Source organism: Oncorhynchus masou, chromosome 12, assembly GCF_036934945.1.
Source record: "Oncorhynchus masou masou isolate Uvic2021 chromosome 12, UVic_Omas_1.1, whole genome shotgun sequence".
NCBI classification, from domain to species: domain Eukaryota; kingdom Metazoa; phylum Chordata; class Actinopteri; order Salmoniformes; family Salmonidae; genus Oncorhynchus; species Oncorhynchus masou.
The window spans coordinates 32,328,641-32,472,819 of record NC_088223.1 but is presented as its reverse complement, the minus strand read 5'-3'; the positions used below and the strand labels follow the sequence as shown (position 1 = coordinate 32,472,819).

Here is a 144,179-nt window from a genome sequence, read left to right as displayed (position 1 = left end):
AGACTCTTAATCTTAGACTTGGGACCACACAGCCACTCCACTGAATAGCAGGCTAATGATCTTTTTGCAATGCTTGCAGTTAGCCACGGATTCCTTTCAAACCACTCATTGTTGAATTTGTTGTGTAATGTTTATGTCCAATGGCTGATGAGCAACGAAACATTTTATCTATAATTTCTCTTCATTATTTCTCTTCATATGACAAGGATTAAAAAGAATTGCCAGTAGATTGTCGACTTGATTTATGATGATGACTGCTAGATAAGATTTTGAAAGTATGATGTTGACATTTTATTTTATTTATATCACCTTTATTTAACCAGGTAGGCTAGTTGAGAACAAGTTCTCATTTGCAACTGCGACCTGGCCAAGATAAAGCATAGAGTTACACATGGAGTAAACAATTAACAAGCCAATAACACAGTAGAAAAAAAGGGAGTCTATATACATTGTGTGAAAAAGGCATGAGGAGGTAGGCGTATAATTACAATTTTGCAGATTAACACTGGAGTGATAAATGATCAGATGGTCATGTACAGGTAGAGATATTGGTGTGCAAAAGAGCAGAAAAGTAAATAAATGAAAACAGTATGGGGATGAGGTAGGTCAAATTGGGTGGGCTATTTACCGACAGGCTATGTACAGCTGCAGCGATCGGTTAGCTGCTCAGATAGCAGATGTTTGAAGTTGGTGAGGGAGATAAAAGTCTCCAACTTCAGCGATTTTGTTCCAGTCACAGGCAGCAGAGAACTGGAACGAAAGGCGGCCAAATGAGGTGTTGGCTTTAGGGATGATCAGTGAGATACACCTGCTGGAGCGCGTGCTACGGGTGGGTGTTGCCATCGTGACCAATGAACTGAGATAAGGCAGAGCTTTACCTAGCATGGACTTGTAGATGACCTGGAGCCAGTGGGTCTGGCAACGAATATGTAGCGAGGGCCAGCCGACTAGAGCATACAGGTCGCAGTGGTGGGTGGTATAAGGTGCTTTAGTGACAAAACGGATGGCACTGTGATAAACTGCATCCAGTTTGCTGAGTAGAGTGTTGGAAGCAATTTTGTAGATGACATCGCCGAAGTCGAGGATCGGTAGGATAGTCAGTTTTACTAGGGTAAGTTTGACGGCATGAGTGAAGGAGGCTTTGTTGCGGAATAGAAAGCAGACTCTAGATTTGATTTTTGATTGGAGATGTTTGATATGAGTCTGGAAGGAGAGTTTCCAGTCTAACCAGACACCTAGGTACTTATAGATGTCCACATATTCAAGGTCGGAACCATCCAGGGTGGTGATGCTAGTCAGGCGTGTGCGGGTGCAGGCAGAGAACGGTTGAAAAGCATGCATTTGGTTTTACTAGAGTTTAAGAGCAGTTGGAGGCTACGGAAGGAGTATTGTATGGCATTGAAGCTTGTTTGGAGGTTAGATAGCACAGTGTCCAAGGACGGGCCGGAAGTATATAGAATGGTGTCGTCTGCATAGAGGTGGATCAGGGAAAATCGCCCGCAGCAAGAGCAACATCATTGATATATACAAAGAAAAGAGTCGGCCCGAGAATTGAACCCTGTGGCACCCCCATAGAGACTGCCAGAGGACCGGACAGCATGCCCTCCGATTTGACACACTGAACTCTGTCTGCAAAGTAGTTGGTGAACCAGGCAAGGCAGTCATCAGAAAAACCGAGGCTACTTAGTCTGCCGAAAGCCTTGGCAAGGTCGATGAAGATGGCTGCACAGTACTGTCTTTTATCGATGGCGGTTATGATATCGTTTAGTACCTTGAGCGTGGCTGAGGTGCACCCATGACCGGCTTGGAAACCAGATTGCACAGCGGAGAAGGTACGGTGGGATTCGAGATGGTCAGTGACCTGTTTGTTGACTTGGCTTTCGAAGACCTTAGATAGGCAGGGCAGGATGGATATAGGTCTGTAACAGTTTGGGTCCAGGGTGTCTCCCCCTTTGAAGAGGGGGATGACTGCGGCAGCTTTCCAATCCTTGGGGATCTCAGATGATATGAAAGAGAGGTTGAACAGGCTGGTAATAGGGGTTGCGACAATGGCGGCGGAGAGTTTCAGAAATAGAGGGTCCAGATTGTCAAGCCCAGCTGATTTGTACGGGTCCAGGTTTTGCAGCTCTTTCAGAACATCTGCTATCTGGATTTGGGTAAAGGAGAACCTGGAGAGGCTTGGGCGAGTAGCTGCGGGGGGGGTGGAGCTGTTGGCCGAGGTTGGAGTAGCCAGGCGGAAGGCATGGCCAGCCGTTGAGAAATGCTTGTTGAAGTTTTCGATAATCATGGGTTTATCGGTGGTGACCGTGTTACCTAGCCTCAGTGCAGTAGGCAGCTGGGAGGAGGTGCTCTTGTTCTCCATGGACTTCACAGTGTCCCAAAACTTTTTGGAGTTGGAGCTACAGGATGCAAACTTCTGCCTGAAGAAGCTGGCCTTAGCTTTCCTGACTGACTGCGTGTATTGGTTCCTGACTTCTCTGAACAGTTGCATATCGCGGGGACTATTCGATGCTATTGCAGTCTGCCACAGGATGTTTTTGTGCTGGTCGAGGGCAGTCAGGTCTGGAGTGAACCAAGGGCTATATCTGTTCTTAGTTCTGCATTTTTTGAACGGAGCATGCTTATCTAAAATGGTGAGGAAGTTACTTTTAAAGAATGACCAGGCATCCTCAACTGACGGGATAAGGTCAATGTCCTTCCAGGATACCCGGGCCAGGTCTTTTAGAAAGGCCTGCTCACAGAAGTGTTTTAGGGAGCGTTTGACAGTGATGAGGGGTGGTCGTTTGACTGCGGCTCCGTAGCGGATACAGGCAATGAGGCAGTGATCGCTGAGATCCTGGTTGAAGACAGCGGAGGTGTATTTGGAGGGCCAGTTGGTCAGGATGACATCTATGAGGGTGCCCTTGTTTACAGATTTAGGGTTGTACCTGGTGGGTTCCTTGATGATTTGTGTGAGATTGAGGGCATCTAGCTTAGATTGTAGAACTGCCGGGTGTTAAGCATATCCCAGTTTAGGTCACCTAAGAGAACAAACTCTGAAGCTAGATGGGGGACGATCAATTCACAAATGGTGTCCAGGGCACAGCTGGGAGCTGAGGGGGGTCAGTAGCAGGCGGCAACAGTGAGAGACTTATTTCTGGAGAGAGTAATTTTTAAAATTAGTAGTTCGAACTGTTTGGCTATGGACCTGGAAAGTATGACATTACTTTGCAGGTTCTCTCTGCAGTAGACTGCAACTTCTCCCCCTTTGGCGGTTCTATCTTGACAGAAAATGTTATAGTTGGGTATGGAAATCTCAGAATTTTTGGTGGCCTTCCTGAGCCAGGATTCAGACACAGCAAGGACATCAGGGTTAGCAGTGTGTGCTAAAGCAGTGAGTAAAACAAACTTAGGGAGGAGGCTTCTGATGTTGACATGCATGAAACCAAGGCTTTTTCGATCACAGAAGTCAACAAATGAGGGTGCCTGGGACATGCAGGGCCTGGGTTTACCTCCACATCACCCGCGGAACAGAGGAGGAGTAGTATGAGGGTGCGGCTAAAGGCTATCAAAACTGGTCGCCTAGAGCGTTGGGGACAGAGAGTAAAAGGAGCAGATTTCTGGGCATGGTAGAATATATTCAGGGCATAATGCGCAGACAGGGGTATGGTGGGGTGCGGGTACAGCGGAGGTAAGCCTAGGCACTGGGTGATGATGAGAGAGGTTGTATCTCTGGACATGCTGGTTGTAAATGTGTGGGAGGTGGGAATCGGGGGATAAATAATAATAATAATAATAATAGGTCCGTTACGCTCTGGTTAGAGTCCCGTTGTTCGAACTGGCGAGAGCTTTCCGAGCTAAAGGTTAGCTGATGACCAGTTAGCTGATGACCGCTAGCAATGGTTTGCTGGTAGTTAGATGGCTAGCTTCAGTTGAGGGGATCCGGAGGGGTTGCAGGAGAGTATTTCGAAGTTGAGGTTTAGCAAAATGTTTTAAAAGATATGCGAAGAAAAATGTTTTAAAAAAACAACAAAAAACGATACATACAAGGGACACGACAAGACGTCCGACTGCAACACCAGTCTCATCTCAACTACTCCATTGCTATGTAAGTTTTTTTTAAAGCATGAGTCATGCATGTCTTTCTTCCAGAGTGCCGCAGCACACACGCGCACACATGCACACGCAGTTCGGTGCAGCAACACATCCCGCGCCTCACTGCAGTGAAAAACGTCCCATCCACCTACAGCACACGCGCATTGCTTTTGCTCCCATCAACACCAACGCGTTAGGTGTAGCTGAACGCGCCTTATCGACATTATAAATCAGAAAATAAATAAAGGAATAACTTTCTTGTTCGAACCAGAGGAGGTAAGACAGAATACACACTTTAATGCGGCATGCTTTGTGAAATGGTCTAACTGGGACATGACGTAGCACGTTCCTGTCTTATGTAGCCCAAATTAGCAGGTGTATGGCTAAATGTACAATATCCTACCCTTATTTATCTAATTTGACGACCACAGAACATTGCAGATATTTATCGGTTTTCTGACTAAAGCTTTATCTTCGATATTTGTGAAGAAGATAATCTATAGTATGGTGATGAGTTCGTCCTCACATGGGTTAAAGTTGTGTGATGATGGCGCAGTACAGGGTTTGGAGAATTGCCAAAATCGACTGCGGTCCTGATGTTGCTCTTTTGTCCCCGGCGGCAGACGTCTCAATTTACCTCCCTCTGAAATATTTTTAAGTTAATTGGAATGCAAACATGATATTGATTTATGTTAACGAAGAGTTCTTGATCATTTACGTCATATATTTGTTCTTTTTTAAATGTAATTGAATGTAATTAAATGTAATTGCATATTTGTTCAAACCAATTATGGCGTTTTTACAACCAATGTCAATGAAGTATCCCAAATTCCTCATATTATCCTGCAAAAAGATTTCCTGCGGTTTCATTTTAGCTGTCTTTATTATTGCTGGGCTCCTCAAAAAACATACATTTTCCCCTCCTCATAACCCTTTTCATCTTTGTATACTCCTCCAGTAATTTACTGCAGCTTTCATTCATTGCCTTGTCCATCATTTTCTCAGTTCATTACTGTTTATCTATGCCATTTTGTGAAGCTTTTCTGCATCTAAAGCCTTGTCAGCCTCGACAACATGGGCCTCAAAAGCCAGGACCCCCTGCCTTCCACTAGCAATCTCACCTCAGGACAAGTGGGCTCCTTCCAGAAGGTGGAGCCTAAAACCTTGGGGGTGAGTGACGTCTTCACATAGGCATTAAAAAAAAAACTTTATTTAACTAGGCAAGTCAGTTAAGAAGAAATGATTATTTACAATAACGACAATAAAGCCCTCCTGTGGGGATGGGGGCTGGGAATAAAAATATAGGACAAAACACACATCAGGACAAGAGAGACAACACAATACTACATAAAGACTATACTAAGATGACAACATAGCATGGCAGCAACACATGAAAACACAGCATGGTAGCAACACAACATAACAACGACATGGTAGCAACACAACATGGTAACCGCACAAAACAGGGTACAAACATTGTTGAGACAGACAACAGCACAAAGGGCAAGAAGGGAGAGACAACAATACATCACGCAAAGCAGCCACAACTGTCAGTAAGAGTGTCCATGATTGAGTCTTTGAATGAAGAGCTTGAGATAAAACTGTCTAGTTTGAGTGTTTGTTGCAGCGAACTGAAAAGAGGAACGACCCAGGGATGTGTATGCTTTGGGGACCTTTAACATAATGTGACTGGCAGAACGGGTGCTGTATGTGGAGGATGAGGGCTGCAGTAGATATCTCAGATAGGGAGGAGTGAGGTCTAAGAGGGTTTTATAAATAAGCAACAACCAGTGGGTTTTGCAACGTGTATACAGAGATGACCAGTTTACAGAGGAGTATAGAGTGCAGTGATGTGTCCTATAAGGACAATAGGTGGCCGAATGGTAAAGAACATCTAGCCGCTTGAGAGCACCCTTACCTGCCGATCTATAAATTACGTCTCCGTAATCTATCATGGGTAGGATGGTCATCTGAATCAGGGTTAGTTTGGCAGAGGGAATGAAAGAGGAGCAAATACGATAGAGGAAACCAAGTCTAGATTTAACCTTAGTCTGCAGCTTTGATATGTGCTGAGAGAATTACAGTGTACTTTCTAGCCATACTCCCAAGTACTTTTATTCAAGCTCTAAACAAGCTCTAAACCCTCAGAGGTAGTCATCACACCTGTGGGGAGAGGGGCATTCTTCTTACCAATCCACATGACCTTTGTTTTGGAGGTGTTCAGAACAAGGTTAATGGCAGAGAAAGCTTGTTGAACACTAAGAAAGCTTTGTTGTAAAGCTTTTAACACAAATTCTGGCGAGGGGCCAGTTGAGTATAAGACTGTATCATCTGCATATAAATGGGTGAGAGAGCTTCCTACTGCCTGAGCTATGTTGTTGATGTAAATTGAGAATACCGTGGCGCCTAGGATCGAGCCTTGTGGTACACCCTTGGTGACAGGCAGTGGCTAAGACAGCAGATGTTCTGACTTTAAATGCTGCACCCTTTGAGAGAGGTAGTTAGCAAAGGTAGTTAGCAAACCAGGTCAAAGACCCCTCAGAGACACCAATACTCCAGTCATCAATACAGATGGTTGTGATACACTATAAGGATATGATATGAATCAATAACAGCTTAAATTCTGTACTGTAGAATAAAGCATCATCACGATACCTTATAATATAATGATAATATATTCATTTAGGAGACTCTTATATTCCCAGCCTGAATCAAACCCATAACTGGGTCTTGTTCAGTAGGCACCAAATGAAACAGGAAAAAAAATAATCAGGGAGTGATTTCTGGACTTAATAGCGAAGGCCCAATTCCATTTTCGAATTTCAAAATGTTTTGCTATGGTGTGTCCTGCTGAACACAACTATGGGGTTACCAAACACTTTGCTGTAGATGAGCCATCGAAACACATAATGTCCTTTTAATGGTACTGATGAGAGTTCTTAATGTATTGTCTCAGGCCGTCCAAATCATCATCGGGTGTCTTGTCCTCTGCCTGAGCGCCTCTGTGTTGCAGCTCCACGAGATCCACTTCACTGGTGATGTCGCTGTCCTTTTGATTGTTGTCTTACAGGTGAGTGAGCCATTGCTGACCCCAACCAAAGATATACAATTAGATGTCCCTACCCCCAATCCTAATCTTAACCATTAGGGCAATAAAATCAATCCCAGCCCTATATCAGTTAGTAAGGGCAACTTCTACAACTTCTACCTACTCCAGATGACATGTACCAGTCAGAATTTACTGGCCAAGTATCAACTATTACAACAGCGCCCTCTACATTGGCAGTGTGTCTTTAGGCCAGATCGGGCCAACCCTCCTCCTGGAGAGCTACCCTCCTGCAGGCTTTCGCTCCAATCTTGATCCAGCACACATGAATAGGCTTACAGCCCTACAATGGCAATTTTCTAGAATAGATCATTTATTTTGTTGAATCAGTTATTTTAATCTCTGTATAGGTGTGTAATCTGACCTGTGAGTCATGTGTCTTATTCTGTTATGGGTATACTCCCACAGCTCATCCTGTCTGGGTCGGTCCTTGTCCACGCGGGCAGGAAGCCTTCTCTCTTTTGGGTGGGTATAATGCAATTAGAGCGCATTCAGCTAGTTACATTTTTTGTTGCATTTTTCAACAGTATGTACCGAACAACACATTATCCCGAAATGCTGCACACCATTCTTGGAGGTATGTTTACTCCTGTTGTGGCAGAGTGTGACCACTGATATTTGTGAGTGATGTAGGCAATTTATAAGAAATCACACAAACCCCAAAAAACTAACTTTCAATGTATAATATTTTCTGTCAATCTGGGCGTATTCAGTGTAGTGGTGTATTCTCTCCCCAGGTGAAATGTACCCTGGTGCTGCACTTGATTAGTGCTGCCTTCTCCACGGCTGCTCTGGGCCTGATGTCCAAACACCTGCCCTACCGCCAGGACTCCTACCACTGTGAACACTGCCGGAGACTGGAGCTGCATGCTGTGGTAACCAGTCATTCTAACAGTATACCTTGAATTATTACATCAATTTGCATATAAACAATTATTACACACAATACCGTTCAAAGGTTTGGGGTCACTTAGAAATGTCCTTGTTTTTGAAAGAAAAGCACTTTTTTTTGTCCATTAAAATAACATAAAATTGATCGGAAATACAGTGTAGACATTGTTAATGTTGTAAATGACTATTGTAGCTGGAAATTGCTGATTTTTAATGGAATATCAACATTGGCTTACAGAGGCCCATTATCAGCAACCATCACTCCTGTGTTCCAATAGCATGTTGTGCTAGCTAATCCAAGTTTATCATATTTAAAGGCTAATTGATTATTAGAAAACCATTTTGTAATTATATTAGCACAGCTAAAAACTGTTCTGGTTAAAGAAGCAATAAAACTGGCCTTCTTGAGACTAGTCGAGGATCTGGAGCATCAGCATTTGTGGGCTCGATTACAGGCTCAAAATGGACAGAAACAAAGACCTTTCTTCTGAAACTCATCAGTCTATTTGTGTTCTGAGAAATGAAGGCTATTCCATGCGAGAAATTGCCAAGAAACTGAAGATCTAACACAACGCTGTGTACTTCTCCCTTCACAGAACAGCACAAACTGGCTCTAACCAGAAAATAAAGAGGAGTGGGAGGCCCCGGTGCACAACTGAGCAAGAGGACAAGTACATTAGAGTGTCTAGTTTGAGAAACAGACGCCTCACAAGTCCTCAACTGGCAGCTTCATTAAATAGTACCCGCAAAACATCAGTCTCAGCGTCAACAGTGACGAGGCAACTCCTGGATGCTGGCCTTCTAGGCAGAGTTGCAATGAAAAAGCCATATCTCACACTGGCCAATAAAAATTAAAGATTAAGATGGGCAAAAGAACACAGACACTGGACAGAGGAACTCTGCCTACAAGGCCAGCATCCCAGAGTCTTGCCTCTTCACTGTTGACGTTGAGACTGGTGTTTTGTGGGTACTATTTAATGAAGCTGCCAGTTGAGGACTTGTGAGGCGTCTGTTTCTCAAACTAGACACTCTAATGTACTTGTCCTCTTGCTCAGTTTTGTACCGGGGCCTCCCACTGCTCTTTCTATTCTGGTTAGGGCCAGTTTGCGCTGTTCTGTGAAGGGAGTAGCACACAGTGTTGTACGAAATCTTCAGTTTCTTGCATGGAATAGCCTTCATTTCTTAGAACAAGAATAGACTGACGAGTTTCATAAGAAACTTCTTTGTTTCTGTCCATTTTGAGCCTGTAAAAGAACCCACAAATGCTGATGCTCCAGATACTCAATTAGTCTAAAGAAGGCCAGTTATATTGCTTCTTTAACCAGAACAACAGTTTTCAGCTGTGCTAACATAATTACAAAATGTTTTTCTAATGATCAATTAGCCTTTTAAAATGATTAGCTAACACAACGTGCCATTGGAACACAGGAGTGATGGTTGCTGATAATGGGCCTCTGTAAGCCTATGTAGATATTCCATTAAAAATCTGCCGTTTTCAGCTACAATAGTCATTTACAACATTAACCATGTCTATACTGTATTTCTGATCAATTTGATGTTATTTTAATGGACAAAAATTAGCTTTTCTTTCAATAACAAGAACATTTTTAATTGACCCCAAACTTTTGATTTTTTTTTACATACATTTGCTAATTGAATAACAGTATTAAAAAAAGCATCTAAAAGAATGACATAATTTTAGGAAGAAACAATGAAGTGCAGGCTGAATTTTGATGTAGTCATCATGGTTTAGTCAACCTTCTCGGTCATCTTTGATTGAGTAGCTGACCATGTCACACATTCTCCCCCTTGAGAGTTCATGTGGTCAAAAGACATACAATCAGAGTCACAATGTAAAATTCCCCAACTCATTTGCTGAATTTCATATAATTTTAAGCTAGTTCTTTGTGAAAAATGTGTTCACAATTAATTTATTCTGACAAATGTTTTGAAAGATCATTACCGTTGTTGTTTGAATACATTTGTATCAGTTGCTGATATGCATTTTCTGAAACAATGTTTGCTCAGGACTAGGGTTGCAGAACTTCAATAAATTCCCTGGTTTTTCAGACACCTGGTTGGAGGATTCCGGATATCCTGCCTGTTCCCTCCTGATTCTGGGACCCTCCAACCGGGATTTCAGAAAAAACATTTCAATTTTTATAGAGAGCAAAAGGGTTGTTGCATCCAACAATAGCCTATACAAAAAAATCTATTGTGTCTTTCGTGGAAGTATTAGTGTAATGTCTTCACTCAAGGCGGTATTCTGACATGAGATCAGCACGCTTAACTTAAATGAGCAAAGATTAATGCGTAAATCTGTGTTGCAAACACTTATCTGCTCACGATATTATACACTGAGTGTACAAAACATTAAAAACATTAAGGTTTTCTATGACAGACTGACCAGGTGAAAGCTATAAACCCTTATTGATGTCACCTTTTTTAAATCTACAAGGTGTCAAAAGCGTTCCACATGGATGCTGGCCCATGTTGACTCCAATTCTTCCCACGGTTGTGTCAAGTTGACTGGCTGTCCTTTTTGGTGTTTGACCCTTCTTGATACACAAGGGGAAACTGTTGAGCATTAAATACCTAGCAGCTTTGCAGTTCTTGACACAACCCAGTGCACCTGGCACCTACTACCATACCCCGTTCAAAGCCACTTAAATCTTTGTTGTTCTGAGGGCAAAGGGGGTTGGGGTTGCAAGTCAATATTAGGAAGCTGTTCCTAATGTTTGGTATAGTCAGTGTATATTTTCCTTTGCCATGTGCTGCTAGTTAAAAGCAACGTGTGGCCTATATACAGTACATCTGATAAAAGCAAAGTTTTCTGTAAAATAAGCATTAAAAACATTAGTTGATTAATTGGTTCAGCACAGCACCCAGCTTCAAACCATACAGTAATGACGGAGAGGATCAGTTACATGGTTTTCATGAGTATTTCATCGACACAATTTTTTTTGTTTTGAGTTAGGCACTCCAATCTCCACCAAGGAATACTGGCAGACATGCATACCTTTTATTTCGGCCGCCAAGTGGATTTGTTTAATGGCCTATATTTCAACATTTCTCCCATTACACATGATTTATGACCACTTTATCAAAACATATGAATATACAAAAAAAAAACATCCCACAACAACTTTAAATGTGTCAATTAAGTGTGCAGGCTTTTCTTTTTCTGCCACATCACATATTAGTAGTAGATATCAGTACCACAACAAAAATACTTAAATGTCATTATTGTTTAAACAAAACAGCAAATTAAAGCAATCATTGATGAAACATGTAATAAGGGTTTTAGGGTTTGGTAATACCCAGAATTATTAAAAATGACCTTTAAAATAAATTCAGCAAAGGAGTTTTGGATTTTGATTATTGTGGCAAGGCTTTGACCAATTTTAACAACATTGTTCTAAACTGTAAAAAGGCTGCAATGGAACAATTTGGCCTAAACTATTTATGGTGGGAGCTATGTCAAAATGGGGTCATGCATCAACGTCTTTGACCCACTTTATTCTTTGTCTGCATAGGAGGTAACATACACACATATTCTACTATGCTAACATGACTGCTCAAACTTAGTCCTCATATAGAACCGTACGAAACCTGTGTGGGATCTAGAATTGAATGTAAATGACATTTCTATTTTTGATGACACTATTAAGGTTTTAATTGATGATACAGCCAATCATCTATTGTATTTTTGCCATATTTTAAAGTAAAAAATATGTAAGAACATATGAAGAGTTGCTGTTTATAGAATAGAAACACACCATATGAGTATCTTATCTAGGTTAATGTAGTTTCAAGGGGAAAAGTGTAATTGTTCTTCAAAATGGAACATGTCTTTCTTTGTGTTTACTGTTTACTGCAGCAACATTGTTTCAGGAAATGCACTGGGCTGATCGAAATGAAATGTAAAGTAAGTAGTTGACCACTATTGTAGATATGTTCTGGTCAATGCTAACACTTGGTAGGTTGCAGTATTTCTGCCTTGTTCGTATAGTTGCTATAACAAAGCATTTCCCTAAAAGGTATTGCAGCAAAAGTTTTAAATAACATCTTACCCAATCGTAAATTTAGATAGGTATTAGTTATTTTATTCACTTTCATGTGGTTGATTATTTGGCTATTCAAAAGGCCTAGTTTGACATATGTTTGTATTATCTTGCTTAATTAATTAATTAATAAGATCTGACATTATAGTTTGCTTTTTGGACAATGTTTTTTATCCCGCAATTGCATTCATTTGATGCTGTATGGAATTTATTGATGCTACTGTAATATCAAGCATTTTTCTCTGGACCACAATACCACTGTCCATCCCGCATGCCTTTCTTCACCTGTCTCTCTCCCGCATGGGTGGTTTCTTATAGCTCCTGATTGACGGCATCATAGGTACTCTGGTTATCTTCCTTATTCTGGAGCTGCTCATCTGCATCACAGCCATGCTGTTTGGTCTCAGTGTGCTGGCCTCAAGTGGTGGAATGCAGGTGAACCCACATATAACAGAACACATGGGAAAGGGCATTCTAAAATGCTCCAAGCACCATTTTACATGTGCAGCGCTGCCCGGGCATTGCGATTTAAAAACTGTAACAATTTAGAACACTGCAGATGGTGTTTGCTGCATGTGAAAATGTATTTCAATCTATTTATTTTATATGGGCTCAATTCAGACTTAGGAAATGTTTGCCTTTCCTGCGCTTCTCAGTATTTGGTATTCAGACTTACTTTACGCAGGTGCGCAACAAGCTCTTTGAGAGTGGCTCCCTTATGCGCACTGAATACATTTAATTAAACTGCTGAAAACCCTCCCACTTGCTGACCAACTGATCTCCTCATGGACTTTTCATTCAATGTGGTTTTCAGTTATCTAAAGCCATCCCTTTAAATAAGGTGCACCTTTATTTCAAATTTTCTTGACAGTCACTATAATATATTGAGAAAACGGGTTCAGAATATTAGGGATCAATGAAAGAAAGCCATACAATTATAGGCCTATGCATATCTCAGTTCTTAGCACCAATTGGTAAATTGAAAAAGTATCCGATCTGTACATTATTAAGGGTTAGGAACATATTTAGGGATCTACCTACTTTAAAAAACAGGTTTGTAGAGCCTTTACTGACAAAATATATTGGGGAATACAAAATACAGTGGTTTGATTATCCTGAAAGTTGCCATTCAGTTGTTCAATCTATTAAATATTGGAAGAGGAGAAACTAACAATAAGGGTACGCATCCCTTGCGGGCACAAAACGCTTACGTTGCGTGCACTGGTCAGAATACATGTGGAGAGAAGTCGAATCTGAATTCCCCCATATGTGCATAAATAATTGCCACCTTCTTAAGGACTTTGTTGTATGGGAAGTTTTAAGACATTTTACTTCAAAGTTTGTGAGTTCTTTCAGTGCAAATTGTGCCTTTTTTAAGAAAACAAAAATGATACCCTTCATGTATAAAAAAAGAAATGGCAGGGTGAACCCTCTATTACATATAGACACTAAACATCACAAGTTTATGTCTTGTTCTCCCTTTAACTTCCTCTTTCTTGCTCTCTCTCTAGTCATCCAGTGGAACTCAGCGCCCAGCCTACCCCCAGACTCGCCCCCCGGCAGGTCCCCCTGCTGTGCAGGCTGCAGCATCTCAGGTAGGGCCTAGCTAGCCCGGAGGGGTTAGCCTACCATATAGTGCCAGCCTAAAATGGCTTATCCATTTAGCACTGTTGGCTACCATTTACTGTGCATCTCTTGAGGTTTGATTACCTTGATGTGTTCGTGTAATAGATTCTTCTAATGTCAAACATTACATGTCAATATAATAACTGTCTCTTTCTCAGTCTTTCTCTCTCCGCCTCTCTCCTTAAGCAGGTGGCCGTTGTTGTCACTGAACCCGATTCCGACCAGGTAGAGGAGGTCTCCACTCCCCCCACTGACCCACAGGTGGAGCCCATCGAGGCGGCTGAACCCTAAACCAAACCTCCTTCATCCTCCACTCCAGCCACTTGGGCCGGATTATATGCACAACAGTGTTGGTCTTAATCTGAATTCCAAATCGAGCTCTAGACAGTTCTGTAGATCTGAAATGATTAGATAGGTGGTGGAAATTCCACCCAGCCTACCTAAAGGCAAGGTGAAGCATTTGGCCTACATACTGTTCAAACCTTTCATATCCTTTCAGATCTACAGGAATGCCAAGGGGTATAGGGGCTAGGGGTTCATTGGGAATTCAGCTTTCTAAGGAGATGGTGTGGTGACTGGCAGGGCAAATTCTCATGAATGACATATAACTGTTTTGCCGTAAATGAAGGCACTCAAACCTGTATTGCCTCAGTAATTATTAAGCTATATAAAATGGGAAGAAAATGTAAATTGTTACCAATGTTATTCATTTTGAGGATGTTTGCAAAGCTACGAGACTGATTATAAGTATTATCATGGATGCAGAAAGTGAAGGATGAACATATAGGACAGGGGTTCTACATCTCTGATCCTGAGAAGGGTATGCAGGCTTTTGTTCTAGCCCAACACTAACACAGCAGTTTCAAATAATCAACTAATCAAGGTCTTAGGTTCTAGCACTGTCACTGCATGGATTGGAGGATTCTAGGGACTAACTGAAGCTAATGTAAAATTGTATGTAGGTATACTTTCAATGCTTCTTTTGTTGTTTTTTGGTGGCATCACAATTTTTGAGACCAAATAATACACGCCTTTATCACTACCGTGTCATAATACTGTATAGTGATGTATTCATGATGCTTCTTGCTTTACATAATATAATTCTGTTCATTGTTTTTAGTCTAGTTTTGCACATTCATGTATTTTAAAGTGAATGATATCACAGCTCAAATCACTTACCAAGCTAACCAACCAATGCTGGCATTGTATTGTCGTGCTCATTGTGAGGATTGTGTCATGTTAGAATATAGAATAGTTGTAGATGAACACTGATGAACACATGAGAAAAAAGCAAGCAAATACTGTTACATGCCACATCAACACACAGAATACGTAATTGATCCCTACCATAGCCTAACCTTTTCCGTGTGTGTTATGATTCCATCATAAGAAACCTGACTTGTATGGCATTTGTTTGAATATCTACTTTCTTTATTTATTATTTGTTTTTTTTATTGAACAATTTGCTCTAACAAATCAAAAGTCTCTTGCGTTTGCTCTAATATTCTAGACATACTAAAATACTCGAACAGTAAGAATATTCTGGACTGCCCTAAAAAAAATATAAAATGTATGTCCATTTGACATTTTAACCAAAAGCTAACTGACATTGTAGTACTCGTTTTTGTGCCCTTCCAGCCCTTGTTGACCACTGAACTAACTTTTGCAGTTCTTCCTTTTGCGACATTACAGCACTTGTCGACCACCCTCCACCTCTTTTCATTGTGAAGAAAAGTCACTGCTGTTACTGTAATATTTGTGCATGGTCCACTGATGCCTTGTCCTCAGAAGAGGGCAGCATTGGTGAATGCGTTGATGTTCTAAAGGTCTGGTTTGCTGTTTATTTACAATGTGTTTGACTGTGCTATTGAAATGGGTATTTCTGTTAACATGCAATAAAGTAAGTCTTTCAGAGCCAACTTTTTATTTAGTGATATCATTTTTTTTCAGGGGGGGGGGGGGTTACAGGTACAAAAACAGTCAAAGAAATACATACAAAAATAACCCACACCCATTTCCCCCCTCAGACCCCATCTGTCCGCCCACACCTTCCCTCCCCACCATAAAACCATGTAAGGAACTTTAAAATGGTTAATTATCCAGCAAGCCAGTTTCATATGCAATAGACACTGGTACTGTTTACTACAGTGCTTTCAGAAACTATTCCTACCCCTTGACTTAATCCACATTATGTTGTGTTATAGCCTGAATTACAAAAAAAACCCACACATATTACCCCATTTCTTTCATGTATTGAAAATAAAATACAGAAATATATAATTTACATAAGTATTCACACCCCTAAGTCAATACTTTATAGAACCACCTTTGGCAGCGATTACAGCTGTGAGTCTAAGAGCTTAGCACACCTGGATTGTGCAACATTTGCCTTTTATTCTTTTCAAAATCCTTCAAGTTCTGACAGATTGGTTATTGATCTTTGCTAGACAAGCATTTTTAGTTATTGCCATAGATTCTTAAGGAGATTTAAGTCAAAACTAACTTGGCCACTCGGGAACATTCACTTGTCTTCTTGGTAAGCAACTCAAGTGTAGATTTGGCCTTGTGTTTCAGGTTATTGTCCTACTGAAAGGTGAATCCTGAAAAACTCCCCAGTCCTTAATGATTACAAACATACCCATAACATGATGCAGCCACCACTATGCTTGAAAATATGGAGTGGTCCTCAGCAATGTGTTGTATTGATTTTACCCCAAACATAATAATTTGATTATGTACAGGCTTCCTTCTTTTCACTCTGTCAATTAGGTTAGTATTGTGGAGTAACTACAATGTTGTTCATCCATCCCTCAGTTTTCTCCTGTCACAGCCGTTAAACTCTTAACTGTTTTATAGTCACCATTGGCCTCAAAGTGAAATTCCTGTGTAGTTTACCTCCTCTCCGGCAACTGAGTTAAGGACACCTGTATCTTTGTAGTGACTGAGTGTATTGATACACCATCCAAAGTGTAATTAATAACTTTACCATACTCAAAGGCATATTTAATGTCTGCATTTTTTAAATAATTGTATTTATTTAGAATCTGTGTTTGAAATGCACTGCTTGACTGAGGGACTTTACAGATAATTGCATGTGTGGGGTACAGAGATGAGTTAGTCATTCAAAAATCTGGTCAAACACTATTGTTACACACCGAGTGAGTCCATGCAACAAAGGGGTTGAATAGTTATTGACTGAAGCCATTTCAGCTTTTCATTTTTAATTAATTTGTACAAATGTTGAAAAACACAATTCCACTTTGACATTATGGGATATCGTGTGTAGGCAAATGTCCAAAAAAAATCTACATTTTTAACCCATTTTAAATTCCGGCTGTAACATAACAACATGGAAAAAGTCAATGGGTGTGAATACTTTCCAAAGGCACTGTATGTTAATAGGGTCCTCAACAATCCTTACATTTATATTGTAAATCCAGTGAGACTGTCATTCTGATTGTGTTGATTGTCAGTGTTTACTAATCCATACGGCATTGCACTACATGGTCTTTGAAAAACCACGTCCAATGCCAAAGGATACAGGGACATTAATTTAATTTGACATTACTTACAGATTTTAATAGGTTTTTGAGACTTTCCATTCATTTTGTTAATTAACTTTAAGATGGCACCGATGGAGATGGCAGCTTCGCTTCTAGCCTTTAGGAAACTGCAGTATTTAGTTTTTTAATGTATTATTTTTTACCTTGTTAGCCCAGAAAACCTTAAGTGTTATTACATACAGCTTACCAGCACACCCAGCACTACATCCAGGAATACGACTTTCCCAAAGCAGATCCTTTGTCTGCACCTCCCAGGGCATTCAAACTGATTCCAGAGGCCCACCCAAAACAATGCCACCAGAAGGTGAGGTCAGTACAGGTGCATCAAAGCTGGGACAGAGAGATTGAAAAACAGCTTCTATCTCAAAGCCATCAGATTGTTAAACAGCCATCACTAGCACAGCTGCCTACTTACAGACTTGATATCATTGGGCACTTTAATAAATGGAACACTAGTCACTTTAATAATGTTTACATATCTCGCATGAATTATCTCATATGTTTATACACAACCATACTGTACACTACACTATCTAATCTATACTATCTATTGCATCTTAGCCGCTCTGTTACTGCTCATCCATATTTATATATTCCTATCCCATTCCTTTACTAGATTGTGTGTATTAGGTTTTGTTGTGGAATTTGTTAGATATTAGGTGTTGTTGTGGAATTGTTAGATATTACCTGTTAGATACTGCTGCACTGTCGGTACACTCGCAATAACATCTGCTAACCATTTGCATGTGACCAATACGATTTGATTTTGATTTTAATTTAATTACAGGTCCTTTTTGCTTTTTGTGGAAGACAGACTGTAATTGGGAGAAAAAAAACGTTTTGATACTGACGTAAGCATCAGCAATTATCATTCTTTACATAACAATGTGTAAAATAGATTGTTTTATTGGATTGATATCAAGATTATAGCGATACCGGCATCCTCCGTACGCTGCCAGTAGTTCATAAGGGCACTCATAATTACCTATCCAGGTGTACGACATAGAACATTCAGTCCTTCGGTCCTGTGTGTTTGTGTGTGTGTGTGTGTGTGTGTGTGTGTGTGTGTGTGCGTGTGTGTGTGTGTGTGTGTGTGTGTGTGTGTGTGTGTGTGTGTGTGTGTGTGTGTGTGTGTGCGTGCGTGCGTGCGTGCGTGCGTGCGTGCGTGCGTGCGTGCGTGCGTGTGTGTGTTAGGATCTGATACCTACAGTATGTTCAAGCACTTAGGGCGGGTTTCCAATTCAATGAATAATGATGGCCATTTAATAAAGGAAAAGCATGTTGATAAATGATCCACAAATAAGACCTTTGTTCTGCCCACCTCTCCCCTTCTGACGTAAAGAATCATCTATTGATAGATCTAGGTGAAGTGGTGGTGGCCTTTGCCAATGTTCTCCCTTGGAAACCAACCACTAAACATATTCCAAAAAACAACAAGTTGGTTTTACACAGCTATCCATAAAGCAAACTCTTTGGTAACACTTTATAACAACGTTCAGTAATAAACTTGTATAAGAAATTTGCAAACAGTTTGCTGATCATGTATTAATCATTATTCATTCATAAGATGTTTATTATAGGCCCGTATAAACCATTGACTAATCATTAGTAAAGTATTTTTGCAGGGTCTAACCTGAAATGAGGACTACTGTATACTTTACCATGTACAGAGATGTAGGATCTTCATTTGCAGCAATAGGAAATGTGAACAATTATGTGGTATATAACTAATCTAAAGAAATATTGTTAGGGCAAATCAAGTCTGGCATTTTAAATGGAAATGGCAAACTTTAGAAGCCTTTTTAATCCTTGAATACACTGCGGGTTTGCAGTCTCAGCAACAAAAGAGTGATTAAAAGCTCATACTTTATTTGGATAGTCCGTATTTTCCATCTGTAGATGCTCTACATATGGTCATACTATTATCAAACTATCTGTTGATATGAAACTGCTTGCAACGGTTAGGTTTAAAGTAAGGGTTGAGGTGAAGGTTAGGGTTAGCACTAGGGTTAGGCTTAGTAGACACTGTAGTTAGTTGAAATGTTACTGATAATCTGTAGCGCATCTACGGATGTACTGTCCAAACAAAGTGTTACCTACATGTCAAATGTTCAATATATTTTCTTAAACATCCTCTATGTTGCGCTTATTGTTAGATTTGATTTGATTACAGTTTTTATTTAGTAATTTACACAGGGTTGCAGATGTACATGTAGTGTACAGTGAAATACTTTAGATCTGAGCTCCAACAGTGCAGGTGTGAATGAAGAAATAATATATACAGTGCCTTCGGAGAGTATTCAGACCCCTTTAAATTTTCCACATTGTGGTACGTTACAGCCTTATTCAAAAATGTATTAAATAAATAAAATCCTCAGCAAACTACACACAATACCCCATAACGACAAAGTGAAAACAGGTTTTTAGACATTTCTTTACATTTATGAAAAATTAAAAACAGAAATACCTTATTTACATAAGTATTCAGACACTTTGCTATGAGAATCGAAATTGGGCTGAGATGCATCCTGTTTCCATTGATCATCTTTGAGATGTTTCTACAACTTGATTGGAGTCCACCTGTGGTAAATTCAAATGATTGGACATGATTTGGAACGGTACACAACTGTCGATAAAAGGTCCCACAGTTGACAGTGCATGTCAGAGTAAAAACCAAGACATGAGGTCAAAGGAATTGTCCGTAGACCTCTTAAACAAGACTGTGTCGAGGAACAGATCTGGGGAAGGGTTACCAAAACATTTCTGCAGCATTGAAAGTCTCCAAGAACACATTGCCCTCCATAATTCTTAAATGCAAGAAGTTTGGAACCACCAAGACTTTTCCTAGAGCTGGCCGCTACTTCCCACAAACTGGGTTGTGACAAAAACTCACACTCATAGTTTAAAAAATATATAATTAAATAAGTAAATAGGAAAACATACCCAGTAAAATTCAACATTTGTATAAATGTAACCTCCTGTTGAACACCCCAACAAGTCAGAACACTGAAAAATGACTGGCAAACGCTTGGTAATTAATAACCGTCCTGCAGTGTCCGCTCGACTATATAATCTGCACACCCATGCCATCCGCCACCAAGCACCAGGACCAGGGCGGACCAACCAGTCAAATAGTAAAGAATAATACACATGGTCCTTTGGGAGTATAAACTTGTATGTATTAAACATGCTCACAGTATCTTAGTAGGGTATCCTATTAATTAAGGCATGGAACGAGAGCTCAGTGGCTAGCCTTAGGTAGCGACTAGGCTAATTATTACCGCACCACCTAGCACCGCAGCGAGTTGGTAAAAGCTAATTGTGCCATATACTGTGAATAAAATATTACTCTAACTATATTGTCCTTGTTAGAACATGTGAAGGTAATGTTGCCTACCTTCACAACATTGGGGCGGCCTGTCAGGAAGTTCAGGACCCAGTTGCATAGGGAGGAGTTCAGTCCCAGGGCTGTGAGCTTTGTGGTGCTTAGAGGACACTAAGGTATTGAAGGCCGAGCTGTAGTTGATGAACAGCATCCTCACATATGCATTCCGCTTGTCCATCTGGATGAGGTCAATTTGCAGTGCAATGGCGATTGCATCGTCCGTGGATCTGTCGAGGCGGTAGACGAATTGTAGAGGGTTGATTGTGTCATGGACCTTTTCCCTCCATGACACAATCAAACCTCTTCAATGTAGTTTTTGACTAGCCTGATAACAGAAGTGAGTGCTACAGGTCTGTAGTCATTTAGTTCAGTTACCTTCCCTTTCTTGGGCACGGGATGGTAATGGACACTTTGAAGCAGGTGGCTATAATGGAGAACTAGAGAGAGAAAATGTCTGAAAACACAACAGCTAGTTGGTCTGCAACTAGGGATGCCATCTGGGCCATTTGAATGACTTACACGTAGTCCTCTTGGTCCTCAGGGGCTCTCCTCAGCAGCTCAGAGTTATTTTGCTTAAAGCGTAAGAAAAAGTTGTTTAGCTCATTCAGTAGGGCGGTGTTGGTGTCTTCGACATGACTGGCTTTTTTTTTGTAATCCGTGATCTTGAGAAGCCCCTGCCACATACGCCTTGTAAGAGTGATCAGATGAATTGCAATTAATTGCGAAGTCCCTCTTTGCCATGCAAATGAACTGCATTTGCATCTGCACGCACAGTGAGGTGAAGACTTTTGGAGGATGGCCTGGTGTCAAGACGGGCAGCAAAGAAGCCACATCTCTCCAGGAAAAACATCAGGGACAGACTGATATTCTGCCGAAGGTACAGGGATTGAACTGCTGAGGTCTGGGGTAAAGACATTTTCTCTGATGAATCCCCTTTCTGATTGTTTGGGGCATCCGGAAAAAAGCTTGTCCGGAGAAGACAAGGTGAGCACTACGATCAGTCCTGTGTCATGCCAACAGTAAAGCATCCTGAGACCATTCATGTGTGGGGTTGCTTCCCAGCCAAGGGAGTGGGCTCACTCACAATTTTGCCTAAGAACACAGTCATGAATAAAGAATGGTACCAACACATCCTCCGAGAGCAACTTCTCCCAACCATCCAGGAACAGTTTGGTGACGAACAATAACTTTTCCAGCATGATGGAGCACCTTGCCATAAGGCAAAAGTGATAACTAAGTCACTCGGGGAACAAAACATTGATATTTTGGGTCCATGGCCAGGAAACTCCCCAGACCTTAATCCCATTGAGAACTTGTGGTCAATCCTCAAGAGGCGGGTGGACAAACAAAAACCCACAAATTCTGACAAACTCCAAGCATTGATTATGCAAGAATGGGCTGCCATCAGTCAGGATGTGGCCCAGAAGTTAATTGACAGCATGCCAGGGCAGATTGCAAAGGTCTTGAGGCGGGTGGACAAACAAAAACCCACATATTCCGACAAACTCCAAGCATCGATTATGCAAGAATGGGCTGCCAACAGTCAGGATGTGGCCTAGAAGTTAATTGACAGCATGCCAGGGCGGATTGCATAGGTCTTGAAAAAGAGGGGTCAACACGGCAAATATTGACTCTTTGCATCAACTTCATGTAATTGTCAATAAAAGCCTTTGACACTTATGAAATGCTTGTAATTATACTTCACTATTCCATAGTAAGATCTGACAAAAATATCTAAAGACACCGAAGCAGCAAACATTGTGAAAATTAATATTTGTGTCAATCTCAAAACTTTTGGCCACGACTGTATAGAAAATGATTTTTACCATCTACTATTCTTTCTATTCAGAATATCAGAAATAACAGTTTTTGCATTTTGTTTTGCTATTGGATTGAATGGTAGTTAAAACTCCTTAAGAGGTCCTATTGACGAACCTGGACGTCAATCTAAGTAACATAATAAAAATATCCTCATCAAAATCTTTCAATTTATGATAAATATTTTGTTGCATGTGTTGCATCTCCATCCACCACTTTCTCCTATGTCAGCATCTGCAGTGGAAGGTGGTTGAGCTACAATTTCATTGAAACTTTATTTAACTAGGCAAGTCAGTTAAGAACAAATTCTTATTTGTTCAATGACGGCCTAGGAACAGTGTTTTTTTTATCTTGTCAGCTTGGGGATTTGACCTATTGGTTACTAGTCTAACGCTCTAACCACTAGGCTACCTGCCGCCAGGTGTTTGTCAGACCATGAGACATCCGAAAATCGGATGTTAGCTTACTATTTCTAAAACATAACTGGGGTCACTAGACAGGATGGAGGTAATGTGTAAAGTAAGGTCAAAAGGTTATAAAAACTCTAAATAAAATGATCACAGACACGTTCTTGCGTACAGTATCTCTAAACATTGATAGGTAAAGGAAAAAATCTAAAACATTCTAAAGTTTTGAAAGCCATTCTTTACTGAATACAACTTTTAGTTCGGTGAAGCTAGTACTATCTAATCATGGATTGTAACATGGTAGAGTAAATAATGTCATAATTTCAATTTCCAAGTTCTGTAATTAATCCCCTTTGCGTTACACAGTTGAATGGCACTCAAGACTCTGTAATGTGATGCAAAGCTGAGCCCATGTTGAGTGTGCATGATGTGTGAATATGTTTTTCTATTTTCTCAGTGTGGGCACATGCTTATGGCCACATTGGGATTGTACTTGTCTACAACCTGCATTGTGTACGAGGCCTTTTGGATCCTATGATCTCTAATTCAATTTTTGACTCTCCGTTCTCAATGGAGTAACAATTGATCATCATGCAAATGGTACTGAAAGTACTGCCCACTCTATCGTCAGGCTATCGTCATTAAGAACAACTGTGTGTGTGTGTTACACCCCGATCTGTTTCATCTGTCTTTATGCTTGTCTCCACCCGCCTCCAGGTGTCTTCCATCTTCCCCATTATCCACAGTGTATTTATACCTGTGTTCTCTGTTTATCTGTTGCCCTCTTGCTTTGTTTGTTAAGCCGACCAACGTTTTCCGCCTTGCTCCTGTCTGTTTCTAGTTCCTTTATTCTAGCTTTCCCAGTTTTGACCATTCTGCCTACCCTGACCCTGAGCCTGCCGTTCTGTACCTTGTCACATCACACTGGGTTATTGACCTCTGCCTGCCATTCTGTACAGTTTGGACTCTGAACTGGATTACCAACCCCTGGAACCCGGAAGCGCTGTTCAACATGTTTCTGCATGGAGTTTCGGAGGAAGTAAAGGACGAGCTTGCAATGAGGAGACTCTCAGTTAGATAGCAAATGTTCAGTTTTTCCAAAAATATTATTTGTATAGGAGAAATCGATCCGTTTTGTTCATCAGGTTTGGCTAAGAAAAAAAGAAAGAAAATTCAGTCATTAAAACGCAAACTTTTTTCCAAATTAACTCCATAATATCGACAGAAACATGGCAAACGTTGTTTAAAATCAATCCTCAAGGTGTTTTTCACATATCTATTCGATGAGAAATCACTCGTTGCAGTTTGGTTTCTCCTCTGTTCAAAATGGAAAAATGCACGCACCTGGAGATTACGCAATAGTTTCGACAGAGGACACCGAGCGGACACCTGGTAAATGTAGTCTCTTATGGTCAATTTTCCAATGATATGCCTACAAATACGTCACAATGCTGAAAACACCTTGGGGAAACGACAGAAACTGTAGGCTCATTCCTTGCGCATTCACAGCCATATAAGGAGACATTGGAACACAGCGCCTCCAAAATCTGGCTCACTTCCTGTATGAAATTTCATCTTGGTTTTGCCTGTAGCATTAGTTCTGGGACACTCACAGACAATATCTTTGCAGTTTTGGAAACGTCAGAGTGTTTTCTTTCCAAAGCTGTCAATTATATGCATAGTCGAGCATCTTTTCGTGACAAAATATCTTGTTTAAAACGGGAACGTTTTTCATCCAAAAATGAAATACTGCCCCCAGAGGTTCAAGAGGTTAATACCCTCTTAGTGAGCATCTCTCCTTTGTCAAGATAATCCATCCACTTGACTGTATGGCTCATCAAGAAGCTGATTAAACAGCATGATCATTACACAGGTGCACCTTATGCTGGGAACAATAAAAGGCCACTCTAAAATGTGCAGTTTTGTCACACAACACAATGCCATATATGTCTTAAGTTTTGGGGAAGCGTGCAATTAGCATGCTGACTGCAGGAAAGTCCACCATGCTGACTGCAGGAATGTTCATTTCTCTACCATAAACTGCCTCCAACGTCATTTTAGAGAATTTGGTAGGGTGTCCAACCGGCCTTAGAACCGCAGTTATGGTGTGGGCCAGCACTTTGCTGACGTCAACAGTGTGAACAGAGTGCCCCATGGTGGAAGTGGGGTTATAGTATGGGCAGGCATAAGCTACGGCCAATGAACACAATTGCATTTTATTGATGGCAATATGAATGCACAAAGATACCGTGACGAGATCCTGAGGGCCATTGTCGTGCCATTCATCCTCATGTTTCAGCATGATAATGCTGAAACGCACATTGCCTATTTCCTCACATCTTGTTTATTTAATGTTGCAAGGATCTTTACACCATTTCTGGAAGTTGAAAATATCTCCGTTCTTCCATGGCCTGCATACTCACCAGACATGTCACCCATTGAGCATGTTTGGAATGCTCTGGATCGACGTGTACAACAGCATGTTCCAGTTCCCGACAATATCCAGAAACTTCTCACAACCATTGAAGAGGAGTGGGACAACATTCAACAGGCCACAATCAACAGCCTGATCAACTCTTTGTGAAGGAGATGTGTCGCATGTGTCACACACCAGATTCTGACTGGTTTTCTGATCCATGCCCCTACCCTTATTTAAAGTTATCTGTAATCAACAGATGCATATCTGTATTCCCATTCATGTGAAATCCATAGATCAGGGCCTAATGAATTGATATCAATTGACTGATTTCCTTGGATAAACTGTAACTCAGTAAAATCTTTGAAATTGTGGCATGTTGCGTTTATATTTTTGTTCAGTGTATATAACAGAAACAATGTTAAATGAACAATGTACAGGAATACAACAGTACCCAATGTCAGTCAATGAAAAATAAATCAAATGTAGTAAGATAGTATTAAGTTGGGTTGTTAGTTGGCTCTCTTTGTTATCTGTGTAACTATCATTAAAAAAACTACACATCCAGGTATTTTATATTATTTAAACTGATATAATCACATTTGACAATTGATGTTATACAAGCGATGTTACACAAGCCTTGAAAGTTATAATGATGATTAGGGTATGGGGAGGAGTAAACAATTGTTGAAGACTGTGAGCTCCAAAACAACAGAAACCCGGGATTGTGAGTGGCCTGTGTGATCCATAGAATGGTTTCATTCCATTTCTAGTTCCACATGTTCCTAACAACACAGTCACGAATAAGGAATGCACATAAAAGTTAGATATTGAAGAATTCTCAATGATTGGGCCAAAATAGGCATATCAAGTTTTGTATGTGCGTTCGTAGTTGGTAACTTTGCTGTTTGTAACATGTATGGAACAAAAAATGGAATAGAAATATATTAGATGGATTACACGGTTCTGGTTGAGGGTTTTTATAAGGTTTCCTCAAAACCATCTGATTTCAATCACACTGGGAGCATGTACAACAGGAAGAGCTCAGCTTAACACACCTGATTATTTGTGTAAAGCTTAGAGGGATTATGGCCTGAAAGACTGTTTTATTCTGTAGACTCTTTACTTTCCCAATCATATATTGACTCTGTACTTTACAACTCATAATGCACCAGCACAATGTGGATTTGGTGTTCATGGTTGTAAATGAGGATTTTAACAGGTTTGTTATATTTATGTACAGTATATATATATATATCCTTCTTATTCCGGATATATACAGTATATACACCTATAATACCAACTGGGTTTGAACCTCGTTTTGAATGTCTGCACTCCAACAGCCTGCTGAGCTAAAGCATTAAGTACATATTTGGTTTTCATATATTTTATTTGAGTAAAAATAAATACATTGCAAGACAAAACAAAACATGCCACAATGTTTAATAAAGCATTTATCTTCATTTAATATTTAATAATGATTCAAAATAAATACTAAGCACAGGTTTTCAGATCTCAGCCAGGTTCATCATGCAAAGATAGTTCATGTTTCAAAGTACTTCATCAAACCACCTCCACGACACTTGCATCTTACAGTGAGATGGATGGAGAGATATATACTTTTCTTGGAGCATCGTGTCATTCCCACATTACTCATATACCACACATGCTACACAACCTGTCTGCTTACACAATGTTAATGGTATTTGCATTGGGTTCAAATAAATATGAAATTGCCATTTAAAAGGCGTATCCTTCCAAAAAAGGGTGGAGTGTGTAGATTACATGGACAGAGGTAAGCGGTTGAATGCATTTTCATTAATGAATCTACTTTGTACCAGCCCACATCCTAAACCAAATGTCATGTAAATCAAAGGATATTTGGGATTGCATGCATTTTGAATGACTTCAGATTAGATTACTTGAAGCGTTTAGTTATTTCTACGTTAAACTACATTTAAGGTAGAAAAATCGCAACTTTGATGTTGGAGTGAACTGTCACTTTAATGAGGACACTTCAATGAAGTATTCCATTAAACTATATATAACATGATGTGATACAAACTCAATACACAGAAATCAAGGACACTGATGATGTGTAGTGCTCAACTCCCAAAACTAACTTAAGATCTGTGCATGTAACTTGAGTTTTTGCAAATCTTCCATTGATATCAATGGGATCTCAAGTCAAGTTAGGATTCATTTCCATTTTGCAAGTTATCACATTATTAGTGTAAACTCCCTATTCAAATATCTGACCAATTAAGGAATGCACTCTGATTTTTACATATATTTTTTTAACAATAATCTTTAACATTTTACAACTGAACAGTTACATAAGATGCAAAGCAAAACATCTGAGATGTTTGTACCAATATTGTTTTGTACCAATGGACAAGTCAGAATATAATAAAGATGCTGGTTGTCTTGATAACAGGGTCAAAGATGATGACGTCATATAGAGTAATACAAATACTAGCAAGGTTGCCCAATATTTATGCACAAACAAAAGTGTAATAAATAAAAAAGTATGAAACCATTCATTCCGATCATTTTCATTCTTCAAATATAACATACTAAATTCCTGATAAACTCTACATATATACAGGGGCTGTGATTTGATTTTGCTTGTAGCTCATCCTTATCTGCTCTTGTTCTGTTGACCAGAGTTTGCCTGAAAAAAAATAAATAATGATTATCATTAATATCTGTCATATCAGATAGATTATTATTTTCTTGATCAAGCAAGAAAATAATAATATTGTTCACGGGGGTTTGGCTTGACCAGACCTATTAATAAACATTCTCACCCATAGTATGGAACCAAGGCCCTACTGTTGATTTTCACAATAATTTAATTGCTTGTTCATGTCAATATTACATATTCTCATTGAACCCAATTTACTGGTCATTTACACTGAAAATGACAGGTTATTCAAACCACACACACAAGGTGGACAATCAGTCAATGTTTTTTTGCCATTCGTCAAAAATAATGACTCATTTCGATTGAGCCTCATATGGGAACAGATTGGCCAATGAATGACTCACAATGGGAGGTGGGGAGAGGCAGCATTGTATAGGCTTCTTCCCATACAAGATATATCCATTACATTTAAGGATATTATGAATATGATTGGCATGCACTGGGCAGGGCCACTAGAACGCAGGTGTGAGTCAATCTGCCGCCTTTACTACCAAAATAAGTACAGGGGTATCAATCACCAACAAAACAATGGTGCTGGGTGCCATTCACAGGAAGTATCCCTTATAAGCCTTTGTAAGAGTGACATATAGTGGCATAAAAGATTGTAGGGCGTTGCTGTGAATGGACAAACTGGGTACTGATCCAACATAATCTGATATCAAATAGGAAAGACCAACTGTTTTAATTGGACTTCTCTTTGGCCATAGCAGGCCAATTGGATGTCAACAAAACTAAACTACAGATTGCAAATTAGATTGAACGTGTTCTATCATTCCATCAATGTGCACGTGACGCTCAACACAATGAAAACATATGTATTTCATTTTTGTGCTGCAAATTATTTGCATAAATTCCTGTAATGTGATTACCTGACTATGTCCTGTAACTCTCTCCGCTGTGCAGTGTATTTTAAATAGTTTAATGTGTGTGTGTGCTCTGCTTGTCTGTAATCTGCTGCAATGTAAAAGCCATTGAAGAACAGTATTATGAGGTTGACTTGATATGTATTAATAACAACAGCAAAGAGCAGAGCTGAATGCATTGGTTTGCATTATGCTTCTCCCCTATTATTTGGATTATATGGCTGTGTACTGTGTGGCTTGGTTAAATTTGTTTAAGCTGAAAGGGCTCGCTCTACCCATTTGTCCCTGTGATAAGCACTTGAGCCCAAAGTTTTCTGGCCCTTCCTTCTTTCTCAGTCCTTTCGATACTGCTCTTTGTGTTTTGCAAGTGTCTTGGAACATTATTCTTGATGCTATGATGACAACTGGGAAAAGCAATAGATTTGGACAATGGGAAATGGATACTGTCAATAGGTGGAACCTGCAGACATCATTCAATCAAGTATCCATATGTACCTGAACTTGAATACGCAAAATGTGTCTGTCACAACAATCCTGAGCAATATGTTATTTGCATATCACAGGTCAATGATATTTTAAGCCATATTTTAGTGACATAAAATTCACAACCAATCCGGAAAGGTCTTAGATTGTGGGTCTGTTATTAACATCACCAATCAGGAGCTGTGTTGGATTTAGGTACCTGTTGGTATGTCACCTCCACATCTTCCTGCTCAGGGGTTCACTATGTACATGCCTGTTTTATTCTTCTTTCGGGGCTCATCCTGCTGAGACATATAACTCAGTATCAGACAGATGCATTCATTTCAGAACCTCCTTTCAAAACAACCCTTCCTCTAATGTCTATTGTCAGATTATCCCATCATCACTAAACGTATGCAAAAATGATGTAGGTGAAGTTCATGAAATCCATTCAGCATTGTTAGTCCAATACACTTAACACTCACAGTAATTCAAATATTTGGTTTAAAGTCTTTCACTCTGGCTTTTCAATTTGCAGCTATTGCCGTGATGTGTTTTTGTAGAGGTATGCCACATTGTTTCCCCCGCTATATGGTTCTTTCTATTTGTTGCTATTACAGATAACCACAGCTTTTGACATCAAGATGCACTTGAGTTCTTACATCTGGACACTAGAGTGCTTTGATAACAAACTTTACTCAGAGATAGCCCCAAAGGAAGACCGAAGGCCAAAAGGAAGGCCACTAAGATTAAAGAGGAAGCTGGATTGTAGATGATCAAACATATTATTGTTCCTATTCTTTTGTGGTTGATCATATTAAGTATCATTAAATGTACAGAGGGGGCCAGGCCAATTTGATTAATTTGTATTGTACAGTGGCTTGCGAAAGTATTCACCCCCCTTGGCATTTTTCCTACTTTGTTGCCTTACAACCTGGAAATAAAATTGATTTTTTTTGGGGGGGGGGGTTCATATCATTTGATTCATACAACATGCACAACACTTTGAAGATGCAAAATATTTTTTTCTTGTGAAAAAAAACAAGAAATAAGACAAAAAAACTCAAAACTTGTGCGTGCATAACTATTCATCACCCCAGAGTCAACACTTTGTAGAGCCACCTTTTGCAGCAATTACAGCTGCAAGTCTCTTGGGGTATGTCTCTATAAGCTTGGCACATCTAGCCACTGGGATGTTTGCCCATTCTTCAAGGCAAAACTGCTCCAGCTCCTTCAAGTTGGATGGGTTCCATTGTTGTACAACACTCTTTAAGTCAAACCACAGATTCGTAATTGGATTGAGGTCTGGACTTTGACTATGCCATTCCAAGACATTTAAATGTTTCCCCTTAAACCACTCAAGTGTTGCTTTAGCCATATGCTTAGACTCATTGTCTTGCTGGAAGGTGAAGGTGAACCTCCGTCCCAGTCTCAAATCTCATGAAGACTGAAACAGGCTTCCCTCAAGAATTTCCCTGTATTGTGTGCCATCCATCATTCCTTCAATTCTGACCAGTTTCCCAGTCCCTGCAGAAGAAAAACCTCCCCACAGCATGATGCTGCCACCACCATGCTTCGCTGTGGGATGGTGTTCTCGGGTGATGAGAGGTGTTGTTTTTGCGCCAGACTGAGCGTTTTCCTTGATGGCTAAAAAGCTACATTTTTTGTTGTTGTTGAATTTTAGCCCCTTTTCTCCCCAATTTCGTGGTATCCAATTGTTAGTAGTCAATGGAGTAGTAGTTAGTATCTTGTCTCATCGCTACAACTTCCGTAGATGAAGGTCGAAAGCCATGTGTCCTCCGAAACACAACCCAACCAAGCCGCACTGCTTCTTAACACAGTGCGCATCCAACCCGGAAGCCAGCCGCACCAATGTGTCGGATGGAAACACAGTGCACCTGGCGACCTGGTTAGCGTGCACTGTGCCCGGCCCGCCACAGGAGTTGCTAGTGCGCGATGAGACAAGGATATCCCTACCGGCCAAACCTTCCCTAACCCAGACGACGCTAGGCCAATTGTGTGTCGCCCCATGGACCTCCCGGTCGAGGCCGGCTGCGACAGAGCAAAAAAAAAAAAGCTACATTTTAATCTCATCTGACCAGAGTACCTTCTTCCATATGTTTGGGGAGTCTCCCGCATGCCTTTTAGCAAACACCAAACGTGTTTGCTTATTTTTTCTAAAGCAGTGTCTTTATTTCTGGACACTCTTCTGTTAAGCCCAGCTCTATGAAGTGTACGGCTTAAAGTGGTCCTACACAACTTTGTCCCTGACCTGTTTGGAGAGCTTCTTGGTCTTCACGGTGCCGCTTGCTTTGTGGTGCCCATTGCTTAGTGATGTTGCACACTCTGGGGCCTTTCAGAACAGGTGTATATATACTGAGATCATGTGACAGATCATGTGACATTTAGATTGCACACACGTGGACTTTATTTAACTAATTATGTGACTTCTGAAGGTAATTGGTTGCACCAGATCTTATTTAGGGGCTTCGTAGCAAAATGGGTGAATACATATGTACGCACCACTTTTCAGTTTTAAATTTTTTTGAATTGTCTGAAATAAGTCATTTTTTTACATTTCACTTCAACAATTTGGACTATTTTGTGTATGTCCATTACATGAAATCCAAATAAAAATCTATTTAAATTACAGGTTGTAATGCAACAAAATATGAAAAACGCCAAGGGGGATGAAAGGCATTGTATTGCAGTGCAAGGCACTGTATTGTACTAAATGTGGTATTAGTAATATTAGCTGCTGTAATATTCAACATTTCCAGTGCCAATGGCAGATAAAGGCTATGTTGTGGTCGACCACTATAAGTGCATGATCAGATGATCAGATTTCATGTTTAGAGGTATTCTTACAATGATCTCAAAGGTCTTTCCATTGGGTTGCTCCGGCTGGTACTGGGGGCCATGGGAGACATGTCCTGGGAAAGAGTCGATGTTGGGGGTGCCCTTTTTTTCATCTTTTGACCTTTTACAGCACCAACGCACCACCTGTTGAGAGAGCAACATATATGAAAGCTATCAGACATTGCGGAAAACTGTTTGCGTTAATGTATCACAAAATATTTTTTTCCAAATGGACACAAAATACCATGCAGGTTACTCACCACCATGATGAAGATGATAATGAGGAGTAGCAGGATGACAGAGGCTAACACCAACAGAGCAATGGCCCATCCCGGTACCCAGTCTCTTAAACCACCACCATTACCCCCGGAAGCAACGTTGGCAGTTGTGCTAGATTTAGTTGTGGTGCTTGACTGAGGCCTGGTGGAAGGCTTCAGGGGACGTTTCGTAGAACCGTCAGATGGGGAGGTGGTTGATCTCTTACTGGTTTTTGCTGAGTCCACCCTCCCAGGTGAAGTACTGGCACCATGACTTGTGGTTGGTGGAAAACTTGTATTGGTCCTGTTGTTTCCTCCTGAGCCATCGGTTATCACTGAAGATAAAGTAGCACTGGGTGTACTGCGTGCACTATCGTTTCTCATCCCACTGCCTATAGTGGTAGAGACGGTTGCAACGCCAATTGGACCTTCTTTGGTTTTGTCAAAAGAGGGATCTTTCGTAGTTGTAGCCAATGGAGTGGTTGTTGGCTGTTTAGTAGTAGTGGTTGTTGGCTGTTTAGTAGTAGTGGTTGTTGGCTGTTTAGTAGTAGTGGTTGTTGGCTCTTTAGTAGTAGTGGTTGTTGGCTGGTTAGTAGTAGTGGTTGTTGGCTGTTTAGTAGTAGTGGTTGTTGGCTGATTAGTAGTAGTGGTTGTTGGCCGATTAGTAGTAGTGGTTGTTGGCCGATTAGTAGTAGTGGTTGTTGGCTGATTAGTAGTAGTGGTTGTTGGCTGATTAGTAGTAGTGGTTGTTGGCTCTTTAGTAGTAGTGGTTGTTGGCTGGTTAGTAGTAGTGGTTGTTGGTTCTTTAGTAGTAGTGGTTGTTGGCTGATTAGTAGTAGTGGTTGTTGGTTCTTTAGTAGTAGTGGTTGTTGGCTGATTAGTAGTAGTGGTTGTTGGCTGTTTAGTAGTAGTGGTTGTTGGCTGATTAGTAGTAGTGGTTGTTGGCTGTTTGGTAGTAGTGGTTGTTGGCTGTTTGGTAGTAGTGGTTGTTGGCTGGTTAGTAGTAGTGGTTGTTGGCTGTTTAGTAGTAGTGGTTGTTGGCTGGTTAGTAGTAGTGGTTGTTGGCTGTTTAGTAGTAGTGGTTGTTGGCTGGTTAGTAGTAGTGGTTGTAGACATGGGAGTCGTATTTGTTATGATTTTAGCAGGTGTGGTGGGGATGGTTATGTTTGGAACCACGGCTGGTACTGGTGTTGCTTGAACTGAACAGAGAAAAGAGGAACTCACTCAGGTAAAACATTCAATCAGAGTAATGAATCAATAAATATTACATTATGTAAAAATATAATTGGTATATTTGTATGTCTTACATTCGGTATAATTTGAATTTATCTGGAGAACGGCAGAAGGATTGTCTTTGATATGTTTCAGGAAGAGATACTTGACTACCCATTGATTGATAGCCTCTGTGTAGAAAACTATGGTAGCGTTTGCTATCACTGATCCATGACTGTGAAAGATAAGATTCAGAAAATTATGAAAGTTAAAGATAATACAATATAATAACAAATCCAACACCCAACCTTGATCAGGTGGATTGCGGGCATTAAATATGGCTTACAAACCAGAAGATCATAAGTTTGGCCCTGCGTGAGGCACAGCCATTTTCAATGTTTTTGTTTTGTTTCAAAGTTTGATATGTCTCTACCCTAACCCACCAAAACTTAACATTAAGGATATTGCGTCATTGAAGCTATAATTTTTACGAGATTATGTAGTTTAGACGAGACAAGTCATTCCAAGTCATAATTTAACGTTTCTATCTACATCAAGGACAGATATAAATACAGTGTTTATACTTTAGTGACACATCCTCTTAAAAGCAGATTGAGGATCCAGGTAACTCCAAACTTACTGTACCTGAAAGTCATTGTTGCAATGCCCTCATAAACGGATCCTGTTGAGCACGTACGACACCCGTAGACTTCAGCAAGCTGCAAAATACTACATTAGTCCACCATTTCCATCATTGTCATGAGACCATCCCTTTCAGAGATCATTCCTGCTGTGATAATTGCTGTAAGTAAGTAAGTCAGCCTTGGACAAGGCCAGAACAGCCCATAGGTCCTTGCTGTGGTATAGTGGTATTGTTAAATTCAAGGCAAGGTTCTCAAGCTTACCAATTGGTCGACCTCGTCATACATTTTCTTGTAGTCCTTAGAATTTGGACTCAACAGGGAGTCATTGAAGACCCGATTGATGATCTCCATGCAGATCTGGTAGGCCATTTTTGCTGTGGGGGTGGTGCTCATACCCGCTGGGGTGACTGAACGGGGCACTCGAAAGAAGCTGGCAGACAGGGCACCTGTGAGAAGCAAAAAGATACACCTTACTCAAGTGGATAAATTAAGGCTAAAGTGTAAGGTGGACAAACTTTCATCTTGGGAGTCAGAGGATATTTGAGGGAGCCTAAAGTGCTTACAGATAGATGCCGAGTCTTAATTTGAGCCAGTTTGCTACAGCAAGAAAATAATCCTGCAGCAATAGGAAATGTGAATTATTAAATGTATTACAATTAAATGGACACCCCTTGTTGGTGTGGATACATTTTATGTGAGGGCAAATCAATTAGATCAATTACACACTTTAGAAGCCTTTTAAAATCTTGAAGACATGACAAGTTTGCATTTCCTGCTGTGTATGTAACTGTTATGATTTTTGTATTGTCAATTTGTTGTCTACTGTATTTAAACGCCACTTTAAACGTATACATGATACTGCAATAAGATTGACTTGTGGAGACAATAAAGTCAGGAAAGTAAAGTGCAGGAAAATTCTCAGCAGCAAAAGAGATGAAGATCCTACATTTGTACACACACATAGAGTTAGGTTGTTGGCTGTATAGTTTAAGATAGCCTGACGACCGTTAAATAAAATTGTATTTTTACTTACTTTACCAGTTGTCCGTGCGGTTGGTCCTTTTGTAGGTAGGAATGTGAGACAACATATCCACAGGAAGGTATAATTACATCAGCTTGTCAAAGAGCTGGTAGTGCTTTCAGATTTCTATCACCTGGCGCATGCGGAGAACCATGTAAACACGTTCTTGGGAAGTATGCATAGGTCTCTTGCATGTATTTTCATCTTGTGCGCATGCTTCAGGTGATATAAATCTGAACGCATTACCTGCGCTTTCAAAAGTTGGATGGAATTATACTTTTCTGGGGATACTGTATATTGTATCACATTCCTACCTGTAAAAGGACACTTACAACCCGTAAAGTAAAATGTAATTTTTATTAACATTCAGGCCTGTAGAGGTCATAAAAGGAAACTTTCCTATCCAAACACTCATTTATGCCCGACATAGAATTCAATGTGTACCGGATTACTCTATCCTCATTACTCTTTAGCTTAGATTACTATATTCGCATCAGACATCAATTGAAGAACAATATCCCTCTCAAATGTGTTTGCACTTAGATTGACTTAGCTAATTAGTTGTTGTGGGATGATCAACTCATAGAGATCTGAGTGTAGAGAACACTCGAGCGATTCCATCACTGTCATTAATATGCAAGGCATTTAGGGTTGGGACTAAGACTACAGTATACAAGGACCATTGTCCTTTTAGCTCAAATGAACCAAACCAAAGTAGATTGAATTGAATTATGGATACATTTCAAAATAACTGTATTTTCAAGTCACAGAAAGTAGGGCATCTTTTCCCACTTAAAATCAGTCAAATATACCTGAATCAACACCAAGACAATCACCAGTCAATTTTTTTGTAGGGGTTGATACATTTGATGTTAGGGCAAGTCAAGTGTGACATTTTTCCAACTTCAAGCTACAGAAACATTTCTCCTTCCTTTTTCCACAAAGCAACAATAATGCTGTATTTACTTAACTGAATGAGTTCTTACCTGTGATGGCAAATACTAAAATGCATTGTGTTGTCCTCAAAAGGTTAGTCGAAGGTCGTACCATCTTGATAATTAAAATCAGGCTATTTAAACAAATTCAACCAAATATATTATACAAATGATTTAACTTCTCAAGTGTGGACTTTTCAATGATGAGTGGAATTTGTCATCTGCAGGGTGAGGTACCAGTCTTTTATATGGGTTAACCTAACTCAATTGCCACGTGGGTCTGAGGCTGGGCCGTGATAAAACTGAGTGAGAGGTGAATCATACCTCAACTCTGTTTGCTGCTGTGATTCTTGAGCTATAGCTTCAAGGCACATTTGTTTGACCTGAACACACAATACTCTGAATTGGATCTGAAAAAAATTATATCTATATTTGTCCTGACACTTGTGTAAATCGTTGGCTGGGCTGCAATTTATTTAACAATTATTTGATCTGGGAGTCATACTGAGACCAATGTGTCATTTACAGATGAGCCCCGAATTACATAAATTACTGAGAATACACACTTTAAAACATAAATTCAAAATGCAAGCAGGAACAAAAACATGGTCGTAAAAAACAAACACATTCATCAGTAAAAAGGTCCTCAATCAGCTTTCTGAATTACCCTAGAGGAACCAGAACATCACTTTTAACAACATTTTGAAGATTGTTCCACAAATAAGGTCTAACAAAAACTAAAAGCTTATTTACCTTACTCAGTAGAGACCAAAGGAATTCCCAGTTCGACATTCCTGAGACAGGGTGTAGTAACTTGTATGTCTAAAGTTTAATAAGGATGTTAGGTAGAGTGAGACCTTTTGAAAAAGGGCTTTAAACATGAAAACATAGTTTGTATCAACCTACGTGACATCAAAGAGGGCCAGCCAACTTTCTGGTAGAGAATGCAGTGATGAGTACAAAAATTGTCGCCCGTAATAAAGCGTTTTAATGAAGTGGCAGCTGCGTTCATATAGAGGATGTTGCCATAGTCTAGGACCGATTAACTCAAATAATTAGGGGTTCAATAAGGGTTCTTCTAAGATCCTCAAAGTTCTTCAAGAATCTAAGGGTTCTTGGTACTGAAAATTGCCACCAAAAGGTTCTTCCAAGAACCCCATAGGAGGTTAATCGACAAACCTCCTTAGTCTTGTAGGAACCTAACTGCCCAAATGAAACATTTGAATTTGAAACAATAGCTGGTGCAGGCACTTAACTGAAACATTTTAAGATCTCCTCAATTTAAGGTAACGTTTGTCCCTTGTGTGATCTAAATTGATGTTGTTTTATAATACCATCTATACATATTTGTGCAAATCTTTCTAAAACAGAAAATGGACAGAATTCAATGGATATCAATCATGAAAGAGGTAAGAATATGTAGGCTATAAGCATATGTTGAAGGCTAGCCGTATTGGGTGCAGAACTACTCACTTTGTGTCTGTGTCTGCAGGTATGTCAATTGGTATTGGTATGTTAAGCAGATCACATGTACCATCCTCCTCCCTTACATCTTCAATGGAAATTCCATAGGCTTCTACATTGTGGACAAGGTATGAGTATGAAAACCATTATATATATAAAAAAAATCATTCACATTTACCACAGAAAAAAGTTATGAATACTGTTGTGTGCATGTTTTGTTAATCATCTTTATAATTACTATTTTTTTAATTCTCTGATGAACACCTCTGATGAATATAACAGGAAACCTGTTAGATCACCATGCACTGCAAAATCATTCTGGCTGTGGATACGTAGAACGTCAACACATTAACATCAACACGCAAGAGGGTATTCCCATTGCGTTTGGGGCTCTGCTGGGAGTTTACCTCATATTTGCTTTGCCTCTAAAATCATAATAATCACTGACAACTAAAATATTGTGTTATTGTTATTATGCATGTTATTATTATTATTATTATGAATAATAATAATAATAATAATAATAATAGGGTTCTCTCGAGGATCCATTAAAATCGGTTATTTGAAAATCTTCAAAGAACTTATAGGGGTTCCCACACAGTTTCAATGTGAAGAACCCCTAAATGATACTCCAATAACCTTTTATTTTTAGAGTGTAGGAACTTCGACTGAATAATCTGCTTTCAACTATTTAGCGGCAGGACCTATTTCGATAGAAGAGATCAGTTTCTTAACAAACTCCTCAATATCATTATTAAAATACAGCTTTTCTATCCAGATGCCCAGATATTTGTAAGCAGGGACACAATCAATATGGACACCATTTTTAAACCAGTTACATGCAGCCTGGTCTCGGCCAATTGAGGAAAGCCTCTGAATTAGCAGTGAGTGATCAACAATATCGAAAGCATTTGACAGGTCAATGAAGAAGGGAGCACAATGTTGCCTTTTATCCATACAGTTAACCACCTCATTTATAACTAGGGATGCAGCAGAGATAGTGCTTTGACCTGGTCTAAAACCTGACTAATGGACATTTAGAATACATTTCAAAGATAAGAAAGATCTTAAGTGAGAATTGATCAAGGATTCTAATAGTATAGCTAGGCAAGAGTGTTAGACTGATAATGATTTAGGTCACAAGCATCACCACCTTTGTGAAGGGGGAGTACATGGACTGCCTTCCAAACCTTGGGGATAGTACCAGATATAATCATTGGGTAAAAACAATATGGGTTAATGATTCAGTAATCAGGGGGGCAGAAAGCTGCAGCAAAAATGGATCAAGCATATGAGCTCCAGTGGATTTGTTATACATACATCTTAAGCAAGGCATCTAGCACATCACAGATAGTCAATTGTTGAAATGAAAACAAAGATTCACCAGAAGTTGACAGGTTAACTGTCGAGTCAGCTAGAGGCTGGCAGGGGGAAGAGCAGTCGATTGACTGACCAGGGTCAACTACACCACATTTTCTCTCAAATAAAAAGCCTACCGAGATAAAAATGATGATTAAAAGCATGATTTATCCCATTCTTTGTTATGATGCCAGTCAGACAGAACTTATTATTATTGGAATAGCTAAATAGTTGTGTTAGCGTACAGATAACATTATTAAATAACATTTTAGACAGAGGAGAGAGGAAGGCATGCAATTGAGACTTGAGAAGGCTAACCAAATAGGTGTTTTTCCAACACTGTACTCTGATTTTGTGTTTTCTCAGTTAGACTAAAGCAGAAAAGGGATTTTCTAAATCATTCTAAATCATTCTAAATCATTCTAAATCATTCTAAAAATCAGCATTTTCAGTATCTCAATCAAAATGCTTTAATATCTTTGGTTATGATGCAGCTCTTTTATATTGAACTTAATTAAACCTCTTGATAACTCAATTTCAACTGTTGTCATTGAGTAAGATCTGTTTATACACAAACAAAACATCGCCTTGACGTTTTTTGCCTAACCTATTCTTATAATTGTGCTTCAAAGGGGAAGGGAGTTGTGTGTCAAAGGAGGACACAAAGACAGTTTTTGACGTATGCAGCTTGTCACCAGCATGTAAAATTGCTTTTTAATCCATCTATAATAGGTTGTATTTGCTGTCGCAAAGCCTTGGAGCCTTTGCTTACTGTTATTAGGTCCTTGTATCCACCCAAATGACTTGTCATGTTGGAACGATTTACACACTGTTGCGTAATGGCAAACCCTGTGGGATGCAATTCATCAACCAGAAAATAAAACTATGAGTAAGACCAGGGTTGGGGAGTAACTGATTACAAAAAACTGTAACTGTAATCAGTTACCTGCAAAAAATATTGTAATCAGATTACAGATACTGTAATGGTTTTCTTCTGGGGAAAGAGAGGTGGACCAAAACGCAGCGTGGTTACTGGTAAACATCTTTAATAAAGATGAACAATCTACAAAACAAGAAATGTGAAGAAAAAAAAACAGCCCTATTTTTTTTCTTTTTTCTAAAAAATAATTTATTATCTTCAATACCATTCATTCTTTACAGCTCATAATTTACATACATACTCAAATAATGGTATTTTTAATTAAACAAATGAAACTAAACATAAACCCCAAACAAAACCTCAGGGGAGCATCTTCCCTCCCCGTCACCCTACAAAATACCTTTCCCTATCTCCCCGTCCCTAATCTATCCTCTTACAAATCTAAATGACACCCAGCCCTAAACCCCCCTTCCACCTCTCCCGAGCAGCATGCTGACCCCACTTCCTCTCCTCCCTCTTCATCCTCCCCCTCAAATCTCCTTCCACTCTCCTCACTATCCCTTCCACCCCCCAATCTCTCCCTGTCTTCACCATGTTCTGCCTTGCTTCCCACAGCCCCCGTTTAAAGAGACTCATGAGAAGCCAGAGCAGAAACCTGTCCCTATCCGTCCCTCTCGCTCTCCCTACACCCCTCTCTAACCTGGCCCACGTCAATACAAAATCCCCCTTTACCAAACCTAACAACACCCGTGCCCTAGCCCATACTACTCCGGCAAAGGCACAGTCCCAAAAGACATGGCGCACAGTCTCCTCCCTGCCACAAGAGGATCTTGGACAGGTGGGGATTGCACCAAACTATACCGGTACAAGATGGAACGTACCGGCAAACACTTATGAAGGCTCAACCAATTCAGGTCCTTGAGCCTGTTGTCCAGACCCCACGCCTGCACTCCCTCCCAGACCACTTCCGAGATGCCCACTACAGGCGCCGGACTCCCTGCCTTACTGACCTCCTCGTACAGGTGCCTATGATCTAAACCTACTCGGGCAACTTCAACCTCAGGGTGCGCACGCAGCCACTTGGCCGCATGACCAAAGTGCCACGGCAGCTGTTCCGCCCGAGGACCTGTGTTAGACCACACCATTATGCTTCTCGCCTTATACGAGAAAAATACCCGCAGGAGGTAACCGGACGGGTGTATCACTGGCTGAGCAAGCTCCGTTAACAAGAAAGAAACAAAAATTGTGTCCAGCTTGAGGGGGAAATGTGGTAACCCCCTACCTCCCTCCCCGATGGGACAGATCATGCGTGCCCTGGCGACCCACTCGCACCTGCCACTCCACATAAACTGAAACACAAGCCTCACTAGAGGCCTCCTCAGACAAGCCGGCAATGGGTAGATGTATGCCAAATACAAAAGAGACGGCAACACATCCACCTTTAGGACCAGGACTTTGCTCATAAAATACAAATACCTAGCTTTCCACATTGCTAGCTTCCTCTGTACCACTGCGATACGCATGTTCCAGTTTAGCGTCGCTGAGCCGGAGGTCTCAAAATGGACCCCGAGAATCCTCAGGGCCCCCTCATAGAGATTTAACCCCCCAGGCACATCCGTTCTACCGCGCCATCTTCCGAAAAACTTGACAGAAGACTTTGCATGGTTCAGAACTGCTCCCGACGCTCGGGTGAAATCCCCAAAGATGGCAAGGGACCTTGTCAGGCACGAGTCCTTGCACAACAGCAAGGAAGTGTCGTCGGCGTACTGCGTCATCTTAACACGCAGCCCACCACTTCCAGGGATCAGCAAACCTTCCACCCCTGTGTCTGCCCTAATGGCAGCCCCAAGAGGCTCCGTGTGTTATGTACTTGAGTGAAGACCCAAAAGCGGTTTTAACAGAAAACAGAGTTCTTTAATGAAAAACAGGAATGGCATAAATCCTCTTCCAACGTTGTCAATGGAACAAAAAGAACGTTAGTATAGTGCAGGATGCACCTGCCAGGCAGACTCCGACAGGATAGGACAAGGTGGAAGCAAACGAGACGACAGCTTGCTTCTGGCATCAAAAACACAAACAAGAATCAGACACTGAAAGTAGCAGGAACAGAGAGAGAAATAGAGACCTAATCAGAGGGGGAAGAGAGAACAGGTGGGAAAGAGTGAATGAGCTAGTTAGGGAGGATGTAGAACAGCTGAAGAATGAGAGACAGAGAAGGTAACCTAAAAAGACCAGCAGAGAGAGACAGAGTGAAGAGAAAGGACAGGAACAGACATAACAAGACATGACAGTACCCCCACTCACCGAGCGCCTCCTGGCGCACTCGAGGAGGAAACCTGGCGGCAACGGAGGAAATCATCGATCAGCGAACGGTCCAGCACGTCCCGAGAGGGAACCCAACTCCTCTCCTCAGGACCGTACCCCTCCCAATCCACTAGGTACTGATGACCACGGCCCCGAGGGCGCATGTCCAAAATCCTACGAACCCTGTAGATGGGTGCGCCCTCGACAAGGATGGGGGGGGACGAGCGGGGGCGCGAAGAACGGGCTTAACACAGGAGACATGGAAGACCGGGTGAACGCGACGAAGATAGCGCGGGAGAAGAAGTCGCACTGCGACAGGATTAATGACCTGAGAAATACGGAACGGACCAATGAACCGCGGGGCCAACTTGCGAGAAGCTGTCTTAAGGGGAAGGTTCTGAGTGGAGAGCCATACTCTCTGACCGCAACAATATCTAGGACTCTTGGTCCTACGCTTATTAGCGGCCCTCACAGTCTGCGCCCTATTACGGCAAAGTGCCGACCTGACCCCCTTCCAGGTGCGCTCGCAACGCTGGACAAAAGCCTGAGCGGAGGGACGCAGGACTCGGCGAGCTGAGATGAGAACAGCGGAGGCTGGTACCCGAGGCTACTCTGAAAAGGAGATAGACCGGTAGCAGACGAGGGAAGCGAGTTGTGGGCGTACTCTGCCCAGGGAGCTGTTCTGACCAAGACGCAGGGTTACGAAAAGAAAGACTGCGTAAAAATGCGACCAACAGTCTGATTGGCCCGTTCGGCTTGACCGTTAGACTGGGGATGAAAGCCGGACGAGAGACTGACGGAAGCCCCAATCAAACGGCAAAACTCCCTCCAAAATTGAGACGTGAACTGCGGGCCTCTGTCGGAAACGACGTCAGATGGAAGGCCATGAATTCGGAAAACATTCTCGATAATGATCTGAGCCGTCTCCTTAGCAGAAGGGAGCTTAGCGAGAGGAATGAAATGAGCCGCCTTAGAGAATCTATCGACAACCGTAAGAATAACTGTCTTCCCCGCTGATGAAGGCAGTCCGGTGATAAAATCTAAAGCGATGTGAGACCACGGTCGAGAGGGAATGGGAAGCGGTCTGAGACGGCCGGCAGGAGGAGAGTTCCCAGATTTAGTCTGCGCGCAGACCGAACAAGCGGCGACAAATCGACGCGCGTCACGTTCCCGAGTGGGCCACCAGAAACGCTGGCGAATGGAAGCGAGCGTACCCCGAACGCCGGGGTGGCCGGCTAACTTGGCAGAGTGGGCCCACTGAAGAACGGCCGGACGAGTAGGAACGGGAACGAACAGAAGGTTCCTAGGACAAGCTCGCGGCGACGGAGTGTGAGCGAGTGCTTGCTTTACCTGCCTCTCAATTCCCCAGACAGTCAACCCGACAACACGCCCTTCAGGGAGAATCCCCTCGGGGTCGGTGGAGACCTCAGAAGAACTGAAGAGACGAGATAAAGCATCAGGCTTGGTGTTTTTTGAGCCCGGACGATAAGAAATAACAAACTCGAAACGAGCGAAAAACAGAGCCCAACGAGCCTGACGCGCATTAAGTCGTTTGGCTGAACGGATGTACTCAAGGTTCCTATGGTCAGTCCAAACGACAAAAGGAACGGTCGCCCCCTCCAACCACTGTCGCCATTCGCCTAGGGCTAAGCGGATGGCGAGTAGTTCGCGATTACCAACATCATAGTTACGTTCTGACGGCGATAAGCGATGAGAGAAAAACGCGCAAGGATGGACCTTGCCGTCAGAGAGAGAGCGCTGAGAAAGAATGGCTCCCACGCCCACCTCTGACGCGTCAACCTCAACAACAAACTGACTAGAGATGTCAGGTGTAACAAGAATAGGTGCGGATGTAAAACGATTCTTAAGAAGATCAAAAGCTCCCTGGGCGGAAACGGACCACTTAAAGCACGTCTTAACAGAAGTAAGGGCTGTGAGGGGAGCTGCCACCTGACCGAAATTACGGATGAAACGACGATAGAAATTAGCGAAGCCCAGAAAGCGCTGCAGCTCGACGCGTGACTTAGGAACGGGCCAATCAATGACAGCCTGGACCTTAGCGGGATCCATCTTAATGCCCTCAGCGGAAATAACGGAACCGAGAAAAGGGACAGAGGCGGCATGAAAAGTGCACTTCTCAGCCTTCACATAAAGACAGTTCTCCAAAAGGCGCTGGAGGACGCGTCGCACGTGCTGAACATGAATCGAGAGAGACGGTGAAAAAATCAGGATATCGTCCATGTAAACGAAAACAAAAATGTTCAGCATGTCTCTCAGGACGTCGTTAACTAGTGCCTGAAAGACAGCTGGAGCGTTAACGAGGCCGAAAGGAAGAACCCGGTATTCAAAGTGCCCTAACGGAGTGTTAAACGCCGTCTTCCACTCGTCCCCCTCCCTGATGCGCACGAGATGGTAGGCGTTACGAAGGTCCAATTTGGTGAAAAACCTGGCTCCCTGCAGGATCTCGAAGGCTGAAGACATAAGAGGAAGCGGATAACGATTCTTAACTGTTATGTCATTCAGCCCTCGATAATCCACGCATGGGCGCAGGGACCCGTCCTTCTTCTGAACAAAAAAACCCCGCTCCGGCGGGAGAGGAGGAGGAGACTATGGTACCGGCGTCGAGCGAAACCGACAAATAATCCTCGAGAGCCTTACGTTCGGGAGCCGACAGAGAGTATAATCTACCCCGGGGGGAGTAGTTCCCGGAAGGAGATCAATACTACAGTCATACGACCGGTGTGGAGGGAGAGAAGTGGCCTTGGAACGACTGAACACCGTGCGCAGATCGTGATACTCCTCCGGCACCCCTGTCAAATCGCCAGGCTCCTCCTGTGAAGAAGAGACAGAGGAAACAGGAGGGATAGCAGACATTAAACAGGTCACATGACAAGAAACATTCCAGGATAGGATAGTATTACTAGACCAATTAATAGAAGGGTTATGGCGCACTAGCCAGGGATGACCCAAAACAACAGGTGTAAAAGGTGAACGAAAAATTAAAAAAGAAATGGTTTCGCTATGATTACCAGAGACAGTGAGGGTTAAAGGCAGCGTCTCACGCTGAATCTTGGGGAGAGAACTACCATCTAAAGCGAACAAGGCCGTGGGCTCCCTAACTGTCTGAGAGGAATGTCATGTTCCCGAGCCCAGGTCTCGTCCATAAAACAGCCCTTCGCCCCAGAGTCTATCAAGGCACTGCAGGAAGCAGATGAACCGGGCCAGCGGAGATGGACCGGAAAGGTAGTGCGTGATCCAGAAGGAGAGGCCTGAGTAGTTGCGCTCACCAGTAGCCCTCCCCTTACTGATGAGCTCTGGCTTTTACTGGACATGAGGTGACAAAATGACCAGCGGAGCCGCAGTAGAGACAGAGGCGATTGGTGATTCTCCGTTCCTTCTCCTTGGCCGAGATGCGGATACCCCACAGCTGCATAGGCTCAGCATCCGAGCCGGCGGAGGAGGGTGGCAGTGATGCGGCAGGTGGCAGTGATGTGGAGAGGGGAGCAACGGAGAACGCGAGCTCCTTTCCACGAGCTCGGCGACGAAGATCAAACCGTCGCTCTATGCGAATAGCGAGAGCTATTAAGGAGTCCAGACTGGAAGGAACCTCCCGGGAGAGGATCTCATCCTTAACCTCGACGAGGAGACCCTCCAGAAACGAGCGAGCAAAGCCGGCTCGTTCCAGTCACTAGAGGCAGCGAGAGTGCGAAACTCAATAGAATAATCCGTTATGGATCGATTCCCCTGACATAGGGAAGACAGGGCCCTGGAAGCCTCCTCCCCAAAAACAGAACGGTCAAAAACCCGTATCATCTCCTCCTTAAAGTCCTGATACTGGTTAATACACTCAGCCCTCGCCTCCCAGATTGCCGTGCCCCACTCACGCGCCCGTCCGGTAAGGAGAGAAATGACGTAGGCGATGCGGGCTGCGCTCCTGGAGTAAGTGTTGGGCTGGAGAGAGAACACCACATCACACTGAGTGAGGAATGAGCGGCACTCAGTGGGCTCCCCAGAGTAACACGGCGGGTTGTTGATCCTGGGCTCCGGAGACTCGGAAACCCTGGAAGTGGGCGGTGGATCGAGGTGGAGTTGGTGAACCTGTCTTGTGAGGTCGGAGACTTGGACGGCCAGGGTCTCAACGGCATGTCGAGCAGCAGACAATTCCTCCTCGTGTCTGCCTAGCATCGCTCCCTGGATCTCGACGGCGGAGTGAAAAGGGTCCGGAGCCGCTGGGTCCATTCTTGGTCTGATTCTTCTGTTATGTACTTGAGTGAAGACCCAAAAGCGGTTTTAACAGAAAACAGAGTTCTTTAATGAAAAACAGGAATGGCATAAATCCTCTTCCAACGTTGTCAATGGAACAAAAAGAACGTTAGTATAGTGCAGGATGCACCTGCCAGGCAGACTCCGACAGGATAGGACAAGGTGGAAGCAAACGAGACGACAGCTTGCTTCTGGCATCAAAAACACAAACAAGAATCAGACACTGAAAGTAGCAGGAACAGAGAGAGAAATAGAGACCTAATCAGAGGGGGAAGAGAGAACAGGTGGGAAAGAGTGAATGAGCTAGTTAGGGGAGATGTAGAACAGCTGAAGAATGAGAGACAGAGAAGGTAACCTAAAAAGACCAGCAGAGAGAGACAGAGTGAAGAGAAAGGACAGGAACAGACATAACAAGACATGACACCGTGTACAGAACGAAGAGGAGAGCCGAGATTGGGCACCCCTGCCTGACCCCAGACGAGAGGTCAACAATGTCAAGTGACTATTTACACTAACTCGGCACCCGCTCCGACATATAATGTACGAATCCATCCTATAAACTTCTCCCCAAATCCTAATCGACCTAACACTCTGAATAAAAAGGATCTATTCACGCGATCGAAGGCTTTCGCCTGATCTAGCGCTGCTACCATAAAAGGCAGTCCTCTATCTTCAACCCAAGCGATGGAGTCCCTGATTAACTGTAGGTTCCATCTAATAGAGCGGCCCTCTACCCCGCACGTCTGATCCTCATGAACGACTTAGGGAAGGGCTGTGCGCAACCGGTCTGCTAAAACCTTTGCAAGTAGCTTGTAATCTACACACAGCATGGTCAACGGCCGCCAGTTGCCAAGGTCTGTTACTTCCCCTTCTTATATAAAAGTGACAGCACACCAACAGCCATTGATCCCCCGGACCCCCGTCTCAAGGATGGCCTTCAAGACTTCGAGGACCACTGGTCCAAGTATACCCCAAAACTTGAGATAAAACTCAGCCGGCAGCCCATCCATCCCAGGCACCTTCCCTTTTCCCATCCTCCTAAGAGCGCTCTCAACCTCTTCTAGTGAGATCTGGGCCTCCATCACTTCTCTAATGTCCTCCGGCAACCGCCTGGACAAGTGTTCTAAAAACACATTTCCCTGCTCTACATCTATTTCCCTTTCCTTAAATAAACCTTGGAAATGATCAGTTGTCACCCTGACCATATCCTCTGGTTCTCTAACTATACTACCATGTTCTTCCCTAACACCATGCATTACCTTCCTACTCTGTCTTGCCCTAACCAACTTAAAGAACATAGCAGAACAAGTCTCATTATGTTCTAGAAAGCCACTATGCGTACGCTCCAGGAAAGCTCGAGCCTTCCGCTCCTGCAACTCCCTGAGCTGCGCCTTTAGGGTTACGGATCTCTCCCAGTCAAACGACCCGCCGAGGTTGCCTGCCTCGTATTCGAGTTCAATTAACCTTTGGATACGATCCACCTCCCTCCTCTCCTCCCTTTTTTTCCTCTTGCAATACCCTATTATAAAAGCCCTAATCCTCACCTTAACTAATTCCCACCACTCTAACACCCCCTCGCACATGGACCGGAGGCCCTCAAGCCTCCTAAAGAAACCATAAAACCCGTCAACAAAAGCCTGCTCCTCCAGCACATCCCGATCTAGCTTCCAGTACCCCCTACCAAAGAGGCAGACTGGCGACCCCACCTGCAGGAGCACCCTGTCGTGATCCGAAAAGAAAACAGGCAACAGCCGCCCAGACAACTTACCCAAAGACCTGGGTACAAAAATATAATCGAGCCTCCGCTCAACCCCCCTGGAGTTACGCCATGTAGGACCGTCCATTTTCGGAGTAGTGTGCATACCACCATCTACCAGACCATGGCAAGCCATTAGCCTGGCAATGGCGCCTGCACTGCTATCCCCCCTCTTCCTAAATCTGTATTAAAATCCCCCCCTATCACTAATTTACTATTTGTGACAGTCCACCATCTCCCTCCTGTCTGCCACCACCTGTGGCCCATACACCACCACTAATCTAAATTTACAATCCCTTATCGTGACATCCACCCCTATAACCCTCCCCTGCATTACCACAAAAGAATCCTCCACTTTTACCTCCCTGTGCCCACACAAAATCCCTACCCCCGATGAGTGCACCCCCCCTACACCCCAAACCGACTCCCCCTTGTCCCACTCCCTCTTAAATCTACTAACATCCCCTCCATCCCTCAGGTGAACCTCCTGTAAAAAACAAAAATCAAACCCCACACCCTCCAAATAACTAAAAACCACCCTCCTCTTAACAATATCTCTTAAACCCCTTACATTTAAACTAGCAAAAGTAAAATTAGACTCCATGAAAAAATAAAACATGTAATACACTCAAATTCTAAACCCAGACAGAAAAAAAAAACAAAAACAGGAGACTCACCCGATGCTCCCCTGCTCCATATCTACCGGTGAGAACACCATCCGTAATCCCGACATCCCCCCCTCTTCCTCCATCACACCATCCCAGGATGCAGGAATAGTGTTTGGCTTCGGGGTGCCCTGCACCCTGGGTCTACCCCCACAACCCTCCCCCTCCCCAGTGTTGCAGCTGGTTTGGAAAAAAATTGGGGAGGCTGAGTCCCCAAACAAAAAACTCCCTACCTCCTCCTGTACCCAGTCCTGAGTCTTGTTAGGTGTGTCCCCACCCAAATGAAGTTGAGAGCCTGGGGAAACCAGCAGCAACCCAGAGGTTTTTCCCACCCCCATCACTCTCTTGGCCATCCCCTCCCCCTCACTGTCGGCCAATCGCACCCTCCTCTTCATTCTCTTCTTTGGTGATGGCGGCAGTGGAGAGATACCACCCTCCCCCCCGCCAGCTCCTCCACCATACCCCTCATCTCTTCCACCATGTCACTTTCCCCCCAGTCCACTTGCTCTTCCACCGTCTCCTTCTCCACCACTCCTCCCTCGCTTTCTTCTCTCTCATGCTCCTCCACTCGGTTGCCTTCTTCCGCTGCTTTTCCTGGTTCTCCTACTCCCGTGCCTTCCGTTTCCTTCTCTCTTCCATCCGCCGCTTCTTGCTCCTCTTCCTTCCTTGTGGCCTTCCCCTCTGGACCTGTACTCTGGTCATGAGGCGTGCTTCTTTCCCCTCCTCTTCTTCCCCCATCCCCCGCTCCTGCTCCCCCCCAGCCGCAGACGCATATGACCTCTGACGGGCCGGGCACCCCCGCCACAGGTGTGCTGACGAGCCACACCCATGGCACGTCTTAGGCTTGTCACAATCCCTCGCCTCGTGATCCTCAGATCCACATAATGTCAGGATTTGGCCAGGGTTGTTCCGGGTTTTGGTCAGTAGATGCCCCCATTGTGCTTTTTGTCCTTATGTTTTTCCCTTGATCCCCATTAATTATTTGCACCTGTGCCTCGTTTCCTCTAATTGTATTTAAACCCTTAGTTTCCCTCAGTTCTGTGCTCTGTGTTTGTATGTTAGCACCCTGCCCTAGTGTTCTGTGTACTCTTGTCGATTCCGGGTGACGCTCTTGTGGTATTCTGTTTTTTGTTTTTGTTTATTTTTTGTGAGTTTCTTTTGAGGCCTTTTTGTGCTTTTCCTACCACCTTTTGGATTTGCCATTTTTTGTATTTAAGGATTTTTTCTTTATTAAATACACCGTCTTAAGTACTGCTGTGTCTGCCTCATCTTCTGGGTTCTGCTGACTATTCGTGGCAAGTTGAGGATACCGTGAGACGTGCTCAAGCTAGCGAACCGGACCCTAAAGGAGGCCCTGCCAATCGGTTGTTTGTCCCCAAGGCAGTGAGGACTCAGGTCCTTCTGTGGGGGCACTCCTCTCGCCTCACCTGTCATCCGGGCGTAGGTCGCACCTTGGAGTTCATCCAGCGTAAGTTCTGGTGGCCTACCATAAGAGAAGACGTTGCCACTTTCGTCAATGCCTGCCCCGTGTGCTGCCAGGGCAAATCTTCTCACCTCCGCCCTCAAGGACTCCTTCACCCTTTACCTGTTCCCCACAGACCCTGGTCCCATATCTCATTGGACTTTATTACTGGACTTCCTCCATCCCATGGCAATACTACTATCCTAGTCATAATCGACAGGTTTTCAAAGGCGGCCAGGTTCGTCCCTCTGACTAAGTTACCTTCTGCCAAGGAAACGGCTGAGTTGGTAATTAATCATGTGTTCCGAGTCTTCGGCATTCCTCAAGATGTGGTTTCTGACAGAGGTCCCCAGTTCGCCTCAAGGTTTTGGAAGGCCTTCTGCCAACTCATGGGGGCTTCTGCCAGTCTATCTTCAGGGTACCATCCGGAGTCCAACGGCCAAACAGAGAGGATGAATCAAGAGCTGGAAACCACCCTCCGATGTATGACTCGTGACAACCCGTCCACATGGTCATCCTTTATTGTTTGGGCCGAATACGCGCACAACACCTTGCGCTCCTCCTCCACTGGTATGTCCCCGCACGAGTGTCAGTTTGGCTATGCTCCTCCATTGTTCCCGGACCAGGAGGCAGAAGTCAGAGTGCCTTCAGCCTTGAAGTTCGTCAGACGCTGTCGGCTTATGTGGAGGAAGACCCGTCTTAATCTTATGCGTTCCTCACAGAGGTATCAACAACAAGCCAACAGACGTCGCCGTCCCGGGCCTACCCTGCGCCCCGGCCAGAGAGTCTGGCTCTCCACAAGAGACTTACCTCTACGGGTGGAGTCTCGCAAGCTGTCCCAAAAATACATCGGTCCCTTCAAGGTTGCCAGGAGAGTTAACCCAGTTTCTTATCGCCTACACTTACCCAGATCCCTTAAGATTAATCCCACATTTCATGTTTCATTGTTAAAACCTGTTGTTTTTTCTCCCCTTGTCCCGGCAGACAGACCTCCCCCTCCGCCTCGTGTCATTGGAGGCCAGCCGGCTTATACCGTCCACCGGATACTGGATTCCCGCCGGGTGCAGCGGTCATGGCAGTATCTGGTGGACTGGGAAGGCTACGGTCCTGAGGAGCGCTCCTGGGTTCCTGCCAAAGACATCCTGGACCCTGACCTCATTCGTCAGTTCAGGGTCCTCCACCCTGAGAGAGCTGGTAGGAACGTCAGGAGCCGTTCCTAGGGGGGATTCTGTCAGGATTTGGCCAGGGTTGTTCCGGGTTTTGGTCAGTAGATGCCCCCATTGTGCTTTTTGTCCTTATGTTTTTCCCTTGATCCCCATTAATTATTTGCACCTGTGCCTCGTTTCCTCTAATTGTATTTAAACCCTTAGTTTCCCTCAGTTCTGTGCTCTGTGTTTGTATGTTAGCACCCTGCCCTAGTGTTCTGTGTACTCTTGTCGATTCCGGGTGACGCTCTTGTGGTATTCTGTTTTTTGTTTTTGTCTATTTTTTGTGAGTTTCTTTTGAGGCCTTTTTGTGCTTTTCCTACCACCTTTTGGATTTGCCATTTTTTGTATTTAAGGATTTTTTCTTTATTAAATACACCGTCTTAAGTACTGCTGTGTCTGCCTCATCTTCTGGGTTCTGCTGACTATTCGTGGCTCAGTTGGTTAAGTGACTGTTTCTCACTCCGGAGACCCAGGTTCGAAACCGGGTCCTGACACATAATCTGCATTTTCTCATGCTGCACGAGGCGAAAATGTGTCCGTAGGCCATACAGCGCCTGCAAAATGGGGGCTGACGTGCATAAAACAACATCCCCCTGTCAGCCCCAAGGGAGAACATAGCAGGAGGATGGAGGTAGCCACCATGTCCCTTTGGGTCCTCCCTGAGGAGGGCCTGGAAGCCTCTCCTCCCATTCCAAAACCCAAGGGAGTCTTTGAGGTGCCTAGCTGAGGAGACGTTATCCATTTATCTCCCCAGAAAAGCCCTCACCTCTTCGTCCTTAACATAAGGGTTGTAAATGTTGACAGTTACAACCCTAAAGTTATTCTTCGTCAGGCTTGTTATTTCGTAGTGGCACATCGGCCTCTCACCTCCCACTGCTCTTGCCCTTCTCAGGATATCATTGTGTTTTTCTTCTGTATATAGCGCCACGTCGTATGCTCCCTCCAACGAGTTGCCTTGGAAACAAAACACGTCCTTCACCATCAGCTTTAGAATCCCCATCAATATTATCCTTCCAAAAGATTCCCGTCCTAAAGGCTCCAACTCCTTTTCCTTCCAAGCAAAACGAATCGTGTTGGCCAGCCCAATCCCAGGGACCGACCGTGTTGATGTATTTAGCACCATCTCCGCAAGGAGAATGGCGCTCGTTCTCTTCTCATCCAAAACAAGAAAAAAAGAAAATCCAAAGTGACCGAGCCTATCTGGTGAAACTACACAGAGACAGGAACAATCACCCACAAAACCCAACACAAAACAGGCTACCTAAATATGGTTCCCAATCAGAGACAATGACTAACACCTGCCTCTGATTGAGAACCATATCAGGCCAAAGATAGAAATAGACAAACCAGACACACAACATAGAATGCCCACCCAGCTCACGTCCTGACCAACACTAAAACAAGGAAAACACACACGAACGATGGTCAGAACGTGACAGATACTTTCGAAAAAATTGATGATTACTCATTGGATTACTTTTAATTTCAGAATGGATGTTTCTAAAATGTTTTGATTATGACACTTTTCTGTTTTCTCAATGACATTCAATTCACCATTGAAAAAACGTCTCAGGTTTAAATTTGATACACCTGAGCGAGTCTGGCCACAAGTCAGAGACCACTATGATGAAATGCCAAATGCGTTTGATGGATTATTTTTGTCTAGACTATGATTGAGCTGAGTGATTGACTATCCAACACAACACTAATAATCAACAACACAAGTGAGGTACAGTACCTGTAATCTTGAATTTTCTTCCATGGCCACAAAATGTTTCAAGGCTGGGATTGTATTAACCAATGTATGACCAAATGAACATCATATTACTCACAGGCTAGTAAGACATTGGGTGAAGACTTTCTGTTGATTTTCAACTCTAAAAAACTATGTTTCCATTCTAGCTGCCTGCAATCTATTGGCTATCTGTATGCAGTCAGTGCCGCCCAGTGGAAGAATGTGATTAATATCTTACCTAACTTGTCTGCTATATACAGTACCTATACCGTGGTCCTTGAAGAGCCTCTACAGGGTTCTCAGTGTCCATATTTTTTATTTTTATCCCGCTTACCACAGACGTTGAATTTTGATGCAATTTTTGATGCAAGAACCGCGAAAATGTTGGGTTTAGGTAACAATAAATGAAATACATTTAAAAAAAGACTGAAACCAAACACTCCACATCATGCCTAGGTTTTGTATGGGGGTCAGGATGAAATCTCCATTTCAACATTTTACCTCTACCCTATGCTGCTTAGAAAGGATGATATTACTAAGCTTAATGTATCATGACTCAAGATATGACCCAGATGCAGACACGGGAGGCAGATAGTACAGTTCTCAGATGACTTATTAGAAACACGGGGCAGGCAAAGGGCAGGTCGAGGACCGGCAGAGGTTGGTGATTAGGTCAGAGTCAGGCAGGCTCAGGACGGCAAGCAGGCTCGGGGTCAGGGCAGGCAGAATGGGCAGAACCGGAAAAAAATAGGAAACAGAATTAGAGAAACAGAAAGGTGGGAAAGAATGCTGGTAAGACCTGACAAGACGAGATGAACTGGCTACAGGCAAACAGAGAACATAGGTATAAATACACAGGGGACAACAGGAAGGTGGGCGACACCTGGAGGGGGTGTAGAGACAAGGACGAAGACAAGTGAAACCAATCAGGGTGAAACATATTGAGCACACAAGTACCTCACCATACCCGACCTCTGTAAGGGATATTGGCAAGTGCAATTGTCAGAGGCAACCAACCCGGAGTCATCAGCCTTCCACACAACATCTGATAATATCAAACATCATATGAACTGTAACTGACTTCTTCTCAAATGCCTCTCAGACCACAATGGAAAAAAACTGAGAATAGCATATAAACATAGCATAGCATATTAACAAGCATATAGTTCAACACAATCAAACCATGATTAATCCACAATTCAGTAAAATATAGCTTATAAAATAAGTTTAAAATCTTTAATGTACAAGCTGTTATTGTGTGTGTTGACATGGCTGCATGTGTGTGCATAGCCGCAAGCATGTGTGTGTGTGTGTGTGTGTGTGTGTGTGTGTGTGTGTGTGTGTGTGTGTGTGTGTGTGTGTGTGTGAGTGTGTGTGTGTGTGTGTGTGTGCATGCGTGTGTGTATGTGTGTGCACGCGCATGTGTGTGTGTGTGTGTGTGTGTGTGCGTGCGTGTGTGCGTGTGTTTACCTGGCTGCGTGCCTGTGTGCATAACTGCGTGGGTGTGTGTGCATGCATAAAAACATGAATGTTCCTCGTTTTCTCATGCTCCTACTCTGAAGGGGTGTCCCTCCATCCCCCTCAAGTACCCTCAACAAATCACCACATGGGGTTTGTTTGGACATATCAAACTATTTTTAAAGCATGGCAAGCATTGTCAGCTTTTAAAAATAATAAGAGCACCATAAATGAAAAACATTGTTGCTGGAATACCAAAAAAAGTACCCCATTCCAGAGAAGTCTTTAAGTAGTGCCAACACATCTAAATTCTAGTAAAGGTCTCACTTTTGTCATATTTATATGAACACAGCAGTATCAGTAGAATGACCAGTAAAACACAGGTGGCCACAAGACCCACAACTGGGACTGATGAAGACGATCCAAAAGCTGGGACTGATGAGACTTTAAGGACCGCAAAACATCAGACCAATACTCAAAGAGAAATATATATGAAATAGAGAATAAATATAATTTATTGAAGTGGACACATTACTGTAGATAAAATATAGAATAAATATCTTGACAACTGACTGGCAAAGGCTGCACCTCCAAACCTATGCTTGTTAACACTAACATAACTATTCTTAGACTATCAAAGACATTATGAAAAGATAACAAGTGGTCAAATAGGTTCTCTCACCTCCAACTGTCACCCAGCCCTCTAGTTATTCTCCTTCATTAGACATACACTTATAGGAGCTTTCACCTGCCTGATTATGCCACTATGGGGATAGTTAAATTCTCCGTTGGTCTCATTTTTGATGCGTAATCCGTCTTTGTAGTACTCAGTCCTGATATCTAAATCCACAGCGCATAGTAGTAGATTCTCCCTCCGTCTCCCGGATCGCAGCAAAAACATATTTACACTGTAAATCGGCATGCATTAATCAACATCACTGTAGACGTCATAGACATCACACACAATTGAACAATTTCGTCTGAGCTCATGTCTCACAATGCATTGAAGTCTACAATTACAATTTTCATGGAGTACAACAGTCATACCATGCAATGTGATGTTGACAGCAGTACTGTACTCTCCTGTTCCAGATTCACGACAGTATTACTCCACTGTCCCCTTCAAGTGTGTAGCTGATGGTACATGTGGACCCTGTTACTGACCCCTTGTTATGGTCAGACAGACATTGACAGGTATCCTCTGTCTGTACCTTTTCAGTCTCCATCCAGTAGCGTTCCCCTTCTCCTCAGAGCTCAATATGAGAGATTTCCATGCAAAATGCTGGGTGTTGTTGGGACTTGTGGTAAAAGAAACTAAAGGAGGATGCATATCTAATACAAAGACATACTTGGTCAGAGTTTCAACTGAGATACAGTAGTGTGAGATAGACAAGCAGGCAGGCAGGCAGACAGAACCATAGACGCTTACCTCGTCACCAGAGAAACTGAAGTTTGCTATTTGCCTCTCCCAGCTACACACACATATCCTCCTTTGTAAGTAGAACCAGCAGGGATAAGAGTGTAGAATCTCCCTGCATTCCCATTACTTATGTCATATAGGGGCTCAAGAGGTTATTCTTCTCTGTAGGGAACATTCTTGTTCCAGAAGAATCTCCAGCCTGTAGATAACTCTTTAACCCCACAGCTCAGTCACTGAGTCTCCAGGGTTTGAACCTCTGTCAGTCATTTTGGCTGGACTGATTCTGTACTAGGGCGCTGTACTGGAGTAGCCGGACATTCTGTCCTTATACCACTTATACTCCCAGTCTCTTACATCTAATAATGACTATCTCTCCACTGAATATCTGGGTCCAGTCAGACTACAAGGTCACAACAGCATTGGGTTTGTCTGTACGAACACAACACACACAATTATCTCAGTTTTACAATTCTGAATATATTAATCGATACTCATGACAAAAAGCTTGAGGTTACATTAAGAACCGTAAATGGATCATGTGTAGACAATACAATTAAGTAAAATGCATCATCCATTCATGTTTTGGTAAAAAATATAGTTTATTTCAGATTCACCATTAATATTTATCTGGATTGGATCACTGTACAGGGTGTAGTAGGCAGGGTCCTCACTCCCAGCTCTGCACCAGTACTGCCCTCCATCTGAGACATTGACTCGGCTGTGTAGGAGTATCCTGCGATAGTAACTGGGTCAGAGCCTTGGCTGTGTCTGTACCAGTGTATTGTCCACCCAGAAGACTCGACTGTACAGGTCAGTATCACTGTATCACCTGTGAATACTGCCCTTTGGCCGGACTTCGGTGTGGCTGTCGGACGATTATCTTTTGGAATTAAGGAAAGGGTGTTATGCAACAGGAAAACATCTCTCGAATCTGCTGCCTGATATGTCCTCTTGATGAGTAACTGATCAAAATTCAGTGAGGCAGAATAGCCTACTGACACATAACATGTCTATGATTGACTCAACATTGACTCAATGTCCAACTGTATGACAAAAAGTCACACACAAGAGGGTAACTCATCATTTATTGTCAGAGTAAACACGTCACTTGGTTATGAAGATGTGGGTCTAGAGAATCTGTTCCCTTCACACCAGTACTGACCCTGGTCAGATACAGAAGCTATACTAATGGAACACTATTGTTACCGCTGTCTTTGAACCACTGATAGCTCCAGTCACTGTGAGATCACACAGTACAGGTCAGAGTGACTGTCTCTTGGATCTTTAGTCAGTGAAGCCCTGGGCAGAGCTGTTGAGACATATCACAGATTAGACACATACATGATCTTAACTGGGTACATGCAATTTAAAATGAGTCTTTAAAAGAAGATAAATGTTTTGCTCAGAATGAGTACTGTGGCGGTAATGACATTTTGTCAGCTGGTGATTGTCAAGCAAATAACTGCCTGTCTCATGGTAATTGATCGTTTATTAACATCAACACATTTAGCATCTCCTGGCTCCCCTGCAGAGCCTACAAGCCACTGATGCAGACCTTTGGAACATCTACAGTCTAATAAATCAGAATAGCATGTTAGAACCTGATATGGCTATGCCATATGGCTGTGGGCTAGACTAGTTCATTTAGCAGACAAGATTTGCTTAGAATTCCGTAGCATTGGCCTCCCGAGTGGTACAGCGGTCTAACGCACTGCATTGCAGTGCTTGAGGCGTCACACAAAGGTACAAACACATGAGACACACACAAAGGTACAGACATATGCATACGCACACATTGTGATACTGTTGTATGGTGGTATTGAACATTTTGTGTTGAGGAAATGTGGTGGTCTAGGGATGTTATAAGATGTACTGTTTTATCTTTAGCTCATTCAGAACAAACATAGTTCACTGTTTTATCTTTTGTCTTATATGTAATGTCGATGCTTTGGTGTGCTTGAAACCCAGCAAGAATAGCTGCTGTCTTGGCAGCAGCTAATAGGGATCCCTAATGAATAACTATAAAAATACTACAGACCCGGGTTTGATCTCAGGCTGTGTCAGACCTGGCCGTGCCTGGGAGTCCCATAAGGCGGCGCACAATGGCCCAGCGTAGTCCGGGTTAGGGGAGGGTTTGGCCAGGGGGGGCTTTACTTGGCTCATCGCAGTCTAGTGACTCCTTGTGACAGGCCAGACGCCTGCATGCTGACACCGGTCGTCAGTTGAATGGTGTTTCCTCCAACACATTGGAACAGCTGGCTTCCGGGTTAAGCGGGCGGGTGTTTAGGAGAGTGGTTTAGTGGGAGAAAAAGGGGTAAAATAAAAAAGTATTCCGTGGCATTCCGTTTTATATTTTTTTACTGAACTATTTGTTATTGAACGCACACAAGAATGGTGTGTAGGTAGTCCGTAGAAAAGACAATTCTTGTATAAACATAAAAGAGCAGACAGATACAAAAATAATAAATAATTCATAATACGATATACAGAACAGGGACAGGTAAACAGAAATAGGGCAGATGTCATCCCCCATATCCATCCTTTCATCAACACCCCCTTCATCATCCCCCCTTTAATCTACCCTTGGGCGGCAAGCGCATGCCGGGTAGATTAAAATATCACAAGGAAGGGTGCATGAAAATGTACAAATTCACAGCGCCAAATGGTCCAAATAAGAGAGGAGAGGTTGCCAGATTTTATAACATTTTGATAATTTATTGCTCAGAATATATCAAATTATTTCCAAGTGTAGCGTGTTTGCCAAATCGCTGAGCCATAAGTTGGTAGATGGAACTTCCTTCCTTTTCCAAAACAACAACATACATTTTATTGCCGAAATGAGACTGAGAGTTTAGTTGTTTTTGGAGGTTGGTTAATCTGTTTAGGGTTTCTGACACTCCCACGATGATCAGAAGCAGGTCTGAGTCGATTGAAGTCTCCAGAACTTCAGGGATCCTAAAAATTCCATACCAATAACCATGCAAGTTAGAGCGCTTCTGCCCGAAGTCGATGCCTCTCCTTGTTCGGGCGGTGCTCGGCGGTCGACGTCGTCGGTCTTCTAGCCATCGCCGATCCATTTTTCATTTTCCATTTGTCTTGTCTTGTTTTTCCAAACACCTGGTTCTCATTTCCCTCATTATGTGTTGTGTATTTAACCCTCTGTTTCCCCCATGTCTTTATGTGGTTTTGTTTATTCTGTTTCATGTTATGCGCACGTTAGTCTGATTCGCTGGGTTATGTTAACCCGAAATGTTATTTTGTGTTTATTTTGCCATGTGCTTTTGGCTCGCCTAAATAAAAGGCTCCGTTGGCTACCCAATATCTGCTCTCCTGCACCTGACTCCCTTACATCCATTTACGCATACCTGACACATAGGGCAAAGCAGTGGAGTAGTGTACACTCCTCAGCATGACATGTATCACACATAGGGGAGGTATCAGGAAATATCCTATTCAGCTTCGTTTTGGAATAGTGTAATCTGTGTAATACCTTCAATTGTGTGAGACGATGTCTGGAGTTAATGGAGCAGGTGTGGATCTACTCCATATACTATCTTCCCAGTCTGCTACAGAAATGTCAGTGCATAGCTCTTCCTCCCATTTTGCCTTAATGGTATCTGTAGAAGGTGTGCTAACAGATTAAAAAGGGTCTTATAGACAAGATATCAGTTTTCCTGTGGTGGGACAGATTTTTATGCATCCATCAAACCGAACAAAATCGAAGGTTTAGCATTTCCAAATGTAGCAAGATGTTTTCTAACATAGTCTCTAATCCGAAGGTATCTGAAAAAGTTACTTCTGGGAAGATTATAGGTTTCCCTCAGCAAATCAAATGAGGCAAATGTCCCTTCCATATATAGATCCCCTACGGTATTGATGCCTAGTTCTCACCATTGCTCACCAAGGTGTTGTCAAAGTAAGAGGGGGCAAAGGAGGGATTTCTCACAATAGGGAGCAGGAATGATATTGGATTAAGGTAAAAAATAGATGTGTCATCCAGCCGAAACGTAACAGCATGGAGTTTAGCAGCCCAATAATAAAATATAACATTTGGGAGAGACAGTCTGGCTTCCATCTTGGATTTACAGAGGTGTTTTTTACCTATCCTGTGTGTTTTTAGAATCACAGATGAATGGATTGATAATTGAGTCCAGTTGTTTATGAAAGGATGTAGGTATGAATACCGGGATGCTCTGGTATAGCTAAAGCTGTTGTATGAGGAAGACCATTTTAATGGCATTAATTCTTCAGAGCAGGGAAATTCGGAGAGTTCTCCAAAATGGTATGTTTGCCTTGAGTTTTTGCATCAGAGAGGGGAAATTCTTTTTAAATGGAGAAGAGTATTGTTTGGTAATTACAATTCCTAGAACGGTACATTAATTTAAATTGTAGAAGTTCTAACCAAGAGGGGTTTTGCAACCACATGGGCATTTATTCATTCTTGTTCCAATTAATTCTATATCCCGAGAAGGTACCAAACAGGTTAATAAAATCAAGAATAGATTGGGCTTCAGTTACAGAGAGAAGAATGCCATCTGCGTATAGAGAAATCTTGTACAGAGTATCGTTAGTATTATATGTATTGGTGCGTAAGTTCTGATCACTTGAGCAAGAGGTTCAATGGCTAGACCAAAAAGCAGAGACGACAGAGCACAACCCTGGACCCATTTTATGAACCCATCTCCAATATTACATTTCTGTAGGACCTTAAATAGATAGGACCACTCAATTTGTCAGAGGCCTTTCGGTGTCCAGCGATATAAAGCAAGGTCCACGTTCGGTAACCTCTGAAAATACATCATGTTGAAGAGGCGCCTGAGATAGGGATAAAGTTGGTCTGATCTGAATTAACCAATTTGCCCACTAAAGTGCTAAGCCTGTTAGCCAGAGTTTTTGCTAAGCTCTTTTGGTCTGTATTGAGGAGAGATATTGGTCTGTATGACCCTACTTCTTACAGATCTTTACCCTTTTTCTGTATAACTGTAATAAACGCCTCATCCAAAGTAGGTGGGAGAGCTCCATCCTCATTGGCATGAACAAACAGTTTGTGCAGGTAGAGAGAGAGAATGTTACTAAATGTTTTATAGAATTCACCAGGGAATCCATATTTGATTTCATTTTATTTATTGATTTCATTTTATTGAACCTTTATTTAAGTAGGCAAGTCAGTTAAGAAGAAATCCTTATTTACAATGACGGCCTACCAAAAGGCAAATGGCCTCCTGCACGGGGGATTAAAAATAAAAATAAATTAAATGAAAGTATTGGAAAAAACACATATGTGAGAGACAACACAACACTACATAAAGAGAGGCCTAAGACAACAACATAGCATGGCAGCAACACATGACACCACAGCAAGGTAGCAACACAACATGACAACAACATGGGAGCAACACAACATGGCAGCAGTACAGGGTACAAACATTATTGGGCACAGACAACAGCACAAAGGGCAAGAAGGTAGATACAACAATACATCACGCAAAGCAGCCACAACTGTCAGAAAGAGTGTCCATGATTGAGTCTTTGAGTCTTTGATTGAGTGGGTCTTGCGACGGGTATACAGAGATGACCAGTTTACAGAAGAGTATAGAGTGCAGTGATGTGTCCTATAAGGTGCATTGGTGACAAATCTGATGGCCGAATGGTAAAGAACATCTAGCCTCTCGAGAGCACACTTACCTGCCAATCTATAAATTATGTCTCCGTAATCTATCATGGGTAGGATGGTCATCTGAATAAGGGTTAGTTTGGCATCTGGGATGAAAGAGGAGCGATTAAAATAGAGGAAACCATGTCTAGATTTAACTTTAGCCTGTAGCTTTGATATGTGCTGTGAGACGGACAGTGTAGCATCTAGCCATACTACCAAGTACTTGTATGAGGTGACTACCTCAAGCTCTAAACCCTCAGAGGTAGTAATTACACTTGTTGGGAGAGGGGAAATCTTCTTAGCAAACCACATGACCTTTGTTTTGTGGGTGTTCAGAACAAGGTTAAGGGCAGAGAAAGCTTGTTGGACACTAAGAAAGCTTTGTTGTAGAGCGAGGCCCGTGGTCTTGCCACTCTTTAGAGATTTAATTGTTTCTCGAATTTCTCAGAGAGATATTTTCTCATTCAGGAAGTTAGAATCTGCCTGGTTCAAGGCAAGGAGATTACAGTCCTCCATTTTTGTTTTGCATAATTAAGGGGTTAGAATCTGCTTTAGATGTATATAGAGTCTCATAAAACTGATGGAATCTGTCATTGATGTCCTTGGGGAAAGAGAGTAATTCCCCAGTTTCAGATTTAACTTTGTGAATCATTTGGTCACTCAGTTTTTTAAAGTTGTCTGGAAAGTAATTTGTGCGGTTTGTCACTAAACTGAAAAAATATTTTTACTTGGAATAGAGAAAAGATTTTGGAATATATTCAAATTTTAAAGAGGTTATTTATTTTGTTTCTTCATAGATGGATGACTAGCATTCTCCCAATCCAATAAGTGAATTTGTTCTTCCAATTCTACACATTTTCTCTGCTTTACCTTCTTCTGGCAGCCTTAAAGAAGATGATACAACCTCCCACAATACTGTTGGGGAAGTAGCTTTGTTGTTGTTGGTATCAAAGGAAAATGTAATTTGGTCTTTAAGATGCTCACAGAATATCGGTTCTGTGAGGAGCTGACTTTTCAACCTCCAGACACTCTCGCTTGATACAATGTCACCCAATCTCAGGGAAGAGGTGAGTGAAATGTGGTCAGAGATGATAATATCATGATACCTCACATTACAGGTATCCGGGAGTAATTTAGCATCAACCAAAAAGTAGTCAATACAGGTATAAACATTTTGAACATGAGAATAAAATGACTATTCCCTTCACGTAGGGTTGGAGATCCTCCAAATATCAAATAAATTAGATTTTTTTATGTAGGTATTCAAAAATTTGTTTGAATAGGGGGCAGGGGTATGCCGGGTAGAGGATCTATCCAAATATTGGTCTTGCACACAGTTAAGGTCCCCTCCAATAACCAGGTTAGTATGGGAGATAGCTGGAATTAGGACAAGGACTCTTTTGAAAAAGGTGGGGTTATCAATTTTTGGCCCATAGATATTCAGTAAAGTTACAGAACTAGAATGGATCTCTCCTATTGCGATCACATTGCAACCTTCTTTATCCGCAATAGGGGTTTTATGTACAGTATAAAGGAATTATTTTCTTACATTTACATTTAAGTCATTTGGCAGACGCTCTTATCCAGAGCGACTTACAAATTGGTGAATTCACCTTATGACATCCAGTGGAACAGCCACTTTACAATAGTGCATCTAAATCATTTAAGGGGGGGGGGGTGAGAAGGATTACTTTATCCTATCCTAGGTATTCCTTAAAGAGGTGGGGTTTCAGGTGTCTCCGGAAGGTGGTGATTGAGCAGAGCAGCGAACAGTTTTGACTGGGCTGAGCGGGAACTGTACTTCCTCTGCCAGACATGCAGAGATGCGATTCGCCACCTGGTCATCAGAAGGGGGAAAGGAGAAGATTAATTGTGTGTCGTCTGCATAGCAATGATAGGAGAGACCATGTGAGGTTATGACAGAGCCAAGTGACTTGGTGTATAGCGAGAATAGGAGAGGGCCTAGAACAGAGCCCTGGGGGACACCAGTGGTGAGAGCGCGTGGTGAGGAGACAGATTCTCGCCACGCCACCTGGTAGGAGCGACCTGTCAGGTAGGACGCAATCCAAGCGTGGGCCGCGCCGGAGATGCCCAACTCGGAGAGGGTGGAGAGGAGGATCTGATGGTTCACAGTATCGAAGGCAGCCGATAGGTCTAGAAGGATGAGAGCAGAGGAGAGAGAGTTAACTTTAGCAGTGCGGAGCGCCTCCGTGATACAGAGAAGAGCAGTCTCAGTTGAATGACTAGTCTTGAAACCTGACTGATTTGGATCAAGAAGGTCATTCTGAGAGAGATAGCGGGAGAGCTGGCCAAGGACGGCACGTTCAAGAGTTTTGGAGAGGAAAGAAAGAAGGGATACTGGTCTGTAGTTGTTGACATCGGAGGGATCGAGTGTAGGTTTTTTCAGAAGGGGTGCAACTCTCGCTCTCTTGAAGACGGAAGGGACGTAGCCAGCGGTCAGGGATGAGTTGATGAGCGAGGTGAGGTAAGGGAGAAGGTCTCCGGAAATGGTCTGGAGAAGAGAGGAGGGGATAGGGTCAAGCGGGCAGGTTGTTGGGCGGCCGGCCGTCACAAGAAGCGAGATTTCATCTGGAGAGAGAGGGGAGAAAGAGGTCAGAGCACAGGGTAGGGCAGTGTGAGCAGAACCAGCGGTGTCGTTTGACTTAGCAAACGAGGATCGGATGTCGTCGACCTTCTTTTCAAAATGGTTGACGAAGTCATCTGCAGAGAGGGAGGAGGGGGGGGAGGGGGAGGAGGATTCAGGAGGGAGGAGAAGGTGGCAAAGAGCTTCCTAGGGTTAGAGGCAGATGCTTGGAATTTAGAGTGGTAGAAAGTGGCTTTAGCAGCAGAGACAGAGGAGGAAAATGTAGAGAGGAGGGAGTGAAAGGATACCAGGTCCGCAGGGAGGCGAGTTTTCCTCCATTTCCGCTCGGCTGCCCGGAGCCCAATTTTCTGTACCAGAATTGCTTTGCCTCTCGTTTTGGCGGAGAAGCTAGAATGATACACTTGACCCACCCACCAACATTTAAGTCTGCTATAAGAATTGTTTTTCAGATGGGTTTCTTGCAAAAATATAATATCAGACGAGAGTGATTTCAAGTGGGCTCGGACCTTGCCCCTCTGACTGGTTCATTTAAACCCTTGACATTCCAGGAAATAAATGTAAGCCCCGCCCTCCTCTTGTTTATTGTTCCTATGGTGACCTGCATAACATGCAACTCAATAAAAAGGTATGAAAGCCCACCAACTATCAAGAGCAGCATATGTAGCACTTACACTGACCCTTCCCCCAGCAAGCACCCTTACTAGCCACCCTGTCCCCCAACTTTCCCCAACATTTACCCTCCCCCTCAACCAACCTTGAACAAGCATATACAAATAGGAAACAAATTATTACACATTTAAATAAAGAACACACTGTCTGGCTGATGCCAAAAATTCATGGCGTGACCTCAAACGAGAACAAAAATAAAATCCCAAATATACAATATGTTCACCACTCACTATCCTAGAACTTCTACTAACATATGAATTGAGGAGGCTCCCGCAAATCAAGTGTTAATTTAGCATCTAATAAACCAAAACAAAAAAAGTTGCAATGTAAATGTATTACGCACTTAAGCTCCATTCTGGATTGACTCCATGAGATATGCAAGATGTAACAGCTCAAGGTTATATTGCAGAGCAATGCAGATCTAAACATAAACCTAAAATCTACACTAAATTAAAATATATATACACATACATAATAACAAAACGATGAGAAAAAATAAAGTACAAATATATATATATATATATGTACACACACATTTATATATATAATGTACATACATACATACATACATACATACATACACAAACACCACAGGAGGCTGATGGGAACCTAATTGGGGAGAACGGCCCGCGGAAATGATCGGAGCGGAACCAGCGGAACGGCACAAAACACCAACACGATTTCCAGGTGTCTGATGCTACCCCATCTACCCTGCCCCAACCATCACCCCCTCCAAAACAAAAAGGTATGCTAATGATAATAAGTAAGAATTGATAAATGAATAAATAATGAGCTGCTCTTCCTCCCGGGGAAGGACTGCCCGTTCCATGATCTCGCCATCACGGTTGACAACTCCATTGTGTCCTCCTCCCAGAGCGCTAAGAACCTTGGCGTGATCCTGGACAACACCCTGTCGTTCTCAACTAACATCATGGCGGTGGCCCGTTCCTGTAGGTTCATGCTCTACAACATCCGCAGAGTACGACCCTGCCTCACACAGGAAGCGGCGCAGGTCCTAATCCAGGCACTTGTCATCTCCCGTCTGGATTACTGCAACTCGCTGTTGGCTGGGCTCCCTGCCTGTGCCATTAAACCCCTACAACTCATCCAGAACGCCGCAGCCCGTCTGGTGTTCAACCTTCCCAAGTTCTCTCACGTCACCCCGCTCCTCCGCTCTCTCCACTGGCTTCCAGTTGAAGCTCGCATCCGCTACAAGACCATGGTGCTTGCCTACGGAGCTGTGAGGGGAACGGCACCGCAGTACCTCCAGGCTCTGATCAGGCCCTACACCCAAACAAGGGCACTGCGTTCATCCACCTCTGGCCTGCTCGCCTCCCTACCACTGAGGAAGTACAGTTCCCACTCAGCCCAGTCAAAACTGTTCGCTGCTCTGGCCCCCAATGGTGGAACAAACTCCCTCACGACGCCAGGACAGCGGAGTCAATCACCACCTTCCGGAGACACCTGAAACCCCACCTCTTCAAGGAATACCTAGGATAGGATAAAGTAATCCTTCTCACCCCCCCCCTTAAATGATTTAGATGCACTATTGTAAAGTGGCTGTTCCACTGGATGTCAGAAGGTGAATTCACCAATTTGTAAGTCGCTCTGGATAAGAGCGTCTGCTAAATGACCTAAATGTAATGTAAATGTAATGAAACAAAACTAAAAAATTGAGGAATATAAGAACACTCGTCCGAAAGTGTCAATAATCACACCTGGCAAGCTCATCAAACAGGCATTGCTCTAAAATTCAACAACAGGTCAGTCGTTGAGTCCATGAGCAGACCCTAACACGCAATGACAAGGCCCTCTAACCCGTACTAACCCGTACCAGTGTGTATTAAACGTATCTACGTCCAAAACCGAGTAGAGACAAATCTTCAGTTGTAGGATGCGGTAGATCCCAAATTAATACACCGCTGGCATCAAAAAACATTTTAAAAGCAATGAGGCTGATGCAACAGATCAGAACGCTTAGCTTAAAATGTTGGTAAAATATTAGGACATTTCCTCACATTATAAGCTATAATCGTGAATGTTCCAAAATGCAATCACTTAGCTGAAAACACTGTTCTCAAAAGTGACCGTAAATGAGATTGCCATGTAATTATTTATTATAAAGATGCATTTTTATGGTGAAAATGATCTTCCACAAATCAAATCAAATCAAACATGAAACTCACACGCTGCCTATGTATGCCAGTTATGGCTCTCGCTGATCCTCAACACATGGGCCCCACAAGGGTGCGTGCTCAGCCCCCTGCTGTACTCCCTGTTCACCAATGACTATGTGGCCAAGCACATCTCCGACTCAATCATCAAGTTTGCAGACAACACAACAGTAGTAGGCCTGATTACCAACAATGACGAGACAGCCAACAGTGAGGAGGTGAGGGCCCTGGCGGAGTGGTGCCAGGAAAAGAACCTCTCCCTCAACATCAACAAAACGTAGGAGCTGATCATGAACTTCAGGACACCGCAAAGGGAGCACGGCCCTATCCACATCAACAGGACCGCAGTAGAGTAGGTAAAAAGCTTCAAGTCCCTTGGTGTACACATCACTGACAATCTGAAATGGTCCACCCACACAGACTGTGTGGTGAAGAAGGCGCAACAGCGCCTTTTTGGGCGGGCGACCTGCATCCAACAGAAACTCTTGTTTGCGTTGCAAAACTTCTTCAGAGTAAACAGTTTCTTTTGCAAAGTTTTGCAACAGATTAAATGTTTTGCAACAGAATCTGACTAATGAACACACCCCTGGTGGTTTAATAGGCTACATCACACATATTGTTTGCCAATTAAGGTCCCCTAGGAAACATGGACCAAAACTATGGTTCTTACACTCTCACATGTATTGGCACTTGTATCTCTGTAGTCTGGATCTATTTTTACAAGTATCATAAATTAAGTATATTTTTAGTTCAAGAAACATGTATCCTGTTTTTGCAAAATCTACAATGGAATGGTTAAAAAATAAATATATCCAGGTGTTAGAATGGCCAAGTCAAAGTCCAGACCTGAACCCAATCGAGAATCGAGAATCGAGAATCTGTGGAAAGAACTGAAAACTGCTGTTCACAAATGCTGTCCATCCAACCTCACTGAGCTCGAGCTGTTTTGCAAGGAGGAATGGGAAAAAATTACAGTCTCTCGATGTGCAAAACTGATAGAGACATACCCCAAGCGACTTACAGCTGTAATCGCAGCAAAAGGTGGCGCTACAAGTATTAACTTAAGGGGGCTGAATAATTTTGCACGCCCAATTTTTCAGTTTTTGATTTGTTAAAAAAGTTTGAAATATCCAATAAATGTCGTTCCACTTCCTGATTGTGTCCCACTTGTTGTTGATTCTTCACAAAAAAATACAGTTTTATATCTTTATGTTTGAAGCCTGAAATGTGGCAAAAGTTCGCAAAGTTCAAAGGGGCCGAATACTTTCGCAAGGCACTGTAGATGGGTCAAGTGGACAGGATCATTAGAGGAGTGGTGTGAGTAGTAGATCTTTACCAGTACATATGGATTGGCCAACAAGTGATATATGTTCCAGTGAGATTGGATTTTTAGCATTTATAGCAATGGTTATCAACTGTACAGCAGGGATGGAACGTAAGTTGCAGAAAATTGAGGTTGTAGTGGCAGCTGCAGAGAAGTAATTGGGTGTGTTAAGTGGTGGTGTCGCAGCCTTTCAGGTTGTTGGCCTGAGGTAGGACTAAATAGATTTAAATAGGGTAGGATGGTGTTATTTGTTATAAAAATAAATACAAATATGACTGTGGTGTTAGATGGTAGGGTATGTGTTTATTTATTTATTCAAGCAAAGTGTACGGGGTTGTACTCCAGTCTAGTAGGTGGCGGTAATACATTAATTGGATGCCAACCGCCATTAAATCTCATCGAAGAATAATATTTTTTTTCATTGGTAAACAGTCTCAGTGAATTACTGGTATCTTCATGTACATCACCATCTTTGTCTTCCCTTCTTGTGTCTTCATCAAATAGCTCATTGTTATATCTGTTCCTTCATTCAGCGTTGCTAAGGAAGTCCTGAGATTGTTGTCAGTGGTTACAGTGGCGCGAACGCCTTGAGGACACTGACAGTGTTTAGGGTTTTGGTACCCAAGAAGTACATTCATTTCCAATGGAACGCTGCGTGTGCCTTGCAGCATTGCGTTGCAGAAGCAGTGCGTTCTGTATGGACTTATCGAACGTATGCATCAAATTGTATGCAGAGAAGGCTTGACCGAAATGGTAGTAGAATGTGGATGTTTAACTTTGATTGCACACATCCAGATGATGCTGCGTACCATTTTGCACAATGACACTGTCGATGTTATCGAGGCGTTCGCAGTTTAGCTTCCGAGTGAAGGGTTAACAAATTAAGATGGCTGCCCCCTTGGAGTTGTACTGCTGGAAAGGCGATTGGGGTTTACCCTCAGTTGATACAGACTGTCTAACCGTTTTGGTAAGAAATACAATAGGTGATTACAATACGTAAATTATTATTCGCCGTTACTGTCGTCGCATAAATAATTTCCCTTCAACACAAGGCAACAGAGGGTGAGGACTGAGGTGACCTAGCTAGCTAGCTAACGGTTAGCTCCGCTTTGAATGACTTGAATGCACACTCATGTTAGCTAGCTAGCTAACTACATCATGTGCTATTGACAACATGACATGCATTGATCCAACAATCCTAGGCTGGCCAATGATCGTCACGTTCCCATTATGTTAGCTCAGTTATAACATTTAGCTCAAATCCAGTAAAACATGCTCCAGGTAACGTTATTAACTAGTTGGATATGCAACTTGGTCAGGGAACAGCAGATTTCAGGTTTCTGGTTGCTTGCTTTCAAGTGTGACATGACTTAAACGGCCTACTGTACTACTCTGTTGGAATATTGTGTTGAATTTCTAGTGCTGAATTTGATGACAGTTTGAACTAGCTACATGTCTTGGTATTAGCTAAAGCCAAGGATCGGGTAATGGCCTAAATTGTCAAAGGTTATGTTAAACGCTTTCCATTCTGTTTTGCTCAAATGTCTTTGCTCAGACACCAATTTCATAATTTGCCCCCGGAAAAAAATAGTTAGGCCTAAAATAAATGTCATTTATAGTGTCATTTTTTTAAATTCTTAAAGTGACTAATAAGTGGCCACTGCAATATCCAGTTCACAATACGCATTCATTTGTGAAGTGAAACATTTACATTATTTACAATGGCAATAATGTTTAGTTTAGAGTTAGTTTAATTTACTACTTCTAACTAAACATACAATTCGCCAGCAGCATACCACCCTGCATTAGGGGCGGCCAGTTTACAATTGGCTCATTCATCCCCCTCCTCTCCCCTATAACTATTACCCAGGTTGTTTCTGCAAATGAGAATGTGTTCTCATACACCCAAGTATTTGTGGACAGATTAAACACTAGGCTAGGCTATTTCATGACTTTAATTCCCAGATGGTGTTTGAGATCTTTGACTGTAAGAAAAAGTGTCAATAATTTGACTGTAAGAAAAAGTGCCAATTTTAGCCTGGTGTTTTCTTTGTATTCGGCATAGGGTAATTAATATGGAGGCTCATTCCTCCAGTGAACATTGGAGTGCTGGTAACATAGAGATCCTATTACATTATTATAATTCCTCATTCTATGGCAGACTTCATTTAACTAACACACAATTGATGCAGATGTCATTGTGAATGGCGGCGACTGGAAAGGGACCAGCTCTCACTTTAGCCCCCTTTTGTTGGTGTTATAGGGACTTGCTTTGAACCCTGGCTAGCCTGTTATTACTTGTCTTTGTTTTAATTTACCCAGCATGGATTATCTCACTGTCCAGTGCAGCTGTCTAAACAGCATGCAGCCATCATCATCACCACCACCACCCAACTAGCGGGGTTCTAAGAAACTAGAGAAAAGCCAAGAAAGGGGAAGAAAACATAAATAAGCACACACTCTTCCCCTTGTATAATTTACAAAAAATTGTGTTTCCTTTGGAAAGATGCCCTGTTACCCCCTCCCCACACCCGCTGCTGACAGGTCTATAAAATAGAGCATTGACTAAAATACAGGAGAATATAATACAGTATATACATAAGAGATGAGTAAAGCCGTATGTATGCGTTATTTAAACATTTATTAAAGTGTCTTGTGTTCCATTATTAGTGGCCAGTGATTCCAAGTCTATGTATACAGGGCAGCAGCCTCTAAGGTGCAGGGTTGCGTAACCGGGTGGAAGCCAGCTAGTGATGGCTATTTAACCGTCTGATGGCCTTGAGATAGAAGCTGTTTTTTAGGCTCTCGGTCCAAGCTTTGATGGACCTGTACTGACCTCTCTGTGGAAGAACTTGACTGGCCAGCATAGAACCCTGACCTCAACCCAACAAATACCTTTGGGATGAATTGGATCAATGTCTGCGAGCCAGGCCTAATCGCCCAACATCAGTGCCCGACCTCATTAATGCTCTTGTGGCTGAATGGAAGCAAGTCCCCACAGCAATGTTCCACCATCTAGTGGAAAGCCTTCCCAGAAGTGTGTAGGCTGTTATAGTAGCAAATGTGGGAACCAACTCCATATTAATGCCCATGGTTTTGGGCTAAGATTTTTGAGAAGGTGTCCACATACCTTTGGTCATGTAGTGTAAGTTCCAACAAAATATGTGTAGACATGATTGGGAGCCACAAGGAAATTTCCTGCTGCCTGACAAAGGTCTCTGTCAATTACTGTGGCTCCCTCCTTTGTCTGTATTTTTAGGGGATCTGAAACCCAATGCTTGTCGAGCTTTCTCAATTTACATGATTTGCACTGCACAATACTACCACGCTCTTACTTTAAAGCTCCAATGCCGTCTATACAGCATAAACCATAGACTACATCATCTCTCTCCCCATCTCAGGCAGGTGTTGGCATAATCGGCAGTAGTTAAAACCATGTTAATGAACAATGTTCATTCCACAGCGTCTGTTTAATGACTTAGGCATACTAGGATAGTGATCTAGACCTTAGTGTTTCTTTTGTTTCCCTCGAGCCAGACACACTTCAGCTGGCAAACCCAAATAGCTTTTTTTTCTGAAGGAAATGGGATTTAAAAGCGTCTGGCAAACCCCACAGTGGGAAGGAAACACTCCCATTATTTTTCCTGTGGCAGGGAAAAATTTAATGATTTTCATTCTCATCTGCAACAAAGTGGGGTCTCCATTTACTAAACCCACACCCGAGGGGGAAGAGGGTGGGGTTATGGTTTCTAACATATGGTACAATGTCCTGAACCCTCTCTTATTATAACTACAGTCACACACAATGCCATATGGGGACCTGGTTACGCATAGGTTAGTTGCTTGAACCATGCTAGAAATTACGATCTAGGGTCAAAGACATATCCAAGCCAGACCAGCACAGTTTGGGTCAGCACAATAGTGCCTAAAGGGTAGGCTATGACAATTGAGCTACTCAAAGAGAGATGAGAGCTCTATAGGCCCAAACTGTCTACATTCAGACATAAGGGAATCTACTGTTTAGTTACTGTGCTGAGAAAGTGATGTTTGGACTTCATCACACTCAGATTGAGGGAGGGAGGAATGTTCTGCTTAGCTGCTCTAAAGCTGCACAGCAGTCACTGTGGGGTTGGAGGCTACTTGGCAGTGTTATATGATCTGACAAGGCAGACAGGGCTTTATTTTGTCAGACCACAGAATTCATCTCTTTCACTTAAGATATTTTCCTAAGTCATGGGCCATTTTCTAAAGCTGTGTCAGTGTTGTCCTGCTATGTGAACCCACACATACTGGGTACAAAACACATCATGGTATTAAGAACCATTGTTTGACAGCATGCATTCGCAGTATCAACATCCAGGCCAGTTTACCTAATTTGACTACCTATTTTTTTACTTAACAATAAAGGTGTCTTGGTCAGGTGTAGGGTTGCAACAGTCTGGTAACTTACCTACAATTCACAGGTTTTCTAGAAATCCTGGATTCTGGATTTTGCACTTATTCCCTCCTGATTCCAGGATATTCCCAATCAGGATTTATGGAAAAACTGGGAATTCTGGGAAAGTCATTGATTTTGTTATTATTATCCAGGGATAGCCAACATCCAATGTTGGCACATTTTTGTGGTATAGCCTACTCTATGCTAGATCCTTGCAGGAACTCAATTCTTTAGCAGTCTAGCTTAATTGTAAACTCAGCAAAAAAAGAAATGTCCTCTCACTGTCAACTGTGTTTTATTTTCAGAAAACTTAACATGTTCATACAAATATTTACACATCACAAGATTCAACAACGGAGACACAAACTGAACAAGTTCCACAGACATATGACTAGCATAAATGGAATAATGTGTCCCTGAACAAAGGGGGATCAAAGCCAAAAGTAACAGTCAGTATCTGGTGTGGCCACCAGCTGCATTAAGTACTGCAGTGCATCTCCTCTTCATGGACTGCACCAGATTTGCCAGTTCTTGCTGTGAGATGTTACCCCACTCTTCCACCAAGGCACCTGCAAGTTCCCGGACATTTCTGGGGGGAATGGCCCTAGCCCTCCCCTCCGATCCAACACGTCCCAGATGTGCTCAATGGGATTGAGATCCGGGCTCAATGGGATTGAGATCATGCTGGAGGGTCATGTCAAGATGAGCCTGCAGGAAGGGTACCACATGAGGGAGGAGGACGCACAGCGTTGAGATTGCCTGCAATGACAACAAGCTCAGTCCGATGATGCTGTGACACACTGCCCCAAACTATGACAGACCCTCCACCTCCAAATCGATCCCGCTCCAGAGTACAGGCCTCGGTGTAACGCTCATTCCTTTGACGATATATGCAAAGCCAACCATCAGCCCTGGTGAGAAAAAAAAACGTGACTCGTCAGTGAAGAGCACTTTTTGCCAGTCCTGTCTGGTCCAGCGACGGTGGGTTTGTGCCCATAGACAACGTTGTTGCTGGTGATGTTTAGTGAGGACCTGCCTTTCAACAGGCCCACAAGCCCTCAGTCCAGCCTCTCTCAGCCTATTGTGGACAGTCTGAGCACTGGTGGAGGGATTTTGCATTCCTGGTGTAACTCGGGCAGTTGTTGTTGCCATCCTGTACCTGTCCCGCAGGTGTGATGTTCGGATGTACCGATCCTGTGCAAGTGTTGTTACACGTGGTCTGCCACTGCGAGGACAATCAGCTGTCCGTCCTGTCTCCCTGTAGCGTTGTCTTAGGCATCTCACACACTACGGACATTGCAATTTATTGCCCTGGCCACATCTGCAGTCCTCATGCCTCCTTGCAGCATGCCTAAGGCACGTTCACGCAGATGAGCAGGGACCCTGGGCATCTTTCTTTTGGTGTTTTTCAGAGTCAGTAGAAAGGCCTCTTTAGTGTCCTAAGTTTTTGTTTATGGTTCATTGAACAAGCATTGGAAACAGTTTTTAAACCCTTTACAATGAAGATCTGTGAAGTTATTTGGATTTTTACTAATTATCTTTGAAAGACAGGGTCCTGAAAAAGGTATGTTTCTTTTTTGCTGAGTTTAGTTCAGGCCCTCGTTTTAAACATTTCCAGGATGGATTTCAAAATGAATGTGGGCCAAGTTTAGGCTGTAGCATACTTGGCTTGTATATCCTTGTAAATGTCAGTCAGTGTTTGTTTAGGGTACTGTAGGTTTTTATTGCTCTATGTGAAATAGGCTATGCATTCCTCTCCATCCCTATGGACACCCAAAAATGAAGATGATTTATAGAGCGCTCCGAGCGCCACAGAGTACCTCAATCCTCAGTGAAATTTGCCAACAGTTCCGCGGTTGAGGGTATCTGCGTTTTATGTTTTTTAACTGCGGTTTCCTCGGGGTTTCAGAAAATGGGGGGTTTGAACCTCAGGAAGATGACTTAGGGGCTCGTCACCCCTCCTCTCCTTTTTCTTTCCCCTCCTACCACCACCACCACCCAGATAGATTTTAAGTTAACCCCTGTAAGGGTGACTTACTTTTAGCCTACTTTATGCCAAAGCGATGATTGACGTCTTTGTTTTCAATTAAACCCAGCTAGTTTGAGTCTAGTGAATATTGAATGTATCCCCCCTCAACTTTCAAGAGGCCTAGCCTACAAGTAGACCTAATTTAGGGAGTGCAGGTTGGTTGTTTCATTTTGTTGGCCTGACGTCCTCGGGGTTTAACATAAAGTTGAGGTAAATAGAAATATTTGGACACTTGCCCTGTCAGCATAATGCAAGTAATGTGCCCTTAAGGGTTTCAGAGTGCTGTAAGCTCTACCTCGTAAAGGTAGGATAATCCTGGATATCAAATCAAATTTTATTGCGCCGAATACAACAGGTGTAGATCTTACAGTGAAATGCTTACTTACGAGCCCTAACCAACAATGCAGTTTAACATTTTTAAAGTACCTAAAAAAAAGAGAATAATAAAAAAACTAACAATTTAAGGAGCAGCAGTAAAATAACAATTATGAGGTTGTATACAGGGGGTACCGGTACAGAGTCGGGGTACCGGTACAGAGTCAATGTACCTGTTATTCTAGGTAATTGAGGTAATATGTACGTGTAGGTAGAGTTAAAGTGACTGCATAGATAATAACACAGAATAGCAGCGGTGTAAAATAGGGGGGGCAATGCAACTAATCTGGGTAGCCATTTGATTAGATGTTCAGGAGTCTTATGGCTTGGAGGTAGAAGCTGTTTAGAAGCCTGTTGGACCTAGACTTGGCACTTTGTCTTGATCATGTTGAGGGAGAGGTGGTTGTCTTGGTGCCACACGGGCAGGTCTCTGACCTCCTCCCTATATGCTGTCTCGTCGTTGTCGGTGATCAGGCCTACCACTGTTGTGTCATCAGCAAACCTAATGATGGTGTTGGAGTTGGGCCTGCCCGTGCAGTCATGAGTGAACATGGAGTACAGGAGGGGGACTGAGCACACACCCCTGAGGGGCCCCCGTGTTAAGGATCAACGTTGCGGATGTGTTTGTCCAGGTGGGAAAGGGCAGTGTGAAGTAGTGGTCGACCGATTATGATTGTTCAACGGCGATAGTGATACAGATTATTGGAGGACCAAAAAAAGCCGATACCGTTAAATCGGCTGATTTAAATAAATAAAAAAGTATTTTATTTGTAATAATGACAATTACAACAATACTGAGTGAACACTTATTTTAACTTAATATATCAATAAAATCAATTTAGCCTCAAATAAATAATGACACATGTTCAATTTGGTTTAAATAATGCAAAAACAAAGTGTTGGAGAAGAAAGTAAAAGTGCAATCTCTGCCATGTAAGAAAGCTAACGTTTAAGCTAACGTTTAAGTTCCTTGCGCAGAACATGAGAACATATGAAAGCTGGTGGTTCCTTTTAACATGAGTCTTCAATATTCCCAGGTCAGAAGTTTTAGGTTGTAGTTATAATAGGAATTATAGGACTATTTCTCTCTATACGATTTGTATTTCATATACCTTTGACTATTGGATGTTCTTATAGGCACTGTAGTATTGCCAGTGTAACAGTATAGCTTCCATCCCTCTCCTCGCCCCTATCTGGGCTCGAACCAGGAACACATCGACTACAGCCACCCTTGAAGCAGCGTTACCCATAGCTCCACAAAAGCCGCGGCCCTCGCAGAGCAAGGGGAACAACTACTCCAAGTCTCAGAGCGAGTGACGTTTGAAACGCTATTAGCGCACACCCCGCTTACTAGCTAGCCATTTCACATCGGTTACACCAGCCTAATCTTGGGAGTTCATAGGCTTAAAGTCATAAACAGCTCAATGCTTGAAGCATTGCGAAGAGCTGCTGGCAAAACGCACTAAGGTGCTGTTTGAATGAATGCTTACGAGCCTGCTGGTGCCTACCACCGCTCAGTCAGACTGCTCTATCAAATCATAGACTTAATTATAGACATAATAACACACAGAAAAACGAGCCTTAGTTTACGGATTCGACCATATTAATGACCTATCATTTCGAAAACAAAACGTTTATTATTTCAGTGAAATACGTAACTGTTCCATATTTTATCTAACTGATGGCATCCTAGTCTAAATATTGCTATATATTGCTATTACGTTGCACAACCTTCAATGTTATGTCATAATTACGTAAAATTCTGGAAAATTAGTTCGCAATGAGCCAGGCAACCCAAACTGTTGCATATACCCTGACTCTGCGTGCAATGGACGTAAGAGAAGTGACACAATTTCACCTGGTTAATATTGCCTGCTAACCTTTCTTTTAGCTAAATATGCAGGTTTAAAAATATATACTTCTGTGTATTGATTTTAAGAAAGAAATTGATGTTTATGGTTAGGTACATGTTGGAGCAACGACAGTCCTTTTTTTTTGCAAATGCGCATCGATTATATGCAACGCAGGACACGGTTAGATAAACTAGTAATATCATCAACTCATGATTATGATTGATTGATTGTTTTTTATAAGATAAGTTTAATGCTAGCTAGTAACTTACCTTGGCTTCTTACTGCATTCGCGTAACAGGCAGGCTCCCCGTTAGGCAGGTGGTTAGAGCGTTGGACTAGTTAACCGTAAGGTTGCAAGATTGAATCCCTGAGCTGACAAGGTAAAAAATCTGTCATTCTGCCCCTGAACAAGGCAGTTAACCCACTGTTCCTAGGCCGTCATTGAAAATAAGAATGTGTTCTTAACTGACTTGCCTAGTTAAATATAGGTGTAAAAAAAAATGTTATTGTTATGAAAACTTGAAATCGGCCCTAATTATTCGGCCATTCCGATTAATCGGTCGACCTCTAGTGTGGAGTGCAATAGAGATTTCATAATCTGTGGATCTTTTAGGGAGGTATGCAAATTGGAGTGGGTCTAGTGTTTCTGGGATGATGGTGTTGATGTGAGCCATGACCAGCCTTTCAAAGCACTTCATGACTACAGACATGATTGCTACAGGTCTGTAGTCATTTAGGCAGGTTACCTTAGTGTTCTTGGGCACAGGGACTATAGTGGTCTGCTTGAAACATGTTGGTATTACAGACTCCGACAGGGGAGGTTGAAAATGTCAGGATATTCTTGCCTTTTGAGTTTTCCTAATGAGATCTCTCGGTCTTTGAAGGAGCCATTGTGTTATTTAATCATTCACTGAATTTTCAAGAAGGTAATGAGCTTTGTAATCTGGTATTTTGGCCAGAAAAGAGTCATGCACCTCTCTTCAGTTCCAAAGACATGTAATTTCTTCAGTGCGATCTGGAAGAAGTGGTGTTCTTCTTGCTTGAATAGTTTCTCTGTGGTGAAAGAGGCATCTCGCTGTCCTAAAGTATAAGGCACCAAAGTAATCCATAAGACTCCATTACTGTGGTCCTGTATGGCAGAGTTGGTAGAGAGTTGGTAGAGCATGGGGCTTGCACAGCCTGGGTTCTGGGTTTGATTCCCGGGGCCACCAATATGTAAAATGTATGCACGCGTTACTGTAACTTGCTTTGGATAAAAGCTTCTACTAAATGGCATTTATTATATTTAATGATAAACTTTATTGGAAACTGTTTGCTCATCTGTTTCTCTGTCTTTCTCTCAGGCCTATGCCAAGTTTGCTGGTGCTCCACTCAAAGTCCACAAGATCACCAACCCCTGGAGAAGCCCCACAGGTAATTCCAACCCAGAGCACTGCTATGTTCTGTTCTCACTATCGTAAAAATCGATACATATTGCAATATTATTTTGGATGATATTATATTGATATTTTGACTTCAAGTATCAATTTGAAATGTATTTTTTTGCTAGGTAGCTTGGCTAGCGCTAGTCGGCAGTACCTGTGCTAAAACTCCAGTATTTTCATCTTCTTTTAAATACGTTTTCAGCACTTTTATTTCCATGACTGATCAAAAGTCAATTTCTTGTGCTGTCTCGTCTCTCTTCAGCAGACACACACTGAGTGTCCAAAACATTAGGAACACCTGCTCTTTCCATGACATAGACTGGACCAGATGAATCCAGGTGAAAGTTTATTGATGTCACTTGTTAAGTCCCCTTCAATCAGTCTAGATGAAGGGGAGGAGACAGGTTAAAGATGGATTTTTAAGCCTTAAGACAATTGAGACAGGGATTGTGTATGTGTGCATTCAGAGGGTGAATGGGCAAGACAAAGCTTGAAATGTCTTTCAACAGGGTATGGTAGTAGGTGCCAGCTACACCGGTTTTAATGTGTCAATAACTGCAATGCTGCTGTTTTTCACACTCAACAGTATCATGTGAGTATTAAGAATGGTCCACCACCCAAAGGACATCCAGCCAACATGGCACAACTGTGGGAAGCATTGGCGTCAACATGGGCCAACATCCCGGTGGAATGCTTTCGATACCGTTTAGAGTTCATGTCCTGACGAATTGAGACTGTTCTGAGGGCAAAAGGGTGTGCATGTAAATATTATGAAGGTGTTCCTAATGTTTTGTACACAGTGTATAGTGAGCAATATGTTTGGAACATCAAATCGCAATCGAATCACAATACATATAGAATAGGGAGAATTGCAATTCTTATCTTATCATCATCTAAGCATTTTGATATAGTAATGAGGTCCCTGGCAATTCCCAGCCCTAGTACTCACCATGCCTTTTTTGGAATGACCTCACTGAACTCAGTACAGGCTCACACATCACACAACTCCCATAGCGTTACTTTACCGTCTGCGTTCACTCACCCTTAGGAACGAAGAAAGCGATGGTTTGATATATGAGAACGGGAAGCTCTTACTTTCCCCCTCTTCTCACTGGAGTAGAACAGGGGTCACAGGTCGTGTGGTAACAGTCAAAAGGTCAGCGAGCACCTGACGTTCTCATATCTCTCCGTACCAACTTCTTTGTATGCCAGCCCAGTTTTGCTGCACCCTCCTGGCTTCCTCACACCACAGGGGGTTCAGACGACTCTGAGGTCTTTATGGTTACTGTCTGGATCGTTGTTTTTTGCATTCCCGCTATCCATTTCAGAAGATCGCTATATCATTTTAATGTGTTTCCTGAGATGTTAAACACTTTTCCACGCGTTGTGAGTGAGGTCTGATAATCTGCGCAGAGCGATTGCAATAAAGACGACCTTGATTGCGCCCTTTCGGCTGACTGCTCTGGTCCCTCGTTTCAGGTACCTTGCCGGCACTGAAGACAGCGGAGGAAAGTACTCGTAGTCTTTCCAAACCCAGTAATATCATCATTCACCTTCGAAAACAGGTGAGTCTTATTCCTACCATGTCATCCGGAGCCATTTGTAGATATCGTCATAGTCAGGAACTGATTTCCAATGTGTACTGCTTTTGGCCTCAGGGTATATTCCCTTGCTTATAAATTCTGGGCATGCAGATTCAAGGCACAAATTAGTTTCACGAGTGTTTTCTTGAGCTCCAGTAACAACATGGTAATCTCTGCAAGACCTCCACATCTATAGTTGGGTTGGGCACTCGTTATTTTGTTGGTGCGTTCAAGTTAAATCGTCAGTATTCAAAGTGGAGGTTCACACACTCGGATTTAAAGTTTATGTTAAACAATTTTTTATTTGATATAACCATTTAACCAACCATATTAAAGAAGTATGGTTAAGAAACTTATAAAAGGCACACTTTTGCATAAGTGCAAGGGGTCTTTCTCGTCTGCCAAACTGATACAACTGGTATGCAAAAGGAAGACCGTAGGCAAAACTTGAGGTCCTTAAATATATTGCTGTCCATGGACAGTGAGTCTTGGGGGTGGAGATTACCTGGTTATGAGTTGTTGCATTGACCTTTATTGGTAGAAAGTCTTGGCATAGTGATTTACTAGGCTTAATTTAGTGTTTTAGGCTGGGTTGTGAGCCTCTGGTGTAGAAATCTTGGCCATAAACTCTGCATAGATGGAATGGGTCTCTCATCAAGTCACCAGAGGGGTATACTACAAATCAGGATGAATAAATTAGCCAGCTAACTTGCCTTAATATTCTAAAATAACCTTTTACAATTTAGAAAGATAAGCTTGAAATGGACATGGTCTAATTGACTACAACAACCAAAAACACATCTAAGTTTAGCTTTCAGAAATCAATCAATAGTTGTTTCTGGTTGTTTTATCAAATTAGTTGGCTAACTCATTGATCCTACTTTGTAGTATACCCCACAGGTTGAGCAACAGATGATTTGTTTAGCAGTGTTGTGGTAAAGCGTCTCCCATATTGCTTCGACCTTACAGATTGAGGGGTTAGGGCCAATGGCAACAGTCTTATTGGGGTCCGACACATTACAAAAAATACATTACAGACAAAAAACTTTATTTACATACATTTAAAAACATTAACATCAAATGTTATTGGTCACATACACATGGTTAGCAGATATAGCCCTTGGTTCACTCCAGACTTTACTGCCCTTGACCAGGACAGAAACATCCTGTGGCGTACTGCATTAGCATCGAATAGCCCCTGCGATATGCAACTTTTCAGGGAAGTTAGGAACCAACACACAGTCAGTTAGTTAGGAAAGCAAAGGCTAGCTTTTTCAAACAGAAATGTGAATCCTGTAGCACAAATTCCAAAAGGTTTTGTGACACTGTAAAGTCCATGGAGAATAAGAGCACCTCCTCCCAGCTACCCACTGCACTCAGGCTAGGAAACACTGTCACCACCGATAAATCCACAATAATTGATAATTTCAATCAACATTTTTCTACGGCTGGCCATGCTTTCCACCAGGCTATCCCAACCCCGGCCAACAGCTCTGCACCCCCCGCTGCAAATTTAATGCATGCTTTTCAACCGATCGCTGCCCGCCCGCCCGACTAGCATCACTACTTTGGACAGTTCTGACTTAGAATATGTGGACAACTACAAATACCTAGGCGTCTGGTTAGACTGGACATTCTCGTTCCAGACTCACATTAAGCATCTCCAATCCAAAATTAAATCTGAAATCGGCATCTTATTTTCCAACAAAGCCTCCTTCACTCATGCTGCCAAACATACCCTTGTAAAACTGACTATCCTACCGATCCTTGGCTTCGGCAATGACATTTACAAAATAGCCTCCAACACTCTACTCAGCAAATTGGATGTAGTCTATCAGAGTGCCATTTGTTTTGTCACCAAAGCCCCATATACTACCCACCACTGCGACCTGTATGCTCTCATTGGCTGGCCCTCGCTTCATATTTGTCGCCAAACCCACTGGTTCCAGGTCATCTATAAGTATTTGCTAGGTAAAGCCCTGCCTTATCTCAGCTCACTGGTCACCATAGCAACATCCACCCGTAGCACACGCTCCAGCAGGTATATTTCACTGGTCATCTCCAACACCTACTTTGGCTGCCTTTCCTTCCAGTTCTCTGCTGCCAATGACTGGAACAAATATCAAAATATCACTGTAGCTGGAGTCTTATATCTCCTTTAGTAACTTTAAGCATCAGCTGTAAGAACAGCTTACCGATCACTGCATCTGTACACAGCCCATCTGTAAATAGCCCAGCCAACTACTTCATCCCCATATTGTTATTTATTTTTGCTCTTTTGTACCCCAGTATCCCTACTTGCACATCAACTTCTGCACATCTATCACTCCAGTGTTAATGCTAAATTGTAATTATTTCACCACTATGGCCTATTTATTGCCTTACCTCCCTAATCTTACTACATTTGCACACACTGTATATAGATTTTTCTATTGTGTATGTTTGTTTGTGTAACTCTGTGTTGTGGTTTTTGTCGAACTGTTTGCTTTATCTTGGCCAGGTCGCAGTTGTAAATTAGAACTGGCCTACCTGGTTAAATAAATGTGAAAAAATATCTATATTTTTTTAATGTTAATGCAAGTGTAGCAAAATGCTTGTGCTTCTAGTTCTGACAGTGCAGTAATATCTAACAAGTAATCTAACAATTCCCCAAAAACTACAGTTGAAGGCAGAAGTTTACATACACCTTAGCCAAGTACATTTAAACTCGGTTTTTCAGAATTCCTGACATTTAATCCTAGTAAAAATCCCGGTCTTAGGTCAGTTAGGATCACCACTTTATTTTAAGAATGTGAAGTGTCAGAATAATAGTAGAGAGTGATTTATTTCAGCTTTTATTTATTTCATCACATTCCCAGTGGGTCAGAAGTTTACATACACTCAATTAGTATTTGGTAGAAGTGCCTTTAAATTGTTTACTTGGGTCAAACGTTTCGGGTAGCCTTCCACAAGCTTCCCACAGTAAGTTGGATGAATTTTGCCCCATTCTTCCTGACAGAGCTGGTGTAACTGCGTCAGGTTTGTAGGCCTCCTTGCTCACACACACTTTTTCATTTTGGCCACACATTTTCTATAGGATTGAGGTCAGGGCTTTGGGGTCAGGCCACTCTAATACCTTGATTTGTTGTCCTTAAGCCATTTTGCCACAACTTTGGAAGTATGCTTGGGGTCATTGTCCATTTGGAAGACCCATTTGCAACCAAGCTTTAACTTCCTGACTGATGTCTTGAGATGTTGCTTCAATATATCCACAGAATTGTCTTTCCTCATGATGCCATCTATTTTGTGATGTGCACCAGACCCTCCTGCAGCAAAGCACCCCCACAACATGATGCTGCCACCCCCGTGCTTCGCGGTTGGGATGGTGTTCTTCGGCTTGCAAGCTTCCCCCTTTTTCCTCCAAACATAACGATGGTCATTATGGCCAAACAGTTCTATTTTTGTTTCATCAGACCAGAGGACATTACTCCAAAAGGTACGATATTTGTCCCTATGTGTAGTTGCAAGCCGCTGGCTTTTTTTTATAGTGGTTTTGGAGCAGTGGCTTCTTCCTTGACGCACAGCCTTTCAGGTTATGTTGATATAGGACTCATTTTACTGTGGATATAGATACTTTTGTACCTGTTTCCTCCAGCATCTTCACAAGGTCCTTTACTGTTGTTCTGGGATTGATTTGCACTTTTTGCACCAAAGTACGTTCATCTCTAGGAGACAGAACACGTCTCCTTCCTGAGCGGTATGAAGGCTGCGTGGTCCCATCGTGTTTATACTTGCATACTATTGCTTGTACAGATGAGTGTGGTACCTTCAGGCGTTTGGAAATTACTCCCAAGGATGAACCGGACTTGTGGAGGTCTGCAATTTGTTTTGAGGTCTTGGACGATTTTCTTTTCTCTTTTCCCATGATGTCAAGCAAAGAGGCACTGAGTTTTAAGGTAGGCCTTGAAATACATCCACAGGTACACCTCCAATTGACTCAAATGATGTCAATTAGCCTATCAGAAGCTTCTAAAGCCATGACATCATTTTCTGGAATTTTCCAAGCTGTTTAAAGGCACAGTCAACTTAGTGTATGTAAACTCCGAAAGCACTGGAATTGTGATACAGTGAATTGTAAGTGAAATAATCTGTCTGTAAACAGTGGTTGTAAAAATTACTTTTGTCATGCACAAAGTAGATGTCCGAACCGACTTGCCAAAACTAGTTTGTTAACAAGAAATTTGTGGAGTGGTTGAAAAACGAGTTTTAATGACTCCAACCTAAGTGTATGTAAACTTCCGACTTCAACTGTACCTAATACACAGGGGTGAATGAGAATATGTACATATAAGTATATGGATGAGCGATGGTCGAGCGGCATAGGCAATGTGCAATAGGTAGTATAAAATACAGTATATACATGTGAAATGAGTAATAAGATATGTAACCATTATTAAAGTGGCATTGTTTAAAGTGACTAGTGTGCGTGTGTTTGCATCAGCTACACATACGTCAGGTCATACACACAACAAGTAGGTCACATGCTATATTTGTATAAAAAAATAGCATTTAACTTATATTGTACATAATATTGCTGCTACCGTCTCTTATGACCGAAAATAACTTCTGGACATCAGAACAGCGATTACTCACCTCGAACTAGAAGAAGCTTTTTCCTTTAACGAGTCCGACGCGAAAGATATACTGCTTTCTCGGTAACAGGCCCAAATCTCTGTCATTTGCATGAAGAAAAGATGGAGAAAAAGGGGATCAGAGGTCAGACTGCCTTCTGAGAATTCGTAGACGAGCGAGTCAACTCCCACTGCCATCCATTCTATTTGCCAACGCGCAATCATTGGAAAATGAAATCGATGACCTACAATCAAGATTATCCTACCAACAGGACATTAACTGTAATATCTTATGTTTCACCGAGTCGTGGCTGAATGACGACACGGATAATATAGAGCTTTCCACCCACCGGCAGGACAGAGAGGCTACGTCTGGTAAGACGAGGGGTGTGTGTCTATTTGTAAATAACAGTTGGTTTGCAATGTCTTGAGGTATTGCTCGCCTGAGGTAGAGTACCTTAAGCTGTAGACCATACTATCTATTATTTGTGTCTATTTACCAACACAAACCCATGCTGGCACTAAGACTGCACTCAACCAACTCTATTTAAGGCCATAAGCAAACAAGAAAATGCTCATCCAGAAGCGGCACTCCTAGTGGCCAGGGACATAAATCCATTTTACCTCATTTCTACCAGCATGTCACATGTGCAACCAGAGGGAAAAAGCTCTAGACCACATTTACTCCACACACAGAGATGCATACAAAGCTCTCCCCCACCCTCCATTTGGAAACTCTGACCACAATTATATCCTCCTGATTCCTGCTTACAAGCAAAAACTAAAGCAGGAAGTAGCAGTAACTCACTCAATACAGAAGTGGTCAGATGATGCGAATGCTACGCTACAGGACTGTTTTTCTAGCACAGACTGGAATATGTTCCGGGATTCATCAAATGGAATTGCGGAGTATACCACCTCAGTCATCGGCTTTATCAATAAGTGCATTGACAACGTCGTCCCCACAGTGACCGTACGTACATATCCCAACCAGAAGCCATGGATTTACAGGTAGCATCCTCATTGATCTAAAGGCTAGAGCTGCCGCTTTCAAGGAGGTGGACACTAATCCGGACACTGATAAGAAATACCGCTGTGCCCTCAGATGAACCATCAAACAAGCAAAGCGTCAGTACAGGATTAAGATTGAATCCTACTACACCAGCTCTGATGCTCGTTGGATGTGGCAGGGGGGAAAACTATTACAGACCACAAAGGGAAACCCAGATGTGAGCTGCCCAGTGACGCAAGCCTACCAAACGAGCTAAAGGTCTTTTATGGACCCGAGGCAAGCAACACTGACGCATGCACAAGAGCACCAGCTGTTCTGGATGACTGTGTGATAACGCTCTCGGTAGGCGATGTGAGCAAGACCTTTTAAACAGGTCAAAATTCACAAAGCAGTGGAGCCAGACAGATTACCAGGACGTGTACTCAAAGCACGCCCAGACCAACTGGCAAGTGTCTTCACTTACATTTTAATCCTCTCCCTGACCGAGTCTGTAATACCTACATGTTTCAAGCAGACCACCATAGTCCCTGTGCCCAAGGAACCAAAGGCAACCTGCCTAAATGATTACCGCCCCGTAGCACTCACATCGGTCGCCATGTAGTGCTTTGAAAGGCTGGTCATGGCTCACATCAACAGCATCCTCCCGGATTCCCTAGACCCACTCCAATTTGCATACCGCCCCAACAGATCCACAGATGACGCAATCTCAATCGCATTCCACACTGCCCTTTCCCACCTGGACAAAAGGAAGAAATATGTGAGAATGCTGTTCATAGACTACAGCACAGCGTTCAACACCATAGTGCCCTCAAAGCTCATCACTAAGCTAAGGACCCTGGGACTAAACACCTCCCTCTGCAACTGGATCTTGGACTTCCTGACGGGCCGCCCTCAGGTGGTAAGGGTAGGCAACAACACATATGCCACGCTGATCCTCAGCACTGAGACCCCTCAGGGATGTGTAGTCCCCTCCTGTACACCCCCTTATTATTTGTTTTTTAAAACCAGGTTTGTTGTTCACTTGCACTGTATGAGAAGGGAGTTCCATGCTATCATGGCTCTGTATCATACTGTATGTTTCCTTGAATTTTGACAGTGCTGTGTGTAAATTGACTATGTAAACAATGTCTCTTTATAAAAACAAGAAGCGATGCAGTTAGTATTTCCTCAACTATTAGTTAAGAGATTGATATTTGCACTCTGATTACAATGAAGAGCAAAACTTGCCATTCTGTTCTAGACCAGCTGCAGCCTTCTTTGCAGCACTTCTGACTGGACAATAATCAAGATAAGATACAACTAGAGCCTGCAGGACTTGCTTTGCGGAGTGTGGTGTCAAAGCAGAGCATCTCTTTATCACGGACAGACCTCTCCCCATCTTTACAACCATTGAATCAAAATGTTTTGACCATGACAGTTTACAATCTATGGTTACTTTAGTCTCCTCAACTTGCTCAACAGCCACACCATTCATTACCAGATTCAGCTGAGGTATATAATGGTTTTGTACTACTTGTGGTCAATTTGCAGTCTACAAAATATTTGTAATTAAGTTCCGGCCCCCTGACCATCCGCCCAATAAAAGAAATGGCCCGGCGGTTTAATCTAGTTGAAGATCCCTTTTCTACAGTATTAGTACAAATGTGATCAATACACGTGGATGATATAGTTCCTGTAGTGTTTGTAAACACCCTGGTAGGTTGATTTAATAACCTGAACCAGATTACAGGCACTGGTTACAGTTTGAAGCTTCCGCTTGATGAAAACCAATCAATATTCAGGTCCCCAGGAAAGTAGACCTGTTTACATCACATACAATATCAAGCATTTCACACACATTATATAGATACTGATTGTTAGCACTTGGTGACCTACAGTATAGTAACTCCCTGAAATAATAGGGGTTTGATGAGGCAGGTGAACCTACAACCACAACACTTCAATAACACTTGACATTAGATTTTCTCTAAGCATTACAGGAAAATGGCTCTCAACTTTGTGTGTGTATATATACAGTGCCTTGCGAAAGTATTCGGCCCCCTTAAACTTTGCGACCTTTTGCCACATTTCAGGCTTCAAACGTAAAGATATAAAACTGTATTTTTTTGTGAAGAATCAACAACAAGTGGGACACAATCATATTACATTTACAATCATGAAGTGGAACGACATTTATTGGATATTTCAAACTTTTTTAACAAATCAACAACTGAAAAATTGGGCGTGCAAAATGATTCAGCCCCCTTAAGTTAATACTTTGTAGCGCCACCTTTTGCTGCGATTACAGCTGTAAGTCGCTTGGGGTATGTCTATCAGTTTTGCACATCGAGAGACTACATTTTTTTCCCATTCCTCCTTGCAAAACAGCTCGAGCTCAGTGAGGTTGGATGGAGAGCATTTGTGAACAGCAGTTTTTCAGTTCTTTCCACAGATTCTCGATTGGATTCAGGTCTGGACTTTGACTTGGCCATTCTAACACCTGGATATGTTTATTTTTTAACCATTCCATTGTAGATTTTGCTTTATGTTTTGGATCATTGTCTTGTTGGAAGACAAATCTCCGTCCCAGTCTCAGGTCTTTTGCAGACTCCATCAGGTTTTCTTCCAGAATGGTCCTGTATTTGGCTCCATCCATCTTCCCATCAATTTTAACAATCTTCCCTGTCCCTGCTGAAGAAAAGCAGGCCCAAACCATGATGCTGCCACCACCATGTTTGACAGTGGGTATAGTGTGTTCAGGGTGATGAGCTGTGTTGCTTTTACGCCAAACATAACGTTTTGCATTGTTGCCAAAATGTTACATTTTGGTTTCATCTGACCAGAGCTCCATCTTCCACATGTTTGGTGTGTCTCCCAGGTGTCTTGTGGCAAACTTTAAATGACACTTTTTATGGATATCTTTAAGAAATGGCTTTCTTCTTGCCACTCTTCCATAAAGGCCAGATTTGTGCAATATACGACTGATTGTTGTCCTATGGACAGAGTATCCCACCTCAGCTGTAGATCTCTGCAGTTCATCCAGAGTGATCATGGGCCTCTTGGCTGCATCTCTGATCAGTCTTCTCCTTGTATGAGCTGAAAGTTTAGAGGGACGGCCAGGTCTTGGTAGATTTGCAGTGGTCTGATACTCCTTCCATTTCAATATTATCGCTTGCACAGTGCTCCTTGGGATGTTTAAAGCTTGGGAAATCTTTTTGTATCCAAATCCGGCTTTAAACTTCTTCACTACAGTATCTCGGACCTGCCTGGTGTGTTCCTTATTCTTCATGATGCTCTCTGCGCTTTTAACGGACCTCTGACACTATCACAGTGCAGGTGCATTTATACGGAGACTTGATTACACACAGGTGGATTGTATTTATCATCATTAGTCATTTAGGTCAACATTGGATCATTGAGAGATCCTCACTGAACTTCTGGAGAGAGTTTGCTGCACTGAAAGTAAAGGGGCTGAATAATTTTGCATGCCCAATTTTTCAGTTTTTGATTTGTTAAAAAAGTTTGAAATATCCAATAAATGTCGTTCCACTTCATGATTGTGTCCCACTTGTTGTCGATTCTTCACAAAAAAATACAGTTTTATATCTTTATGTTTGAAGCCTGAAATGTGGCAAAAGGTCGCAAAGTTCCAGGGGGCCGAATACTTTCGCAAGGCACTGTATATATATATATATATATATATATATATATAAATCTACAGATTTCACATGACTGGGCAGGGGTGCAGCCATGGTTGGGCCTGAGAGGGAATAGGCCCAACCATGGGGAGCCAGGCCCAGCCAATCACAATGAGTTTTTTCCCACAAAGGGCTTTATTACAGACAGAAATACTCTTCAGTTTCATCAGCTGTCCGGGTGGCTGATCTCAGAAAATCCGTCAAGTGAAGAAGACTGATGTGGAGGTCCTCGGCTGGCGTGGTTACATGTGGTCTGCGGTTTTTAGTCCGGTTGGACATAATGCCAAAATATCTAAAATTATGTTGGAGGTGGCTTATGGCAACTGCTCTGGTGGATTTTCCTGCAGTCAGCATTCCAATTGAACATTCCCCCAACTTGAATCATCTGTGGCATTGTGTTGTGTGACAAAGCTGCACATTTTAGAGTGGTCTTTTATTGTCTCTAGCACAAGGTGCACCTGTGTAATGATCATGCTTTTTAATCAGCTTTTTGATATACCACACCTGTCAGGTGGATGGATTATCTTGGCAAAGGAGAAATGCTAACTAACAGGGATGTAAACAAATGTGCACAAAATTAGATAAATTAGCATTTTGTGCGTATGGAACATTTCAAGGTTCTTTCATTTCAGTTCATGAAACATGAGACCAACACTTTACATGTTGCGTTTCTGTTTTGGTTCAGTATAGATTCCTCTCTGTGCTTTGTAAAGGCCTTTTCACCGGAACCTTTGCTATGACTGTCTTTTTACCTGGTGAATTTTATTGACTATTTTGTAACGGCATCCATACTCTCATCTAGGACCTGATATCCCATATCTAAACTAAATGACTGACCGTCCTTGTCTTTCAGAAATACAACGCTGACTATGACCTCTCAGCCAAGGAAGGGGCGGACACTCTGGCCTTTGTGTCACTACTGGAGGAGAAACTGCTGCCCGCATTGGTGAGATAACGTCTACATGTGGCGATTGAAGGCCGGAGGAAAGAGATGACAGTTTGTTTTTCTCTCTTCACATACCGTAGAACATAGAAAAAGAAAGGGAAAGTGAGATGAGAAAAGGGGTAAAGGGTGGATATGGTTTAGCAGATCAGGGTAAAACAGGGGCATGGGGTCAACACACACACACACATACACACAAATAACCATATCCACATCTTAACATTCCCATTATTGCCTTTCTATGGTGGTTGATGATGATCCAAATATTATCAAAGGTCCAAAGGTCTCGGCCCTTTCAGTCTGTGCCAGGGGGAGGAGTTGGAGTTACCCCTGTGGATTCAGGAAAATAAATTCTGTCTGACACCATACCCAAACCGGGCGCGTGTGTTCGTCCACCCGCCATCGAGCGCAAATTGATTTTGCCCCCCCCCCCCCCACACCCCCCCACACCAAACGCGATCACGACACGCATGTTGAAATATCAAAACAAACTCTGAACCAATTATATTAATTTGGAGACAGGTCAAAAAGCATTAAACATTTATGGCAATTTAGCTAGCTAGCTTGCAGTTGCTAGCTAATTTGTCCTATTTACCAAGCTTGCTATTGCTAGATAATTTGTCCCGGGATATAAACGTTGAGTTGCTATTTTACCTGAAATGCACAAGGTTCTCTACCCCGACAATTAATCCACACATAAAACAGTCAACCAAATAGTTTCTAGTCATCGCTCCTCCTTTCAGGCCTTTTCTTCTTTGGACTTTATATGGCGATTGGCATCTAACTTTCATGGTATTACCACGACGACGACCGACCTTAATTCGTCTTTCAATCAACCATGTGGGTATAACTAATGAGGAGATGGCACGTGGGTATCTGCGTCTATAAACCAATGAGGAGATGGGAGAGGCAGAACTTGCACCACGCTCATCGTCACAAATAGAACTAACTTCTATTTTAGCGCCTGGCAATGCAGACGCTCGTTGGCGTGCTCGAGCAGTGTGGGTGCAATGATTTGAATAACATGTACGTGTACATTTATTTTGCGACGCGAGCTGTGTGGTTAGCATGTGACCCATTCCTAATCAATGTCACCTTTTTTAAATGCTTTCGCCTGGCATTGACCTTCAGTGGGCAAGGTTAAATGCCAGGTATTGGTAATGCAATTGCTCTCCTAATATTACAAGAAAAGTAAGTTATTGTGAAATATGCTTTAGAACTGTGAAATAATAGATTTCTACTCAGCTTAATGTTGAAGGGAAAGTAGGCATTCATCGTCAAAGCTTTTGAAGCTTAATTGAGCATTGATTAGCAGCGATAGTACCCAGCTCTATGGTAATGTAACAATTTTCATTCTAGCATACCACTTAGTGTGCAGCAATGTATTGGGCATGCATTCTTATCAGTAGGCTAATATGGACATTGGAACATGGCTCAGGGACAGTGATTGAGCAAGACAGGCTTGCCTGTGTTTACTGTTTGGGCCCTGCGGAGAATCCTCATAAGTTTACTGTGCCCAACCTGTGCTGCATTTCCTGTATAAAAGTGTCTGGCTTCCTGTGTAAAAAAATAAAAATCATGAAACAGTCGACAGAAGTTGTCTCTGAGGGGAAGGAGATGCGTCTGGATACAAGCGGAAGAGTCTCAAGTATGTTTGACCATACCTGGGGTGACCCCTTGCATCTGCACTGAGCCCCTGGGAATAGAGCAGCAGTGTAGCCTTACTATTAGGAAAATGGCACCCCAAGATGGTCAGGTTAAATACCATTGTGCCCCTGGTTAAATCGCATGAATTATGTCATCAAACATCCAGTTTTCAAAATTGGAGTCCTAGCCATTGATACTATTTTCAACAATAGGATCAACTCTTTCCCATATTGGAAAGTCAGGGTGGTCCTGTCCTATTAATTCTGTCTGGTATTGGGAGTTGACCTTTTGATAACCTATGGTGTTGACAGGGTAGGAACTAGTGTGGAACACGTACGTTTCCCCACCTTGAAAAGATCACAGGTGTGTTTTGAAAAAAGTTGCATTTGATCTTCATTGTTGTGTGTTGGCTCTATAACGTGCCTTTGATAATTTGTTGTTGTTTCTCTAGCAGTACTTTATGGTCGAAATCTATGGTACCTGCCTCTTCTGTTCTCCTCCTCCTCCATCCATTTACAGTGCCTTCAGAAAGTATTCATACCCCCTTGACTTATTCCACATTTTGTTGTTACAGCCTGAATTCAAAATTGTTTTTTTTTGTTCTACACACAGTACCCCACAATGACAATGAAAACAACATGTTTTTAGAAACGTTTGCGAATGTATTGAAAATGAAATGCACTAAATGACCAAAGGTATGTGGACACCTGCTTATTGAACATCCTCATTCGAAAGTCATGGGCTTTAATATGGAGTAGGTGCCCCTTTTTGCTGCTATAACAGCCTCCACTCTTCTGGGAAGGCGTTCCACTAGATGTTGGAACATTGCTGCAGGGACTTGCATCCATTCAGCCACAAGCATTAGTGAGGTCGGGCACTGATGTTGTGCGATTAGGCCTGGCACGCAGTTGGCATTCCAATTAATCCCAAATATGTTTGACAAACCATTTCTGCATGGACATGGCTTTGTGCACAGGGCCTTCCCTAAACTGTTGCCACAAATCACAGAATCGTCTAGAATGTCATTGTATGCTGTAGCTTTAAGATTTCCCTTCACTGGTCTTCAGGGGCCTAGCACAAACCATGAAAAACAACAGACCATTATTCCTCATCCACCAAACTTTACAGTTGGCACTATGCAATCGGGCAGGTAATGTTCTCCTGGCATCCGTTAAGGGGTAACCCAACTGTCGGACTGCCAGATGGTGAAGTGTTATTCATCACTCCAGAGAACGTGTTTCCACTGCTCCAGAGTCCAATGGCAGAGAGCTTTACACCACTCCAGCCGACGCTTGGCATTGCACATGGTGATCTTAGTCTTGTGTGTGTCTGTTCGGCCATGGAAACCCTTTTCATAAAGCATCCAACCAATAGTTATTGTACTGAAGTTGCTTCCAGAGGCAGTTTCGAACTCGGTAAAGTTTCAACTAGAGGTCGACCGATTATGATTTTTCAACGCCGATACCGATTATTGGAGGACCAAAAAAAGCCCGATACCTATTAATCGGCTGATTTTAAAAAGAACATTTTTGAAATTTGTAATAATGACAATTACAACAATACTGAATGAACACTTATTTTAACCTAATATAATACATCAATAAAATCAATTTAGCCTCAAATAAATAATGAAACATGTTCAATTTGGTTTACATAATGCAAAAAGTGTTGAAAGTAAAAGTGCAATATTTGCTATGTAAGAAAGCTAACGTTTAAGTTCCTTGCTCAGAACATGAGAACATATGAAAGCTGGTGGTTCCTTTTAACATGAGACTTTAATATTCCAAGGTAAGAGGTTTTAGGTTGTAGTTATTATAGGAATTATAGGACTATTTCTCTCTCTACGATTTGTATTTCATATACCTTTGACTATTGGATGTTCTTATAGGCACTTTAGTATTGCCAGTGTAACAGTATAGCTTCCATCCCTCTCCTCGCTCTTACCTGGGCTCGAACCAGGAACACATCGACAACAGCCACCCTCGAAGCAGCGTTACCCATGCAGAGCAAGGGAACAACCACTCCCAAGTCTTAGCGCGAGTGACGATTGAAACACTATTAGCACGCATTCCGCTAACCATTTCACATCGGTTACACCAGCCTCATCTCGGGAGTTGATAGGCTTGAAGTCATAAACAGCTCAATGCTTGAAGCACAGCGAAGAGCTGCGGGCAAAACGCATGAAAGTGCTATTTGAATGAATGCTTACGAGCCTGCTGCTGCCTACCATCGTTCAGTCAGACTGCTCTATCAAATATCAAATCATAGACATAATTATAATATAATAACACACAGAAATACGAGCCTTTGGTCATTAATATGGTCGAATCCGGAAACTATAATTTCGAAAAGAAAACGTTTATTATTTCAGTGAAATGCGGAACCGTTCCGTATTTTATCTAACGGGTGGCATCCATAAATCTAAATATTCCTGTTACATTGCACAACCTTCAATGTTAGGTCATAATTACAATTCTGGCAAATTAGTTCGCAATGAGCCAGGCGACCCAAACTGTTGCATATACCCTGACTCTGCGTGCAATGAACGCAAGAGAAGTGACACAATTTCACCTGTTTAATATTGCCTGCTAACCTTTCTTTTAGCTAAATATGCAGGTTTAAAAATATATACTTCTGTGTATTGATTTTAAGAAAGGCATTGATGTTTATGGTTAGGTACACGTTGGAGCAACGACAGTCCTTTTTCGCGAATGCGCACCGCATCGATTAAATGCAACGCTAGATAAACTAGTAATATCATCAACCATGTTTAGTTAACTAATGATTATGATTGATTGATTGTTTTTTTAAAGTTTAATGCTAGCTAGCAATTTACCTTGGCTTCTTACTGCATTCGCGTAACAGGCAGGCTCCTCGTTAGAGCGTTGGACTAGTTAACCGTAAGATTAAGATTGAATCCCTGAGCTGACAAGGTAAAGATCTGTCGTTCTGCCCCTGGAACAAGGCAGTTAACCCACCGTTCCTAGGCCGTCATTGAAAATAAGAATGTGTTCTTAACTGACTTGCCTCGTTAAATAAAGTTGTAAAAAAACTTTTTTTTTTAAATCGGCGTCCAAAAATACCAATTTCCGATTGTTATGAAAACTTGAAATCGGCCCTAATTAATCGGCCATTCCGATTAATAGGTCGACCTCTAGCTTCAACCAAGGATAGACAAGTTTTACTCGCTCATTCTGTGAGCGTGTATGGCCTATCACTTCGTGGCTGAGCTGTTGATGCTCTTAGATGTTTCCACTTCACAATAACAGCACTGATAGTTGATCGGGGAGCTCTAGCAGGGAAGAAATTTGACCAACTGACTTGTTGGAAAGGTGGCATCCTATGACATCTTTAGATCTTTAGTAAGGCCATTCTGCTGCCTATGTTTGTCTATGGAGATTGCATGGCGGTGTGCTCAGTTTTATAGACCTGTCAGCAACAGGTGTGGCTGAAATAACCAAATCCATTACTTTAAAGGGTATGTATGTCCACATACTTTTGTATATATAGTGTGTCTCCTTTTACATAAATATTCACACTCCTGAGTCAATGCATGTTACACCTTTGGCAGTGATACACCTTTTGGCAGTGATTAAAGCTGTACGTCTCTAAGAGCTTTGAACACCTGAGTTGTACAACATTTGCCCATTTTTATTATATTCTAAATTCTTTAAGTTCTATCAAATTGGTTGTTGATCATTGCTTGACAACCATTTTCAAGTCTTGCAATAGATTCAAGCAGATTTAAGTCAAAACTGTAACTCGACCACTTGGGAACATTCACTGTCTTCTTGGTAAGCAACTCCAGTGTAGTTTTGGCCTTGTGTTTTAGGTTATTGTACTGCTGAAAGGTGAGTTCATCTCCGAGTGTCTGGTGGAAAGCAGACGTAACCAGGTTTTACTCAAGGATTTTGCCTGTGCTTAGCTCCATTCCATTTATTTATTTTTTATCCTGAAAAACTCCCCGGTCCTTAAAGATTACAAGCATAACCATAACATGATCCAGCCACCACTATGCTTGAAAATATGGAAAGTGGTCATCAGCAATGTGTTTTATTGGGTTTGCCCCAAACATTACACTTTGTGCTTTGCCACATTTTTTTGCAGTATTACTTTAGTGCCTTGTTGAAAACAGGATGCATGTTTTGAGATATTTGTTTTCTGTACAGGCTTCCTCCTTTTCACTCAATCAATTAGGTTAGTATTGTGGAGTAACTACAATGTCACAGCCATTAAACTGTGGTAGGAAGGACTCCTGTAGCTTTGTAGTGACTGGGTGTATTAATACACCATCCAAACTGTAATAAATAACTTCACCATGCTCAAAGGGATATTCAATGGTTTCTTTTTTTATTTGTATCCATCTACCAATAGGTGCCCTTCTTTGTGAGGCATTGGACAACCTTCCTGGTCTTTGTGGTTGAATCTGTGTTTGAAATTCACTGCTCAACTGAGGGATGATCATTATATGTGTGGGTTACAGAGATGAGGTAGTCATTCACAAATCATGTTAAACACTATTATTGCACATAGTGACTCCATGCAGCTTATTATGTGACTTGTTAAGCACTTGTTTACTCCTGAACTTATTTAGGCTTGCCGTAACAAAGGGGTTGAATACTTATTGACTCGAGACGTTTCAGCTTTTCATTGTTAATTAATTTGTTAAAATGTTGTTTAAAAAAAACTGATTTCACTTTGACATTATGGGCTATTGTGTGTTGGCCAGTAACAAAAAAAATCTCAATTTTAAATTCAGGCTATAAAAAAAAGTCCAGGGGTATGAATACTTTCTGAAGGCACTGTATGTGTCTGTCCCTGCCTTTCTCTGTCTCTCTCCATCTCCCTCCTCAGATCTACACACAGTGGGTGGACTCAAAAAACTATGTGGACGTGACACGGCGCTGGTACGCCGAGAACATCCCCTTCCCACTCAACTTCCTGCTGCCCAACCGCATTCACAACCAGCAACTGGAAAGGCTGAGGCTGGTGAGGGGAGACCCCACACTGGAGCCTGGGGAGCAGCTGGAGAAGGAGGTGAGGAGGAATGGTTGAGGGTGAGAAAGACATATTATGGAAGAAGATAAGAGCGTGTGAATTGACACAATGGGATTCTGCAAATGGGCAGGTAGCAGGTGGAGGGATGAGATAGAAGGTGAAGAAGAGGGTGATGCAGAAGAGAGGAACAAAGAGTTTATTGAGACGGTGAGAATGAAGATCTGAGGGGAGTGACGAAAGAGGGTCTTGAGAAGGAGGTGAAAAACGAGTATCAACGCAGGGCATAAATTAGGGGTTAAACGGTCAAGTCTATGGAAGGACTATTATCATTAAAAATGGCAGCTAGCTATTACTAGAGAGAGGCCCTTGAATTGGCTCTTTGGTACACTGACATGGAGAGGGTAGTTCATAGTAATCCCAAGAAGCCAAAACAGTCTGTGTTTTCACAACACATGGTAATTGGGTCAGGCGGTTTATCTCCATGGTAAAGGGGGTATTGTTTTTTTACGCTATACTTTATTGACTCTAACTCTGGATGGTCAAATCTGGTCCTTGGCAGAGTTGCCCATCTCTGGTTTAACTGTACACACAACAATGTTCTGGCTTTGTTGAAGGATGGTTCGTAAATAAGCCCCATGGGCACTTGCTCGCTGACTACCTTTTTCATGAATGCAGATATTGCTTATCATGCTGTGAATGCCTCTGTGTGTCCATGCTGATGGTTGTCTGGGGGCTTTTCATCTTCTCCACAGCTCTACCATGATGCGCTAGAGTGCATGACCCTGCTCTCTCAACGGCTGGGCTCACACAAGTTCTTCTTCGGGGATTCGTAAGTGGCTGCTGTGTGCAAACTGCAAACAAATTGCATGTATAACACGTTTGCCAGACTGTCTTTCATATGAGTGTGTGTATACTGTCATTTGTGGATTGTCTCCACAGCCCATCCTCTTTGGATGCCTATGTGTTTGGTCACCTAGCCCCCCTGCTGAAGGTGAAGCTGCCCAATGGGAAACTCCAGCAACACCTCAACTCCCTAGACAACCTGCGGCACTACTGCACCAACATCCTCATCCTCTATTTCCCCTCAGAGGGCGGAGGTAAGTTCCCTGGAGTATTATTTTTAATCTCCGGTCATCAAGCAGTACCCCCAACCGTACACACATTTGTTGTAGCACAGGACAAACACACCTGATTTCAAATAGTCAAGTGGATGATTGGTTGACTGGTTGATTCAGGTGTGCTTGTCCGTGGCTACATCAAAAAAAGTTGTACTGTTTGGGATACTCGAAAACCAGAGTTTAAAAATGCTGATCTTGAGTGCCTAGTCTAGCAGCCTGATACTCAATTCCAGAACACTGAAAACTCTAACTGTATTGAGAATCTATTGCTAAAATGTTAGATCCACTGTGTGCAGAGACTTCATGCTTTCTGCTCTTGGACTCTCATCCTGTTTTTTCTTCTCTGTTTTAGAGCCACCCATTCGCAAGGTGTCAGTCCATTCGGACAGTAGTGACTTTGATAGCGAGCCCCATAAACGACGCAAGCAAATCCTGTCGGTCCTGTTCGCCATGGGCTCGATGCTGGGCTACGCCATTTTGATGGGGATCGTCAGCATCCAGCACATCCGACCGCAGGCAGCGCTAGTGGGACCCCGCCACATCGAAGAAGAGGAAGAGGAATGAGCAGTACTGTCTCGGTGTAGGACCAGGTAGAAGGAGGTGTTGTGAGGGGAAAATGGACGTTCTCTGACTTATTCTGTGCATATTGACGGAGAATAGATGGACAGGAATTACGTTCCTCAAACATCTCAATCTCCCACAATGCACGATAATCCTCTGTAGGTTCAGACCACTTCTAGGCATCCACAAACATGCCTAGTTATGCAGTCTCTGTATTTGGTGCTTGATTTTTGTTTTCTCGACATCCCAGGAAGGCATACCTTTTCTTGTCTCAGAATCTTCAAGAACGCTTTAATTTAATTCAAGAATGGTATGCCTTTTTTCAGGTTTCTTTCTTTCAGGTAGAGGTTATGAGGGTTGAGCCACTTTCTGAAATGTTTTGTCAGGTTTCACTTGCACAAACAGAATTTTGACTTGATTTCAGGTCATTAAAAGTAAAAATGCTGAACCATCTGTCACAAGGTGTTTGTTGTATGTTTGCCAACATTCCAGTTTCTCCAAGCTTCAAATATGTTACCCTACCCCTAAAATCACAATGGAAACCATAGACAGAATTATACAGTACAGCAGATATATTAACTGAAAGTTGTTATTTAAATTGCTTGATCTTTCCAAGAAGGGGAAGGAGACAGACTTTAGTTTAACACAGAGAAGGTTTCTGTCACAACAGAAAAAGAAAAAAAACATTTATACACTGAACAAAAATATAAACGCAACATGAAGCAATTTCTAAGATTTTACTGAGTTACAGTTCATTTAAGGAAATCAGTCAATTGAAATAAATGGATTATCCCCTAATCTATGGATTTCAAATGACTGGGAAGGGGCACAACCATGGGTGGGCCTGGGAGGGCATAGCCCAGCCAATCAGAATTTAGTTTTTCCCCACAGAAGAGCTTCATTACAGACAGCTGATGAAAATGTGGGTTTGCAATACCGAAGAATTTCTGCACAAACTGTCAGAAACCATCTCAGGGAAACTCATCTGCGTGTTCGTCGTTCTCATCAGGGTCTTGACCTGACTGCAGTCCAGTGTCGAAACCGACTTCAGCAGGCAAATGCTCACCTTTGATGGCCTATGGAGAAGTGGGCTCTTCACAAATGAATCCCAGTTTCAACTGTACTGGGCAGATAGTATGACGTTGTGTGGGCGAGCGGTTTGCTGATGTCAACGTCATGTACCAGGTACCCCCTGGTGGCAGTGGGGTTATGGTATGGGCAAGGCTAAGCTATGGACAACGAACACAATTGCATTTTCTCAATGGCAATTTGAATGCACAGAAATACGATGATGAGATCCTTTAGGACCATTTTTTTAAAGGTATCTGTGACCAACATATATCTGTATTCCCAGTCATGTGAAATCTATAGATTTAGGTCCTAGTGAATTCATTTGAATTGACTGATTTCCTCATATGAACTGTAACTGTAAAATCTTTGAAATTGTTGCATGTTGCGTTTTATATTTTTGTTAGGTATATATTGTCTCCACAAAGTATTTCTATCTGAATGTTATGTTACACCCTCCTAAACATGCCCTGGTTCTTACGCTGAGGTTGAACTGAAGCATATAAACAGGGAAATAGATACAGTACACTCAATAATATGCTGAAAAATGGCTCCAACTGACATTGTTTGTGTGTTCTATGAGCTACACTTCAGGCAACTACTACAAGGAGGGAGATATCATTCACCATATGTTTTGTCTCCACATTCATCATTTGACCTGTGTGTTGTCATTGTGTACATTGTAGGCCAAAACATTGCCAATGAGACACAACATATGGATGAAATCACACTAATTGTACTTTAGTTTAAACAGTCTCAGTAATCAATCTACAACCACATTATTTCAGAAAAGAAAACTATAACTTGAAGGCAAAAGCCCAGAGCCATGACATAATCTCATAATCTTTTTGAACCAAAAAACAAGTTTTCATAAATACATAAGATAATTCTCAAAGCTGGCAGGCCATTCCAAATGTTGTCAAGGGTAAAGTTTGGCAGTTTGGACCTGGTCTAGTAGGATTGTCAATTAGATCCTGTGGGATGCTTTTTTATAAAAAAATTGTGCTATTGTTAAATGAATATCCCGTATTTACCAGCTCTTAAGCAAATCGTATGTATGCACACAAATGAAACGGAATCATTGCACCATAATTAAACATTAATTGTGTGATTGCAATTCATGTACAGTAAGAAGTGATATTTGAGGCAATTGCCCTGTTCACTGTCTGTAGTAGCACGTAGACCAGCTCATGTTTCTCATTTGGGAGATGGGGAAAGTGTTCGGTGCAGCACACCCCAAGCTGCGCGGATCACGAGCGAGACCCGCTGACCTGCCTGGCTGTGCGAGCCTAAACTCCTTGACAACTCCACCCGCGCTGGTCAGCGTGCCGGTCGAGGAGTGTTCTTCACACACTCCCACTCACGTTTCGTTACTTCGGTGTAGTCACAGTTGAAAAGTTATACATTCGATTATTTAGGCAACGTTTATAAACCTTGTGCCTTGAGGATGGATATGGTGAGGTTTGTGCTAAATTTGCTACTTGCGAGCGCGGCGGTTCTCTTGGGCTTGACCAGGGCTTCAGAAATGCAAGGTAATGAAAACTATAACGCATGATTTGACAAAATAGTATTCTGATGTTAGTTTTAATTGTATTGTAAGTGAAGCCACTGCATCGTTCAGTGGATGTATGCCACAACCTATATGTAAAAAGTTTCATGATTATTATGGTAATTCCTATCAAATTCACTTTCGCGGTGTTGAAGCATTCTGATTAGGCTATGTTCAATTTAACCACTATAGACTCGAGTGTATTAAAAATAGACCAAATAGACATTTATGTGGTAAACGCGAAATGTGCGCTCTTGTGGAATGCTTGCCATCGCCCACGACCTCTTCAACATTTGAGGTCATGCAAATTGAAGGACTTTTTTGTTGTTGCGTGTTGTGCCAGAATCCCCCCCCCCTTCTAATTTCCTTAAATTTGTGGCTACGTATTACATCATCTCTATCATTTCATTGCAATGCCATCAGATTAATAAATTGCATATTAAGCATACATTTGCTTTATAAAGAGCTCCTAAACTTGAAACGGTAAACATCTCTAGCCTACTATTTTCCTTCTTAATTCTGCATACAATGGCTGCCGTCTCTATACAATAGAGATGACCAGATGTCCTGCTAAATGCAGTTTAAGATACCAATAAGATTCAACCAGTGAAACAATGAACACTCACTGATGGGTCCGCCTCCCACTAGAAGGTGTTTGCTGAACCGTATAGTGCAATGGGGCCAAGCAGATGATGGGCATCAATAGGTTTTCACAGGGACATGCCCACAACGATGGTGCAGCGGTCGAATGGCTGTCAGCTCAAGGTGTGCGCATGTCAACTATGACTTAGGGAGAGCGAGAAAGATATATTCTAATTACACCTGTCCATTACACTGATTACTAATGGTTACTGGCCCATACACCAGTCCAACAGAAGGATCACCTCACAAATTCTTAACCCCTAGGGTCATTGCTGCCCTGTCTTTTCATTCACTAGGGCTGCTTTAAGTGGGACTGAACATTCAGAATGGTGCAGATAGAAATGGTATAGACTGGACTCACTTGTCACCTATACAATTGGGAATCTGTTCTATACGGTGCATTTCTATCTGCAGTGGTCAGTGTTCTGGTCTACTGAACAAGCCCATCCCAAGTTTACAAGTGATTTAATAGTGTTCTGAAAGTTGGGGATAGAGGAAAGGAGAGGGTGTCCGGAAGGAGACCTTTCGGATTCGATCAAACAGTGGAGGCTGATATCTTTTTAAAGAACTTTGGTAAGGGAGATATCAAATGCAGAAAGCCTTGTTTTTGCAAGCCAGGACCGACTCACGGGACTTCCAATGATGTTGAGCTCTACCCCAATCAATTCTTGCAGCTTTGACTTTCAGCCATGTGTCAGAGTGAATATCTGAAGTGAGAGAGAATGGGAGAAGACTGAAGAGAGAATGAGTGTGAGATGATAAGGACTTGGAGGAAGATCATCAAAGAAAATAAAAAAGAGACCAAGTAGAACTAACCAACAAGCAATGCAGCAGTTGAGATGGGGAGGAGACCAAGGTAGAGAGTGAGAACAATTGATTGAAAGCAAAGGTGACCAACAAGAGGAGTTAGCATTGTGTGACAATGGAATAAGATGCCATGGAATGCCTGGGGTGCTGATGTGACCAACTGGGTTCAAACCAATGATTTATATATACACTATATGACTGACAGGGGGCGCTGTTTTCAAGCCTCCAACATGGCACTACACCACCACTGTAAAAAAAAAAACATTTTGGAAGCTATACAAATGCATTTATTCATGTCTACATTTATTTTTGCTAGATTTATTATATTACATACATCTTAATGCATACTTTTAAATGATATGTGAGCTAAACATAAAATAAATCCTTAAAGTACAATTTTTTGCTATTCATTATGTTACTGCCCCCACTACCACAAAACAATACTGAAATACATGTCATTTTGTTCTTGAAACATTTAAATGAAATACTGTAGAATTCCATTCATTCCTATCGAGGACTGCTTCTTCTGAGGGGTGCCAATATTGCCAACCGGTTGCTTCAAATCCTCTCATTGGCCAATACATAGCATCAGCAATCCTGGGTTTATATACATTATTGGTTTGAACCTGGGTCTCCTGCACACCACACTACTGTATTAACCCACTAAGCTAAAGCCTAACTGGTGATTTGGTAAACCATGAAGAGATGAGTACTGTAACTGCCTGACACATGAAGGTTTTAGCTGAGTTAGCTAATCTTCTGGCGTGCAAGAGAACTGGGTTTGAACGCAGTTGGTCACACTTTAGGTCCAGGTCTATATTCAACATAATTCAGACTGAACAAATCCTGGGCTTGTATTATAAGGGGGGAAGATATACAGAGACGGGCGTCTGCAAGGAGAGAATTGGTGGTTAGAGGCACCCCTGATGTCTTTGGCTTTAGTCAGATTGCTGAATGGACAGCCACTAGGGAGACACGAGAACGATTAGAGAGAGGCTGGTATGTCTAATCCGATACGTCTGTCATCTTTCTCTCTCACTCACAATCCTGGACAAGAGCTCAAGCAAAACGCTCATAGGATAAATGAACTCTTATCTAGGCCTTGAACATACTTGTTACAACAGTTGAGAATGTTACACGTGACATTTTTTTTGTCTGCGTTCTGTTGCTGCACACATTTGCAACTCATGATGGTTACAAGCATTTTAAGACTTTTCCTGTCATCTGCACCCCATGGTTTTCTCCCTACAGTATTTCCAACCTCTCAAAGGGTTTCCAATATCTTCATAGACAAATATAAGAAACCGTTTTCTTTAAGCGAAGGAGCATAATGTATATTGCAGCCCCACGCCAGTCGCCATTGCCAACCATGGCCAATAACTTACATTAATAACACCACCAAAATTCACCATAAATGGAGAGACGTCTCATAAAGAAAAGATTCCAGCAGCACCCAGTTTAATGACAGACAAATTCTGCCACCAACAGTGACAGCAAAGGCTGGTCTTTTCACTGACAGTGTTTATTTTGTGTCAGGGGCGACGGGACAGAAAGAAGACGAGGCGTTGGGTTTGTGTCTGGCTTATAAATTCTCAAAAACCCTCCAAAGTGGCAGTAAACGCAAAAAGGATGAATCCCCCATTTGTCTATTCATTCATATTTTTTCTTTCACTCTTACCCCATCCGATATCTCCTTTTTTGTGTCCTCTGTTTGGCCTCCTTTCTTTTGTGTATGCCTATTTTCTCCATATTGCAATATCCCTCTTTCTCTACCTTCTCCATCACTATCCATCCCTCCTCCTCTTCACACCCTACACACGTGCACACTTTAAGGAGGCATTTCCAAAGTATTCCAACTGGACCCATGTAATTCACCACCACCCCTCCATATTTCAGTGATTGACATGCTGGAGCTGCACGATGCCAGGCAGAGTGCGTCCGCGGTGGGGAAGATGTCGGGGGCTCTGGGCTTCGTGTCGGACCTTTACCTGGTGTCAACTCTTCGTCTGCCGCCCAAACTGGGAGGAGTGCTGTTGGGAGTCTACAACAAAGGCGACAACAGGAAGTACCTGGAGGTGGCCCTCATGGGCAAGGTCAACAAAGGTAGGGTGTACTGTCAGTAGAGGGGATAGGGAGGGAAGTGTGGTAGATAGATATTTTGGTGTAGCCTAAATTGATTCTCTTCATGGCCTATAACTAAGACACAATCATCCAATCCCAATAGTGGGATTCCCCAATCGACCCCCCCCCCCTTTCACTTGTGTTTATCTTTAGCAAAAAAACATTTTTAATTGTATTTGTATGAATTTTTATCAAACAGCCAATTCTGACTTTGCGGCTGTGGAATCTAGTGGAAAGTGTTTATCATACACAAGCTTGAAAATCACCCCACCAGTTTATGAACCGACTTCATCCAATCCTGATTCGTTCAAATAATCAACGTCTAAAACTCCAAACCAGGAACTACTAGATTATTGCCGTTTCATCTTTTCACGAGAATCTGTCCAAGAGAGATTGCGGGTTATGGACTGAATGTCCCCTTCCCTTCTGTAATTTGAAAGATGCTAACACCTATGAAATTGTGATTTGTCCAAATAACCAGTGATGAAAAATCCAAACACAGGAACTACTGCTGCTCGTTATCCAACGTATCCTATTTCTTCCCAGCAGATTCTATGGTACCAGTTATGTTTACGTGGATCTGTCTACAAGAGATTACCTAATCTTAGAATCCTCTCTGTTTCTCAGTTCTGGTGCGCTACGTACGCGAGGATGGTAAACTCCACACAGTGAACCTCCAGAACCCCGGCCTCTCCGATGGACGCACCCAATCACTCATCCTCCGTGTGGGTGGGCTCCAACGAAACCACCTCCACATGGAACTCTATGTCAACTGCCGATTGGCTGACTCAGCACAGGTCCTGCCATCCATGGTCCAGCTCCCAGCCGAGGCAGAGTCTGTGGAGATACGCAACGGGCAGAAGGCCTATGCCAGGCTACAGGTGATGAAACACAACTTTAATAAGTTCCGAACAGACCTAGACTGAAGTTAAAGGTAGACTTAGCAATAAGATATCATCATACACAGTGGGGAATCCTGCTTACAGAAATCAACAACAACATTTAAATCTGCACTATGGCTTGCACAATTGACTCTCCCCAATGTGGGCACATGGAAGAGCTAATAGTTTTTGTATAGCAGAAGGTGGCAGGGCAGCAAAATGATGATGTCATATTGCTTAGTCTACCTCTATTTATTCAGAGCACATTTTAGAGCATGCTCTCAGACTCAAAGTCTCTAATAATACTTCCTAACTCAACCATTTGTACTACACTACTTGTATGTAGTTGGCAGGAGTCTGGCAGATTAGCTTTTATAAGACCAAAGCAATTAAGCCATACAGTACATGAAACATAAAGCCAGCCTGACCACAATGAATTCCTCATTTTAATAGCGTTGCTCATTTATGGTTGATTTACATGCCTAATCTTCTGTCCACAACTGCCATCGATGCCATTTAAGCAAATTACCTAGATTTTGCATGGCTAATAAGATGTCGTAGATATTAGTTATGAAGTAAAATGTTATTTTATTAGTCACATGTGACCAAAACAACAGGTACAGTGAAAACTTACAGTGAAATTCTTACTTACGCGCCCCTAACCAACAATGCAGTTTAAAAAATATATGGATAAGAATAAGAGATAAAAGTAACAAGTAATTAAAGAGCAACAGTAAAATAACAATAGCGAGATTATTTACAGGGGAGTTACCGATACAGAGTCAATGTGCGAGGGCACAGGTTAGTTGATGTAGTATGTACATGTAGTTAGGCACTCCGGTACTGCTTGCCGTGCGGTAGCAGAGAGAACAGTCTATGACTAGGGTGGCTGGAGTCTTTGAAATTTTTTTAGGGCCATCTTCTGACACCGCCTGGTATAGAGGTCCTGGATGGCAGGAAGCTTGACCACAGTGATGTACTGGGCCGTTCGCACTACCCTCTGAAGTGCCTTGCGGTCGGAGCCCGAGCAGTTGCCATACCAGGCAGTGATGCAACCAGTCAGGATGTTCTCGATGGTGCAGCTGTAGAACCTTTTGAGGATCTGAGGACCCGTGCCAAATATTTTCAGTCTCCTGAGGGGGAATAGGTTTTGTGCCCTTTCACTACTGTCTTGGTGTGCTTGGACCATGTTAGTTTGTTGGCGATGTGGACACCAATGAACTTGAAGCTCTCAACCTGCTCCACTGCAGCCCCGTCGATGAGAATGGGGGCGTGCTCGGTCCTCCTTTTCCTGTAGACCACAATCATCTTGTTTGTCTTGATCACGTTGACATTTACATTACATTTAAGTCATTTAGCAGACGCTCTTATCCAGAGCGACTTACAAATTGGTGAATTCACCTTCTGACATCCAGTGGAACAGCCACTTTACAATAGTGCATCTAAATCATTTAAGGGGGGGTGAGAAGGATTACTTATCCTATCCTAGGTATTCCTTGAAGAGGTGGGGTTTCAGGTGTCTCCGGAAGGTGGTAATTGACTCCGCTGTCCTGGCGTCGTGAGGGAGTTTGTTCCACCATTGGGGGCCAGAGCAGCGAACAGTTTTGACTGGGCTGAGCGGGAACTGTACTTCCTCAGTGGTAGGGAGGCGAGCAGGCCAGAGGTGGATGAACGCAGTGCCCTTGTTTGGGTGTAGGGCCTGATCAGAGCCTGGAGGTACTGCGGTGCCGTTCCCCTCACAGCTCCATAGGCAAGCACCATGGTCTTGTAGCGGATGCGAGCTTCAACTGGAAGCCAGTGGAGAGAGCGGAGGAGCGGGGTGACGTGAGAGAACTTGGGAAGGTTGAACACCAGACGGGCTGCGGCGTTCTGGATGAGTTGTAGGGGTTTAATGGCACAGGCAGGGAGCCCAGCCAACAGCGAGTTGCAGTAATCCAGACGGGAGATGACAAGTGCCTGGATTAGGACCTGCGCCGCTTCCTGTGTGAGGCAGGGTCGTACTCTGCGGATGTTGTAGAGCATGAACCTACAGGAACGGGCCACCGCCATGATGTTGGTTGAGAACGACAGGGTGTTGTCCAGGATCACGCCAAGGTTCTTAGCGCTCTGGGAGGAGGACACAATGGAGTTGTCAACCGTGATGGCGAGATCATGGAACGGGCAGTCCTTCCCCGGGAGGAAGAGCAGCTCCGTCTTGCCGAGGTTCAGCTTGAGGTGGTGATCCGTCATCCACACTGATATGTCTGCCAGACATGCAGAGATGCGATTCGCCACCTGGTCATCAGAAGGGGGAAAGGAGAAGATTAATTGTGTGTCGTCTGCATAGCAATGATAGGAGAGACCATGTGAGGTTATGACAGAGCCAAGTGACTTGGTGTATAGCGAGAATAGGAGAGGGCCTAGAACAGAGCCCTGGGGGACACCAGTGGTGAGAGCGCGTGGCGAGGAGACAGATTCTCGCCACGCCACCTGGTAGGAGCGACCTGTCAGGTAGGACGCAATCCAAGCGTGGGCCGCGCCGGAGATGCCCAACTCGGAGAGGGTGGAGAGGAGGATCTGATGGTTCACAGTATCGAAGGCAGCCGATAGGTCTAGAAGGATGAGAGCAGAGGAGAGAGAGTTAGCTTTAGCAGTGCGGAGCGCCTCCGTGATACAGAGAAGAGCAGTCTCAGTTGAATGACTAGTCTTGAAACCTGACTGATTTGGATCAAGAAGGTCATTCTGAGAGAGATAGCGGGAGAGCTGGCCAAGGACGGCACGTTCAAGAGTTTTGGAGAGAAAAGAAAGAAGGGATACTGGTCTGTAGTTGTTGACATCGGAGGGATCGAGTGTAGGTTTTTTCAGAAGGGGTGCAACTCTCGCTCTCTTGAAGACGGAAGGGACGTAGCCAGCGGTCAGGGATGAGTTGATGAGCGAGGTGAGGTAAGGAAGAAGGTCTCCGGAAATGGTCTGGAGAAGAGAGGAGGGGATAGGGTCAAGCGGGCAGGTTGTTGGGGGGCGGCCGTCACAAGAAGCGAGATTTCATCTGGAGAGAGAGGGGAGAAAGAGGTCAGAGCACAGGGTAGGGCAGTGTGAGCAGAACCAGCGGTGTCGTTTGACTTAGCAAACGAGGATCGGATGTCGTCGACCTTCTTTTCAAAATGGTTGACGAAGTCATCTGCAGAGAGGGAGGAGGGGGGGAGGGGGAGGAGGATTCAGGAGGGAGGAGAAGGTGGCAAAGAGCTTCCTAGGGTTAGAGGCAGATGCTTGGAATTTAGAGTGGTAGAAAGTGGCTTTAGTAGCAGAGACAGAGGAGGAAAATGTAGAGAGGAGGGAGTGAAAGGATGCCAGGTCCGCAGGGAGGCGAGTTTTCCTCCATTTCCGCTCGGCTGCCCGGAGCTCTGTTCTGTGAGCTCGCAATGAGTCGTCGAGCCACGGAGCGGGAGGGGAGGACCGAGCTGGCCTGGAGGATAGGGGACATAGAGAGTCAAAGGATGCAGAAAGGGAAGAGAGGAGGGTTGAGGAGGCAGAATCAGGAGATAGGTTGGAGAAGGTATGAGCAGAGGGAAGAGATGATAGGATGGAAGAGGAGAGAGTAGCGGGGGAGAGAGAGCGAAGGTTGGGACGGCGCGATACCATCCGAGTAGGGGCAGTGTGGGAAGTGTTGGATGAGAGCGAGAGGGAAAAGGATACAAGGTAGTGGTCGGAGACTTGGAGGGGAGTTGCAATGAGGTTAGTGGAAGAACAGCATCTAGTAAAGATGAGGTCGAGCGTATTGCCTGCCTTGTGAGTAGGGGGGGAAGGTGAGAGGGTGAGGTCAAAAGAGGAGAGGAGTGGAAAGAAGGAGGCAGGGGTTGTTGAGAGGGGTTGTTGTCCTGGTACCACATGCCAGGTCTCTGACCTCCTCCCTATAGGCTGTCTCGTCATTGTCCGTGATCAGGCCTACCACTGTTGTGTCATCGGCAAATTGGATAATGGTGTTGGAGTCGTGCCTGGCCGTGCAGTCATGAGTGAACAGAGAGTACAGGAGGGGACTGAGCACGCACCCCTGTGGGGCCCCCATGTTGAAGATCAACGTGGCGGATGTCTTGTTACCTACACTTACCACCTGGGGGCGGCCTGTCAGGAAGTCCAGGATCCAGTTGCAGAGGGAGGTGTTTAGTCCTAGGGTCCTTAGCTTATTGATGAGCTTTGAGGGCACTATAGTGTTGAACGCTGAGCAGTAATCAATGAATAGCATTTTCACATAGGTGTTCCTTTTGTCCAGTTGAGAAAGAGCAGTGTAGAGTGCAATAGTGATTGCATAATCTGTGGATCCGTTGGGGCGTTATGCAAATTGGAGTGGGTATAGGGTTTCTGGGATGATGGTGTTGTAGTGAGCCATGACCAGCCTTTCAAAGCACTTCATGGCTACAGACGTGAGTGCTACGGGTCGGTAGTCATTTAGGCAGGTTACCTTAGTGTTCTTGGACACAGGGACTATGGTGGTCTGCTTAAAGCATGTTGGTATTACAGACTCAGACAAGGAGAGGTTGAAAATGTCAGCGAAGATACTTGCCAGTTGGTCAGTGCATGCTCGTAGTACCCATCCTGGTAATCCGTCTGGCCCTGCATGATTTTCCACCCCTTTGTGTGTGTGAGAGAGTTAATTAATTTAACTGTACTGTGCTTGTGTGTGCGTGTTTCAGGGCTCAGTGGACTCTTTGAAACTGGCTTTGGGTGGCTCCATAGCCAAAGCAGGAATCCTTACCGACTGTCCGTTTCAGGGAGATACACATTTTCAGAATTCAGGTAAAATCTTTGTATGCAACCATAAACACATGCAAACGATCCTCATACTAATGTATTACACTGAGTATACAAAACATTAAGAAAAGCTGCTCTTTCTATGACATAGACTGACCAGGTGAATCCAGGTGAATATTATGATCCCTTATTGATGTCACCTGTTTAAATCTACTTTAATCAGTGTAGATGAAGGGAACGAGACAACTAGGGCTGTTATGGGGACCGTATGACCGCCACAATGGCAGTCACGAGTCATGAAGGCAGTCACATTCCACTTGTAATTAGGCTTCTCCAAGCTCTGATGCTGCTGATGGTCATTAGTAGCCTACCACACTTGCTAACTGCCTGGTACTCAGCACTCAATTGTCCCTCTAATCACTCTGACATAATTGCAAATATACAGTACCAGTCAAAAGTTTGGACACACCTACTCAATCAAGGGTTTTCTTTATTTGACTATTTTTTACATTGTAGAATAATAGTGAAGACATCGAAACTATGAAAGAACACATATGGAATCATGTAGTAACCAAAAAAGTGTTAAACAAATCACGGACGTGAAAATACCGCCCCTAGCCTTAATGGACATTAGACCAGTGGAAATCTGTCCTTTGGTGTGATGAGTCCAATTCTGAGACTTTTGGTTTAAACCGCTGTGTCTTTGTGAGACGCCGAGTAGGTGAACGCATGTGTATTTCCCACCGTGAAGCTTGGAGGAGGAGGTGTGATGGAGTGGTGGTGCTTTGCTGGTGACACTGTCAGTGATTTATTTAGAATTCAAGGCACACTTAACCAGCATGGCTACCACAGCATTCTGCAGCTTTACACTATACCATCTGGTTTGCGCTTAGTGGGACTATCGTTTATTTTCAACAGACAATGACGCAACACACCGCCAGGTTGTGTAAGGGCTATTTGACCAAGAAGGAGAGTGATGGAGTGCTGCATCAGATGACCTGGCATCCACAATCACCTGGCCTCAACCCAATTTAGATGGTTTGGGATGAGTTGGACCGCAGAGTGAAGGAAAAGCAGCCAACAAGTGCTCAGCATATGTGGAAAGTCCAGGTGAAGCTGTTTGAGAGAATGCCAAGAGTGTGCAAAGCTGTCATCAAGGCAAAGGGTGGCTACTTTGAAGAATCGAAAATAAAAAGTATATTTTGATTTGTTTAACCCTTTTTTCGTTACTACATGATTCCATATGTGTTATTTCATCGTTTCAATGTTTACTAATATTTACTAATATTGTACAATGTATAAAATAGTAAAAATAAAGAAAAACCATTGAATGAGTAGAGGTGTCCAAACTTTTTCTATAGGCTACCACATTTCCATAGACTCTGCAATTGCGTGAGAAAACAGAGTGATGGCCTCTATTAAAATGAGGATGATCCCATCAGCGTTCTATAGATTAGGTATACTATATTTACAACTTTTCTAATATTAAGAAAATTGATTCTCTTTGCAACAGGAGTATAGCCTACCTAGCTGGCATGAAAATAAACTATAATAATAATATAATATATCCCATTTAGCAGACGCTTTTGTCCAAAGCGACTTACAAGTCGGCTGGGGCCACTACTTTTACATATGGGTGGTCCTAGCGGGAAACGAACCCACGACGCATGGCGTTGCAAGCGCCATGCTCTACCGACTGAGCCACACAGGACCTAAACTACAGGAAAAGCATCCTCCATTCGCTATTTAAGTGCATAGATGACATGTATTTTTTTTGCCTTGCCCCTGTTTCGAGACAGGTGCATGATAATGGTCCATTCTAAATCAAAACAAATTATACACATATTATTTAGTATATGTAAAGACAAGACTAAATCAAGAATAGTCTGATGGGTGACAATATTAGCCTATCACTTGTGAATTATATACTCAGCAAAAAAGAGACGTCACATTTTCAGGACCCTCTTTCAAAGGTAATTTGTAAAAATCCAAATAACTTCACAGATCTTCATTGTAAAGTGTTTAAACACTGTTTCCCATGCTTGTTCAATGATCCATAAACAATTAATGAACATGCACCTGTGGAACGGTCGTTAAGACACTAACAGCTTACAGACGGTAAGCAAATAAGATAACAGTTATGAAAACGTAGGACACTAAAGAGGCCTTTCTACTGACTCTGAAAAACACCAAAAGAAAGATGCCCAGGGTCCCTGCTCATCTCCGTGAACATGTCTTAGGCATGCTGCAAGGAGACATGAGGACTGCAGATGTGACCAGGGCAATAAATTCCAATGTCAGTACTGTGAGACACCTAAGACAGCGCTACAGGGAGACAGGACAGACAGCTGATTGTCCTCGCAGAGGCAGACCATGTGTAACAACATCTGCACAGGATCGGAACATCTGAGCATCACACCTGCGGGACAGGTACAGGATGGCAACAACAACTGCCCGAGTTACACCAGGAATGCACAATCCCTCCATCAGTGCTCAGACTGTCTGCAATAGGCTGAGAGAGACTGGACTGAGGGCTTGTAGGCCTGTTGTAAGGCAGGTCCTCACCAGACATCACCGGCAACAACGTTGCCTATGGGCACAAACCCACCGTTGCTGGACCGGACCGGACAGGCAAAAAGTGTTCTTCACAGTTTTGTCTCACCTGGGGTGATGGTCGGATTCGCGTTTATCATCGAAGGAATGAGCGGTACACCGAGGCCTGTACTCTGGAGCGGGATCGATTTGGAGGTGGAGGGTCCGTCATGGTCTGGGGCGGTGTGTCACAGCATCATCGGACTGAGCTTGTTGTCATTGTAGGCAATCTGAACGCTGTGATTTACAGGGAAGACATCCTCCTCCCCTTCCTCCCCCATGTCATCCTGACATGACCCTCCAGCATGACAATGCCACAAACCATGCTGCTCGTTCTGTGTCTGACTTTCAGCAAGACAATAATGTCAGTGTTCTGCCATGGCCAGCGAAGAGCCCGGATCTCAATCCCATTGAGCACGTCTGAGACCTGTTAGATCGGCGGGTGATGGGCTAGGGCCATTCCCCCAGAAATGTCCGGGAACTTGCAGGTGCCTTGGTGGAAGAGTGGGGTAACATCTCACAGCAAGAACTGGCAAATCTGGTGCAGTCCATGAGGAGGAGATGCACTGCAGTACTTAATGCAGCTGGTGGCCCCACCAGATATTGACTGTTACTTTTGATTTTGAACCCCCCCCCCCTTTTTTCAGGGACACATTATTCCATTTCTGTTAGTCACATGTCTGTGGAACTTGTTCAGTTTGTCTCAGTTGTTGAATCTTGTTATGTTCATACAAATATTTACACACTTTAAGTTTGCTGAAAATAAATGCAGTTGACAGTGAGAGATGTTTCTTTTTTTTGCTGAGGTTATTATCTCTTGTGAATGATGACCATCATAAGGCAAGAAAGAAGACATACCTTTTTTGGTGACTTTTTAGTCGCACAACTCATGTAGCCTAGCCCATAGGCCTATATGTTTTGGTAAGGTTTGTATCACAACTAAAGTGGCCAAATAACTTCTTAAAATTAAGCACATTAATCCACTTTGCAACAGGTGTAGAGCCTAACTGGCATACATACGCAGTGCGTGAGTTTGAAGTTTTGGTAAGATAATTATCACCATAAAAATGCACCTCTATAATAAAAGTATTACATGCATAATCCTTTGTGCGGTCACTTTTGATAATGGTGTTTTCCCGTTAATGGAACATTTGTGCTTATCGCCTACTCCCGTGTGCGCATGGCTGCACTTATAATGTGAAGAAATAGCCGAATAGTTTATCAACATTTTAAGCTAAACATTCTTATCTGTTGCGTAAACCTCATTGCTTAAATAAGGGTTTTGGATGCTAGTGGTTGTATTAATGTGTGATCTATCGCATCCCACAACTGTCCCAGACTATGTTTGTAACATTTATTTCTCGCACAGAATAGGTCAACATTTGTACCATGGGGGATAGTAGACTGACATAGGCTGTTTGTTAGGCCTACTCACCTAGTTGGCTGACAAATGAAATGTGGACCGTTCAATATCTTCAGTATGCGCCTCAGAATTGGATAAAGACACAAGCAGTTGCATCCCTGATGTATCGGTCTTCACTTGCAGCCTGTGAGAAAGACCTGATCACGTGATAGAGAGCCTGTCACGTTGGTAACAATGATTCGGGAGACAGGCGCAGGAATGCGTAATAGTTTTTTTTATTATGCCCCCAAGTTATGGCGTGCCGTGTGAGGGCACGGGGACGAAGACCAAACAAACACATATACAACACACAGGGTTGAAACCCAAACAAAAGAGCGAGGAATACCTCGAAAATATACACACACGCACCCACGGGACGAGACCCGTAATCATCTGCGCAATCCACAAGGGCACGAAAGCCCAAAACACACAGCACAGGTACTCACACGCACCAACGAACATAATAATAATCGACAGCCCAATGGAAACCAAAGGGCACAGTTATACAGTTGAAATCAGAACTTTACATACACCTTAGCCAAATACATTTAAACACAGTTTTTCACAATTCCTGACATTTAATCCTAGTAAAAATTCCCTGTCTTAGGTAAGTTAGGATCACCACTTTACTTTAAGAATGTGAAATGTCAGAATAATAGTAGAGAGAATGATTTATTTCAGCTTTTATTTCTTTCATCACATTCCCAGTGGGTCAGAAGTTTACATACACTCAATTAGTATTTGGTAGCGTTGCTTTTAAATTGTTTAACTTGGGTCAAACGTTTCAGGTAGACTTCCACCACCTTCCCACAATAGAGCTGGTGTAACTGAGTCAGGTTTGTAGGTCTCCTTGCTCGCACATGCTTTTTCAGTTCTGCCCACACATTTTCGATGGGATTGAGGTCAGGGCTTTGTGATGGCCACTCCAATACCTTGACTTTGTTGTCCTTAAGCCATTTTGCCAAAACTTTGGAAGTATGCTTGGGGTCATTGTCCATTTGGAAGACCCATTTGCGACCAAGCTTTAACTTCCTGACATCATCTTGAGATGTTGCTTCAATATATCTACATAATTTTCTTTCCTCATGATGCCATCTATTTTGTGAAGTGCACCAGTCTCCTGCATCAAAGCACCCCCACAACATGATACTGCCACCCCCGTGCTTCACGGTTGGGATGGTGTTCTTCGGCTTGCAAGCCTCCCCCTTTTTCCTCCAAACATAACGATGGTCATTATGGCCACACCGTTCTATTTTTGTTTCATCAGACCAGAGGACATTTTTCCAAAATGTGCGGTTGCAAACCGTAGTCTGGCTTTTTTATGGCGGTTTTGGAGCAGTTGCTTCTTCCTTGCTGAGCGGCCTTTCAGGTTATGTCGATATAGGACTAGTTTTACTGTGGATATAGATACTTTTGTACGTGTTTTCTCCAGCATCTTCACAAGGTCCTTTCTGGGATTGATTTGCACTTTTCACACCAAAGTACGTTCATTTCTAGGAGATAGAACGCGTCTCCTTCCTGAGCGATATGATGGCTGCGTGGTCCCATGGTGTTTATACTTGCGTACTATTGTTTGTACAGATGAACGTGGTACCTTCAGGGGTTTGGAAATTGCTCCCAGGGATGAACCAGACTTGTGGAGACTACAATTGTTTTTCTGAGGTCTTGGCTGATTTCTTTAGATTTTTCCATGATGAAAAGCAAAGAGGCAGTTTGAAGGTAGGCCTTGAAATACATCCACAGGTACACCTCCAATTGACTTAAATTATGTCAATTAGCCAATCATAAAGCCATGACATTATTTTCTGGAATTTTCCAAGCTGTTTGAAGGCACAGTCAACTTAGTGTATGTAAACTTCTGACCCACTGGAATTGAAATACAGTGAATTATAAGTGAAATATTCTGTCTGTAAAAAAATTATTGGAAAAATTACTTCTGTCATGCACAAAGTAGATGTTCTAACCGACTTGCCAAAACTATAGTTTGTTAACAAGAAATTTGTGGAGTGGTTGAAAAACGAGTTTTAATGACTCCAACCTAAGTGTATGTAAACTTCCAACTTCAACTGTACAAGTACTAATCAGTGGGAATAGGGGACAGGTGTGCTTAATGAAAGTTCTGAGGGATCTGTGACAGAGCCATGTGAGTGAGAGGTGCTTTGGAGCAAGCACCACACAGGAAGAAGGAATTATAATTTATTATATTCAGCCCAACAGCCTCTGGCCACAAAAGGCATGGATATTTTGGGGGAAAATTACAGCCACACAAAACGGATGCTACTGGGAAATTCAAGGCATTATCAAGGCATTTGTCAAATTGTGAATGAGAGACTGATGAAAAACATATTGAGCTCATGCCTTTCATTAAACTTTTTTTCAAATAATCATTAGAGTCGCGTCATGCAGCCTTAGAATGTATTAAAATATAGACAAGCCTTAAAAAATATAGACAAGCCTTTGTATCATAACTAGTTACATTAATAACTCTAAATGAAGCATGTAGGAGTACCTGTGTCTTTGTTAACCGCTCAACACAGAATAGCTGCATGTGCACACTCCCTCAAATCATTTAGAGAAAGACCCTTTCTAATTTATGCTAGAAAATACTAGAAAATAATGCCACGGAATTCTAAGCGAATCTTGTCTGCTAAATGAACTAGTGTAGCCCACAGCCATATGGCATAGCCAGATCAGTACCTAACATAAGGATAACTCAGAGTATGCTATTCTGTTCTTCTGAAATAGACTACATTTTCTTCATATCATGTTTCTTTAGACCTGTCTAAAATAAATAATGGATTTATTGTGACGGTGTAGGCTATATTGCATGGGTTTATTATACTTTTTAAAATGTAGATGTTCCAAAGGTCTGCATCAGTGGCTTGTAGGCTATGTGTGGAAGCCAGAAGATGCAAAATGTGTTTGTTAATTAATGGTCAGTTACCGTGAGACCGGCAGTTATTTGCTTGACAATCACCAGCTGACAAAATTTGTGATCGCCACAACCCTAGGTGCAACTCAGTATTAGGAGGTTGTTCCTAATGTTTGGTAAACTCAGTGTATAATGTTATATTCACTTTAGTCATAGAAACTCAGACCTAGGAGTAACATCACTAGATCTCGGATTAATGACATTGTCTTGGTAACGGAAAAAATACATTTTGTGTCGGGGGGTTTACGCTACGGCAACTTGCGGATAAGACAGTGATGTAGGAAAGCCAGATGTCCCAACTCTGCCTTTTCCTCTGTGCCAAACTGACATTTATTATGTATAGACATGTAAGCCAGAATATTTGTACATTGTGGGAGGAAACATGTCTGTCTATAGAGAGTGTTCACTTTGATATCTGCTGATATATATTTCCATCCACTTGTTCCTCCTACCCATACGTCACATTAGGTATTTGGTCAGCAGAAGCTAATCTCAGAAGTGTAATTCTTATCACTTTAACCCCCTCTAGTGGTGAGCCCACATAACTAACATATAATTGTCATGTTGGTTGTCCTTTTTCCATCTCTGTTTACATGTACTAGTTAATGTCTGTGAAAGGCATTGTTAGGAATAGTATATTAAAATGAGTAGTGTGTTGTGATTGAAATGATTGAAGTGGACTTTCTTGTCTCCATAGTTAGTGCCGATGTCAATGCCATTCTGGGTGAGTATCAATCAGAAACACTGGTTTATCAACCTCCCCCTACCCAAATGCTACCTAGCAGTTATAGTTACCAGTATAATGCTATCATTTACTTTAATGGTTCCCTTGTGCTTATGTTCTAATGCTTGGACATCACTGTGTCAGGTGACCACACCAAGGCTTTGATTGGCCAGCTGATCATCTTCAACCAGATTCTTGGCGAACTCAGAGAGGACATCAGGGAACAGGTAAGAGATGGAGAGAGAATGAGAGGGGGAAGAGGACCAGGGGGAATGAAAGAGAGAGAGGGGAGAAGGCAGGGGTGTGTGGGGAGGGGGTGACTGGATAAGAGGCACAGGGACTGAGGTTGAGAGGGGACTAAAAGAGAGAGATGAAAGAGAGAGGAAACAAGCAGAAATGTGCAGGTTCATCAAGTGTGTGCTCACATAAACAAGAACGTAATTGTTTGAGAGATGGCAGTGTTCTATAGCACAGGTTTTCAAGCTTTTCTTGTCCAGGGTCGACCTCCCAGGAAAACCAAACAGGGACCCTTGACCTCCACAGCCACATTATAGCCTATTATATTCGAGGATGCCTTTTCAAAGCCTATGTCAGATACTCCAGTGAGTGTAACTGGCTCCAATGAGTGTAATTTACTCAATATTAGGAGTTGAGAAATAAAGTTGACATCATTAGAAAGAAGATATTTTCCTAATTTCTACTGTGGGTATACAATTCAAACTTAGTTCATTGTATTGTTACTAGCGATATTCATTAAATAAACATTACATTTTCCACTTTAAAAATGTGCTGACTCCCTGTACCTCCCCCAGTTGAATACCCTTGTTCTATAGAGCAACTACAGTATACTACTCTTCTATAGAGCAACTACAGTATACCACTGTTCTATAGAGCAACTATGGTATACCACTGTTCTATAGAGCAACTACGCTATACTACTGTTCTATAGAGCAACTACGGTATACGACTGTTCTAAAGAGCAACTACAGTATACCACTGTTCTATAGAGCAACTACAGTATACCCCTGTTCTATAGAGCAACTACAGTATACTACTGTTCTATAGAGCAACTACAGTATACTACTGTTCTATAGAGCAACTACAGTATACTACTGTTCTATAGAACAACTACAGTATACTACTGTTCTATAGAACAACTACAGTATACTACTGTTCTATAGAGCAACTACAGTATACTACTGTTCTATAGAGCAACTACAGTATACTACTGTTCTATAGAACAACTACAGTATACACCTGTTCTATAGAGTAACTACAGCATACTACTGTTCCATAGAGCAACTACAGTATACTACTGTTCTATAGAGCAACTACAGTATACTACTGTTCTATAGAGCAACTACAGTATACTACTGTTCTATAGAGCAACTACAGTATACCAGTGTTCTATAGAGCAACTACAGTATACCACTGTTCTATAGAGCAACTACAGTATACTACTCTTCTATAGAGCAACTACAGTATACCACTGTTCTATAGAGCAACTATGGTATACCACTGTTCTATAGAGCAACTACGCTATACTAATGTTCTATAGAGCAACTACGGTATACCACTGTTCTATAGAGCAACTACAATAGACCACTGTTCTATAGAGCAACTACAGTATACCACTGTTCTATAGAGCAACTACAATATACTACTGTTCTATAGAGCAACTACAGTATACCACTGTTCTATAGAGCAACTACGCTATACTACTGTTCTATAGAGCAACTACAGTATACTACTCTTCTATAGAGAAACTACAGTATAGCACTGTTCTATAGAGCAACTACGCTATACTACTGTTCTATAGAGCAACTACGCTATACTACTGTTCTATAGAGCAACTACAGTATACCACTGTTCTATAGAGCAACTACAATATACTACTGTTCTATAGAGCAACTACAGTATACTACTGTTCTATAGAGCAACTATGGTATACTACTGTTCTATAGAGCAACTACGGTATACCACTGTTCTATAGAGCAACTACAATATACTACTGTTCTATAGAGCAACTACAGTATACCACTGTTCTATAGAGCAACTACACTATACTACTGTTCTATAGAGCAACTACAGTATACCACTGTTCTATAGAGCAACTACGCTATACTACTGTTCTATAGAGCAACTACGCTATACTACTGTTCTATAGAGCAACTACGGTATACCACTGTTCTATAGAGCAACTACGGTATACCACTGTTCTATAGAGCAACTACGGTATACCACTGTTCTATAGAGCAACTACGGTATACCACTGTTCTATAGAGCAACTACGGTATACCACTGTTCTATAGAGCAACTATGGTATACCACTGTTCTATAGAGCAACTACAATATACGACTGTTCTATAGAGCAACTACAATATACGACTGTTCTATAGAGCAACTACAGTATACCACTGTTCTATAGAGCAACTACAGTATACCACTGTTCTATAGAGCAACTACAGTATACTACTGTTCTATAGAGCAACTATGGTATACTACTGTTCTATAGAGCAACTACGGTATACCACTGTTCTATAGAGCAACTACAATATACTACTGTTCTATAGAGCAACTACAGTATACCACTGTTCTATAGAGCAACTACAATATACTACTGTTCTATAGAGCAACTACAGTATACCACTGTTCTATAGAGCAACTACGCTATACTACTGTTCTATAGAGCAACTACGCTATACTACTGTTCTATAGAGCAACTACGGTATACCACTGTTCTATAGAGCAACTACGGTATACCACTGTTCTATAGAGCAACTACAGTATACCACTGTTCTATAGAGCAACTACGGTATACCACTGTTCTATAGAGCAACTACGGTATACCACTGTTCTATAGAGCAACTATGGTATACCACTGTTCTATAGAGCAACTACAATATACGACTGTTCTATAGAGCAACTACAATATACGACTGTTCTATAGAGCAACTACAGTATACCACTGTTCTATAGAGCAACTACAGTATACCACTGTTCTATAGAGCAACTACAGTATACTACTGTTCTATAGAGCAACTACGGTATACCACTGTTCTATAGAGCAACTACAATATACGACTGTTCTATAGAGCAACTACAGTATACCACTTGTTCTATAGAGCAACTACAGTATACTACTGTTCTATAGAGCAACTACAGTATACGACTGTTCTATAGAGCAACTACAGTATACCACTGTTCTATAGAGCAACTACGCTATACTACTGTTCTATAGAGCAACCACAGTATACCGCTGTTCTATAGAGCATTTACAGTATACTACTGTTCTATAGAGCAACTACAGTATACTACTATCCTATAGAGCAACTACAGTATACTACTGTTCTATAGAGCAACTACAGTATACTACATTTAGAGTTGAATACATTAAACAGTTCTGGTGACTGCTGTATGTTTGTGGTCTTCACAGGTAAAGGAGATGTCTCTGATTAGGAACACTATCCTGGAGTGCCAAGTGTGTGGTGAGTGCATGAAGAGCAGTACCATACCATCAGGCTGGGCCTCTGTGTATAAAACAGAGGGGATTCAAATAAAGAAAAGATAAACAAGATGAGATGAGAAGCACAGGAATTCAGAGTCGAGAGAGAGATTGAAATATATGAAGTACTTTAGCTGTCTTTGATTGATCTTGCTTGGCGCAATGGAACCAATGGAAAAATTGCCCCTTTCAATTTAGCAAAAAGAGTTCCCCGCCACTGTTTCGGTAAAAAGCTGAGGAAAGGGGCTGGAGAAATGTAGCCACTCTCAAATTCATAGAAAGAGCTATTGATGCAAGGACTGACCATCCATGATACCAAAATTGATAGTTTTGAGTCTATACAGTGTGTGTTTACATGTAATTTGTTTACAAACATTGGAGTACAACAAGCTTATATTTTGGGCTCTGATGGGATGTGACAGTTGAACTGAGCTCATTCAGCATTTATAAGTTATATTCTTCAAGAATCAATGGATAAATATAATTCATTTCTAAGTAGCAACTGCAGATTTGCCCGTTTAACTGCAAACCCTGCCCATATGGCACTCTGTACAAGCTCGAAGGCATGCTAAAAGATTTCAAATCCTATTTTGAACCCAGCTCTGGTATGCTCTATATCTTTGTTAACCAGGCTTCCACGAGACCCACTCTCGCTGCGAGCCCAACCCCTGCTATAAGGGCTTGGCCTGTACAGAGACCAGGGAGTACCCAGGGTACCGTTGTGGTGCCTGCCCAGACGGCATGACGGGGAATGGTACCCACTGCCAGGACATTGACGAGGTATTCTAAGGGTCTTATTTATATTTCTTTAGCACAACAAGATGATAGCATGATATGCTCCCATAATTTCTTAAACATTCTTGGTTGAGTTTCCCAAAAGCTTTGCAGCTAAGGTGGAACAATATTTCCCCAGACGACCCAGCTGCAGAGTAACAATTAGAAAGTTTATGTTTGGCGACCAATCACTTTGAGGTGTGACAAAAACACAAATACACTGATATATGTATTGTTACTTTCTGTCTCTCTCTCTCTCTCTATGTCTAAGTGTGCTCTAGCCCGGCCCTGTTTCTCGCCCGAGGGGTTGCGTGAACACGGCAAAGGGCTTCACCTGTGAACCATGTCCATTCGGCTTCTCCGGACCCCTCCTTAGCGGGCTTGGGGTGGAGTTTGCCAAGAGCCACAAGCAGGTCTGACCAACATTAGACCCCTGACACACACACACTTTGTTTTTCGTGAAACGTCAGGACTTTTTGGAGTGTAAAAATGTTTGACCATTACAAATCCTATTTTCCCTAACCCTACACACATACATTAACATTGTGCACACACACATACACAGCAGGCACACACCACCACCACTATTGACACCTCTTCTCACCCACTGTATACATAGATGTGCACTGTGTCAAAGTGATTGCCACTATGGCCATCATAATAGGTGGTCTGATATGTTTTGTCCTTAAATTGATGTGTTCTGTCTGTCTATGTAGAAGTGCAGAGATGTGGATGAGTGTGCTGACCTCCATGATTCCCTTTCTGTGTCTTTCTCTCTGTCTCCCTCCTCTCTCCCCTTCTGTCTTACCCCAACTCCCTCCTCCATCTCGCCCTCCCACCAAAGGGCTCGTTCAGGTGTGGTCCGTGTAAGGAGAGCTTCGTAGGCAACCAGACGGTGGGCTGTTTCCTGCGGAGGTCCTGCGCCACGCTGGGCTTCAACCCCTGTGACGTCAATGCCCACTGTGTCATAAAGGGTGCTGCCAGGGTTTCCTGCGAGGTAAGACACGCATAGCACATCTCAATAGGCTAAAGACGCTTTTAAAAGGAAGTTGTTAAAGGGATAGTTCACCCAAATTACAAAATGACCAATTGGTTTCCGGCAATTCATGCTTTGGTTAAGTTTGCCTGGCATTGTTTTCACGTGCTAATGTTTTAGCATTTGTGGCACAAATCCCATTCATGTCATGGGACCGATATTATCATTTTTCATGCATCATGTCCAAATCCTCCAAAAGTATCTAAAATTGATTGTGAACTTCAACAACGTCCCTTATAGTTTATTTGAACATGATGTGCGAAAAATGCTAATATTTGTCCCATGACTTGAATAAGATTTGTGCCAGAAACGCTAAAATATTGCATGTGGAAACTAAACTAAACGCATGGATTTCCAACGCATGGATTTCTGTCATACCTTGTCCCTATACTGCTTACGGGGTAAGGAAACCAATATGTAATTTTGTAATTTGGGTGAACTATCCCTTCAATGTCTTTTTTAGCAAGAAAAAGATAACAACCAAAATATGACATTTTCCCCAAAATGTGTTGCCATGGAAAAGACGTCTTTATTTGGTTATAACAGAGACCAGTTGGTTGTAATCTGGTTATACAGTATGACATCATTAAGAAATCCTGTTCCAATTTTTTACCACTTGGTATATTCTCTCTGAATATCTCTTCCCTTACAGTGTAATGTGGGCTGGGCAGGTAATGGGCATACATGTGGTCCAGACACAGACATTGATGGCTACCCCGACCAACCTCTCCCCTGCATAGACAATGACTATCACTGCCGAGCCGTAAGCTTGTTACACACACACACACACACACACACACACACACACACACACACACACACACACACACACACACACACACACACACACACACACACACACACACACACACAAAAACACTAACAAAATGTCTTACTTACCACAATCATCATGTGTTGTGTTCCCTATGCAGGACAACTGTGTGAACACGCCCAACTCTGGCCAGGAGGATGCAGACGGAGACGGTATAGGTGACCAGTGTGATGAAGATGCGGACGGAGACGGAATCCAGAACGTGGAGGTCAGTCTAGCCTTGTACCCAAGACAGTACATTATGAAGACAGGCTAAAACTGTTCCTCCAACAGAAATCCCCGATCACACTTGTAGGCGATGCCATGGTGACGTTGCCTAGCTAAGCGCACGCGTAGGAACGTGTCATCAGGTCTAACGGTCGCCTCATGCCAAACTGTGCATGTGCACACCGTGAAATCAAAGGTACTCCTTCAATATAAAGTTGTTTTTGACAGAAAATGTGTCAGTTCGCCAGTTTCACGAGGTTGAAGTCATAACATGTTCAACTACTTGAGACATTGGCTCGAATCAATGTTGTGCCTTTACATTTTCAGAAAATGAACAAGTAAGGAAGAATTTTTCACTTCTCTCTTTGACTCTTTAAACCATGGTCTGGTCTATTTCGCAAGTGTTCCCAGAAATGTTGCGATGGTTGCGCCTCTGGGTTTAGAAATTCTGTGTTTGTATTTTGTCAGTGGGGGATTATGTTCAGTAGGCAAAATGGAATCTCCCTGTTTCCACTTCACACCATGTAGTTTTTCCTCTTCGTTTTTCTAGGACAACTGCCGTCTGGTCCCCAACAAGGATCAACAGAACTCGGACACAGACTCGTATGGGGACACGTGTGACAACTGCCCCAACGTTCCCAACGGAAGCCAGAAGGACACAGATGGAAACGGGGCTGGGGATACCTGTGACAATGACATTGATGGGGATGGTAGGCTATGGATCGCTTAGGACAGGGCTATTCAATTACTGCCCCACAAGGACCAAAGTACTGCTGGGTTTTTTCCCCACCTGGTAGTTAACTGATTGGTTGATATTATTGATTATGTTCCTTGTCTGATTTTGTTCATGAATAGAGGGAGAGAATGGAAGTGTTTGTTTCGCAAGTGTTCCCGGAAGTGTTTTGGCACTCCAGGGCCAGTATTCACAAAGAATCTCAGAGTAGGAGTGCTGATATAGGATCACTTTTGCCTGTCAATCATAATAAATAAAAGTATATGAACAGGGAAGACTTAATCCTAGATCATCACCTCTCTACTCTTGAGACCCTTTGTGAATACCGGCCCAAAACCATAAATGAATCGCTCATCCTCCTCCTCCTTGTCCTCTCGCCAGGTATCCCAAACGTGCTGGACAACTGTCCCAAGGTGCCCAACCCTATGCAGACTGACCGTGACGGGGATCGAGTGGGGGACGCTTGTGACAGCTGCCCGGAAGTCAACGACCCCATGCAGGTCAGAGGTCAAGAATAACATTCTAGAGAGTTGAAATAAAACTATAGTTTACTGAGGAAATCTTTGAAACCTATTTTCTCCGTTCAGTCTGATACAGACAACGACCTGGTGGGAGATGTGTGTGACACCAACCAGGACATGTGAGTGCTCTTATTAGTTTTCTGGATTAGGGGACTTCAGCAAAACATAAAGAAGCTATTTTTGGAGCTGTTATCTGGTTATATAACCAGATGACAACCAGGCTGAACAAGGTAAAGCTGTCTTTTTCTTGTCACTAACAAGATGTATAAAAAACATAATTTTACAATAAGTATACAACCTGTCCTTGATCTCAGGTTGTATACTTGAGCCTTCTCCTAATGTCCCAATCTTGTCCAGGGATGGGGACGGCCACCAGGATTCAAGGGACAACTGTCCAGACGTCCCTAACAGCTCCCAGCTGGACTCAGACAATGACGGCATCGGCAATGAATGCGACGATGACGACGACAACGATGGCATTCCAGATGCGAGACCTCCCGGGCCGGATAACTGTCGTCTCATCCCTAACCCCAGCCAGACAGACACTAATGGTATGGGAGGAGTTCCAGGGAAAGAAATTCTTTGAAGCGCAGAGTTTTAACCCTTTGACACGTATGATCAAAGGGTGTGATCATTCTACAGTGGTCCCTGCAGCGTACGCTCAAACCGCTGTGATTAGAACACTTATTTAGAAGGTTACAGTTATGATTGACGCAACAGTCAGTGTTTGAGGTGGCCACATTAGTCGTAGTGTTAACTGAGGAAAGAGTGACCTAACACAAGCAGTGATATTTAGCTAACTCTCGGATGACAGAAACCATAATATGAATAAGGCTAATAGCATTTACTATTTACAATTCATCACATCGCTGGTGACCTCACCAGTGATCTAAATAATTGAGTAAACCCTTTCTAAAAATCGAAGAAAAGTAATCCGTGGTCTAACAGACGTTTACGTGAATGCATTGTATGAGGACAGCAAACATGGCGCCACACATACAGTTGAAGTCAGAAGTTTACATACACTAAGGTTGGAGTTAATAAAACTCATTTTTCAACCACTCCACAAATTTCTTGTTAACAACCTATAGTTTTGGCAAGTCGGTTAGGACATCTACTTTGTGCATGGCACAAGTAATTTTTCCAACAATTGTTTACAGACAGATTATTTAACTTATAATTCACTGTATCACAATTCCAGTGGGTCAGAAGTTTACATTCACTAAGTTGACTGTGCCTTTAAACAGCTTGGAAAATTCCAGAAAATGATTTTATGGCTTTAGAAGCTTCTGATGGGCTAATTGACATAATTTGAGTCAATTGGAGGTGTACCTGTGGATTTATTTCAAAGCCTACCTTCAAACTCAGTGCCTCTTTGCTTGACATCATGGGAAAATCAAAATAAATCAGCCAAGACCTCAGAAAGACAATTGTAGACCTCCACAAGTCCTGTTCATCCTTGGGAGCAATTTCCAAACGCCTGAAGGTACCACATTCATCTGTACAAACAATAGTATGCAAGTATAAACACCATTGGACCATGCAGCCGTCATACCGCTCAGGAAGGAGACGCGTTCTGTCTTCTAGAGATGAACGTACTTTGGTGTGAAAAGTGCAAATCAATCCCAGAACAGCAGCAAAGGACCTTGTGAAGATGCTGGAGGAAACAGGTACAAAAGTATCAATATCCACAGTAAAATGAGTCCTATATCGACATAACTTGAAAGGCTGCTCAGCAAGGAAGAAGCCACTGCTCCAAAACCCCCATAAAATATCCAGACTACAGTTTGCAACTCCCTTTGGGGACAAAGATCATACTTTTTGGAGAAATGTCCCCCAGTCCACCTGGCCGTGCTGCTGCTCCAGTTTCAACTGACCTGAGCCCTAGGACCATGCCCCAGGACTACTTGACATGATGACTCCTTGCTGTCTCCAGTCCACCTGGCCGTGCTGCTGCTCCAGTTTCAACTGTTCTGCCTTATTATTATTCGACCATGCTGGTCATTTATGAACATTTGAACATCTTGGCCATGTTCTGTTATAATCTCTACCCGGCACAGCCAGAAGAGGACTGGCCACCCCACATAGCCTGGTTCCTCTCTAGGTTTCTTCCTAGGTTTTGGCTTTTCTAGGGAGTTTTTCCTAGCCACCGTGCTTCTACACCTGCATTGCTTGCTGTTTGGGGTTTTAGGCTGGGTTTCTGTACAGCACTTTGAGATATCAGCTGATGTACGAAGGGCTATATAAATAAATTTGATTTGATTTTTGATTTGGTCTGATGAAACAAAAATAGAACTGTTTGGCCATAATGACCATTGTTATGTTTGGAGGAAAAAGGGGGAGGCTTGCAAGCTGAAGAACACCATCCCAATCGTGAAGCACGGGGGTGGCAGTATCATCTTGTGGGGGTGGCAGTATCATCTTGTGGGGGTGCTTTGCTGCAGAGACTGGTGCACTTCACAAAATAGATTGCATCATGAGGAAAGAAAATTATGAAGATATATTGAAGCAACATCTCAAGACATCAGTCAGGAAGTTAAAGCTTGGTCGCAAATGGGTCTTCCAAATGGACAATGACCCCAAGCATACTTCCAAAGTTGTGGCAAAATGGCTTAAGGACAACAAAGTCAAGGTATTGGAGTGGCCACCACAAAGCCCTGACCTCAATCCCATAGACAATTTGTGGGCAGAACTGAAAAAGCGTGTGCGAGCAAGGAGGCCTACAAACCTGACTCAGTTATACCAGCTCTGTCAGGAGGAATGGGCCAAAATTCACCCAACTTATTGTGGGGAGCTTGTGGAAGGCTACCCAAAAGGTTTGACCCAAGTTAAACAAATTAAAGGCAATGCTACCAAATACTAATTGAGTGTATGCAAACTTCTGACCCACTGGGAATGTGATGAAAGAAATAAAAGCTGAAATAAATCATTCTCTCTACTATTATTCTGACATGTCACATTCTTAAAATAAAGTGGTGATCCGAACTGATGAAGACAGGGACTTTTTACTAGGATTAAATGTCAGGAATTGTGAAAAACGTATTTGGCTAAGTTGTATGTAAACTTCCGACTTCAACTGTAGCTGGCAAATAGCTTAGCATTAGCTCATCATAATAATTACATCCTTCAAAAAAGTATTTTACACACTTCATATGTGTCCATTATAATCTATGCAAAAATCGGAATGCAGTATTTGTCACCAGAACTTGAAAACGTGATTAAAACAGTTAATACATTATGCTCCATACATACGGTGTGCTACATTAGAAACGACAACACGATATACAGAAACTATAATGATAGCGTAAGAAGGCATTTACTTTGATAGGAATGTACACATGTCAAAGTTATTATTAGTAGTCAAGGAAGCTGGAAAATGTGCCAGAGAGGAAAAAGTTTGTGCTTGGGCTTTCATTGAAGAGAGAAGTATGTCCTGCTCAGTAAAGCCTCAAACGTAAATTGTCCGCAACAGTGAAATGGACTACTTATATGTGAATTGAATTGTTGAAACATAGCCTATAGATAATTAGCAGGCAGCGTGACTTGGTTTGAATCACATTTTGGAACAGTGAGTAAGTATATTCTGACATCGCGTACATAAAGAAACTCACACTGGGGCGACTGTTCGAGATAGTTGAAACTCACACGTGAGAAGGTGACCAGGATTTAAAGGCCCAATCTGTAACTTTTCAGACACACACAGAGGTGTAGCACTTTTTACTGGAAATTAAAGTTAGAGTAGAATTTCGTATTCTGTTTTAAATGGTTTGGCATTTTATTGGACTGCTGGCAAACTACCACAGGCCACCTATGTTTGTCCTAAACTATACTGTATGTCATACTACAGTAACCTATTTCCGCTATACTCCCCTCCCCATCTGTGTTCTCAGAGTGGTGTATGTTTGTGTATTTTTGTGTCCCCCTTATCCAATCAGGAAATGGCGTTGGTGACATGTGCGAGAATGACTTTGACAACGACTCCGTGATAGACTTGATTGACGTGTGTCCAGAGAGTGCTGAAGTCACAATGACCGACTTCAGAAACTATCAGACAGTCATCCTGGACCCGGAGGGCGATGCCCAAATCGAACCCAAGTGGATTGTGCTCAATCGGGTGACCATTTGGAATATTCCCATGTAGAAAACAAACATTATATTGTATGTACTTCAATTAATTTAGTATTGTTCTGAAATGTATTTTTAGGGTATGGAAATTGTTCAAACCATGAACAGTGACCCTGGTTTGGCCATAGGTAAGTCTGTAAACCTCCTTCTGTCACTCTGTGTATCTTTCTGTCTGTCTTTCTCTGACCCCACCCCTCTTTATCCCACTTTCTCTCCTTTTTACGTGAAAATGTCTCAAAAAAAGAGCATGAAAAGTCAAGTATCTCGCTCTCTCTCTCTCCCTCAACCCGATCCCCACCAGGCTACACAGCCTTCAACGGGGTAGACTTTGAAGGGACATTCCACATCAACACGGCCACAGACGATGACTACGTGGGCTTCATCTTCGGTTACCAGGACTCGTCCAGCTTCTACGTGGTCATGTGGAAACAGACGGAGCAGACCTACTGGCAGTTGCTGCCTTTTAGGGCCATGGCCCAGCCAGGCCTGCAACTAAAGGTGGGGCACACAGGAAACTGCACCAGTTGGCTTTAAAGGGACATTACTCTCAAACATCAGAAGTTTGTCAGATGTTTTTAGACCTTCAAAGTAGTCTTGTGTCAATAGGAGTCCACATCCCACGTCATCCAGTTGGGTAGTTCCAGCTACCTGCCTCAACTTCAAATGTAATATATATTAGATTACCCCAGCCACACACTTGACTTTACTCGCTTTTCTCTACAGGCAGTGAAGTCACGTACGGGTCCAGGCGAGTACCTCCGGAACGCCCTGTGGCACACGGGCGACACCCCGGGCGAGGTCACCCTGCTGTGGAAGGACCCCCGGAATGTGGGCTGGAGGGACAAGACATCCTACCGCTGGCACCTCAGCCACCGCCCGCAGATGGGATACATCAAGTGAGCAAAAAGTGGCATTACAGATAAAAAAATAAATTAAAAAAAGGGCATTACAGATACAAATGCTCTACTCCTAGTTGTATTCTTCTGCCAATGTAGTATTTGTATTTAACCTTTATTTTAACAGGGAAAACATTTTGAGATCTCGAGACCTATAAATAAACACATTTTACACAACCCAAAAAGTATACATACTGAACAAAAACATAAATGCAACATGCAACAATTTCAAAGAAGTCAGTCAATTGAAATAAATTCATTAGGCCCTAATCTATGGATTTCACATGACTGGGCAGGGGTGCAGCCAGGCCTACCCACTGGGGAGCCAGGCCCAGTCCATCAGAATGAGTTTTCCCCCACAAAAGGGCTTTATTACAGATAGAAATACTCCCCCCCCCCCTCCCCCCAGCAGACCTCGTCTGAGAGAGAGCTCTCAGACGATCCCACAGTTGAAGAAGCCGGATGTGGAGGCCCTGGGCTGGGGTGGTTACGCGAGGTCTGCTGTTGTGAGGCTGGTTGGACATACTGCCAAATTCTCTAAAATGACATTGGAGGCAGCTTATGGTATAGAAATTAACTATCTATTCTGTCAACAGCTCTGGTGGACATTCCTACAGTCAGCATGACAATTGCACGCTCCCTTAAAACTTGAAACATCGTTGACATCGGTGGCTTTGTGTTGACAAAACTGCACATTTTATTGTCTCCAGCACAAGGAGCACCTGGGTAATGATCATGATGTTTAATCAGCTTATTGATATGCCACACATGTCAGATGGATTATCTTGGCAAAGGAGAAATGCTCACTAACAGGGATGTAAAAACATGTGTGCACAAAATTTGAGAAAAATACGTTTTTTGTGTGCATGGAACATTTCTGGGATATTTTATTTCAGCTCATGAAACACGGGACCAACATTTTACATGTTGCGTTTATATTTTTGTTCAGTGTATATATATATATACAGTGGGGCAAAAAAGTATTTAGTCAGCCACCAATTGTGCAAGTTCTCTCACTTAAAAAGATGAGAGAGGCCTGTCATTTTCATCATAGGTACACTTCAACTATGACAGACAAAATGAGAAAAAAAATCCAGAAAATCACGTTGTAGGATTTTTAATTAATTTATTTGCAAATTATGGTGGAAAATAAGTATTTGGTCACCTACAAAACAAGCAAGATTTCTGGCTCTCACAGACCTGTAACTTCTTCTTTAAGAGGCTCCTCTGTCCTCCACTCGTTACCTGTATTAATGGCACCTTTTTGAACTTGTTATCGGTATAAAAAACACCTGTCCACAACCTCAAACAGTCACACTCCAAACTCCACTATGGCCAAGACCAAAGAGCTGTCAAAGGACACCAGAAACAAAATTGTAGACCTGCACCGGGCTGGGAAGACTGAATCTGCAATAGGTAAGCAGCTTGGTTTGAAGAAATCAACTGTGGGAGCAATTATTAGGAAATGGAAGACATACAAGACCACTGATAATCTCCCTCGTTCTGGGGCTCCACGCCGTGGGGTCAAAATGATCACAAGTGATCACGGTGAGCAAAAATCCCAGAACCACACGGGGGGACCTAGTGAATGACCTGCAGAGAACTGGGACCAAAGTAACAAAGCCTACCATCAGCAAGGGCATTGAAGATGAAACGTGGCTGGGCCTTTCAGTATGACAATGATCCCAAACACACCACCCGGGCAACGAAGGAGTGGCTTCGTAAGAAGCATTTCAAGGTCCTGGAGTGGCCTTGCCAGTCTCCAGATCTCAACCCCATAGAAAATCTTTGGAGGGAGTTGAAAGTCCGTGTTGCCCAGCAACAGCCCCAAAACATCACTGCTCTAGAGGAGATCTGCATGGAGGAATGGGCCAAAATACCAGCAACAGTGTGTGAAAACCTTGTGAAGACTTACAGAAAACGTTTGCCCTCTGTCATTGCCAACAAAGGGTATATAACAAAGTATTGAGAGAAACTTTTGTTATTGACCAAATACTTATTTTCCACCATAATTTGCAAATAAATTCATTAAAAATCCTACAATGTGATTTTCTGGATTTTTTTTTCTCATTTTGTCTGTCATAGTGGAAGTGTACCTATGATGAAAATTACAGGCCTCTCTCATCTTTTTAAGTGGGAGAACTTGCACAATTGGTGGCTGACTAAATACTTTTTTGCCCCACTGTATATATATCCCAGGTCCTCCACCGAGTTAATGTGTGTGTGTATTGTTAGTAAAACTCATGGAAGATTAGTAAAGCTGTGCAAACATAATTGCAAAAGGGTTTTCTAATGACTAATTAGCGTTTTAAAATGATCAACTTGGATTAGCTAACACAACGTGCCATTGGAACAGAAGAATGATGGTTGCTGATAATGGGCCTCTGTGCGCCTATGTAGATAATCCATTCAAAATCAGCCTTTTCCAGCTACAATAGTCATTGACAATATTGACAATGTCTGCACTGTAATTAAGATCAATTTGATGTTATTTTAATGGACAACAAATGTGTTTTTCTTTCAAAAACAAGGACATTTCTAAGTGACCCCAAACTTTTGAATGATAGTGTATATATGAATACAGTGCCTTCGTAAACTATTCAGACCCCTTGACTTTTTCCACATTTTGTTGCGTTACAGCCTTTAAAACAGGTTTTTAGAAATTTTTGCAAATTTATTACAAATAAAACGTAAATACCTTAATTACATAAGTATTCAGACCCTTTGCTATGAGACTCGAAATTAAGCTCAGGTGCATCCTTTTTCCATTGATCATCCTTGAGATGTTTCTACGACTTGATTGAAGTCCACCTCTGGTAAATTCAATTGATTGGACATGATTTTAGAGCTCCAAGACAGGATTTTGTTGAGGCACAGATCTAGGGAAAGGTATAAGAAAACTTCTGCAACATTGAAGGTCTCCAAGAACACAGTGCCCTCCATCATTCTTAAATGGAAGAAGTTTGGAACCAACAAGACTCTTCCTAGAGCTGGCCGCCCGGCCAAACTGAGCAATCGGGGGAGAAGGGCCTTGGTCAGAGAGGTGACCAAGAACCCGATGGTCACTCAAACAGAGTTCCTCTGTGGAGATGGGAGAACCTCCCAGAAGGACAACCATCTCTGCAGCACTCCATCACTTTATGGTAGAGTAGCCAGACAGAAGCCACTCCTCAGTAAAAGGCACATGACAGCTTGCTTGGAGTTTGCCAATAGCACCTAAAGACTCTCAGACCATGAGAAACAAGATTCTCTGGTCTGATGAAACCAAGATTGAACTTTATGGCCTGAATGCCAAGCATCACATCTGGAGGAAACCTGGCACCATACCTACGGTGAAGCATAGTGGTGGCTGCAGGGATGTTTTTAAGCGGCAGGAATGGGAGACTAGTCAGGAACGAGGCAAAGATGAACAGAGCAAAGTACAGAGAGATCCTTGATGAAAACCTGCCCCAGAATGTTCAGAACCTCAAACTGGGGCGAAGGTTCACCTTCCAATAGGACAACGACCCTAACCACACAGCCAAGACAATGTGGGAGTGGCTTCGGGAAAAGTCTCTGAATGTCCTTGAGTGGCCCAGCCAGAGCCCAGACTTGAACCAGCTTGAACATCTCTGGAGAGACTTGAAAATAGCTGTGCAGCAAAGCTCCCCATCCAACCTGACGGAGCTTGAGAGAATCTGCAGAGAGGAATGTGAGAAACTCCCCAAATACAGGTGTGCCAAGATTGTAGCGCCATACCCATAAGACTTGAGGATGTACTCGTTGCCAAAGGTGCTTCAACAAAGTATTGTGTGAAGGGTCTGAATACGTATGTAAATGTGATATTTCAGTCTTTTTTTATACATTTGCAAAAATGTCTAAACCTGTTTTTTCACATTTGATGCGGGAGAAAAAAAAACTATTAATCAATTTTGGAATAATGCTGTAACGTAACAAAACGTGGAAAGAGTCAAAGGGTCTGAATACTTTCTGAATGGACTGTATACAGTCATGGCCAAAAGTTTTGAGAATGTCACAAATATACATTTTCACAAAGTCTGCTGCCTCAGTTTGTATGATGGAAATTTGCATATACTCCAGAATGTTATGAAAAGTGATCAGATAAATTGCAATTACTTGCAAAGTCCCTCTTTGCCATGCAAATGAACTGAATCCCCCAAAAACATTTCCACTGCATTTCAGCCCTGTCACAAAAGGACCAGCTGACATCATGTCAGTGATTCTCTTGTTAACACAGGTGTGGGTGTTGACGAGGACAAGGCTGGAGATCACTTTGTCATGCTGATTGAGTTCAAATAACAGACTGGAAGCTTCAAAAGGAGGGTGGTGCTTGGAATCATTGTTCTTCTTCTGTCAACCATGGTTACCTGCAACGAAACACATGCCGTCATCATTGCTTTGCACAAAAAGGGCTTCACAGGCAAGTAAGATTGCACCTAAATCGCTCTGGATAAGAGCGTCTGCCAAATGACTTAAATGTAAATGTAAATCAACCATTTATCGGATCATCAAGAAGGAGAGCGGTTCAATTGTTGTGAAGAAGGCTTCTGGGCGCCCAAGAAAGTCCAGCAAGTGCCAGGAACCTCTCCTAAAGTTGATTCAGTTGCGGGACCGGGGCACCACCAGGGACAGAGTTTGCTTAGGAATGGCAGCAGGCAGGTGTGAGTGCACCTGCATGCACAGTGAGGTGAAGACTTTTGGAGGATGGCCTGGTGTAAAGAAGGGCAGCAAAGAAGCCATTTCTCTCCAGGAAAAACATCAGGGACAGATTGATATTCTGCAAGAGGTACAGGGATTGGACTGCTGAGGACTGGGGTAAAGTTATTTTCTCTGATGAATCCCCTTTCCGATTGTTTGGGGCATCCGGAAAAAGCTTGTCCAGAGAAGACAAGGTGAGCGCTACCATCAGTCCTGTGTCATGTCAACAGTAAAGCATCCTGAGACCATTAATGTGTGGGGTTGCTTCTCAGCCAAGGCTCACTCACAATTTTGCCTAAGAATACAGCCATGAATAAAGAATGGTACCAACACAGCCTCCGAGAGCAACTTCTCCCAACCATCCAGGAACAGTTTGGTGACGAACAATGCCTTTTCCAGCATGATGGAGCACCTTGCCATAAGGCAAAAGTGATAACTAAGTGGCTCGGGGAACAAAACATTGATATTTTGGGTCCATGGCCAGGAAACTCCCCAGACCTTAATCCCATTGAGAACTTGTGGTCAATCCTCAAGAGGCGGATGGACAAACAAAAACCCACAAATTCTTGCAAACTCCAAGCATTGATTATGCAAGAATGGGCTGCCATCAGTCAGGATGTGGCCCAGAAGTTAATTGACAGCATGCCAGGGCGGATTGCAGAGGTCTTGAAAAACAAGGGTCAAAACTGCAAATATTGACTCTTTGCATCAACTTCATGTAATTGTCAATAAAAGCCTTTGACGCTTATGAAATGCTTGTAATTATACTTCAGTATTCCATAGTAACATCTGACAAAAATAGCTAAAGACACTGAAGCAGCAAACTTTGTGGAAACGAATATCTGTGTCATTCTCAAAACTTTTGGCCACGACTGTACATACATATACATACAGTAGTTCGGTGGAGGCCCTAGGAACATCAAGTTAACCAATCATGTGAAAAAGTTAGGCAACTCAGATATCTGTAATTCAACAGCAAATTTAGAGAAGATGGAAGGTTATTAAGTAGGGCCTTCCTCACTGTTTCCTTGAGCTGTTTACTGTATAGAGATAGATCTATAGCTCTTTATGGCTATACAGTATCTATATATAATTCAGATGATAGAGCGATCTGTACAGCTTTTCATTGTGTATATCTATGCCAGAGTGAGGTTGTATGAAGGCATGACATTGGTGGCAGACTCGGGCGTGCTGGTGGACACCTCAATGAGGGGCGGGAGGCTGGGCGTCTTCTGCTTCTCCCAGGAGCAAATCATCTGGTCCAACCTGGGCTATCGCTGCAACGGTATGTCAACCTTCTTGAATTGGAATTTAACCTCTTGAATTAATTCAATTGAAATTGTTATGGCTTCCTGGTTATAACCTTTCTTTCTTTTTCCCATCAGATACTGTACCAGAGGACTATGAGTTCTACCGCAAGCAGATCCACATCAGGGTGTGACTTTAAGCCTAGCACAGCATCTGTGCAGCTACATTACATCACCTGTGCCTTCGCTGTATCCTGTGTGTCTGTGTGTGCGCATATACATGCATACTTTTGTGTGTTTTTAAGGTACATTTACTTTACAGTGGTGCTCTTTCTGTCTTTAACTCCACAGCAACCTTACACCTGACTACAGGTTGGCCAAGTCAAGAGTTAAAGATTGATTGACAAAATAATAGTTTTCATTATTATTATATAAAATGACAAAATAATAGCTTTTATTATTATTATATAAAATGAAGAATGAAAGCTATACTGAACAAAAATGTTAACGCAAAATGCAACCATTTGAAAGATTTTACTTTAGTTACAGTTCATAGAAGGAAATCAGTCAATTTAAATATATAAATTAGGCCCTAATTTATGGATTTCACATTACTGGGAAATGAGCGCAGCCATGGGTGGGCCTGGCCCAGCCAATCAGAATGAGTTTTTCCCAACAAAAAGGCTTTATCACAGGACAGAAATACTCTTCATCTCCTCAGACGATCCTGCAGGTGAAGAAGCCGGATGAGGACGTCTTGGGCTGGCATGGTTACACGTGGTCTGCGGTTGTGAGGCCGGTTGGACGTACAGCCAAATTCTCTAAAATTATGTTGGAGACGGTTTATAGTAGAGAAATTAACATTACATTCTCTGGGTAAACTCTGTTGAACATTTCTGCAGTCAGCATGCCAATTGCACACTTCCTCAAAACTTAAGACATCTGTGGCATTGTATTGTATGACAAAACAGAACATTTTAGAGTGGCCTTTTATTGTCCCCAGAACAAGGTGCACCTGTGTAATGAGCATGCTGTTTAATCAGCTTCTTAATATGCCACACCTATCAAGTGGATTAATTATATTGACAAAGGAGAAATGCTCACTAAAAGGGATGTAAACAAATGTGTGCACAATTTGAGAGAAATAAGCTTTTTGTGCATATGGAACATTTCTGGGATCTTTCTCATGAAACATGGGACCAACACTATACATTTACATTTTTGTTCAGTATACTTTTAAGAAATCAAGATTGTGAAATCCCAAGGTACAGGACGACACTGAGTGTACAAAACATTAGGAACACCTTCCTAATATTGAATCAGAAGAGCCTCAAGTCATCGGGGCATGGACTCTACAAAGTATCGAAAGGGATGTGGCCCATGTTGACTCCAATGCTTCCCACAGTTGTGTCAAGTTGGCTGGATGCCCTTTGGGTGGTGGACCTTTCTTGATACACACGGAAACTGTTGAACATGGAAAAACCCTGTAGCGTTGCAGATCTTTAATTGTTTGTCATGCCCTCTCACCCTTTGAAGCGCTCTAATGTTTTGTACACTCAGTGTATGTGTAGAATGGAAAATTAAATGCCTTGTTTTTTTTAGTAGTGAATATATGTTGGAAAAATGTAAAAGCCTAATCTTAGACTTAAACTGAGCATCATGAAGGTTTCAGACTCACACTTGTCATATTACACACCACTGAATCCACTGTGAAATTGTACAATATTTCTCATGATGAAGGGTTTAACACAAGGCTGAGTTTATAATGAATTCTATACTTGTTCTTTCTATGAGGATCATCGAAAACAAAGGTGTGTGTTATTTTTGCCCAATAAGGAAATAATGCTATACATAGCTATTACAGATATGGAAGAATTCAAGAGAAGTACTGTATATCTCACTGACTTTTGTGAAGAATGAGATAAGACAGACCTATGTGGAAGCCTGCGAGAAACACATTTCACAGTAATAAACATCCAAATCTCCATCCACCATCTTTTTTTACTGAGTCTGTATGTAACCCATAATATTAGATCTGACCAACCCAACATATACATAAGATGAATTGGCTACATTACACAGGCAGCCTAATTCTGAGCCTTTTTTTCACTAATTGGTATTTTGAGTGAATAAGCAAGCTGAGTTTGGTCCTCGGAAACGAGACACGCTGCTTCTTAACACACTGCTCGCTTAACCCAGAAGTCAGCCTTACCAATGTGTCGGAGAAAACAGGTCATGGCTAGAAGGCATCCAGCTTTGGTCAGATTTGACTGTTTGTAGCAAGTTAGAAGATCTTATGCAACAGGTTAGGATAATTAAAGTAGAAGGTTAGGAGAATTAGATTAAGGTTAGGAATAGGGTTAAGGTTAGCTAAAATGCCAACTTTTGATAAAAGCTGGAATCCTTCAGCACATTGGTAAGGCTGACTTCCGGGGTTAAGCGAGCAGTGTGTTAAGAAGCAGCACGGCTTGGCAGGTCACGTTTCAGAGGATGCGTGTCTCAACCTTCGCCTCGTTGCAGGGATGAGACAAGGTTGTAACTACCAATTGGATATCATGAAAATGGGGGCAAAAAACTAAGATGCATTGTGATCTGAATGTGATCAGATCCTCTTGCCCATCTTCGGAGGTAGTCAGGCACGCATTGTGTCTGGATATCTTACAAGTGTAGATGGCTCTGGACAGTGAATCCATTTAAATTATTATTCTGCCCTCTAAAATAATTTACAACTGGCACCACTGACTTATGGCATCAGCAGGCTGTGCGTCTTACAGGAGGGCCGGGAAATCTGGTCACAATGCATACACAGTGCATGGATAAAATACATTTTAACACCATGTGTAGACAAGTCTGAAAATGTGGGCACAAAAAGAATGAGGACAAGATCAGGACACAGGATTCATGTTATAACCAGGGGTGTATTCATTACGCAGACTCGGTTGCAAAACATTTCGTCTGTTGCAACTGAAACCATTTACTCCAAACAGAAATCATTTTGAGACGAAAACGAGAATTTCTATTGAAAAAATTCAGGTAGGTCCCTCTCCGTTTCTTTCTTTTCAACCTAGCAACAGAAAGGTTGCTAGATCGAATCCCCGAGCTGACAAGGTAAACATCTGTCGTTCTACCCCTGAACAACGCAATTAACCCACTGTTCCTAGGCCGCCATTGTAAATAAGAATCTTAACTGTCTTGCCTAGTAAAATAAAAAAGTCAGCGGTGTAAAATAGAAATAACACTTGTTATAATTCACAGTTTAATTACCTCCAAAACAATGCAACTATCATTGATGTTGATGCTATCCATCTGGTCAGTCAGTCTGGCTGAAATCGCTCACTAAAAATCTATTTTAATGCAGCTTTATATTCACATTTGGGAAAATGCAAGTTATAGTTGGAAAAGTTTTGTTTTGGTCTCTAGCGTTCTTCCTTCTCCCAGGGACCAACCGTGGACGTAGATAAAAAAAGACGCGGCAGGCGTTTACATGGAAAATAACTATAGCAGCATACGTTGACCTCTAGATGGAGCAATGTGATCACTGTTTTAGTGGTGACAGGGGAAACATGAACTTTCTCTGCACTTCTGATTCACGCTCCAGACATTCAAATTCAAACACCAGTCAAATGTGGGTGAAGCAGATTATTTGATGAAATTTGACCAATTTCGACCGTTGACTACCCAGCTAGCACACTACCCAGATGGTCTCACCACGTCTTGCCAGTTAGCAAACATTCTCCATACAACATTTTCCCGGTGTATCATGTGTACAACATCGGCGAGATGTATGTGTGCTATCTGGTATAATATATGTCATGACATCCAATCTAACAATCAAATGTCTCAGGAAAAAAAGGGTAACACTTGAAGTCTTGATAACTTTGCAGCATTTAAATAAAGTCACAGTAAAAAAGTAAGGAATGTAGGTAAACGCCCAGGTATACGTTTTATAACTTAAGAATCTATAACTATTTGGAACTCTGTAATGTGGCTCATATTCAGTCATAGTTCAAACTTACAGTATGAGTATTACCTATGAAGCCAGCGTTTAAACATTGACATTGCTTGAGTCAGTTGTTGTCCTGCTTCCAAGAAAGCACCTGGCATACTCATAAACATCCGCCGCAAAAGCAACAGCAGTCGACCTCTCCTCAAACTTTATTCATACATTATGTAATTGGCACAAAGCCAGCTGTCGTTTTGTAATGGATATTACAAGCAATTTCAGAAATGAGCTATGTGTGTGACCCATTATTCTGAGATTGTTTACCAAATTTGTCTTCAACCCCAAATTAGTTTGTCTCATGTTTGGTGTTTTACGGAATATTTTATTCATGCTATGGTTTCTCACTAGAGGGCGCTTTTCTCATTGCAAAACAGCAATATCACGCACGCGAAGCAACAGAGTAACAGTTTTGATTAGAATTCCATTACACTTCCGTTTCCATATCCTGGTTCATGTCTCATACTGTATGAATTGATGAAGGGCTAGGGTATATTAGTAACACTTTTCTTAAAGCCGAATGGTATAATGCTTAATTAAATCAAATTGTATTTGTCACATGAGCCAAATCCAAAAGGTGTAGTAGACCTTACAGTGAAATACTTACTTACAAGCCCTTAACCATCGATAAAGTTTTAAGAAAAATAAGTGCTAAGTAAAAAATAGATAAGAAAAAATTAAAATAACAAATAGTTAAAGATAGTCTTAACTGATTTGCCTAGTTAAATAAAGGTAAAATAAAAAATGTACGTCAGCACAGGTTAGACACTGTAATTGAGGTAATATGTAAATGTACGTAGAGTTAAATTGACTATGCATAGATAATAAACAGAGTGTACCAGCAGAAATAGTCTGGGGAGCTGTTTCATTAGCTGGATTAATTCCTTTTCAAACAACCGAAAGTGAGCAGTTGTAATCTGAATAAAGGGAAAAGGCCATTCTTGAACATGGAGTGAGACATTCCTACCAATTTACTAGAGAACCAGTTTGGATTTAAGTATCACTTTTGTATGACTATAGGCTAATGCATTAATATTTAATCATTTCTGCCCTCCAAAATCATATTTGTTATATAAATAGGCCCTTTTAATTTTGTCTGGCTTGCCATTCCAAATAAAATGTAACATTTTTTGTTCATATAATTTAAAAAGTAGGTCACTCGGTGTAGGCAAAACAATAAGCAAATAGGTAAACTGTGATATGACGAAAGAGTTCTTCAGGGTGATTTTTCCACAAATAGGCTGGTATTTTCCTTTCCATGGTAGCAAGATCTCATCTATTTTTGCTAACTTTCTATAAAAATGTATTGGAGTGAGATTATTTCTTTCTTTTAGGATTTGTATTCTGAGTATGTCCACATCCACGTGAGACCATTTTATTGGTAAACTACACGGTAATGTACAATTAGCATTTTTTTAAACGTAATATAAGGTTAGCCAAAGTATCTAGATCCTCTATGAGGCCGTGGAGGGATTCTAATTGTGGGTTTAAAAGAAAACATGAATCATCAGCGTACAATGACACCTTTGTTCTTTCTAATCCCTAAATATTATTGTTGGATCTAATCTTAACAGCTAACCTTTCGATGGCAATAATAAATAGATATGCCGATAGTGGACAACCTTGTTTTTCTCCTCGAGACAGTTTAAATGTATGTTTAAATGAGATGTAGCCATTATTTACTATTTTACACCTGGTTACTATACATAACTTTAACCCATTTTATAAGAGATTCCCCAAAAGTGAAATATTCTAGGCATCTTTATATAAACTCCAAATTTACTTTATCAAAAGCCTTTTAAAAATCAGCTATGAAAACCAGGCCTGATGCCCCCGATATTTCATAGTATTCTATTGTTTCCCGTACTTGTCTTATATTATCTCCAATGTATCGTCCATGTAAAAAAAACTGTCTGATAAGGATGAATACTATCTGACAATACTTTATTAATTCTATTCGCCAAGCATTTAGCTAGGGTTTTTGCATCACAACAAGCTAACGCCAGCTTCTTCAGGCAAAAATTTGCATCCTGTAGCTCCAACTCCAAAAAGTTCTGGGACACTGTGAAGTCCATGGAGAACAAGAGCACCTCCTCCCAGCTGCCCACTGCACTGAGGCTAGGTAACATGATCACCACCGATAAATCCATGATTATCGAAAACTTCAACAAGCATTTCTCAACGGCTGGCCATGCCTTCCGCCTGGCTACTCCAACCTCGGCCCCCCGCAGCTACTCGCCCAAGCCTCTCCAGGTTCTCCTCTACCCAAATCCAAATAGCAGATGTTATGAAAGAGCTGCAAAACGTGGACCCGTACAAATCAGCTGGGCTTGACGATCTGGACCCTCTATTTCTGAAACTATCCTCCGCCATTGTCGCAACCCCTATCACCAGCCTGTTCAACCTCTCTTTCATATCGTTTGAGATCCCCAAGGACTGGAAAGCTGCCGCAGTCATCCCCCTCTTCAAAGGGGGAGACACCCTGGACCCAAACTGTTACAGACCTATATCCATCCTGCCCTGCTTATCTAAGGTCTTCGAAAGCCAAGTCAACAAACAGGTCACTGACCATCTCAAATCCCACCGTACCTTCTCCGCTGTGCAATCTGGTTTCCGAGCCGGTCACGGGTGCACCTCAGCCACGCTCAAGGTACTAAACGATATCATAACTGCCATCGATAAAAGACAGTACTGTGCAGCCATCTTCATCGACCTTGCCAAGGCTTTCGACTCTGTCAATCACCATATTCTAAATCAAATCAAATCAAATTTTATTTGTCACATACACATGGTTAGCAGATGTTAATGCGAGTGTAGCGAAATGCTTGTGCTTCTAGTTCCGACAATGCAGTAATAACCAACAAGTAATCTAACTAACAATTCCTAAACTACTGTCTTATACACAGTGTAAGGGGATAAAGAATATGTACATAAGGATATATGAATGAGTGATGGTACAGAGCAGCATAGGCAAGATACAGTAGATGTTATCGAGTACAGTATATACATATGAGATGAGTATGTAAACAAAGTGGCATAGTTAAAGTGGCTAGTGATACATGTATTACATAAGGATGCAGTCGATGATATAGAGTACAGTATATACGTATGCATATGAGATTCATAATGTAGGGTAAGTAACATTATATAAGGTAGCATTGTTTAAAGTGGCTAGTGATATA

General features: G+C 42.4%; 3 protein-coding genes across 6 annotated transcripts; all 3 read left to right on the top strand.

Moving 5' to 3' along the window:
• Positions 1–4,176: 4,176 nt before the first annotated feature.
• On the top strand, positions 4,177–15,680 carry LOC135549866 (uncharacterized). Of its 4 annotated transcripts, none has more exons than XM_064980225.1 (9): positions 4,177–4,350; positions 5,113–5,244; positions 7,031–7,144; positions 7,589–7,645; positions 7,918–8,055; positions 11,952–11,999; positions 12,454–12,570; positions 13,647–13,730; positions 13,920–14,003. In XM_064980225.1, exons 2-9 carry the CDS (start codon positions 5,149–5,151, stop codon positions 13,944–13,946), a joined length of 681 nt encoding a protein of 226 aa, XP_064836297.1. In that variant the 5' UTR covers positions 4,177–4,350; positions 5,113–5,148; the 3' UTR covers positions 13,947–14,003. The 4 variants fall into 4 exon arrangements, with proteins under 4 accessions (XP_064836297.1, XP_064836295.1, XP_064836293.1 ...); XM_064980221.1 differs by having other exon boundaries at positions 4,178–4,350; positions 13,948–15,680; XM_064980222.1 differs by having other exon boundaries at positions 4,179–4,350; positions 13,951–15,680.
• A 53,887-nt stretch (positions 15,681–69,567) lies between these two features.
• LOC135549865 (metaxin-1-like) lies at positions 69,568–99,428 on the top strand. The gene is made up of 8 exons (XM_064980220.1): positions 69,568–69,679; positions 78,751–78,820; positions 80,311–80,396; positions 90,567–90,659; positions 97,158–97,340; positions 98,054–98,130; positions 98,241–98,398; positions 98,772–99,428. The coding sequence occupies exons 1-8, from the start codon at positions 69,599–69,601 to the stop codon at positions 98,981–98,983; spliced, it is 960 nt and encodes a 319-aa protein (XP_064836292.1). The 5' UTR covers positions 69,568–69,598; the 3' UTR covers positions 98,984–99,428.
• Positions 99,429–101,307: 1,879 nt separating this feature from the next.
• LOC135549863 (thrombospondin-3b-like) lies at positions 101,308–138,982 on the top strand. The gene is given in 24 exon segments (XM_064980219.1): positions 101,308–101,580; positions 104,943–105,149; positions 105,795–106,048; positions 110,716–110,818; positions 118,397–118,423; positions 118,568–118,650; positions 121,860–121,911; positions 122,560–122,708; positions 122,974–123,006; positions 123,008–123,115; positions 123,419–123,459; positions 123,504–123,699; positions 124,391–124,501; positions 124,671–124,778; positions 125,328–125,487; positions 125,892–126,010; positions 126,098–126,150; positions 126,389–126,582; positions 129,967–130,145; positions 130,236–130,284; positions 130,458–130,654; positions 130,880–131,052; positions 136,896–137,035; positions 137,136–138,982. Coding segments are annotated over 24 exon segments (2,877 nt in total). The 5' UTR covers positions 101,308–101,495; the 3' UTR covers positions 137,192–138,982.
• The last annotated feature ends 5,197 nt before the right edge of the window (positions 138,983–144,179 follow it).

What these genes read in the sequence shown, in the direction of transcription:
- LOC135549866 (XM_064980221.1), top strand. Translation starts at nt 5,149, where the DNA reads ATGGGCCTCAAAAGCCAGGACCCCCTGCCTTCCACTAGCAATCTCACC. An exon ending in TTTTGATTGTTGTCTTACAG is followed by an intron (nt 7,145 to 7,588) that starts GTGAGTGAGCCA and finishes ATACTCCCACAG; the next exon opens with CTCATCCTGTCTGGGTCGGT. An exon ending in GGAAGCCTTCTCTCTTTTGG is followed by an intron (nt 7,646 to 7,917) that starts GTGGGTATAATG and finishes TTCTCTCCCCAG; the next exon opens with GTGAAATGTACCCTGGTGCT.
- LOC135549865 (XM_064980220.1), top strand. Translation starts at nt 69,599, where the DNA reads ATGGCTGCCCCCTTGGAGTTGTACTGCTGGAAAGGCGATTGGGGTTTA. An exon ending in AGAAACTGCTGCCCGCATTG is followed by an intron (nt 90,660 to 97,157) that starts GTGAGATAACGT and finishes CTCCCTCCTCAG; the next exon opens with ATCTACACACAGTGGGTGGA. An exon ending in TTTCCCCTCAGAGGGCGGAG is followed by an intron (nt 98,399 to 98,771) that starts GTAAGTTCCCTG and finishes TCTCTGTTTTAG; the next exon opens with AGCCACCCATTCGCAAGGTG.